Source organism: Acinonyx jubatus, chromosome B1 (assembly GCF_027475565.1).
Source record: "Acinonyx jubatus isolate Ajub_Pintada_27869175 chromosome B1, VMU_Ajub_asm_v1.0, whole genome shotgun sequence".
Classification (NCBI taxonomy): Eukaryota; Metazoa; Chordata; class Mammalia; order Carnivora; family Felidae; genus Acinonyx; species Acinonyx jubatus.
The window spans coordinates 32624583-32746478 of NC_069382.1; the positions used below are offsets into that span (position 1 = coordinate 32624583).

At 39.2% G+C, this 121896-nt stretch overlaps 1 protein-coding gene across 1 annotated transcript; it reads right to left on the minus strand.

Moving 5' to 3' along the window:
* Positions 1–50937: 50937 nt before the first annotated feature.
* Positions 50938–119598, minus strand: ADAM7 (ADAM metallopeptidase domain 7). The gene is made up of 22 exons (XM_053216161.1): positions 119547–119598; positions 117925–118028; positions 113397–113473; positions 98335–98413; positions 96723–96799; positions 95581–95773; positions 93678–93731; positions 88179–88250; positions 79871–80040; positions 77472–77556; positions 75970–76100; positions 74093–74267; positions 72106–72195; positions 70884–70984; positions 69693–69882; positions 63091–63171; positions 61729–61807; positions 60893–60998; positions 60426–60525; positions 56857–56913; positions 53262–53362; positions 50938–51013 (listed from the first exon to the last, which is right to left on the minus strand). The coding sequence occupies exons 1-22, from the start codon at positions 119596–119598 to the stop codon at positions 50938–50940; spliced, it is 2250 nt and encodes a 749-aa protein (XP_053072136.1).
* Positions 119599–121896: the final 2298 nt, after the last annotated feature.

The following is a 121896-nucleotide window of genomic DNA, read 5'->3' on the forward strand; positions in this document are numbered from 1 at the left end:
CATTGTGCCTAAACGTGCTCATCATAACCTTTGCACAAACCTTGGCTGATTTTACCCTCCACCTCAAATGCCTTTCCTCAGTTTATTTATTTTTGAGAGAGAGACACACAGAGTGTGAGCAGGGAAGGGGCAGAGAGAGCAGGAGACACAGAATCTGAAGCAGGCTCCAGGCTCCGAGCTGTCAGCACAGAACCTGCTGCGGGGCTGGAACCCATGAACCGGTGAGATCTTGACCTGAGCGGAAGTCGGAAGTCGGATGCTTAACTGACTGAACCACCCAGGCGCCCCGCCCCTTCCTCAATTTATCTGTCACCTCTGTAGTCTTTGCAGGGCAGGAGAAGGTTCTTCTGTCTCTGCTACATTATATCATTATATATGCCTGCCTTCCTACCGAACTGCAAGCAATTTGACACACATTTATTTTTATTTTCATTCTTATGTACTTACGCTTAACCATATCTAAGTATTTGCTAAATCCTTGTATCCTTAGAATGAAAGAGCCCCAAAGGCAAGCTGAGGGCAGAGCACAAACTAGCAACACCCCCTCCCACCCAGGCGAGATTTGAGTGACATACCTCAGGCACTCCTTACCCAAGCACAGAGGAAAAGCTAAAACAAACGGGTTAACTGGTTACCCGGTGGTTAACCAATAAGAGATCACGGTCATGCAGGATACGAGTCTCCATCATTTACAAATGTCTTAGTAAATTACAAGAACAAGGCAATCTTATCAATAGCCTAAGCTCCAGAAATTTACAGACTCAGTTTCCTGGAGCCTCAACATCACCCTCCCCTCCACAGTGATGTGGGGAGCAAAGGAAGGAAATGGCAGGTAAAATTAAATTTCCTTATAACCTGCAGCCCATTGACAAATACTTGAGGCAAATACAGAGTATAAAGTTTTTCCAGGAACCCCCCCTACTGCCTTAATGTTAATGCCTTACCAGAGGGAAAACCACCTTATCCTGACAATAGCAAGGCCTTCATTGTTATGCATGCTGCTTCCCTGGCACTGAATTGTGGTGTGAACTTGTTGTAAAACCATATGACTATACGTACGTAGCACAATCGCAAAAACATTAATATCCTTTACAACAGTAATCTTACCCCCAGCAATATAGCCGATGGGAACAATTTTATAGAGGAAAGAAGCCACGTGGTAAATGGGAAAAATTCACCCAGTGAATTTTGAAGATCTAACCGGCTTTATTGAACAATTCATGAATTGGGTGGCACCCCATCTAGCAAGAAGACAGGAGATCCAAAGGACTACACAGAAGGAAAGGTTTTTGAAGGCAGAACGAGGAAGTCATAAGTGAACAAAAGGATTGTTTTCGATGAGGTCACCTTCCTTTGGGGGAATGAACAGGTCTATTAGGGGATCTTTTCATCTTCCTGTAGGGAGTGGAAAGAGCTTATGCGGCAGATTACCTTATTGGAGTTGACCAGAAAATTCTAGACTGAATAGTTAAGATTATATTCCCGGGGAAGATGGAAACCTCAATTCGGTTAAGCCTCTGTGGGCTTAGCCCAAGTGACTCCATTTTGGTCCTGTTGTTTCCTTTTAAAACACAATGTGTGTATGACAAATCTCGCATGTCAATATTCAAAAGAAAGACAAACAGATAAGGCTTATGGGAATCAAGATTTATATCTCCCTGTCTTAACATGGTTGATGGTTCCTTTTTGAACTTTTCTATAAATGTTTATATATGTATTTTTAGAAATTTTGTTTTGATGTATATTAAATGTTCTACAAGACCAGGCTATCTTTGCTAGTCACCGAGGAACTTTTTTTTCCTAAATGACTCAATAATTTCAGCTTCGGGTCAATTCTGTGATAGGTTCCTTGGAATTTTAGCCACAAACAATACAATCGTGATAACAATAGCTAACAGTAGTTGAGCTCTCAATTATATACTTGTAGCAGGATTCTTACACAGAGAGAGTCCGGACAATGAGGCTTTTCTTTCCAGGAAGCAGCCTTCTTTGTTGTGCCAGCACAGGCTCAGTGGGTTCGTACCCCAAAAAACTGAGCCCCAAGCACAGCGGGGTATAGCCTTTTGTACAATTTTTGCTCCTTTGTCTCCCATACATGGTGACATGCAGTCTGAATGGGCGGTCCATGTTACAGAGTTGGGAGAAATGTCACACAAGCACACATAGACAGATTGCCTTCCCTTGTCTTGAGGTTTTCCTTAGGCACATTCCTTAGGGAAGGGCTCTATCACCTACTATTTTAAGTTACTTACATATGTGTTAAATCAATATTCAAACAACCTACTATTATCCCCATCTTACAGGTAAGAGGCAGAGGCACAGCAAGATTAATGAACTTGCCCATTTCAACAGAGATAAGAAGTAGTAGATAAAGCCAAATATCTCGCTCAAAGCTGTACTGTCCTCACTTCCCACCCTCAGCACCAGGCTGGGCCCTGCTGGGCCTCTCTGAATTTTTCTGGGTTAATCCACAGTTACATAGGGTCTGCTTCTGGGGTATAATAATTGTGGCATTCGCCTTCCACTCTAAGTATAGAGTAATAGATGTGACGCCTTTTCCAAACTTAAGTTTAAGTAACTCTAAAAGCACTCCATAAGCATTTACTGAAGGTTTTTAACGCTGTCCATAATTGTGTCAGGGGTCCCAAGAGTACCTTCAGGTACAATGATTTGGTAGAAGGATTCACAGAACTCAGTAAAGCCATCGTACTCATGGTGAATATTTATTACAAAAAAATGGTACAGATTAAAATGATCCAAGGAAAAAGGTACATAGGTCAGCATCCAGGAAAAACCAGGCATAACTTTCCAGTTGTACTCTACCAGTGAAGTTATTGGACAGAATTTAATTCTCTCAGCACATAGGTTTTTGGGGGTTTTTTGTTGGGGGTCAATCACATAGGCATAGCACGCTTGCACGACTGACCCTAACTGTTCAGGCTTCAGCCCTCCCCCCCCTGCTCAAAGGTCACACTGATACAGTATGGCCCAGGGCCCCAAGGGAACAAAAAAAGATACTCATCATAAGTCACATTGTTGGCATAAATCTGACTTATCTCAAGTCCTCTGGTACATAAAGACACTCTTATTAGGAACAGTCACAGGGGCTTACAGGTTATTTTGCAGAAGCTGGGAAGGGCCAATCTTTCCTTTGGAATATGCAAGGTTTGAGCACCCCCCATACCGCTGAATTAACCCTTTACCGCATAGCAGTAGAATTTAGCAATAGAACTGCATCCACCTCAAATGATAGAAAACGCTCCTGGTCTAGCAGTTCCAAACATGTTCTAGAAAAGCACATGTTGAGATACTAAAGCTTTAGCATTCATATGCATTTTATTTAAGTCAGTTATTACGAGGTGAATTATTTGATGTTTTGTCCCCTTAAACTGAGTATCATGTATTGCTTATTTATGGCTCATCATAAATGCCATGAAAACCAATTTTTACAACATTTTGAAGTGAGCAGAATAAACTGCCACTTAGACTATCATGTTCTTTATTTCTCCTGCCTGTCTTTTGCCCTACATCTCTCTTTCTCATATTATTGTCAGGGTTTTCGCTTCATTCTTCATGGCTTTCTATGACCTCTACTTTTGGGGCACCTGGTAGTTAAGCATCCAACTCTTCATTTCAGTTCGGTCATGATCTCATGGTTCGTGGGTTCTGGGTTCAAGCCCTGTGTCAGGCTCAGAGCAGATAGGGAGGACCCTGCTTGAGATTCTCTGTCTCCCTCTCTCTATGCCCCTCCCCTGCTCACACTTGCTCTCTCCCTCTCTCTGTCTCAGAATAAATAAGTAAACATGTAAAAAAAAAAAAAGCCTTCTGCATTCAATGCCTTCCATTTTGGTGGATCTTAGTGAATCAGGAACTCTACAGTCTAAGTCACTGAGAATATGCAGACTCTAAAAAAAAAGGCTGAAATGTAACGCATGCTCTTTGTCATGTGGGAAGTGAATGCTTAGAGGCCTCTCTTTTCCTCCAGCAGTGCATTGGCTACATTCCAGAGAGCCGGGATTATCACACAGATGCTACTAAACAAGCTAAATTTTTGGAGACGATAAAATCCTTCATCTGTAGTCCTAAGTATGTTTTTCTCATCTCTAAAAGGTGTAAAATAACGCTGTACATTTCATTTTGTGAAACATTGCGATTGCAGGCACACTTTGGGATGGGCTTCCAAATCAATAAGTAAAGAATTGATTAACCGATACATTACATTTAGGTAAATGGTTAGGCATGTCGACAAAATAAAGTCAGTTCCCTCATTGTCAACCTAGAATAAATCCCAGACCGATTAAAAATGTACTTGAAAACCTAAGGATTAAATAGTAGCAAATATTAAGTGAATATTATAATTTCTCAGTGTGGCATTATGGGAAAAACTCTGCAGAAAAATGATAGTTTTGACCATCATTTTAGCAAGTAGTCATCATGATAAATCAAACTGAAAAACCATAAACTGGGGAAATTCATCCTCAAATTATATGGCAGAGAAAGATTCAATATCCTTGACAAATTAAATCTCTTAGAGCTGAAGTTATTTCAATGCGACAGTAAATGTGTTCTACGTTGTAAGCATAGAACAGTGTTTGGCATGTAGTAGGTGCTACATTTTACTTTTTAAATAAATGAATAGTGCACAGAAGATTTGAGTAGGTAAGTTAGGAAATTTGGGGTGCCTGGTTAGCTCAGTCAGTAGAGCATGCCACTCTTGATCTCATGGTTATAAGTTCAAGTCCCACACTGGATGTAAAGATTACTTAAAAATAAAGTCTTAAAAAAAAAAAAAAGAAATTCAAATAGGGACGCCTGGCTGGTTCAGTTGGTAGAGCACATGACTCTTGATCTCGGGGTTGTGAGTTCAAGCCCCACCGTGGGCATAACAATTACTTAAAGAAAAACTGTAATAAATTCAAATAGAAAATTATGGTGTGAATATGTTCAACCATCTAATTAATAAAAAACATAGAGTAGAACAGAAAGCACTTTGGCTTCTGTCTCTCAGAGGGTCTGTGATCATAATTAGTAATAGTCAACATAGCAATTTTGCCACTGTGTCAGGATTCCAAATTCGTACAGTTAGTACAGTTAAGGTATCTGCAATAAAGAGTACAAAGGGGACTGAGTTTAAAGGAAGACAGGGCTAACTTGCAATGTTGAATGGAGAATATTCTGTTACATACAGACCACAGCGGGGAATCACCATCAGGCTCTTACCTGGCGCCATCACAGCTGCTGGCAAAGATGGGTCACAGGTTTAACCACGGTCACAGTTCTTGCCTTTTTAAATTCTTTTTTTAACATTTATCTATTATTGAGAGACAGAGAGACAACAGAGCGTGAGCAGGGGAGGGGGCAGAGAGAGAGGGGGAGACACAGAATCCGAAGCAGGCTCCAGGCTCTGAACTGTCAGCACAGAGCCCAATGCGGGGCTCAAGCCCACAAACTGCAAGATCATGACCTGAGCCGACGTTAGTTGCCCAACCAACTGAGCCACCCAGGCACCCCTTTAAGGAAAGAATATATATTTGAGAACAATTGATTATTGAAAACAGGACATAGAATAGAATAGAATAGAATAGAATAGAATAGAATAGGAGGCACCTGGGTGGCTCAGTTGGTTACGTGTCTGGCTCTTGATTTTGGCTTACGTCAGGATTCCAGGATGAAGCGGCTTGAGATTTTCTCCCTCTGTCCCTCCCCTGCTTGTGTGCTTTCTCATGTGTTGGATTGCTCTCTCTCCCTCTCTAAAATATAAAATAAATTAAACAGAATAAACACATCCCAATACATTCTTTAAAAATGTAAATAAATCAAAAAGAGCAAAGGAAATTGACTAAGAATGAAAATAATCAGGTTCAGGACAACAATCATGAGGCAGACATTCAAATCACTAAAACGTGGCCATGGTGAGTGAAAACTTGCACAGTTAAAAGTGAAAACATTCCAAATGGTTAAAAGGTGAAAGTTCTGTTACAAACACCGAGAATGCAATCTACGGATAATTAGCATGAAAAGCACTGAATGAAAAGAAAGACAAATGTAGCAGTAATAATAGATAATATAGGAATGACTCTTGAACAAAAACGCAGTTTGCAGAGAAAAGGATCCATTAAGCAAAAACATTGAAAGTAAGCTCATTATCTCCTTTAAAAAATAACTCAAGAGCACACCTTGAGTACGTGTCGAAAATACTAATTCCCAGGTTTGCTCATGGATAGTACGATTCAGCAAGTTTGGATAGATCCAAGAAATCCAGATTTGCAGCCAAAGCCCAGTGTGATTGTTATCGTCAGGTAAGTCTGGGAAATTCGAATCTAGTGGCAAAGAGAAGGCCAAGCCAGAAGCTAACTAACAAATCCGGTAGGTCTACAAACCAAGAAAATGGCAACACAAGCAGAGAATGACAGGAAATAGAAAGCAACGTATTCTCCTCCTTTTATATGGAAGACAGTGTATATTTTTCTACCTCTTACACTACTTGTGGAAGAAATAAATTTCTAGCATAGTTTTAAAACCTGCAGCTAACACATGAAATGTATAAATGGGTTATAAGTTCTCCAAATATTGGAGAAAACCAAAGCCAAATAAGGACCCTTAGCTCAAAGAACAAAGCCAAACATGAGTGATGGTAAAACATTCAATCAAGAGCAGTACACTGATCACCCTTATAGACTGATTAACAAAAACAATGAGCAACTGTGTTTTCCAAAATAGATTTTTCTAAAATAGGGTGAGATAAAATTATTATCAGTAAAATGATAGACTATTTTAGACCAAGAATAATTGCCAGAATACTGAAGCAAAGTATACGCAATGTTACTTAACTGATACAGAATTGCAGAGCAAACACTTTAAATGCAAAAAAAGAAGACTATTTATAAATTAAGGAAATGACAACCCCCCTAGGATATGAAGTACAGGTCTTTTGAAAAGACCAATTCACTAGAGTAAACTTTTATAATCTATTTTTAAAAATGACTGAAAAAAATCTACAAAGTCATGAGTAAAAAAGAGTATATAACTAATGGAACAAGGGGGATTTTTAATAAATAATCTAATATGTAGAACTCTGCAACAATAAGTTTTATTTCCTTTGAAATATTGGAAGAAGATATGTCCAATTGTCTCAGATAATTTTATGACTTCAATTGGCCCAAGAAAAAAATACAAGATGTTAATTGACCATGGAGATGGCAGAAATGGAATTTATTTATTTTTTTTATTTAAAAAAAATTTTTTTTTTCAACGTTTATCTATTTTTGGGACAGAGAGAGACAGAGCATGAACGGGGGAGGGGCAGAGAGAGAGGGAGACACAGAATCGGAAACAGGCTCCAGACTCCGAGCCATCAGCCCAGAGCCCGATGCGGGGCTCGAACTCACGGACCGCGAGATCGTGACCTGGCTGAAGTCGGCCGCTTAACCGACTGCGCCACCCAGGCGCCCCCAGAAATGGAATTTAAAAAATATGTCTGAGGGACCCTGGGTAGCTCGGTTGGTTAAGCTGCCAACTTCAGTTCGGGTCATGATCTCATGGTTCAGTTTGTGACTTTGAGTCCTGTGTCAGGCTTTGTGTTGACAGCTCAGAGCCTGGAGCCTGCTTCAGATTCTGTGTCTCCTTCTCTCTTTGCCATAAGTCCCACTCACGCTTTGTCTTTATCTCTCTCAAAAATAAATAAACATTAAAAAAATATATATACATCTGAAAAATATTGCAGTCCCAACTAATAATTCTAAGTCCACTTTTACTATGCATTTCCAAGAAGATCGAATGTCCGTAAGAAACTTGTGTCAGGTTATAAGAAAAACAAGATAAAAAGTTTTCCAATTCATTTGACCAAATTTGCATATTCCTGAAGCATATACCTTATGATAGGGAAGGAGGGAGGAAGAGAGAGGGAGAAAGAGAGGGAGAGAGAGGGAGAAACTTATTTAAGAATATAACCCCCGGGGCGCCTGGGTGGCGCAGTCGGTTAAGCGGCCGACTTCAGCCAGGTCACGATCTCGCGGTCCGTGAGTTCGAGCCCCGCGTCGGGCTCTGGGCTGATGGCTTGGAGCCTGGAGGCTGTTTCCGATTCTGTGTCTCCCTCTCTCTCTGCCCCTCCCCCGTTCATGCTCTGTCTCTCTCTGTCCCAAAAATAAATAAACGTTGAAAAAAAAAATTAAAAAAAAAAGAACATAACCCCCAAATTCTAAAGTAAATATGATAAAAAGTGGCTTTAGAACTATTAAAAGGCCATGACATAAAAGGCCAAGGATATCATATGACCATTACCAAAATATAGAAAAAGAAAAAGAAGAAAGGAAGAAAGAAAGGAAAGGGGAGGAAATCACCATAAAGACATGTTTGCCTTCCTTACTACTCAAGCAATGCTGATTAAAGTTTTTTTGCTATCATGGCCATGGTCATAATCATCATCGTTGTTAGTGGTGTTGAGTATGTGAGGAAATAAATATCCATTTATGACCAAAAATTCTGATAAGTTTTCCAAAAGTTTGTGAAAATTCTCCTGGCTAATTCTAATCAAGAGCTTCATTCATAGGAAATCATCAAAGATGCCCACAAAGACTTATGTGCAAGAATATTCAATATATTTTTATTTATGATGACAAAAATTGGAAACTTTAATGTCCAACGACTTAAGTTCATTTAAATATATGATAGCCTATCCATAATGTGGAATTTTGAGATCCTTCCTAAGGAATTGGCAAAATGATCTTGATATACCATGAAAAGAAATAACAGTATATAGTAAGAGACACATTTAAAATAGATAACATTTAAAAATATTGTGCCAGGATAGCCAACACAATATTGAAAGAGAAGAACAGAGCTGGAAGACTGACACTACCTGATTTCAAGACTTATAAGCCTACAGTAATGAAGACAGAGTGATATTAGCAAAAGAATAAACAAATAGATCAATGGAGGAAAATAAAGAGCCCAGGAATTGACCCTGGGTTAAATATATTCAACCTACCTTTGACAAAGGAACATAGATAATATAACATGATAAAGACATGATGTTCTACAAATGGTAGTGGAACATAGTACATCCACCTATGAATGAAAGAATCTAGACACAGGACTTACAATCTTCCCAGAAATTTACTCAAAAAAGTGTCAGGGAATGGATGTGATAGTCATTCTGTAAGGCACACAGAGAAGCCCTTAAAGACACATGTAATAAAGACGGTTATAAAAGCACAAAATATTTAACTGAAAATGGAGCACAAATCTAACTGTAAAATGTAAAACTACAAAACTCCCAGACTATAACGTAAGAGAAAACCTAGATAACCTTCGATATGTGGTGTGTTTTTTTAGCTACAACACCAAGGACACAATCCATGAAATAAACAATGAGTAGCTAGCCTACATTAAAATTAAACTTGCGCTGTGGCAAAGACAATGTCGAAACAATAAAAGAAGTCACAGACGAGGAAGGAGACCTGATAAAGAAGTATCATCCCAAATTTACAAAGAACTCTTTAAACAATAGGAAAAGAAATCAGTTTCAAAGTTGGCCAGAGATCTATCTCAACAGACACCTCGCAAAAGATGAGAAGGTACAGATGGAAGAGTGAGCATATGAGAAGATGTTCCACATCATATCTTATTAGGGAAATGCAAATTTAAACAATAATGATATACCACTACACCTCTATTAGAATAGACAAAATGTGGAATGCTGATCACACAAAATGCCAGTAAAGATGTGGGGTGATGGGAACTCTGATTCACTGCTGGTGTGAATGCAAAATGGTACCGCCATTTTATAAAACAGTTTGGTGGTTTCTTACAAAACTAAACATAATTTCACCATATGATCCCACAATCACACTCTTGGTATTTACCCAGGAAGTTGAAACTTATGTCCACACAAAAACCTACGCACAGATGTTTATAGCAGTTTTATTCATAATTGCCAAAACTTGGTGGCAACCAAGATGTTCTTCAGTAGGTAAATGGATAAATGAACAACCCAGACAATGGAATACTATTCGGTACTAACGGGAAATGAGCTATCAAGGATGAAAAGATGCGGAGTAACCAAAGATGCGTATTACTAAGTGAAAAAAGCCAATCTGTGAAGGCTACCTACGGTTTGATTCCAGCTATGTGACATTCAGGACAAAGTGAAACCACATAGGCGGCAGAAAGATCGATGTGGTCATGAGTTGGGAGGGAAGAGGAATGAGCAGAGAAAGCACAGACTTTTTAGGCCAGTGAAAAAACTGTGTGATACCATAATAATGGATGCATGCCATTCATGAAACAGTTATCCAAACGTATAGAATGAATCCCGATGCAAACTGAGAACTTTGGGTGGTTCTGCTGTGTCAGTGTAGGCTCATCAGTTTTAACAAGTGTGGCATTCTTTTGTGGAATGTGGATAATGGGGGAGGCTATACGTGTGTGAAAGTGGGTTGTATACGGGAAATCTCTCTACCGTTCTCTCAATTTTGCTATGAACCCGAAACCGCTCTATAACAAGTTTTAAAAATATTGCGTATATGTTCATCTGCCGTACACATGAGGTAGATAAGCAGATAGGTAAATTTGCATAATGGAATTTATCTATGATAAGTAAATGTCTATTGTATTAACAGTATTTATAATTTTGGTTTAAGGATTTAAAACATTTTGTCTCCCTTCATACAGCTTTGTCTTTTTTCCCAATTTATACAAAGATCACGTCAGGATTGGCGGGGGCAAAGACACCTCTAGGTCAAAATAAATACTATGTAAAGTAAGCTTGAGGCTGCCTGAGTTTTGGAACTCTTCCTGGGGATCTAGAAATATCCAATTACAGACACTATTTTAAGAAAGAATGTGATTCTATTATTTGGTAGCTGTCTGAATTGCACGTCTTGTTTCTTACCAGTTCATTTCAAGTCACATGCCCCCATAACTCAGAGGAGGCTGATCAGTAGACTTGCTCTGTGGTCAGCAAGGCTTTGGAGGGAGGTGCTGTATGCTTTCATTGTCAAAGAAGTCAGCATCTTTCCTTAACTAATTGTATCTGGTAAGCTCAAAATTTACTGTTGCTATTTTAACTGTTCCGAGAAAACCATTAGAAGGTTTTAGCTAGCGTGTGTCTATGAATATTCATAGATAGTCAGCTTCTGTATTAAAAACCACACCCACATCTCTGCCGTATCTGCAGCATGAATAAGGGCTCTGTAGGGCAACATGAAAACTTGACACTGGGCTGCCTGCAGAATGCACATAAGGGCTGCTTTGCTGTGCTGACATTTATAGTTTATAGAAAAGCCTTTCTGCTTTACCTTTTTGTGTCATGGAAATGTTTTTAAGCTTCGTTTGTCTGTTTTGCATGATGTGCCTAATTGCAAAGCCCTCATAAAATTAAAATTGTCATTTTCTAAAATCAGAGATTGATATGTAGCTTTAAAAGGAGTGCATATACTATCGTATTATTTTGGGATGTACAATGAAGCAGCATTTTGCATATATACATAGTAATGAAAGTAGAAAGGCGGTTAAATATATAGACAAATATGGTTCATACTAAACATCTCGATAAGGCTATCATTTTGAATTTGAATTTGATATGTGAATATAGGCGCATAGATAAATGAGTTGACATAGAGATAAATATTTGCAACTTGCCTAAGATCACATAGCCAGCTGGCTAAATCCATTAAAATACATTTCATCCACATGCATCATTTATGTACGTCTATACTGTGTAACACAAAGGTCACCTGGAAATTTCCAGTCCCTGTGGGAAGCAGGGAGCCCTCTATACAATTTTTTTTGTCAGTTCTTACGGCCCAGTCTCTCATGACCTCCTCTATCTTGTACATTGTCTTTTAATTGCACTAAGTAGGCAAAGTGGAAATCAATAGGTCTTTGAGAATTGACCACGCCCTGCCTGCCATGCCACTGAATCCACAAACACAAAGACATCAGTGAACTCTGGACTTATTGAAGCTTTCATGTGAGGACAGGAATTTAAAGCTGAGCATAGCATTGCAAATCTCTTTCGCCATGTTCCTGCCTGGGTTTCTGTGGTCTCACTAAGCATCTGGCCTTTCTTTCTCGTTCTCTTTCCCCCTATTTTTCTCTAAAGCATTTCAGTTCTTTCAATTTGCAGAGTAATACAGCGAATTTGCATATCCCAAATTTGCTTGTCCAAGCCTATCAATGTGTGCTCCACATAAGGCTTTTCTCATTAACATAATGCACATAAGAATAGTTGGGATTATATAATATAAAACTTGTTTTTTTTTTTTTTTAACTGGACACACAATACTTTTTCCAAACATTAGTGCATCCAGGGTTACATTTTTGACTGCCCCCTCATGGCGTTCTTCCTATATACCCTTTTCCTTCTCCGGTGTTTCGAACTCTCATTTCTATTACAGTGACCTGCGAATTCCTGTCTCAGCGTCTTCCTCCTGCAGTGCAAACCCACACCCAGATCGGCATATTGGACTTCTAGATATGAAAGCCCCTCCACCGCCTTAAATTCAACACGTTCAAAGCAACCTTACTATATCCCGCAAACATCCTGCAGTTTCTTTTTGTGCTCCTTAGATCCGTTCATGCCGCCACTGTTTTCACAAGCACCAGAGCATTGAAATCTAGGAGCCACTACTAATCCCACCTTTTCCTTGTAATTAACATTACCTCACTAATGGAAGCCTGTCTCCCCTAAAATCTGTAGTCTTCTTTCCAGGCCCATTAGCCCACTTTGAGAACATCAGCGATTGTTCTCCTAGGCTCTGGGAACTACCCGAATCCATTGACTTGGGTTTGGTCTGCTCCAACTCCGATCCGTACGCTTCTGTTTCTGCCAGGGAGAGCTTTCTAAACTAGAAATCTGACTCTCGTTCCCCTCCCTCACTCAAAGGTCAAGCCCAAGTACAGGAAGTATTAAATATTAAAGTACAACGTCCTTCACAATCTGGCTCTAGGTGACTACTGCCCTCGTGTGTTCCCATCCCCTCCAGACTGCCAGCACTGGGCCCAGCGTCTTGCTGTGTTCCTCAGTGAGCCACGTCATATTTGATGCTTGGTTTCTGTACCTGTTTAAGTGCTGTTGCTTTGACCTTGAAAGACCTTCCCTGATCTTTTTTTTTTCTTTACACTGGTAAATGCTGACTCTTCCTCCAAGACCAGACTGAAAAAAAATCTTCGTCTGAGAAGTTCTGCTTTACTCCCGTTCTTTTCTCTCCTGCTTAGCATTAATTCCATCCCTGCCCCTGTGTTCCCTTACACTTTCCCCAACACGTTACTAAGGCATCTGTTGTCTTACACTGTAATCATTAACTTAATACCTTCGTCTCCCCATTAGAGTGGGGACTCCCAAGTCAGGATGGGATCGTACTCAAATTGATTTCCTCCATATTTAGCATGGTGCCTACAGCAAGGTCAGCGGATGCAAATGGTTGAATTAAATAATGGGTGATTCTTACTGAACTATTGATATATGTAGACAAAGGGACTTCAGACGGGCCTTAAGGTGACCTTTCATGTGACAAAAAGTCTCCCCTTGACCCAACTTTAGCCAGGTTTCTCTGAGCATCCCCCCCCCACTCATTTATTTTTATTTATTTATTTATTTATTTATTTATTTATTTATTTATTTTTATTTTATTTTATTTTTTCCTAGAACTTGACCTTGGGTCCTGTCCTTGGCCTGCCTAGTTCAGTTTTAGCAAGAATTTTGCTAAGTCAGTTCAGCAGTAATCTCCCTACCCTTGATATTTTATTACCCACAGCATCTGATGAAATTCCTGTTCCCCCATGTTTGATGTATAAACCTCTGGCCTGCCTTCAATAAGAATCCTATTGAGACGGTTTAGCAAGAGTCTCACTACCCTTTACATCTTCTCTTAGTACTTTTCCATCCCCTGATCCCCTCCCTCTGCTCTCTGGCTATAAATCCCTAGGCGTCTTTTTTTTTTTTTCATGCAGAATTAAGGCTCATCTCTCTCCCCTATTGCCATAACCTTGACACCTATTGCAAAAGTCCTGAATCAAGTCTTCTTTTTCTCTAGTATATGCCATGTTGATCCTTATGAAGATGCTACCCTCTGCACGTACATGAGGACCTCTGAGAGGTATACTGATCATTCCAGACCTCTTTTTGTCTACATAACTGAGCTTAGCTAAATGTTCTTCTCAGCCTCCATGATGTTTAACTTACGTTCAGAGCGTAACTTACTCATACGTCAGGATGTGTCCATATTTAAGACATTAGATAAACTTTTAAATGATCTCATTAGCACATATATGTGTTCACACTTAAACATGTGAAGGACTGGTTTTATAAAGAATGCAGAAGAATATGTACATTTAAATGATTATTGACCACTGGGATTCCCTGAAAAAGGGTGAAGAAAGAAAATCACCCATGTCTGAGTAATCGTGAGCATTCATCATATGCTGCTTTCTCTTTTTTCCCTAATCAAAATAATGTCCTTAATGTCCTTAGTCAGTTGTACACTTATTCTGATAATTTTGACACTGATTGAATGCCAGAAGTCTCTTCTGGGAACGTAGAAATTGTAATATTTTTTAGAACCAATCCTAACACTTCATAATTATACTTTGGTTTTCTTTAAATATTAAAATATGCCATGCATACCTCAAATTAGATAGTAAAACAACACCTTTCATTGATACTTTGTTAAATATTTTTTAAATCTTACTGCTAGATGCTGAGAATATAAGGGGAAAATTCAGACCAGGTTCTTGCCCTCATGGAGTTTATTTTATAGTGCAGGAGAATGATAGACAATAAATAAGAAAATATGAAGTCTACCAGATGACGGTGAGAAATGTGGAGGAAAAACACAGCAATTAAAAGAGGTACGGTTTGGGGGCGCCTGGGTGGCGCAGTCGGTTAAGCGTCCGACTTCAGCTCAGGCCGCGATCTCACGGTCGGCGAGTTCGAGCCCCTCGTCGGGCTCTGGGCTGACGGCTCGGAGCCTGGAGCCTGCTTCCGATTCTGTGTCTCCCTCCCTCTCTGCCCCTCCCCCATTCATGCTCTGTCTCTCTCTGTCTCAAAAATAAATAAACGTTAAAAAAAAATTAAAAATAAAAGAGGTACGGTTTGTGTAGAGGATGCCATTTTATATGGAGTAGTCTGAGAAGACTCCTAAAAAGGTAATCCTAGGCAGGGGCGCCTGGGCGGCTCAGGTGGTTAAGCGTCAGACTTTGGTGCAGGTCATGGTCTCACGGCTTGTGAGTTCAAGCCCCACGTCGGGCTCTGTGCTGACAGCTCAGAGCCTGGAGCTGCTTCAGATTCTGTGTCTCCCTGTCTCTCTCTGACCCTCCCCCGTTCATGCTCTGTCTCGCTCTGAGTTCAGGATGCGACTGGGTGGGGCACCTGGGTGGCTCAGTCGGTTAAGCATCTGACTTCGGCTCAGGTGATGATCTCAGGGTTCATGGGTTTGAGCCCCGAGTCAGGTTCTGCGCTGACAGCTCAGACCCCGGAGCCTGCTTCGGATTCTGTGTCTCCCTCTCTCTCTGTTCCTCCCTTGCTTGTTCTCGGTCTCTCAAATAAACATTAAAAAAAAGTAATCATAGAGGAGAAACCTGGAGAAAGATAGAAACACACACACACACACACACACACACACACACACAGAGGGAGAGAGTGAGAGGGTTGGTTGGAGGGAAGTCCCACACAGAATAAATTCCCAGTGTGAAGGTGAGGTGGGAAAGTTGAAAGTATTCAAACAGCCGAAAGAGGCAATGGTAAGAGAGGATGTAGGTAGTTGGAAAACAGGTGGTGGTGGGGCCAGCTCACTGTAGAGCCTCTGGGTCTTATTTTCAGTGAGGTGGGACCACCGGAGGGTTGGGAGCAGAGTGACATAGCTGACTTACTTTTTTTTTTTTTTTAATTTTTTTAACGTTTATTTATTTTTGAGACAGAGAGAGACAGAGCATGAACGGGGGAGGGGCAGAGAGAGAGGGAGACACAGAATCGGAAGCAGGCTCCAGGCGCCGAGCCATCAGCCCAGAGCCCGACGCGGGGCTCGAACTCGCGGACCGCGAGATCGTGACCTGAGCTGAAGTCGGACGCCCAACCGACTGAGCCACCCAGGCGCCCCTGACTTACTCTTTTAAAAGAATCCTTCAGAAGGTTGTTGTGTGAACAGTAGACTGTATGAGGGCAGAAGCATGAGCAGGGAGAATAGTTGAGAGTTCCTTGTTATAACGCTGGGGAAGGTGACAGAAATTTCGACCAGAGCTGTAGCAAAGCAAGTAGTAAAAGAGGGCCTTGTTGTTGCTATCTTTTGAAGATTGGCCTACAGGATTTTCTTATAGACTCATGATTGAGTGGAAAGAGAAAAAAGAAAGCAGGGTGACTCCTTGGTGTTTTGTCGGAACAGCATAAATGAGGAGATTACCACTAACAAGCATGGCAGGAGTGATGGCTTTGGAAGGTAGAAATTGGGTCATAAGGATATCCAGAGTTCTGCTTTTTAAATATGTTCATTATCTATAACCAGCCCTTTCTCCCAGAAAAGGAAGGATTTCTTTTTCGCATTTTGCATTTCCTCTCTTTCCAGCAGTAAGACGTGCCCGTGCGGGGGGCTGTAGAGCTGGATGGTTTGCCATTGCAATGTGAATGAAGTATGCTGTTTTCATCAGAGCCTAGTGGGTTTAGAGATGGGAATGAAGTCTCCCAATGCCATGGCAACCTACCAAAATTTCACAAGGATAAGAACAATGTTCTAATTAATTAAGCCTCACGGCAGTTTGGCTTGGATAGAACAGTGCCCAAAGTAAGCCTGCGACTTTCTCCCTAGTATTAAAGCACAGATTGCTTTCCTAGCCCCTGAGATTCTTTAACATATGGAAGTGCCACTTCTAGCAAAGAGGCTTTCTGTGCTCGCTTGTAAAGGGTGCTAACATCACCTCAAAAAGAACCCATCAATGCTGTCTTTCTTAAAATAATAGGCAACTCGGGATGTTGCGATAAACATTTACATGTTTCAGAACGCTTGCACGTATAGTATTTAATTAGATGCCCTCGCACGCAAAAATTCTATGAAATGGGTTGGACTACCACAGTCGTCACTGTCAGTGACGAAATCCGAAAGTTGGAGCAAAACAGAAACAAAAACAAAAACAAAACAAAACACCCAAAAAGCGAAGGCACTAAATTCCAGAAGTAGTAAGTAGCAGCACAAGGTTGCAAAGGTGACTGCTCCAGAGCCAGAACAAAGAACCATCTAAACTTGTAGCTCGGTATCCTTCCCACCACAGCACACAAATATAGCCAGTGAGCATTTCCCTCTGTATTTATTAATCTCTTATGTAGGTTTTCTTTTGGAACCAGCAGCAACTTCTGCAGTCTACTTTATATATGAGTGCTGTTGGGAAATAAGTCAGAGGAGGCGATTGGCAAGTTGAGGAGGGACCTGCGTTTATTGAGCGATCATAAAATATCTTATATAAGCAACTGGAGGCTATCCAGTTCTTTCTGGTTGCAGAGAAACTTGTCCTCCAACTCCTGGAAACAGGAATTTTAGACTCAACCAATGAAGCTCAAGCACATAGCATTACCTCATTGCAAGAGCGTTTCATTGGCTGTTCACTTTCCAAGTAGCTTTAGAATAGTTTCTAATACTTTAACCCTTGTGTTTATAAACCCTGCATAGTGCCGTGTTGGACCTAACTAGATTCTAAAGACATTCTATGCGATGTAACCTATGATTAAATTAGAGAAGCAAATGCCACGTCTTTCCATCCAAAACCTATAGCTGTATAATGGTCAACTTGAGTTAAAAAATTTTTTTAATTTTCTTTTTGCTGAATCATAATATCTCTATTTGCATGCTAGAAAAATATCGGTCCTTGAGAAAAAAAAGAGCAAAGAGAACCAGAAACTGATGCTCTGCTCTGTGTGCTGGGGCCTCTGAAATAGCCAATATTTTCCACGGGTGATGCCTCCTCACACATTCGTCTTTGTCAAATTAAGAGTTAGCATTGGGTGTAAGTGCTGGAGAGGGGAGTAGAAATAGAAGAAAAATGGAAGAAAATGACCATCGCAGCCGAGCGATGGGAAGAGCGTTAAAGGGATCCAGGGGTGGAGAATTCCTGTTGTTTCTCCTGAGCAGATATTTTCTCTTCTGGTTATAGGAGCACCTTTACCTGTCCTTCTAATCCCATGGATCCTTTAGGCAAAAGTAAAATCTCACTTATTCTATTTAAAGCAGCTGTCACTAGTCTGACCCCACATTTTGACCCCTTTGTTCTTCTGTTTCATGGCAGTTCGGCTCTAATATTGGGACCTAGTATATTGTCATCTAATAATTTTTTTTTAACGTTTATTTATTTTTGAGACAGAGAGAGACACAGCATGAACGGGGGAGGGGCAGAGAGAGAGGGAGACACAGAATGGGAAACAGGCTCCAGGCTCTGAGCCATCAGCCCAGAGCCTGACGCGGGGCTCGAACTCGCGGACCTCGAGATCGTGACCTGAGCCGAAGTCGGACGCTTAACCGACTGAGCCACCCAGGCGCCCCTAATAATTTTTTATGTTGTCAATTAGATTGCAAATCCTATGAGATCAAGATTTAGGAGTTACACATTGTGCACCTCCCTCAGAGAACCTAGCACAATATGTACCTGAAGCCCAGTCAGTGTGGTGAGGGTTCAAATCAGAACTTGAGCAAAAGAATTCAAAAATAACCGTACGTCTTAGCTAACAGAATGGGACAGTCCACTCCAGAAAAGGAGACCTGGATTTTCTTTTCTTTTTCAGTTCACAGGTCTGTTGGCTCAGTCGTCAGGTTGCTGAAGGTGTAATGAGCTTAGAAAAGATCCAGATTTGACACCTAGCTCTGTCACTTTCGGTACTGTCACGTTGGGTAAGCTATTTAAATACCATGAACTTCAGCTTCCTTATCTAGGAAGATATGGGAGAAAACCGGGAAAAAATGGAGCCTGGTTCACAAGATAGTTGTAAGGATTAAGGGAAGGTGCATAGATCCACCCACCTCGCCATCTTCTGTACCATCTTTCCTTTGGGTGAGACTTCTTCATTCTGGATGGTGAGAAAGAAAATTTGGTACTTAGCAAGAACTTTCTGGGATCACTTCCTACTTTACTCATTCCTGCTCGGCTATGAGATGCTGAAGCATTTAACTTGTGGCTTAACCTTCTTCTAAGTCTCTAGCCAAAGCCCCGAAGACAGGAAGAAGTGCATTGGTGGCATCCAACTTGTGAACTCATAGATTCCGAATTACATTTGTCGTCATTGACCTGCTTCATCTATGATGAACCTTGAGCGTATGAATGTCACTGGGCTATAGCCTTCAGTTTCACCTCTGACTTATAGGCCTCTTTGTTCCCAATGGCTGTGTCTTGTTTCCTGCTCAACGCTTCAGCTCCATATTGAGGTGAGGGTCTTAACCTCGGGTGCAGTTACTTTATTAGGACTTAAACATCATCGCTGGCAGCTGGCCTTCCTCTAGACTGGGCTGCACTCTCTTCTCAAAGTATGGGGACTTGATGTCATTAACCACGGGCTTGACATAGATTCTACATTATCACTGCTCCTATTTGTCTTCATGTCTTCGGGCATTACGTTGGATGTCTAGGCAGACGATTAGCAAATGCATCCTTCAAGCTCAGTTAATTCATTCACGTTTCATTTTTTCATCCATTCTTTCATCCGATTCCTTAGAACATTAACTCTATTTCACCCTCGCCTAAGTGCGAGGATGCAGAGTTAAATATACTAGTCAGTTCCACTGGTTTTGATCTGACCATGTCTCAGCTTTGCTGCCTACTGCACTTATCCCAACATGACTCATAGCTGAGCTTGAATTATTCTTAAAGGTTACCTTATACTGTTTACAGGAAAAGATATTCAAATGGGAAATGAAGAAACTGTTGTTAACAGATCCAAATGCATATTGAATACTTTGGAAATTTCCTGAAACCTAATTCACCTCAAAGCAATGGCAAATGATCTTTCCTAAGTGGAACTATTTACAGTATAAACAAGGGACCAACAAACTAAGCTAGCACAGAGAAATCTTTAGAAGTCTAGTTAAGTAACATATTGCACTTGCCTAGTGAGAGGCAGAGCATGAGCCAAAGCAAATTTCATGCAGGACTCTGTCTTCTCTACACAATTCTAGTTTTAATAGATGGCTGATTTCTTCTAGTTCTAATTAAGTAAATGGAAGTAATCAAAATCTTTCCAAGTATTTCTTGCTTTTATTGTAAAAATCAATACCCTGCTTTCCATCAAATTATGATAAGGCATCAAGCCAATATGTAGACTTTACAGAGACTGCCAAGGGTGTCGGTTTAAAATGACCTAATGCAGGGACAAATACCCTGAAGTCTTTGTGACTCTCCAGTGCTCAACCCACTTGCAGTAAGCCTGTTGGACCCTGAGCCAGCTCTAATAACTACAGGGACCATAAATGACAGTTACTCCTCTCTTGTTAGACTTGAGATTAAGTCACACTCTCCAGCCTGCATTTTAGTGGTCCCATGGAATCCCCTTTTGTGCCAAGTTGACCATGGATCTTGTAAGTGGAAGTGAGCCCATACCACAGCCAGAATTTCAGCCTGGCCCATAGGACACCAACGTGATTTCCATTTTAGAGATTTCTCTGCCTGATTCGGAAATGTTTTCTTTTTTTCTCTTCTATCTGGTCTCCAGGATTAGGATCCTGTTGTTCTGTGTCGGTTGTTCATTCATCTATTTTTGCAACAAATATTTATGTGAACCACTACACTATGCCAGCTAGGTCCTGGGTCAGAGCAGGAACAAGGAGTTTGAGGTGATAGATCTTTCCCCTTCCACCACGGAGTTTGAGGTGATAGATCTTTAACAAGACATTACTATCAATGTAATGAGTGTTACTAGAATGATAGCTGCTGTCTCTGCTAGGGGCTTGATCTCGACCTGTGCTCAGTGAGGAAATTTCCTAGAGCCCTAACAACAGTTGACCCGCTTGCCAAGAATTGTGCAACCAGGACTTCCTCCCTCTTCGATTTCCCGACACCTTGTCCTCCCTTCCGGATGCTATTTCTCCACACTGACCACGTTGAAATTCGTAATTGAGGCCTGGCTCCCTGTTTCACTGTGCTCAGAGCTGCGTGGCCATTGCATAGCCAATCCAGTTACTTCCAGCAGGGCTCTGGCATTTGTGCTTCAGGATACCACTGTGCCTCATTCTTCCCCTCAGTTCATGTTGCCAAAGTCCCCGAATCCTGCACATATCAGCCTGTTAGGCTACACAGATCTCTCTGCAAATGGATTTTCATGCAAACTTTGACTTGAAATTGCCTTTCTCTGTGGCTAGACCGTGTGGATGCCTTCTTAAGATACAGTGCCATGTTTCCTTAAGGAACTTGATTCACTTGAGGTTCCCTGCTCTACTATACCCTTTCTGAATCAGGCATGCACTGTTTTCTCACGTGCAAAATGCAAATAGTAAATACTGGTGAGAGGTAAGTGTTGCTAAGAGATAACACATGAGAAAATACTTCCAACTAACTAACTGCAATGCATCCTACACCCACATGACCAATATTTTTACAGCTGCTTGCTACGGGATACCCTCGTGGGATGAAAGAAATATTATGACCATCGAGATTGGCTTGCTCGCGTCCAAGAGAGTAAAATTTGTTCTTCCTTGATTGTCGATTTTCCCTTCTCTGAAATGAAGGGATTGCGCTGAATGCTTTCCAGCATTAACATGGCTTCTGCGACACTGTTGTGTTTTGCGGATGCTTGAGTATTTCAGCAAGATCAAATAATAGACAGATCTATCCATAAGTGTTTATTACACAAAGAGCAAGTACAAGGAATCATATTGAGCGCTTGGGACAGACAGTGATTTCACACGTGATCATGACCGCTGAGGGATTTTTCTACTTTGGAAGAGAAGCAGCACCTATGGAAACGTAGAAGTGTCAGCATGGAGTTCAATATTCAATAAGTGACACTAGAGACAAAGATACAGTCCCCCAGTTAGGGGACAAGTGAGTCACGGGAATAAAGAGCAGATACTTGGAATACAGTCAATGATACCGTAATAGCCGGGCAATGGGACAGATGGTAACTACACTTGGGGTAAGCATACCATGAAGTATAAACTTGCCAAATCACCAAGCTGTGCACCTGAGGCTAAGGTAACCTTGTCTCAAGTCTACATAACTCAACTTAGAAAAAAATATATTAAATAAGCGATACCAAAAGTATCTGGAAGTCAAGCGTGGGAACAAACTTTTACCGAGAGGCGATGCCCCTTATATTCTTTAATCCTCATGATAAATGCAGGATGTATTTTGGTATCCCTGTTTTGCAAATGAATGATACGGCGCTGAAATAACTCCCGTAACTAAACCAAACGAAAACAGCTGGCAACAAACCACACGCAAGTTAATTTTATAACAGAATGTAGGTTTTGGCACAAAGCCAGACATTTGAGGCGTGCCCAGACTACAAGCTTCTTACCGCGTCACCCGCTACCCAGACGGAGAAGATGTGAGACCACAAAGCGGCACTGTTGATAACTACCATGGAACAACAAGACAGCAAAGAGAAATGACCTGGGAAGACCAGGATGTGCGGGCATGCTACTTAACCATGTTTTATTTAAAATGTGACAAAAAAAGAAAAGGGTGTGGGAATAAGTGGGAGAAGGATGGCAGGCAAGTGTCCCTATCACCAGCTTGGTGGAAGGGCCATCTCTCTGCTCTCCCACCACCTGCAGCTCTGTTCTCAGACCTCCAGTGCCCAAGTCTAATATTCTTTAGCCCCATAGTCTTGATAGCCCCCAATGATTCTTCTTGCGTAGACCCAACAGTCCTTTGCGTGAAACTTGCAGTTAGTTAATATTGTGATCATGAACTTGGGATCACAGGATGGGTCCCCCAAGGAACCTGTGAGCTTGAATAGTCACCACCATAACTTGTTTCTAGATAGCTGCCTAATACTTGGTACGTCGAACAGAGGGGTGGTGTTTCGGAGTCACCAACAGGCCTAGGTTTGAAGCTCCCTTCTCTTCTTAAGTGCGCGATGTTTGGCAAATTACTTAACTTGTCTTCGCCTGACTTTTCTCATTAGTTAAAAGGGATGGGGCGCCTGGGTGGCTCAGTTGGTTAAGCTTCCGACTTCCGCTCAGGTCACGATCTTGCCGTTCGTGAGCTCGAGCCCGATGTCGGGCTCTGGGTTGACAGCTCAGAGCCTGGAGCCTGCTTCAGATTCCACGTGTCTCTCTCTCTCTCTCTGTCCCTCCCCCACTCATGCTCTATCTTTCTTTCTCTCAAGAATTGACAAATGTAAAAAAGGAAGGATGATGATGGTGTCTCTGAGATATAGAAAATTCTTTCCAAAAATATTTTTATCTACTTTTGGCGTTAGTATCAGATAATTAGAATTTTATTTCTTTCTACCAAGTACAAGATGCAATAAACAGCTCAATAAGCATGATTTCTGGACACTTGACAAAGAGAGTCACTGGTAGCAGAGTTGGATTCGAGGTTACAAGCCTTGGGCGAAGGTCCTAGCTTTCCCATGGGCAAGTTGCATCACCTCTCTGAGTCTCAGCTCCTCCTCTGCATAAGTCAGAGCAATGCTGACCTTCACACAGTAACGTCTACCTCACAGGGTCACTGTAAACATCAGAGTAAAGTATTCTCTATTCCAAAAAACACTACCTAAAAGTAAATGATTATAACTTGTCATCCTAGCATGTTTTATTACAAAGAATTTAACAATTACTCCTAAGAAAATGTGTATGGCACTTGGCACCGTTCAAATATTTTTAGGTAGAAACGTACTCCTCGCAGCTCTTGTATCACCTGTAACGGAAAGGTGAATTATTCGCAGGATTGAATTAAGATCTTTAAAAGAACCCAATTACCATCAGGTTTGGGAGACATAAACTCTTGTCCAGAATGTGCTTAAGGGACAAAAGAGTTGCCAGGGAAGCAGTCGGATACAATCTGCTCATCATATCCAGGCGTTTGTAGAACAGACGCCACCCTCTTAATGTACTCCATATGCAAAAATTGAAATAGATCATACCTTAAAAAATACGAGAATGAGAACATTACCGGGATTAGGGCTAGCTCTGATTGGAAGAGATTCGTGGTGCATTGCAGAGAAATATGAGTAGCAATGATGAATCCAGTTATAGAAGTCAGCTTCAGTTCCCATTTGCAACCTTGGTCAAGCAGCCAAAGAAACCAAGAGGAGGAGAGTTCAGCAACTGGCCAGAGAGAACCCCCTGGGGCAAATTTTTCAGAGAAAGGTGATAAATCAGGTGACGGGGAAAAGCCTCCACACTGCTTTAAGTTACTCTAAAAATCAGATTCGATGCAGAAGTTCCCAAGCGAAAAACCTGCTAAAGCAAGCAATCAAAAGTAATTTTGTGTAAAATTTGTATTTTAAAAGGACATCCTGAGATTAATATCCTCTGCCCTTGGAAAACATGTGAGCATCTCAATCATGATTCCCAGGGCATGTTTGATGCCATTAAGGCCATTATCCTGATCATTATTCCCAGCGGGCAGGACCATTTTCCTGTTGGAGAAATGGATTGGGTTAGCTGCCCCAAGCTCACGCCTGGCCATTTTCAGGCTCGTTCTTTCTCGCTGGTAAACCCCGCCATCATTCAAGTATGTCAAGCAGAGAAATTTTATAAAATGCTTTTAAAACTTAAGTGGTTGAAAGAGCTCATGGTTGCCTAGCAACAGAGCTTCCCGAGGTAAGCAATGTGACATACTGAGGAGGTCTCTGGAGAAGAGAGGAAACCTTGCTTCTAGCTGTAGCTTTCTCACCATAGTACGTGGGAAAAGCATTTCAGCACTGAGGCTAACTCGCCAATAAAATGACATGCTTGAACTAATCATCAGCAGAATTGCATTCGTTATTTTATTGGATGAACCATCAAGTTATAGTCTTAGCCTCTGAGGCACGACACTTGGGTTTAGATCCTCATTTTGTCATTGATTACAGCATCTTTGGTTATTCTCAAATTCCTTAGTCACTTGTCTCTATGTAAGACAAATACACGCTGTCAGCATATGGATCTTTCTCATGAGTTGCTTAAAGAACCAATTATTTTCAAGCAAGCGCAGTGTGCAAGGCACTGACCTTGTACGAAGGGAGTAAACGTGAGTAAAACACAAGCTCCATCTTTCAGAAGCTTGTGGTTCTGCAGAGGGAAAGCATGCACAAATATTTTGAAAACTTGGAGACAGTCATGCAATTTGCAGTGACATTAGGGTTCACCTAACAGACTTCTATTTGGCTCCCAAGGTTCCCTAGAGACCTGGACGCCATTTATTTTATGATGAGGTTTATATTGCCAGGTGTCCTAGGAAGTCTGATGCCTCTCCCACATTTTGACACAAGGGAAAACTGAGGCTCAAGGGAAGTGACTTGCCTCAAATCACTCAGCTGATAGGTGGCGAAGGTCGGATTCAAACTCATAGTTTCTGATTACACATTTCACATTCTCACGTAAGGTGGGCCCCTGATGTAAGGTGCAAATTGATAGACGCACACAACAGCTATAAAAGTAAATGATGGTCTTTGAAAGGAGGGAAGAATTGCATCAGGAAGGAAATGGGAAAAAAAAAATCATGGAAGAAATGGCATTTGACTTGGAGATCATAGGCCGCGCGGACTTACGTCTCTGAAAATATTAGGAAAGATATTCTTGGCAGAGGGGATATTATGAGCAAAGGAAGCAAAATGCGCATAGCAGGACCATGCAGTTCAGGGGCCTCGATTTCATTCAGCAGGCAATGGAGAGATGATAACCTTTTTAAGCAAAGGAATGGCATCGTTGTACGTGTGACCTTGAAGGAATTATATTACGGTGGGTATAAAGTGCCTTTGTAAAGACCAATCAGGTGGCTGCTGCAGTTGTCCAGGAAAAAGCATGAGGTGTCAAGCAGAATGACAATGGTCAGGGCAGGGACGACAGAATGGACCCACGTGATTGTAGAGGCTCAGAGAATGATATTGTGGGCTGCTGAGGTGGGGGAGTGCTCAAGTGACCACATTGTATCGAGTCTGGTTGGCAAGAGGGCAGCCATGTTGGTGCTACAACTATAGATTCTAGCATCATCTGCCCATAGGAAAATACTGCCAGGATGAAGGTGGATAAATGGGTAAGGGAAAGATCATGTAGTATTGATACGTCTGTAGTCACCACACTAAGTAGAAGGGACTTTGAGTGCAGGGACTATGTTTTTATGTTTTAATGATACCTAATTACGATGTGACATACATTCAGCAAAGTGCACAGATATAAAATGTGGAAATGTCTTTTCACAGAGCAATGGTAAGAAAACATTATCTGCATCCCAAAAGGCACCCGCATGTCCCCTTGGTTTTCCTCTTCTCCCCAGAGATAAACACTAATTCCTTCTTAGTTTTCCCTGGTTCTGTCCTTTATAGAAAGACAACCATCTAATATAAGTTCTCTTGTGTGTGGCTTCTTTTACTGAAAATTATGCCTGAAAACTCATCTCATCTATGATATTGCACGTAGCAGCAAACCATCTTTTTTTCATTCTTGTGTAGCATCCTATTGTATAAATACACCACGATTTACTTACACGATCTGCTATTCAGTGACTTGAAATGAAAAAGACACTCTCACGCGTGTTATTCTTGCACATTTTTGACATTCTTGTGCATCAGCTGTGTGTACGCATGGGCAAAAACCTGGGAGTGTTATTTCTGGGTCTTAAAATGCACACACACATACACACACTTGCGCACGCACTGATACATCTTTAGCATACCGCCAAAGAGCTTTGCAAAGTGATTGTACTAATTAACAATCTCACCAGGAATATATATGAGAACTCTGCTCTAGCTCTTTGCCAACACTGTATCAGCCTTTTAATGTTAGCCATTCTGGAGAGTTCAGTGGTATTTCCTTGTGCCTTCAGTTTGTATTTCCCTGATGAAGAAGAAATTAAGTTGAACACACTTGTGTACATTTGTTGTCCTTCGGTAATTTGGTTATTCTCGCTTGTGAATGCCTGTTTAGCATTCTTGCCTAATATTCGATTGAGTTGTCTATTTTATACTTATTGATAAATGGGAGTCCTTTGTATATTTATGTTGCAAACACTCATAAGCTTTACATTTTGCCCATATCTCCTACACTATGGCTTGTGCTTTGACGTACTTGATGGCGTGTTTTGACGACCAGAAATTGCTAATTTTATTCCTCTCATCTGTCTTTTCCTTTACCATTAATGGTTTTGTGTGTTTGGGCATGTGCGTGTGTTGAAGACATCTTTCTCTACCTCAATACTGTAAAGAGATTTCTGTACATTTTTTTTATTACTTCAAAGTTAGATCTACAAATCACCTGTAGTTGACTTTTGTACATAGAGTGGGATAGGGGTCAATATTCACCTTTTCTCAAATAGATATCAAAGGGCCCAGCAATGTTTAATGAAAGACTACCGTTTTCCCTCCTCCCTAGCACCTGTGGCTCTGCTTGTGAACCCTCTGTTCGTCTGTATCACTCTCTTTTTCCATCCTTCCATATTTACAGACTTTCTTTTTTTTTAATGTTTCATTATTTATTTTTGAGAGACAGAGGCAGAGCATGAGTCGGGGAGGGGCAGAGAGAGAGGGAGACACAGAATGTGAAGCAGCTCCAGGCTCTGAGCTGTCAGCACAGAGCCTGACGCGGGGCTCGAACTCACGAACTACGAGATCATGACCTGAGCTGAAGTTGGATGCTTAACTGACTGAGCCACCCAGGCGCCCCTTTACAGACTGGCTTAATTACTTTAGCTTCATAAAAGAATCCTGATGTCAGCTAACACTGTCTTAATTCCTACAGATTAGCAACGTTCGTAGTATTGGGAAGCGTTCCAGTCTTCTTAAAGTTTATCTGGGCCATTTTCAGCTCTTCACATTTCCAGGTGCAAAATAGTTTTTAAAATCACATTCCTGGGGCCCCTGGGTGGCCTAGTCAGTTAAGCATCTGACTCTTGGTTTTGGCTCAGGTCGTGATCTCCCAGTTGGAGAGCAGGCTCTGAGCTGATGGCACAGAGATTCTCTCTCTCTCTCTCTCGTTCTCTTTCTGCCTCTGCCCTTTTTCTGCTCTTGCTCTCTCTCTCTCTCTCTCTCTCTCAAAAATAAATAAACTTAAAAAAATTTTATCTTCCTATTTTACACACGCACAGACACATACACACACACACACACACACACACAAGCCTTTTACATTGTATCAAATCAGTTTAGGAAGAACACACATCTTTAAAATATTGAGTCTTCAAAGCCATAAACATGATGTATTTCTTCATTTATCAGACTTTCTATTATTTCCCTCCAAAATGTTTTATAGTTTCCGGTGTAGAGGTTTGTATACATTTTTGTTAGATTCAGTCTTAATCACACAATTTTGAGTCGTCTCGATAGTTTTTGTTAGTGTCACGAGACGCAATTTCTATCTGTATGTTTATACAGCATCTTGTAGCTTTATTAAATTCACTTAAAGTTGTAACAATCTGGGGGCGCCTGGGTGGCTTAGTTGGTTGGGCAACCAACGTCCGCTCAGGTCATGACCTCACGGTTCGTGGGTTCGAGCCCTGCATCGGGCTCTGTGCTGACGGCTCGGAGCCTGGAGCCTGCTTCGGATTCTGTGTCTCCCCCTCTCTCTGCCCCTCCTCTGCTCGAGCTTTGTGTCTCTCTGTCTCTCAATAATAAATAAATGTTAAAAAAATTTTTAAAAATTGTAACGATCTGTAGCCTCTGTTGTTTATTCAACAATGCAAAGTCACATTATCAAAGCAAATTACTGCCTCCTCTGGGTCTTTGTATTTCTTTTGCTTTTACTTGCCTTAATAGACCAGCTAGGACTGCTGATACAATGTTGCATAGGAGTAACAGTAGGATTGGTCCTTGCCTCATTTCTCATGTCAGAGCCAAAGCTACATATTTTTAAGTATTAAATATGAATTTTGCTTTAGATGGTTGTAGCTGCTTTAATCAGATTAAATAAACATCCTTTTATTACTATTCGACTAAGAATTTTTGTCATAAATGGATGTTCCATATTATCCAATGACATTCTGTCTATATCAAGATGCCTGCATAATTTTTCTTCCTTAGTCTCTTAGTATGGTGCTTTATATTGATTAAATGTTAATGTTAAATGAACCTTTCTTTCTAGAATAAAGCCAACTTGATTGTGATATATTATCCTCTTTATACCTGAATTAATTGTATTTGAACCTATTTTGCTTTTGACATTTGCAACCATATTCTTTTTTTTTTTTTTTAATGTTTATTTATTTCCGAGACAGAGAGAGAGAGAGCATGAACAGGGGAGGGGCAGAGAGAGAGGGAGACACAGAATCTGAAACAGGCTCCAGGCTCTGAGCTGTCCGCACAGAGCCTGACGTGGGGCTCGAACTCACGGACCCTGAGATCATGACCTGAGCCGAAGTCGGACACTCAACGGACCGAGCCACTCAGGCGCCCCTGCAACCATATTCTTGATTGGCCTGCAATTTTCCATTTGGAAATATCCTTTTCTGTGTTTGGCATCATGTTTATTCTCATGTCATAAAATAAAATGGGGGAGAGTTTGCATCTTGCTACTTATGGGAAGAGTTAGTGTAGAATTGAAACAGTTAATCGCTTAAACACTTGGTAGAATTCACTGGTTTAGCATCCGGACTTAGGGCTTACTTCGTGGGAAGTTTTACATTTTTGTAAACTCTAGCTTTAATATTTTAAAATTTAGATATTAATATTTTAAAATATTAAAACTATTTTAATATTCAGAATTTCCATTTCTTCTTGTATTGGGCCACGTCTCCTTAATCTTTTATTCTTTCCCTGTTTTCCAATGCCTGGCATGTTGTAATTGCTCTAATACTATTTAATTTGTATTTAATGAGTAAATGAACAAATGATTTAGAAGTGGATTGATCATATGAATACATGAGAAAATACCTCCTAGTAACCCAGATTATATATTTGTGTACATGCATCTACCCTTATACATACATATAAATGTGTGCATGTGTAATTCTAATTTTTTTAATGTTTATTTATTTTTGAAAGAGAGAGAGAGGGAGACAGAGTATGAGCAGGGAAGGGGCAGAGAGAGAGGGAGACACAGAATCTGAGGCAGGCTGTCAGCACACAGCCTGATGCAGGGCTCAAACCCATGAACCATGAAATCATGACCTGAGCCCAAGTCAGACTCTCAACTGACTGAGCCACCCAGGTGCCCCTGTAATTCTAATTTTTAAAGTTTATTTATTTTGAGAGAGAGAGAGAGAGCAAGAGAGAGAGCACACATGAGCAGGGGAGAGGCAGAGGCAGAGGGAGAGAGAGTATCCCAAGCAGGCTCTGAACTGTCAATGCAAAGCCCCATGTGGGGCTCAAACTTACGAACTGTGAGATCATGTCTTAAACTGAAACCAAAAGTCAGATACCTAACCAACTGAGCCACCCAGGCACCCCTGTAGTTCTAACTTTTTTAAATGTTTATTTATTTTTGAGGAAGAGAGAGAGAGTAGGGGAGGGGCAGAGAGAGAGGGAGACAGAGGATCCGAAATGGGCTCTCCACTGACAGCAGAGAGCCCGAAGTGGGGTTCGAACTTACGAACCATGAGATCGTGGCCTGAACGAAATCGGACGCTTGACTGACTGAGCCACCCAGGAGATCCTGTCATTCTACTTTTTAATGAAACATGGCTATAAGAGAGCCTGTTATGGGGCATGTTAAACCATCTTAGCTTCTCACTGAGAGTAAGAGTAAGTAGACATAGGCTGGATCACAACTGACAAACCCAAATCTAGTCCTAATCTCTGAGAACATAAATAAACCTTACTGAGATTATCCACAAGCAACGTTACTTAATTAATTGTTATTGATTTATTTTTTTAACTTCATTTATTCACTTAGAGAGGACGAGTACAAGTGGGGAGGAGCAGAGACAAGGAGAGACAGAATCCCAAGCAGGCTCCGGGCCATCAGCGACAGCCTGATGCGGGGACTGAACTCACGAAACATGAGTTCACGACCTGAGCCGAGACCGAGAGTCAGATGCTTAACTGACTGTGCCACCCAGGCGCGCCCACATTAATTGTGTCTTCATCCGAGGTGGCATCTATACAGGGAGTCGGATCCCGAATGCTGCAGATAAAGAGAACTTCTAGATCGTGGACAGACACCTTGTCAAACAAAATGAGCATCGTGTTTGCAGGTGGTCTATTCAGTGTAAACAAAACAGAAACCAACAAAAGAAGCAGAGAACACAGTTCCAGCCGCCAGCGTAAATACCAATGAAGCGTAAGTCGTAGGGCAGAATCCTATCCAGTTCAGTTGGGATTCAGCTCCGATTTCCAATGCCACTGGGGACAGCAGTACCAATCAGGAAATAGAGAGGGAAGCCCAGGCCAAGGTCTGGGGACTGATGGTGGAGGTTAGTGCAGCTGCTCAGCGGACAATTGAATGCGAAAAACGACAGAACGGCCCCTGGGCTTGGTGACGTAAGACTGATCCTTGACCCTCCCTATGGGAAGCAGCCAGTTTCCTTAGAGGCTTTTTTGGTTTTGTCTAATCTCGTTCAGAGCTGAGTCTTTGCCTGCTAGGCCAAGGGCTACAGCAAAGCCTGACGGGCTAAGGCAGCAATGGGCTCATCGTCACCATATTGCAAAGTTTTCGAACCCTATGTGTTCAAAGGAGGTCCAATTCTAAGTAGAGTACCTGTTTCAAAGACAAAATTAGGAGTTTTATTGCCTTACTCCTTTGGAAACCATTTTCTCTTCTCAGTGGCATGTGAAATCGAGACAGGTACAATCTCTGAGTTATACATAAGACATAGAATCAGAAATAGTGCTTCCCCAGTGGGACTCTAACGAGCGTACAGGAGGAGGACGTGCCAGTAAATTAATTGCAGTGGGTATACACAGGCAGGAAGTGCCAGAAAATTAATGGCCTCAAAAGCAAAGCTTATAATAACTGTCGTATGATCAGGGCATTCGTTTTTACTCTAGGATGTGAGAGTGACCTGGGGGATCTGGGGATGTGTCAAATATTTATTCCTATATATTTTTTTAATTCTGAGAGAGAGAGAGAGAGAGAGGAAGAGAGAGAGAGAACCAGCAGGGGAGGGGCAGAGAGAAAGAGGGAGACAGAGGATCCGAAGTGGGCTCTGTGCTAACAGCAGTGAGCCAGATGCGGGGCTCGAACTCGCGAACCGTAAGATCATGACCTTGAGCCAAAGTCGGACACTCGACTGACTGAGCCCCCCAGGCACCCCTATTCCTGCTCTTTAATGATTAACTTTTGCTTTCAGGTTTCCCTGTTTTCCACTGGGCCTTTCAGTGTTCATAAATATATTTAATAGAACATTGTGGAAGAGAATAAAAATGGGGAATCATACAGTTCATGAAGCTATTTTTAACATGGTAGTATTTGCTGATATGTACTAATGTTTCCCATATACAGACTCTGTCCTAATGGCCTTACATATATTAACTCACTTAATTATTACAATAACCTTATTGGGTGGGTACATTATTACATTTACATTTGAGGAAAATAAGGCACAGAGAGACATGAGCACTGGATCAGGTTAACATGTGTAAATAGTATAGTTAAAGTTCAAACACAGGCTTTCTGGGTCCAATCTATACACTTAACCACTATATACACCCTGCCTCTTAATGATGCCTGAGTGCTATAGGCAATAAGTAGACCAAATTCAAATTTATTCAAAAGACCTGACTTCACTATCTTCTATGACACTGAGCTGTGCTCTAGGTGTGATAAATATATGTCAGACAAGTTGTTAGTAAGGTATAGAGATATATACCCCAAATTACAGACATGGAAAGGTACCCAAGTCCAGCTTTTGATTCTAAGATTACTCAAAAAAAGTTAGCGCTCAACTAGGAGCAAGTTCGGGTTTTTCTAGCCCCTGGCTTAGACTTTAGTTGTAACCCAGTCGATTTTAGCCACAACGTTTTACAGAAGAATTGGCTTCCGCAAATTTCTCATACCTGCTGACGGCAGTCTTTTGGCACTCTTCCATGACTTGTCTTGTATTTTGCCCCTGATCGAACTAGACTTTTACAGTCTACCTATTTCTATAGCTGGAGGTAGCTGAGGAGACAGACTCCCACATCTTAGTTCAACCTTGCAGCCGCTCAGTACCCTTTAAATAGACCATTTGCAAGCATTCAGTTCTGCGAACGAGGAGACCAGAGTCTCTAGAGAACTGGTGTTGCTAACCAGAGGCACCTGCAGTGTAAACCAGCCTGACGTCTATGCTGTGTGTGAGTACATTCACACAGCGTAATCAATAGGGCCAAAGGAAAAGGGTGTGAGTGCAGTCAGCGTGTCGGCTACTGCCTAGAAATGTTGTAACACTGGGACATCGTCTCCTGTTCTTCCACCCAGTAGGGGTTTATTACCTTATGCATTGTTAGGTGGCTTGGGGCTGGTGGCTGTTAGGTTGCATAGAATCATTCAGATTTCCGTGGTGGTAATGAGACTTCCACAAATCACAAACATTAGATCCTGTGACTCCTGGATCTCTATCTGTAGCATTTTTCATTCTCTGCTTTAACAGAGAGACCTGGTATTTTAGAGATGAGTTCTCAATGGCCTTGGCAATGCTATACCAATTTTATACTTAAAACTGATGGGCTTATCAACCTAAGATAGTGACAAAACCCCGGGGAACTTTAAGCACTGTAATGCTTTCCTTGCCTCTGAAGCCATACAATGTCAGAACCATCGCTGCTTAGGGCCCCTCCCTGTGTCTTGCCTTCTTTTTTCTTTTTTCTTTTCTTTTCTTTTCTTTTCTTTTCTTTTCTTTCTTTTCTTTTCTTTTCTTTTCTTTTGTCTTCTCTTCTCTTCTCTTCTTTTCTCCTTTCCTTTCCTTTCCTTTCCTTTCCTTTCCTTTCCTTTCCTTTCCTTTCCTTCCCTTCCCTTCCCTTCCCTTCCCTTCCCTTCTCTCTTCTCTTCTCTTTCTTTTCTTTTCTTTTTAAATCACTATGACTTCCAAAAATTGCTTGTAAAGATTTTCCTCTTCAACCAAGCAATGAAAAAGGAGGCAAAAAAAGGAGGCATTTGGGAAATGCAAAATGCTACATAAATTTAAGCACACTTCTGTTCATTCTAAAGCCAGAACTATACACATATGATTACCTTGCATGAAAGCAAGTACTTGTTTTTGCCTAATTTAGGGGAAGAGTTGACGCATGCGAGGAGTAAACTGGTGAAGACCAGAATTTATTTTCAGCGCTGCCACTTACTGGATATAAGACCCGGACAGATTACCTTTCAGAGCCCGTTTTCTAATCTACATAATAAAGGTAATCACACACACACACACACACACACACACACACACACACACACACACACTCATACCCCCAGAGACTTGTGACAGCTGAATGAGATAACGCAGGCAAAATGTTTAGCATTAGTTTTCCTAATGTTTGAAATTCTGCATTATTAGAGTGGGCGGTGCTCAGTTTAAGACACAGGTCAACAAGTGGTTCATCCCAGCAAAGTTGTTACAAAAGAAGAGGAAACCCTGTTGGTGTCCTTCTTTCTCTCCCTGGCTGTTCTCCTTGGAATAAGAATCTATGTGGCCCCAGAATAGTGGTGAATGAATACGGGGAACTCGTCTTGACTCTTTTGGATACTGCTCCGTAATGGGTCCTTGGAAGTTCATTCATAACGAGAAAATTACATTGGATAAGACATCAAAGACACATGGTGCCGTGGAAGTGATACTGCAAAAGCGCCAGGTGCCCGGGGATCTGGTTGCATCTGTTTGCTAGCACATCCTCCAGCCTTTGGGGGTGTCGCTTTCCTCTCCTGAACAAAAAAAAAATGAGAAAAAACGGCCCAACGACCTTGATAGCCCTGAACCATTCTTCAAATTTGTGCAATGAAACTCCTTCATGAAAGAGAGATTTTCTGCAGCTCAGAAAAAAGGCCAGTTGCTAAAGAATTGCTATGAGCTTTCAGAGCAGGCGAGACACTGATTTCTGTCATTTCCCGAATGTGAATTCAGCTTAAGCAGTCTCTGGAGCACTGGCTGTTGGCCAAGCAGGGGCTCCATCACTGAAGAGTAAAGCAAACATGACCTTCCTCCAGATGAAATTGACGACTGTAGACGCAGCCCCGTGTTTGGCCGTTTCATTAATAGAGTTGTTCTAGACCTTGAGGATTTTACAACAAAGTCATCTGTAGTTAACAGGCATTTCATGTGGAATATTTTTAAGAAACAACCCACGCATTTTGAAAAGCCTATTGTGTATTAAGATCCCGCAATGCGTTTTTGTTCTTTCCCAACACCCTGTGAATCCAAACGCGTTAGACGCCTGCATTGGCATTTCAGCCTCCTCCACATTAATGCACCTTTTCTAGGGCAGGGACCTTGGGTTGCTTTCCTCATTATGCATGGAACGTAGCACGGGTACTCGGTTGTTTATTCAGTCGATATGATAATGAATCAGTGGTCACAAAGATCTTGTGAAACACTGATCTGTGAGTGAAATAAGTGGGCATTCAGTGCAATGACATTCTACCAAGAGATTTCAATTCAGAAAGAAGTCTAACTTGGACACTATCAGATGCAGGTAAGTAATTTTCACCTCTCTGAACTTGAACATCCTCCTTGACAAATGACAGAGTGGAACAAGGTGTCTAGCAGGATGTCTTATCTTAGTTTCCTATGTTCTAGTTCTAAATTCTATGCTTTCATTCTACATATATATTGGAATTTTTGATAATCCCACAATTGTATTTGGAAAGTACACAGATTTAAGGGGTACCAAAAACTATAAAATGACTTCCCAGCATCCCGATAAATTTCAAGTACCTTACACCTGGCCTTCAAATCCTTCACAACATACTATTTATCGCATCAACATGATATATTTTCTAGGTTACTTTCAACATACAATATTCAACGAACATACAATATTAGAGGTCACAATGGTCCATTCCCTATCTTTTTAAAAACTCCTTGAGGGAAGGATTTCTGTTTTAATTTTCTTTGAGTCCTCACTAACACCTTGCACATAAGAGCAAAAATATATAAAAATAGAAGTGAATAAATGACATTAAATTTTATTTTCTTTTGAACACACACAAATGAAGGAACAAAGGCAAACAAAGAAATAAACAAACCCCATGAAAGTGTCAGGAAAGGAAAACAGAATGGATCTCCTTCAACCAGAGGTTTGATTTAGATCAGAGAGATAGAGGACTGGTTGCAGGCAGGCAGGAACTTAGCTCTGTAGCACACCCGTTGAAAATTCTTGGAAGAAAACGCTGATCTATGGGGTTGCGCCTAGACACATCCAGAGAGACTGTTTCTGCACAATTATACCAGTGAGTACCTATGAAAGGCATTGATTGTTGATGATGGGGCGTCCTGCTTTAACGCCTTTTGCTGTGTGATCCTGATGCAACCACCTCATACCCCTGTGTGTAATAAAACTGTTATTAAATGAGCAAATGTAAAGAATGTAGCACAGCGCTTGGTTCTGCTTAAATGTTCAAAATTATATTATTTTTTTCCCTTCCACTAGTTGTGTATTTCTACGAGATAAAAAGAAAAAGTCGTATGCAGATCATTTAGATGACCCCAAAGCTTGGGCCACTTTGTGACCTGTAATCTTTTTTTTAAATATAATTTATTTTCAAATTGGTTTCCATACAACACCCAGTACTCATCCCAGCAGGTGCCCTCCTCAATGCCCATCACCCACTTTCCCCTCTCTCCCACCCCCCATCAACCTTCAGTTTGTTCTTACTATTTAAGGGTCTCTTATGGTTTGCCTCCCTCCCTCTCTGTAACTTTTTTTTCCCCCTTCCCCTCCTCCATGGTCTTCTATTAAGTTTCTCATGATCCACATATGAGTGAAAACATAGGGTATCTGTCTTCAGACAGACTGACTTATTTCCTCTGACTGACTTATTTCACTTAGCATAATACCCTCCAGTTCCATCCACATTGCTGCAAATGGCCAGATTTCATTCTTTCTCATTGCCAGGTAGTATTCCTTTGTATATATAAACCACATTTTCTGTATCCATTTGTCAGTTGATGGACATTTAGGCTCTTTCCATATTTGGCTATTGTTGAAAGTGCTCCTATAAACATTGGGGTACAAGTGCCCCTGTGCATCAGCACTCCTGTATCCCTTGGGTAAATTCCAAGCAGTACTATTGCTGGGTCACAGGGTATTTCTATTTTTAATTTTTTTGAGGAACCTCCACACTGTTTTCCAGAGTGGCTGCACCAGTTTGCATTCCCACCAACGGTGCAAGAGGGTTCCTGTTTCTCCACATCCTCCCAGCATCTGTTGTTTGCTGAGTTGCTAATTTTAGTCACTCCGACCGGCGTGAGGTGGTATCTCAGTGTGGCTTTGATTTTTATTTCCCTGATGATGAGTGATGTTGAGCATCTTTTCATGTGTCTGTTAGCCTTCTGGATGTCTTCTTTGGAAAAGTGTCTATTTATGTCTCCTGCCTATTTCTTCACTGGATTATTTGTTTTTTTGGGAGGTGTGGAGTTTGGTGAGTTCTTTATAGATTTGGATACTAGCCCTTTATCCCATATATCATTTGCAAATATCTGTTCCATTCCATATGACCTGTAATCTCATCAGAGTCCATGCCAAATGAACATGTTTGTAGCCAATTCTGGTCCTTTTCATCTCTCTGCCCTTTTCTCCATTAGTGGTTCTTCTAGACTGCAAATCAAGCAGTGTGTCCTTAGAGATGAAGCATGGGCCTAAAGAATTATCATTGACCCATTTTTCAAGAAACGGAAATTAAAAAATTGTTCTTGTGTGACAATTGCTTCTGCATCAGTTTCTGAACACTTGGACAGCTTCTCAGTTTCCAAGTGCAGAATTATGTTAAAGACCTATTTATCTGTCATCTCTCTTCTGCTGAACAAAGATTTAGAGAAGCACCATAACTATCTGTAAGATCCCTTAACTAAAGATTTCAGTATTTCCACATGAGCCGTACTGGGAGAATTAGCCTGGCTTCTACTGGTTTCCACACTTTCCTGGAGGTCTGTTGTAGTCATTCTGAGGTGAACACCAACCCAGATCCAAAATCCAGTTAAAGTAGTTGAAATTGCTAACACAGAATTTCTCCTGTGGTCTGGCTACATTTAGCGTATAACTTCAATGTTTTCCTATTGCCATCTACATCAAATTTAAATATTTCCACCTAGATGTTAAGCTCTTCTGTCTAGTGGCTTCATCCACTCATTCAACCCTAACTTTCGTTGCTCCTCAGTACATGGTGCCCACCGTCTATTAATGTTCCACTTTGTTACCCTTCTGTAAATGTTACATTTCTCTGACGCTAAGGTAGCCTCATTTTCTTTCTCTTATCAAGATAAAATTGGTCTCAGGGCGCCTGGAAGGCTCAGTCGGTTAAGTGTCCAGCTCTTGATTTCGGTTCGGGTCATAATCTCAGGGTCCTGAGATCAAGTTCTGGGTGGGCTTCATGTTGAGTGTGGAGCCTGCTTAGGATTCTCTCTATCTCCCTCTCTCTCCGCCCCTCCTCCACTAGAGTGCATGCGTTGTCTCTCTCTCTCTCTCTCAAAATATATAAATAAACTTTAAGAAATTATTTTTTTAACAGATCAAATTGGTCTCATCTTGTTCATAAAAACTTTTTTTTTAATTTTTTTTTTCAACGTTTATTTATTTTTGGGACAGAGAGAGACAGAGCATGAACGGGGGAGGGGCAGAGAGAGAGGGAGACACAGAATCTGAAACAGGCTCCAGGCTCCGAGCCATCAGCCCAGAGCCTGACGCGGGGCTTGAACTCCCGGACTGCGAGATCGTGACCTGGCTGAAGTCGGACGCTTAACCGACTGCGCCACCCAGGCGCCCCTTGTTCATAAAAACTTTTTAAAAAATTTTTTTAATGTTTATTTTTGAGAGAGAGAGAGAGAGAGAGAGAGAGACAGAGCGTGAATAGGGGAGGAGCAGAGATAGAGGGAGACACAGAATCTGAAGCAGCTCCAGGCTCTGAGCTGTCAGCACAGAGCTCGACGTGGGGCTCGAACTCACAAACCGTGAGATCATGACCTGAGCCAAAGTCGGACGCTTAACCGGCTGAGCCACCCAGGTGCCCCCATAAAAACTTTTCTGATCAGTCCAACCTTTGTAATTCTGAGTTTCTTACCCAACCCCTATCCCCCCACCTCCTGCAAACACACCCATTTTTAAAAACATTTTTTTAGTTTATTTATTTATTTTGAGAGAGAGAGACAGAGAGAGAGCGCACAAGTACGAGTGGGGGGGGGGGAGCAGAGAGAGAGGGAGCAAGAAAGAATCCCAAATAGGCTCGTGTTGTCAGTGAGAGCCTGACACAGGGCTCAATCCTACCCCCATGAGATCACGGCCTGAGCCAAAACCAAGAGTCAGATACTCAATGGACTGACCCATCCAGGCACCCCAAACACACCTACTTTTATGATTGGAACTGAGAATGTTTTGCTCGGATAAGTTAGCGCTCTGTAAGCAGGCCCCTTCCCTTCTTATGCACGGTCCAGCCATGCATACAACTTTGCATCCAGGTTTTATGCTTGGAAGGGGAGTTGTGAATGGGAGCAGGACCTAAAGAGAAGGACAGAGGGGATGCTTTTATTTCTTTATTTATTTTTGCCTGTTTTCCAAGACTGTGGGGAACTGAGTTTCATGGGATGTGTTGTAACTGACTTAACTGGGTATAAGCTGATCTGCTCTAGGGCTCATGTAATTGCACTTGAAAAAGGGGGTCGGGGGGGTGGAGGATGAATATTCCCCCTGCTTCTGCATGAAACTAAGCAGAATTAGGACACTGTAGCCATCAGGGTCTGGGCCGATCACAGAAGCCATACATGGGGTCATTGGTGAGTGTTACTGAAAGGGGACACGGGGGGAGAAATTGCTGTTTCATAAAGAGGTGTGATTAGGGTTTCAGGAGACTCAAAAAGGATGGTAAAGCATCCCGAGAATGTCAAGAGGAGCTAGGCCTTACCATCTTTAGTCTGAAGGGGCAAAGGAGGCCACTGTTCCTGCGAGGGAAGGAGGGCAGGGGAGGGGAGCCGGGAGAGAGACTGCTGTGGGAGAGGGCTGCATTGCATAGCACCCGCTGCCCTGTACTCCAGTGTGGAAGGATCGGAGACATAAAAGGATTGCTGTGCTGCCCTCTCCCTAAATTCCTGTCTGCTGTCTCCACTTAGACAAATCCAAAGGCAAGGCGAGGGTAGAAAGTGAATCTCAGGGGCCCTTGGAGAGTACCAGGGGCCAGCCGCCTGATGATTGGAAGTCTTGCGAGACCTGCAGGAGAGGAATGGACAGCACAGGTGACAGAGGTGAGACACAATTGAGCATGCCCCCGAGCAGGTGAGTGGGTGTGACTGAAGGCACCCTGGGATTTGTTGGTGAGAAACCCTGGGGCGACTTCCCAGAAATAACTGGAGGGCATCTCGAGGTCGGATAATGTCTTCAAGGGAAGAGCACAGAGAGGTCCAGTAAGACCCAAAAATATACCACTACCTTGTGTCAGAGCCCAGAGGTCCAACGGGGCAGGGGGCGGGGGGGTGTTGCTGCAGAGCCTGCAGTGTGGGGACTTTACTTTTCTGTCTCTATTTTGTACAGTACAGAGAGACTTGAGACATGTGGGTTGTAGAACACTTCCTATTCTGTGCCCTACAGACCAGGTTTGAATGGCCTACACTTTTGTATTATTTATTGGTAGATATTACTTTCACTATCTAAATCGAAGGGTGAGAACTATTTTTCCCACATTTGTCATATATATGTAATATCTTTAAGGACTGAGCACATGGCAATTATATATTTGCTGATGGCTTAACAGCCTTTGAAAGTAAGATTTTGATAAAATCAGTTGATGATAGATGGAAAGATAGATAGATAGATAGATAGATGATAGATAGATAGAGACAGAGAGATAAAAGCAACTGGCTGCTTCTGGCTATCTTATCCACATAAACTTTCTAGTGAATGACACATAAAGATGCAAATGAGTATCTATAAATGAGTTGCTAGAAGCTGCTTTCTGGGTATCTCTATTCCCAGTTGTTCATGCACTTAACAGGGGAAGAAAGCTATTACATTTCCTTTTTTTTTTTTTAACATTTATTTATTTTTGAGACAGAGAGAGACAGAGCATGAACAGGGGAAGGGCAGAGAGAGAGGGAGACACAGAATCTGAAACAGGCTCCAGGCTCTGAGCCATCAGCACAGAGCCCAATGCGGGGCTCGAAATCACGGACCGCGAGATCGTGACCTGAGCTGAAGATGGCCGCTTAACCGACTGAGCCACCCAGGCGCCCCAACATTTTCTATATCTGGTGTGCATTGTCGCTGGTGAGAACAAAGGATGTTAGGATATCAGGAACAGGAATTAGTGAGAATTATTTTGGTACTTTCTATGGAAAATTAAAGAGAAATATCATCCAAAGCTAGAGTCAATGCTTTGCTGTATGAATACATCAGATCAACTGCTGTGTTCTACAAATGACTGTCAGTATGCAGTTCATTGTTATAGCAGGGGAGGTGGTTATTCTCACTTAAAATTAAACAATGAAAAACCGAGAGAACAAGACAGGCCAAACATTTCACACCAACCGGATGCAAAAACCTTCCTATTTAGTATACTTAGCGTCCTTCCAAGGTCTTGTGTGTGAGTGTATTTGTTTTACAGTTTATTTTGATTTGTTTTGAGAGAGAGATAGAGAGCAAGAGGGGAGGGGCACAGAGAGAGGGAGACAGAATCCCAAGCAAGCTACTCGCTTCAGCGCAGAGCCTGATGCAGGGCTCGAACTCACAAACCCTGAGATCATGACCTGAACCAAAGCCAAGAGTCGGACGCTTAACCAACTGAGCCACCCAGGCGCCCTTGTTTGCTTGTTTGTTTTTTAACTTTTATTTTTTTTTAAGTTTATTTATTTTGAGAGAGACAGAGACAGTGCACGTTGGGGAGGGGCAGAGAGAGAGGGAGACAAAGAATCCCAAGCAGACTCTGAACTGTCAGCGCCGAGCCCTATGCGGGGCTTGAACCCACGCAACCATGAGATCAGGACCGGAGCCGAAACCGAGAGTCGGAGGCTTACCCGACTGAGCCACCCAGGCGTCCCCTGTATGTTTTTTTTCATTTCTATTTTATTTTATTTTATTTTATTTTATTTTATTTTATTTTATTTCTCTTAAGATGAAATTTATTGTCAAACTGGTTTCAATATAACACCCAGTGCTCATCCCAACAGGTGCCCTCCTCAATGCCCATCACCCACTTTCCCCTCCTTCCCACCCCCCATCAACCCTCAGTTTATTCTCAGTTTTCAAGAGTCTCTTATGGTTTGCCTCCCTCCCTCTCTAACTTTTCTTTCCCTTCCCCTCCCCCATGGTCTTCTGCTAAGTTTCTCAGGATCCACCTAAGAGTGAAAACATATGGTATCTGTCTTTGTCTGTACGGCTTATTTCACTTAGTGTAACACTCTCCAGTTCCATCCATGTTGCTACAAAGGGCCATATTTCATTCTTTCTCATTGCCACTTAGTATTCCATTGTATGTTTGTTTTTTAACTAGGATTTCTTTCTCACGTTATTCATTGCGGAAGCCGCATGGAAGGAAACAGGCCCAATGTCCTCATCCTTAGTGCTTGTTCTCCAAGAACGTGGAGGGCAGGACCCTGAGTAGCTTTCTGCCCAGGAGACAGGTGGGCAGTGGGGCTGAAAATGAGCTTAACGATCTCCCTTCGGCGCTGGCAGAGAACGAGGACGTGATGCCTTTGTTACGGAAGAAGGTCATTTGTTCTGGTTCTCACTGTTCTAGGGCCTCAGACAGCCGTTTGCTATGGTGACAATGGAGGTGAAATTCAGACATCACTCATTTTCCATCTAAAAAACACATTATTTCTTTTTAAATTACAAAAAGTAATCTCCATTTGGCCTTAACTAGTAAATGATGCAAAAGAATACAGAGGAATTTAATGATCGCCTTGTCTCTTTTATTTTCTCTGGCCCATAATAATTATAAACTTTAGAGCCTGAGAGATAGTCTTTCTCAAGGTCCTTCAGGTTCAGACCCCCATATGCTCACGCATGATGTAGTCTACTCTGTGCTCCTAATCTATTTAAAGTTAGTGCTTGCCACTTTACACGGGGTTTTTTTCTTTACACATTAATCTTAAATCCCAAGCTGGTATAAGGGCCTTGAGAACAAGGATGATTTTAAAGGTTTTCTGTGCTTCCTGTCAAATATATTGCCATATCCCAAACCCACCCTAGCCCACACGGCACCAAAATGAGTTGCCGACCCCATCTTGGCCTTTCCAACCATATTCTGGTTACCATTAGAAACACTGAAATTTCTGAGGCACATGGGTGGCTCAGTCGGTTGAGCATCCAACTTCGGCTCAGGTCATGATCTGGCAGTCTGTGAGTTCGAGCCCCGCGTTGGGCTCTGTGCTGACAGCTCGGAGCCTGGAGCCTGCTTTGGATTCTGTCTCCCTCTCTCTCTGCCTCTCCCCCACTCATGCTGTGTTTCTCTCTTTCTGTCAAAAATAAATAAACATTAAAAAAAAGAAATACTGAAATTTCCTTGGTTATCGTTGGCTTTATAAAAAATAAACTAACGGGGTACCTGGGTGGCTCAGTCAGTTAAGCGTCTGACTTCAGCTCAGGTCATGATCTCGCAGTTCGTGAGTTCAAGCCCCGCATCGGGCTCTGTGCTGACAGCTCAGAGCCTGGAGCCTGCTTCAGACTCTGTGTCTCCCTCTCTCTCTGCTGCTCCCCCACTCACACTCTGTCTCTCTCTCTCTCTCTCTCCCTCAAAAATACATAAACATTAAAAAAATTTTAAAAATAAGTAAAAAAATAAAACCTAACTAGCTAAAATAAACCAAACTTGTAATTTCTTATATTTCTAATATCGACAACTTTGTACCTCTTGTAACTAAGGGAAGATATCATATACTGAACATATGCATAATAGAAAAATGTGAGTGTAAAAAAGAGAAGGGTTTTAACCACACGATTGCAAATATTAACATCATTAGCTGATTGAATTTGAAATTCTTCCATGTGATACGGCTATTCCTTTTCAGAAAACCATCACGACTGGTCTTATACGTGTGTGCGTTCTCTGAATCCACGAACGCAAATTATTCCTAGTGATAGAAGGAAAATTGCACTGTCATCTTCGAAATATTGTGGAGTAATGCAAAACAGTTCAACCATGAACGCATCCAATTAAAATAGTAAATCACTTTTAAAAACCCTCACGTTATTATCGAAGATTTGAGCGTTAACAGTTCTATATTAGCTGTGCTCCTTAAAGCAAAGAGTTGTGAAACAAGCACATGACCCACAAACACATGACAGCCTCACTGTTTTTGACGAAGAAGCCCAGCCCCATGAACGATGCTGTTTCAGCCCTGCAGCAAAGCAGGGTTCTCGTCTTGATCACTCGACCCGCAGACGGATGATCTCATCTACCTCATTTATTTCGGTGGCTCCCAGAGGCTGTGCATTGCATTTCACGATAAGAGGACAATTTACCCTCGTGTGTGTGTGTGTGTGTGTGTGTATGTGCGTGTGTGTGTGCATGTGCACTTGTTTAATTTTTGAATCCTCCCTTCGTGGTGTTCTTTTACATCCCAGCCCCTTTAATGGGTGAACTCTCAAGTGCCCACGTACGGAGAATGCATCTAGGAGTGGGCGCCCCTCTTTGGAATTATTCTAGACCACCTCCTGTTTCGCTCACTTCAGCCACTTCTCCACAAAGTACTGCACTCTTCCATTCCAGTGGATTTCAATAGATAGGCATCCTTTGTCACTGAGTGAAGGACCTGCTTTGCACACGTCTCTTTGGATCAGCCTCAGTTTTGTCCCTCAGTTGCATTTTTACATTGTCCTTGTAGCACCATGTAGGGATGACGATGGGACCATCTTGCTGCTTGCTGAATCAGCCCCTGAACACACTGCCTTCAGCCTGCCTGCCTGGGCTCTCCACTAAGGGAAACCAACTTGAAATAATGAGGAAAGATTACAGTGAAGGTCAGAAAAAAATTGCATTTCTTGGCATATCAATCAGAAAATCAGGATGTTAAAGTTTGATCAAGTCACTTATTTATTTATGTGAACCAGAACTCTAATTTCTTTAAAAAATTGTTTTATGTTTATTTATTTTTTAGAGAGAGACAGAGCATGAGCACAGGACAGGCAGAGAGAGAGGGGGGGAAAGACAGACTCCAAAGCAGGCTCCAGGCTCTGAGCTGTCAGCACAGAGCCTGATGTGGGGCTCAAACTCACAAACTGCAAGGTCATGGCCTGAGCCGAAGTCGGACGCCTAACTTACTGAGTCACTCAGGCGCCCCCAGAACTCTAATCTCGTAATTAGATTCCTGAATCTCATGATTGCCATATCTGCTTTAACATTGTTTTTTCATTAGTTTCAAATATCAAATGATAGTATTAAATATAATTTCAAAAATCAAATGATACGTAAAGATTTACAATGAAAGACAGGAGCCTCTGTGTCCTACTTTCTCATTCTTGGTCTCCATTCACTGTATCCTAAACATTCCATACTCTAAGTTATTTCCACGACCAGCACCTCCATATTTTCTAAATACCTTACTTTGGCTTCTGTTCGTACACATGTCACTTTTAAGAATTATCTACTGTCTTCTAACTAAGAGAGATAAAGATTACCTTCTTTTTCTCACCATTTCGGTTTCCTAATCTTTCCAAAACAGTTATAGCACAACTGCTTTAAATATTGCTCGTAGTTGAACAACATAGTACATGGGATTATATGTCTTTCCTTGTCCATTTTTTTTTTCATTTAAAATTTTTGTCTGAAACTCAGGGTTTTTTGACCTTGGAACTACTGACATTTTGGTCCTAGAATTCTTTGATGGGATGCTAATGGGCAGGAGGCTGTCCTGTGCACTGTAGGATGTTCAGGCGCATCCCTGGTCTTGTCCTACCCAATACCAGTGGCACCCCCATCTTGTTGCAACAACCACAAATGTCTCCAGATGTTGTCAAATGTCTCCCGAGGAAAAAAAGAATCACCCTCATTGAGAACTACTGCTCCAGAAGAACTAGAAACCACATCTCAGAATCATAAAGACACCTTGTTCTCAATCAGGTCTACTTTTGTTGATTTCCTCTTGGGGACGGCTCTTCTGGAGCTGTCTGTGGTCTTGCTGCCATCTGAGAGGTGCTCCCTAGGGCTCCCTAGCATGGCAGTCATCCCGAAATTTCCGTTCACCCATCTCTGGGAAACGCCTTTGCTTTCCCCTCTGCTGAATCATCTCTTTACCAAATCTTTTGTCTCCTTTATGTTTTTAATCCTCTAAAATGTTGAAGCACAACCTCTGCTACCTTCCTGTAAGTGAACAACAGGTAAAATTTGGATGAATTGTGTGGTGAAAATGTCTATTTTCTGCTCATCTGGATTATTAAGTCCAGCTGAGTTTAGACTTCTAGGTTTGAAAAACATTTCCCCTCAACATTTGAACATACGGATCATCTTACTTCTATAACCTTCTGCCTTGCATTGAGAAATATAATGCCCTCCCTGATTCTCCAGTCTTTCTTTATAACCTGTATTTTCCCTCTGAAGGTTTTGAGTTCTTCCCTTTAAACCTGATGATTTGAAATTTCTGTATAACTTTTAAGACAGGTACTTCACATCTGGGAAGTCACAGGCTTGAGTGCTGATTTTTTTTTCTTTTTCCCTTGCCATTTCCTTCTTTCTCTCCTTACTGGAAAATATTTAGCTGTAATTTTATGAATAATGTCTACTTTGGGACTACAGCTAGATACAGGTTAATCTTTTCACCTTCTGCTACATCTTTAAACTATTCTTTCATTCCTTTCCTCCAACCCTATCTCATTAGGCTGCCTTCTGGGTATGCTGCTGAACACAACCATATTTTTTTAATCTTAATTATTTTATGGATATATTTAAATCTACAGGCTAGTTTGGTTTCTTATTTCTGTTGTTCTCTGGTCTTTTAACTCTTTAAATATATGTGCCTTTTTTCTATTCTGAATCTGTTCATTCCAACACCAATTAGCTTTGGAAACTTTCATCTGCCGGTTATTTTTTTCTACTGATTCTTCTTCCTGACGACTTAATTCTGCTTCTGCTTTGCAATTTTATAACATGTCATATCCTGTCCATCGGACCCTGACCGTGAGATAAAAATTGAGTTTGTCATGAAAGTGGCTTTTATCTAGCTCTCGATTCACATTTGTCAGTGTTTCTGGACTCTGAAATTTTCCTTGGCTTTCTTATCAATACAACAGTGAATCAGGAAAAACAAAGGTATTCCAAACCTTTTCGTATTCTGTACCAGGTATATTTCTTTAGCGTTCTAGTTCACCATATTGCCAGAAAAGGAAGCTGCATTATTAAAGCCTATTAAAAATAAGCTTCATGCCCAGCGTGGAGCCCAATGCAGGGCTTGAACTCATGACCTGAGATCAAGACCTGAGCTGAGATTAAGAGTCGGTTGCTTAACTGACTGAACCACCCAAGCTCCCCTCATGTTCTTCTTTCATACAGAATACATTAACTCCATCCCAACAGCCCCAAATATCTTAACTCATTCCATCATATACTCTAAAGTTTCATCTAAATATCATCTAAATCTGGTGTGGGTGAGACTCAAGGTATGATTCATCCTGAGACGAAATCCCTCTCCAGTTATGAATCTGTGCAACTAGAAAAGTTAACCGCTTCCCAAATACAATGGTGGGACAGGTAGAGGATAAACATTCCAATTCTAAAAGGGAGAAATTAGAAAGAAGAAAAGGGTGATGGGTTCCAAGCACGTCTGAAACTTAGCAGAGAAAATTCCCTAAGATTTTAAGGTTCAGGAATAATCCTTTTTGGCTCTATGCACCTGGTTAGTGGCCCTGCCTTTTTAGACCAACCAGTCCAAATGGAGTGACTCTGTTCTTTTGACTGTGAACAGTGACCCTGACCCCTCAGGCCTTGGCCTTCTGGCTCTTGGTAGAATCACCATTCCTGCCCACGTTTGAACCTCGAGGTCATCACGTGACCTCGAGGCCATCCATTTAGAAGCCTGGGTGCTTTCCTGTGAGGCTTGAGGCCCCTTGGGCAGAGTGTTCTACATCATCTATCTTCAGGTACCTAGAACGATACCTCAGATACAGCAAATGTGCAGTGAGCACCTGTTGAACGGTGGAGTAAATGAATAATTAAAGGAACAGAGCCTAAATTGTATCAATCCATATTCGTTATTTATTTTATTACTTTTATGCCATGTTTCCCCCTTTGAAATCTAAGAGTACTGTTGGTCTCTGCTTGTCGTTTGGGTTTGTTGGCTTTCCGAAGGGTCACTGAAGAGTCCTCAGGAGGAAGATTATAGCTTTGGCTGGAAATGGGGTTGTGAGATCTGCCATTTTATCCTGCTGCTTTCTGAGTGTCCCTCGCTAGAAAACGCAGGGGGACTCAGGGAGCAGTATGACGTTGGGTTGGGCTTGGGTCTGATTCTTCATTTCCAAAGGTGGGATATTGAGTAGCACAGTGTCCAGCTGGTGCTATTTTCAGCATGGAAACCTGTTACGCAACCAAGCAGCATGAACAAGATGGAGCAAATCGATTTATTTCTCTTCTGAATTGGTTGGCGGTGCGTCAATATTGAGGTATCCAGTTTGCGCAATGTGCTACCTGGGAGGCTATTTCTTCCTTTCCTCCGCCAGCCTAAAGACGGCAGTAGATAATGGTATTTCAAGCTATGTCCTTCTGCAAAGAGAGCATCAGACACATTTCTAAGAACGTCAAATTAGTATCCAGCGACTTTCCCTGGTAGACCCGAAGAGGCACACCCCAGAGCCCGATCTCTAGTTTTCTGGGCGTTTTTGTTTTTGTTTTTAAAATGTTACCATCTCTGGGTAATGAACGTCAACTTTTATGTCCAGAGGCTGATGTGGATAACGGGAGAGAAAAGGACTCGTTTAAATACAGGACAAGAAGGACTTTAAGTGCCATAGGATTTATCTAAAAGCCTTTGTGTTTTTCGATCCAGTGAATCCACTTTTGAACCCTGTTGGAACGACAGTAGACCTGTGAACATTTTCTTCCCTCTAATCATCGCTTTGAAAACCTGGAGAAGACTGGGAAATGAAACAGACGCCTTGTTCTTTACGACAAAAAACCTAGGCCCACCCACTGCCTTGTGTTGGCCCGCCCCTTTCTAGATCAAAGTTGCCTTTCCCAGAAATCAGCTCCAGCGGCCACCTGTGATGTCACTGTCACCCTGGGGGTATAATAGGTCAGTTTAGAAACTGGAGTGGGTTCGGATCGTGGCTTTGGTCTGAGGCTTATGTGCGGATTTCTGTTTCACCCTTGACTGCTGTGTGGCTGGGCACCTCTTATCCCTACCTTCCTTGTCTGTAAGAGAATACTTTCACAGGGCTTTGCAGTGGGCATCGAATGAGAAATACGGAGAGGTCTAGCAGGTGTGTGGAGTCTGAAAGGTGCGGCACGGATACTCTCTCCTCCCACTTGTCTGGTGCATTCTTCATTTGATTAGAACCAGGAAGCCTTCCTCAGAGCGGGTTGGCCCCTTCATTGACTCTTGCCATCCCCTGATCCACAAGTTGCTGCCAAATGTCAATAATTCTTTTGGTTTTCCTTCCCTGCACGCTGACAATGAAGGAAGCAACAGACATCTTTCCCAGGCATGCTAAAGGGAACTAAAACATTGCCCAGGCAGAGCCCTGTTCTACTGAGTAAGACCTCCCAGAACCCGAAGTAGTACAACACAGAAAAGGTTCCAGGATCACAAGCACCCCCCTTGGGACGGGCCAGGAGAAGGGTTAAAGGTGCTAAAGTCTCAGGTGCAGCCCCAAATACGGTTCTACCACGACAACAGCATGGCAGCCAGGGTCGGGCTAAATTGGGAGGTGGCCCCTGCCCGGCTTGCCTTGCTGTGTAAATCCGTGCATCCTTGTGGCTGTGGCTGTGGCTGCAAAGATTGGGAAGTTGGTGGGCGGGAAATGGGAATGGGAGCAAGATATATTAGTTTCCCTTGCACCACTGTGAATGTTGGAAGGACCTGTGCTTCCTCCCTCTCAAAATTATATTCACACCAAACAGCGTGGTAGTGATGGGAAACATACTCTCTGGAGGTTGAATCCCTGGGTTGACATTCTGGCTAAGCTCTTCGGTCCACTGTCTCTCTTTTGGCAAATTATTTTACCTTGAGCTTGATTTTCTCAAAGCGTAAAATGACGATAATAACAGTAGTTAACTCCTAGAGTTATTTTAAGTCAAATAAAATACTACATGTGAAGTGCTTAGAAAAATGCCTGACAAATAGTATGTACTCAGTAAATGCTATATTTGCTCTCCTTGCAGCAAATCACTGATATCCTTGAGCAAGCAGCTGTTGGCTTTTGAATTGACTTACCTAAGCTCTAAAGCCACTCCGGTTCAGTTTCTTTCCGGCTAGCACTTCTATGATCCTATGAAGACCCCTTTTTACGTACCTTTTGCTCCCGGAGACCCCTGAGGTCTAAAGTTATGTGTATCTTCTTTTCTTAGCGATCAATATCCATTACATATAGTTCCCAATTACAGCTTTTCCTGGAGAAATATACTAATGGATTCTGTCAAGGCCGGGAGACAGCCATTTCCCTTGCATAATGGCTCTCGACTTTCCTAAAAGCCCGAGCTTCCGTCCGAAAGTGATCAGGAAGCGTCCAGTAAGCTCAGGAGTCGAATCGATACTTCTCACTCTTTGGTGGTGATTAGTAGGGGGACGTCGATTGTCGTGAATGTCCCACCACAAAGTCATAGAAGTCACACACAGGCTATGGCTCCTCCTGGTATTTACTAGCCGTTACATATCCCTGGGGAAAGGGGGAGCTCTTCGGGCGTCCACAGCAGCAGTGGCTAATTTGCTGGCCTTCAAAAAACTAAAATAAATAAACAGATCATATAAAAGCAAAAAGCAAAAACAAAATGATCCCTCCGGCCCTCCCCCAGTAGTTTTCAGGAGATGGGGTCATTTGGACATGTCAGCTTCAACACCACTAGACTTCAAGACTTAAAGCAAACAGGATTTATCTTCAGAATCTAAAACCCTCATTCAAAGTTTGCAGGCTCGGGTTGCCTGGGTGGCCCAGTCAGGTAAGGTCTGACTCCGGCTCAGGTCCTGATCTCCTGGTTCCCTGAGCCCCAGCCCTGAGTTGTGCTGACAGCTCAGAGCCTGGACCTGCTTTGGATCCTGTGTCTCCCTCTGTCTCTGCCACCCCTGCCCCCTGGCACTCTCTCTCTCGCTCTGTCTCGCAAAAATAAGTAATACACATTAAATTTTTTTTCTTTTCATTCAAAGTTTTCAGGCTGTCCACCCAACTCCCCTTTGCTCAGGGGCTCCGTTTCTGTTTTCCTAACCCAACCCACAACCCTGGCAGAGAAGAAAGGGGTCTGGCAAAATTCTCCCAGAGCTACGTCTTCCGTAACCAGCAACGGACTTGAACAAACTTCTTGGTAAGTTTATTTCAAGTCAGGATTTTGCAGGCCTGGTGTTGTGTGAATTCCCTGGGCGAGTTTCCAGCTCATAGATTTAGATTGTTAGGTGGCCACCTAGTGGTCGTTGTAGAAACTTCATCGATGCGTTGCGCCGTGAGGACTGCCAGGGCCCATGCATGTATTTGTGCCCCAGATCAGGAAGCGATCACTGGTCTTTTAGGATGTGACTTCCCAATTCTAGCACGCGCCAAGAGTGCCTTTAAATTCCACAACCATTTGGAAGCACCGATGCTTTCTGAGAATGGCAAAGTGGTCGTGTGGAGCTGGCCGGTATTTAGAATAGTGGATGCTGTCCTGGGAATGCTGATTTTTGGTTTGGTTTGTGTGGGATCTCGGGGGATTCCTTCGCACAGTAGTATTTAAATACTATTGCAACAAGTATGAATTCTGATTTACTTCTGAGTGTTTTTTAAAGGCACTTGTCCGAACTTAAACTGCAGAATCTATCGCCCACCCTCTGCCCCCTGGGATGTACAGCTGCTGATATGTCTGCTCGGGTTTCGCTTCTTATTTTTGTCTTTTATTTTTTTTTTTAATTTTTTAAATGTTTATTTATTTATTTATTTACTTTTGAGAGAGACAGACAGAGCACGAGTGGGGCGAGTGGGGGAGGGGCAGAGAGAGAGGGAGACACAGAATCGGAAGCAGGCTCCAGGCTGTCAGCACAGAGCCCGATGTGGGGATTGAACTCGTGAACCGCAAGATGGTGACCCGAGCTGAAGTCGGACGCTTAACCGACTGAGCCACCCAGGCGTCCCTTAGTTTTGTATTCTGTATTGTTTTTCTATGGGTCGCGCTGGGTCTGCATCGCTCAGGGTTCGGTGATTTGCGCACAGGTTTTGCTCAAACTCAGCACGCTGGTAAAGCCCTGGCCCTCAGCCATTATCTGTGGGTGGATTGGGGAGCACAAAGTTCGCTCCCCTCTTGGATTTTCCTCTCTGTGGTGCTGTCTGGGAACTCACCTCCACCCAAGCCTTTCCCCAGTCGGCCATGGGTTTGCTGAGGGTTCCTCACACCTGCCATGCTGCTCTCATTCCCAGATCCCCCCATCCCATTTCTGGCTAGTCGTCTCCTTGCCCTTCCTGGAACCACCAATTTCTGCCTAACACAAGGCATCTTTGTCCTGTCTGCTTCTTAGGTATAGGCCCTATTGCCAACACATCATTTGAACTCATTTGAGTTCTCACTTCCCAACCCAAACCAGCCCACTGTCATTAAAAAATGTAAATGTCAAATTAGATAAAAGGTCTGGGAAGGAGCAATGCACGCAATAGACCCTGAAGCTCAAGCTTTATTAGCTTCTGGATAAATCCACCTCTGTCCAGGGCAGAGGGTACAGGGACCCAGCTACCAAGAGTAACTCAGTACCCCAAAACACAACATCCCAGAGCTGTAACGAGCTCCGTCTTAATTTAGGCAAGTTCCAGCATCAGGAAGCTTCTCTATCTGTGTATGGGGTGGGAAAGGAAGCAGTTCACAGGCTGAGGAGGAAGACAGAGTTCCTTAGCCCGTAAGTCCTGCAGGTCTGTTCTTTCACAACAGGAGTTCTGTCTGCAACTGTTGGTTCAAAGGAAAAGACTCAAACTGTCCAAGGTGATAAGAGCCATGCATATTAGGGCTATGAAATCATACCTGGCTCCATAACCGGGGACAGGGACAGCACTCCTGCTGGTTCCCTCCAAGGGAACCATGAAATTGCTTCCTAATCTGCAGACAGCATTGGAAGAAGATCCCTAAGAAACACGGCACAGGGTGGCAGCATCTGAAAGAAGTGTAGGTCAAGTCTCTAGGGCCTCGGATAAGTAATAAAGACAAGCACGGAAAATACTCCCTAAAGTAAAAAGGAAGCTTACCCGGCAGAGGGCCACTGGGGTTATTTGAAGAATGGGGGAGCAGACTAGAAGTCCGGAGTGATTATCTAGGCATGAAGCAGCCAAGCAGGAGGACTCAGGTGGTGCCAGGCATATTTATAATTTGAGAGAGAGAAGAAAAATTTGCAAAAAAAAAAAAAGAAAGAAAAAGAGAAAGAAAGAAAGAAAGAAAGAAAGAAAGAAAGAAAGAAAGAAAGATCACTGGAAACTAGTAGTTGGCTGAATGTGGAACCCAAGGCAGAGATGATGGTGAATCTTTTGGAAGAAATACGAGAGCAAAAAGAAACATAGTGAATCAAGAAGGCGAGATATACATATTGTTCAAGCAAGTACAAGTATGTGACTGTCCCTTCGTTTTGGACATCAGAAGACTATTGTTTGCTTTAAGGAGTATATATGACACACAATTTCTTTTTTTCACAAGTTTGCCTAAAACGTTTGTCTTTTAAAAATTTTTTCAGGTTCCTATTTAAATTCTAGTCTGTTAATATGCAGTGTAATATTGGTTTCAGGAATAGCATTCAGTGAATTATCACTAATGTACAACACCCAGCGTTCCTCACAAGTGCCCTCCTAAATGCCCATCATCCATCTAGCCCACCCACCTCCCATGCAGCAACCCTCAGTTTGTTCTAGATCCTCAAGAGTCATAAAACAGTTAAATTAGCATCTTTTGCTTTCAGTGGGCAATCGTCAACACTCTTTCTTAAATGAGTGGTTTTAATCAGAAAAACAAACGCTTATGGAATTCTTGCGTAGGTGTGAAATGCTGAGCCCCTGCTGTCCTTTGCTGATCTCACTGTGTCCTCACATCAGCCAGTCAAGTAAAGCAAGAAGAATCTCACCAAGAACAACCAGCTCTCTTCCTTGCTTTATTTATTTATTTATTGAATCATAAAATTCTCATTTAGCACTTGAAAACTTCACTTTAGTATACAAAGAAACAATTGATATAGCTTTAACCGTTAACAGAAAGAAAATAATACAAGAGAAAGTGCTGAGAAACAGGGGCATAAGAAATATCTGACATCATTCCTTGGACAGCCCCACACACCAGAATCAGGGAAGGCTAGAGACGGAAGAGAAATTGCACAGTAATTGCACAAATCTGTGCAATACAAAGATCTCACAAGCACTTAAGGGGAGCCGTGAGTATTTCTTCTCTGCTGGAGTTAATTTTCTGAAATTCTTATAACCCCTCTGATTTCTCTGTCAGGTTTAGAAGGAATTCTAAAAATTTAGGAATTTAAGATGAGATTCTAGGAATTTAACCAGAAGCATCTCATGTCCTCCTTTGCTGCCACAATTTTAAGATTGATTCTGTAGCGAAGAGGACTATTCTCCTGCCTCCTTCACTGACAAGACACGAGCCAGACAGCCCTCTACCTTTTAATTATTTAGTGGAATCAGATGACTTCCTGCACTGAATTCCTTGGCATTTCTGCAGGAGAGAACTTCATTTAATCCAGAATTAGTGGCAATCGTGTCATATTCCAATTAAGGTTCAGTAGTTTTATGATTCCAAAGAAATAAACTTTTATAAGAAGTGTTTTGCTTCTTAGACTAAGGGGTGTAGTTTAATATCCTCAAGGTTAAGAGTCTTTTTTAAAGTAACCAGATTGACATTCTTTAGGGAAATACGAGAGCAAGGAGACTATTTTGTATTAGTCTATTGTATTAGTCTTGTTATTGTATTATATTGTATTAGTCATTGGAAAAACGCCAAGAATCTTTTTGTAGCATATGTCTACCCTACAGGCTGTAAATTCTACAGGTAAAGATTACAGAAAGAAGTTGCTTCTCATCAACATTTTCTGTCTTGATAAGAACTTTTGAAAAACTACCAGATATTTGTGTAGCAAGTATCGAGGGAGGGTTATGAAGATCTTTCATCCAGAATCCTCAGCCTAGCCTTGCACAGCCATTTTGGATATCCAGTTTCAAGCTCTAAATAGAAACAGACAGGTAAAAAGAAGTTATTTTCTCTAAAGTCTATGGCACATTATATTTCAGTTACTCATTGTTATCTGCTAATTACAGTAACTTTCCGGGATTCTGTTGTACTATGCTTGTTCACATTTTTTCCAGATCTCCTTAGCCATGGCTAATTAAGCAGTCATTATGAAATGAACAAGCCTATCACAAAAGAGAGAAAATCATCTTGTCTTTCATTACAGGATGCCAAACAGTTTTCTTGCATTAAGGAGCATCTCTCTCCATTCATCAGTATGAGACATGTCCATCATTAAGGAGTGGAAGGACCATTAAAAATGTCCTTCCTTCCCCTTTCCAACACAGAAAGTGTGTTGGGCAAGATTTCTTGTGAAAAATGTTTTTACGGGGGAGGCACCTGGGTGGCTCAGTCAGTTGAGTGCTGACTCTGGGTTTGGCTCAGGTCTTGATCCCAGGATTGGGATTGAGCCCCATGGAGGGCTCTGCACTGAGTGTGAAGCCAGTTTAAGGTTCTCCCTCCCTCCCCGCTCCCCTCTCTATGTCTCTCTGAAATGAAAAAAAAAAGATGAAAAAAGAACGTTTTGTGGGGGAAACTTCTGATTAACCCAGTACATTGTAGAAACTCAATAGAAATCGATGAATGGATGAATGAAGGAATGAAAACAGAAACTCTGAAATGTAGCCACAGTGCTCATTTTGTCTCGTTTTGACAAAAATCACAACTGTTTGATAAATTTTCTAATATAGCCATTGCACTTAAAAAGTGAAATCATCCCTCAGATAGAGTCAGTTATTGATTTAGTAGGTGAAACTTTGATAAAGCAAACATGAAATAACTGTTCCATTAGGAATGATACTTTCTCCGTAATTACCAGTGCTATTTGGTCCTTAAAATTCTTCATGAGAGGGGTGTTTGGGTGACTCAGTCGGTTGAGCATCCCCACTTTGGCTCAGGTCACGATCTCACGGTTTGTGAGTTCGAGCCCCATGTCAGGTTCTGTGCTGACAGCTCAGAGCCTGGAGCCTGCTTCAGATTCTGTGTCTCCCCTCTCTCTTTCTCTCTCTGTCCCTCCCATGTTCACATTCCGTCTCTCTCAAAAAGAAATAAACATTTGGAAAAAATTCTTCATGAGAAACTGTAAGTGTGTATACTCTGGGCAAGAAAAGAAGGTTTGTTTCTGTTATGTCTAAAATGCCCAAGACTCTGACACTGTTAAATCCTGGCTTGCTCCCATAGTCAGGTTTGAAACTCTCAGACTGAAACATACTCTGTTAAATTGTCTCTTAAAAATTTTAGCACACAGGAGAAAACAATTCCAACCGTCTTATTCTTCTGGTAAGGACAGAGGGTGTCCCCTCTCCATCAATAGTGGGTGGGGGTACCATCTGTCACAGGAACCTACCTCTTTGGCACTTTGACTGGGATCTGCGATTCCTCTTAGGTCTTTATTTGCAGATTTCTGGAATACACAAATTGTGCTGTGTCAGGAACTGTACCAGATGTCACACGTAGACACACATACACACCACCACATCACATGCAGACGGTCTCTTCTTGATCCGTGAACAATCTAAGAAAGTTTGTACATTGCTATGGGAGACGATGGGGAGATAGTCCTGATTAGTGAAGCCTTATCCGAAGCCATTTTTTTTTCCTTGTAAACTTTGTGGTGGATCTCTCCAACCCTGTATTTGGTAAGAGATTTCCAAACATTTTTCAAGCGCTGGAGTTTCCATTGCGAAAACATCCCTGTTGAAACCCCAGTAAAAACAATTTGTCAAAATGGACAGTACTGGTTGGGTGGGGTATGGGGAAAAATGATCATTCAGCCCCATCCCAACTGGGTGGCACGCTCCGAGATCCTTTTGTGGGAGAGGAGGATTCTGGGGAACCATAGACTGAAAGCTATCTTAATCACACCCTTTTAGCTATTAATTTAGACAGCATAATGAGAATTGTTCATTTGAAAAATAGACAGTTGAAAATCTTGGTGCTTTCAGAGCTTTGTTATATTATTTGACTTTTTCAAGGAACCAGCAAATAGTTAAGTGACACCGAAATTATTACTGAAATGGCCACAGACTAGCACAACCCAACAGAAAGGGGGTAAGGGACCATACCAGTGTGATGTAGTGCGGACTTGAAAAACTGGTTGGAAGTCTTTCCAAGGACTCTGCAGTTCTTTGCTAGGAAAAGGAGATACTATTATCCTTGCAATTAAGTGTTCTGGCAAGTATGACCGTTTTCTAAGCCTGCACAATAAATTTTCTAGCTATCTCTAGAAAACACCTAGTAAATGTACAAATATCAAAACACATGGGGAAATATTCTTCCCTAAGTTATTCTCTTATACTGAAGAAGTCTAAGAACTCACAAAACAAACTTACATTGGAGAAGAGTGGGAGTTTCTTTATGTATTATAGTAAGAATTGACCAAGGCAGATCTTTTAGCATCCGAATGTAAAGTCAATTTCTGAATGTTTGAAATTCCATAACCAGCTATATTCTTGTTTGTATGTGAAAACACAATAGGTTCTTGTGCACAGATTCATATCTTAAAATCTTAAAGAGGTTAGAGTGGGAGAGAGCCAAAGCATAAGAGACTCTTAAAAACTGAGAACAAACTGAGGGTTGATGGGGGGTGGGAGAGAGGGGAGGGGGGGTGACGGGTATTGAGGAGGGCACCTTTTGGGATGAGCACTGGGTGTTGTATGGAAACCAATTTGACAATAAATTTCATATATTGAAAAAAAATCTTACTAAATTCACTTTTTTTACTATAGGATTTATTTATTTGTTTTGAGAGAGAGAGAGAGAGCGAGCGAGCACACTAGTGGGGGAGGGGCAAAGACAGATGGAGAGAGAGAATCCCAAGCAGGCTCCATGCTGCCAGCACAGAGCACAATATGGGGCTCTATCTCACAAACTGTGAGATCATGACCTAAGCTGAAATCAAGAGTCAGGTGCTTAACCAACTGAGCCACCCAGGCACCCCTAGTATAGGATTTTTAATAGATGATAGTGTCTTCAGCAAATCAAAAGGGTTTACTCTTTTTCTTTCTAATTTTTTTTTTTTTGCCTTATTGTAATGGCTATAGTCTCAAGTAAAATTTTCAATAAAAGTGGTGGGAGTGGACATCATTGCTTTATTCCTGTTGTTATAGAAAAGGTATTCAGTTTTTTTTAACCATAAATATATCAGCTATAGGTTTTTTGGTAGACACTTTCACCAGGTTCAGAAAGTTCCCTTATGTTCCTAATTTACTGAGTTTTATCAGAAACATAGATTACATATTTTCCAAATGCTTTTCCCACATCTATTGAGATGGTCATATAATTTTACTTTTTGCCAAATGATACCGTGGATTAGCTTGATTGGTTTGTTAATGTTAAATTTTCCTTACGTTCCTAGGATAACCCTCATTTGGTCACAATACCATACCTTTTTTATGCATTGTGAAATTCAATTTGCTAAAATTTAGTACTTATGCACTTATATTTATTAGAAATATTGGCAAACAGTTTTCTGTGTTATAATGCTTTTCTCTAGAAGGATAACAGAAAAATACTGTCCTTGTTAAAAGAGTTGGGAAGTATCCATTCTCTCCCATTTTTGGGAAGAGTTTATGTAGAATTGGTAATATTTCATCATTATATGTTTGGTAGAATTCACCCATTATTATTATTATTATTATTTGTAGAAAGTTTTTTACTACAAATTCAATTTCTCTGTTAAATACGGAGATATTTCGGTAATCTATTTCTTCATGAGTAAGCTTTGGTGATTTGAAACTTTCAAAAAGTTTACTATTGAATTACACTGTCAAATATATATATGTTAAAATAATAATTTCTCAAATTAATCTCCATATTCAAAATATTGTCAATTTAATAAGGGACATTACTGTCCTGGGATGTCACCTTTATGATTCCGGATAGTCATTTTGACTCTCGTACTTTTTTCTCTTCGTGTGACTGGAAGTTTATAAGATTTATTAATTTCTGGAAAGCAGCTTTTGCTTTTATTGTCTTCCTACAGGCTTTTGTTTTGTTTTGTTTTTAGTTTCATTGGTGACCAATATTTATTGTTTCCCTGTCCTCTATTTGCATGGAGTTTTATTTGCTTTTCTTTTTTTAGTTTCCTAAAATGAAAGCTGATGTCATTGATCTGATACCTTTCTCCTTTTCTAGCGTAAGTATTTAGTGCTATAAACTCTCCTTTACTGGTTTCACTACTTCCCACAAATGTGGGTGGGTATTGTTTCATTTTCCTTTAGTTTAGGGTATTTTCCATTTTCCCTATTGATTTTTTATTGGACCCAGGCGTTCTTTAGAATTTATTATCTAATTTTCATTTGGAGATTTTTTCCGATAGTTTTCTGTTACTGATTTTTTAAAAAAAATTTTTTTAACGTTTTATTTATTTTTGAGACAGGGAGAGACAGAGCATGAACGGGGGAGGGGCGGAGAGAGGGAGACACGGAATCTGAAACAGGCTCCAGGCTCTGAGCTGTCAACACAGAGCCCGACGCGGGGCGCGAACTCACGGACCGCGAGATCATGACCTGACCCGGAGTCGGCCGCCTAACCCACTGAGCCACCCAGGAGCCCCTGTTACTGATTTTTAATAAAGTTTTGTTTTGGTAACATTGTGTATGACTCCCATTCTTTTAAACTTACTGACTTGTTTTATGCTCCAAAATATAGTTTACGTTTGTAAATTTTTCTGATAGTGCACAAATCAATATTTTATTTAACTCATAGATTCTGCTGTGAAATAGTGTCTTGCTTTGCTTATGTCCTGCCATTTTTTCCTTCCCCACATGTGGACCAAAGGCTTCATTGGTGTGGAATCATGTTAAACTGTTCTTTAGCACCTCCCATATCACTCAGCTTAGGGCTAGTTCTACTTCGAATACACATGCAACTACTTTTTAAATCAGTCAGCTGTTGCAAGTGACATTGGCTTACGTGGAGGGGATGAATGTCGGGAAAGATGGGCTCAGTCCTTGTCTGCTGCTCATCACCAAAGTATCCTTTATTCTCCACTCCCAGTGTCTCTCTCGGTGGGCTGTCAAGAGGAAATTGAATATTGACATAAGCTACGGGGTATGCCTGTGGTTAATATTTAATCATCTAGGAGATTTCTAAACGATTGATACTCAGGTTGCACCCTATAACAATTTAATCAGAGGGAGAAACTGAAATTAGTATTCTTGTAAAAAATCTCTATGATCCCAATGTGTAGCAAACTTTGGAAACCATCGGGATAAGCGTTTGGAGATGAGAACATAAATATGTAAAAGCTTGATTTACTGTTACTCTTACTTCGTCTTCAGTAAGAGGCTTAGACTTCTCCCCCAGGGAATATCGTCTACAGTGACAGAGCTTATATATCGTTAGGAGTGGTCCCATTTCACTAGACAGAAAATACATACCTCTGGATTTGCTTCAGCTTAATACATTTTTGGTAACGAATTAATAATGCCACAACCCCTACACCAATAATCACCAGGACAAGCACAACAACCAGGATGGATATATCTGCAACATTAAAAAACATAAGCTTTAGCCAGGACATCAACCTTAGGACAATGGAGTATTAACTGAGCTATTACAATCCAGCTTCTCCCTTACTTAAAAGACTTTAATGTCCCCTTCCTCCATTTTTTTTAAAATTTTTCTTCAATGTTTATTTATTTTTGAGAGAGAGAGAGAGAGAGCATGAGCAAGGGAGGGAGAGCAGAGAGAGACAGAGAGACACAGAATAGCTCCAGGCTCTGCCCCTGTCAGCACAGATCCTGATGCGGGGCTCGTACTCACAAACCATGAGATCATGACCCGAGCGAAAGTCAGATGCTTAACTGACTGAGCCACCCAGGCGCCCCATTTTTTTAAAATATAAAGTAAAAGACCAAAACATTATACAAATTATCATGTGTATTAACAACTGACACTCAACCTGAGAGTCCGTTATGTTTAAGAACAACAATCGGCAGGAAATGTGTTGACTGTTAGTTGTTAATTGATTATAAAAAGGTCTTGTTGTGTTACAGTTTCTTAGAAGATCCTATCCAAATATAACTAGAAGAAGATATATTAATTGAAACAGCAATTGTAGTATATTCAAATTTAGGTGTTTAAATATGCAAAATAGTAAAAAGACCGTACAAATCCACACAGAAACACAACATATACGTATTAGACTTGGGAAATAAGGAAAACAAGCTTTCTCATTGTCTAGGCTTTTGATATTATATTCTAGAATGCTCACTGGTAGCATTTAAGTTTTCTCCCCAGTCCACATGTTCCTGTTCTTCCTCACACTGGCACTGACGTTCAGGGCCATCCACCTGGAAGAATAGTTAATCATGTAATTTTATCAGGTTATATGTGTGTTTTGTACCTTGCTTAGCTTGGTGCTGTTTCTACATCACACACACAGGCACACACACTTTTACTGATTAATTAACTAAACTGCATATCAAAATCAACATTGGAAACAAATAAATAAGTGAAATTGCAAGAAGCAGCAACTTTTGAAGGTGGCCTTTGGACAAGAGAATGATTCCAACAAATTTAAAACCAGATGAATTAGATGGCTTTACTTATCTTTCTAGAAGACATGAATGTTATTAAAAGAACAGCCCTGTTAGAGTTAGACATATCATAGCCACACAGCTGGCTCTAACTAGCCTTAGTAATAACGAGATAACGTTAATATGAGAAAAAAGAGTGGTGCAATATTTTCTTCATCAAAGACCATTGTGTAATGATTAAGGATATGCACTCTTTCTGCACTTATATTTCAGCTTTTCCTTCAACATAACATCATGTGACTTATTCTCCACCTGTAATATTGGGCATAAGAATAGTACTTGCTTTTGAGGCTGTTATGAAGTGTTTAGAATGTAATATATGTAAAGTACTTGGAAGGGTACCTGATACATATACAACTTATATATAAGTGTTACTGATTAATTGCACTAAGGAAAAATGTTACCCACAAATGCAAACTGCTAGGTACTGGCGGTATCAGGTAGTGTTGAGTAATTATATATATTTATATATATGTGTGTGTATATATACATCTACATATACATATATGTATATACGCATATATGTATATATACATATACATCTACATATACATATATGTATATATACATATATGTATACATATATATGTATATATACATATATGTATACATATATGTATATATACATATACATATATATACATATATATACGTATACATATATACAATTTTTGTTATTTGGTCAAAAGCTTTCGATTAATGTTGACATTGTTATAATTTTACTATAAGTGACATTATGATAGATCCTTTAGGTTTCAACTTCATACGTACATAAGTTGCTAGGTTTCTAGATTACCAGTCCAATGATAAACTATATACTTATAATATTGACAATATCTATAAGTAATACCTGGTTTGGATCTTTAGATCAATTTTATGGATGATACATGAAAACATGGATCCCAAATGTGTATTTTATTTAAAAATCAACACTCATACACACACACACACACACACACACACACACGCTCAGGAATGAAGTTCTATGTAAGCAAATGACTGGCAAGACATTAATTTAGAAAGGAGCCAAATCTTACAGCATTTTCACTGCACAGAGACAAGCAATTGGTTGAATTGTAGACCTTTTCGAGTTTCACACATTCACCATTGCTGCACACCTGGAAATAAAGTTACCAGTATGAATTAATGACTTGCTCTTAGAATTTACATGATTTTTTTCTATTATAAAAAAAACAAACACATGTAGAATCTTCTGTAGAAGAAATCCTCCATAAATGTTTGATGAGATATTTGAAATTAATGCAGCGTACAATCAAACACTGTTATATACAAACTCATCATTAAAATACCTGTATCCTTACTAATTCTTCAAATGTTAACCTATCAAAGATTCTACAGTTGTAAGTGCAACAATTTATGTTATTATTTCTATCAAGTTTTCTTTTTCTGTTTTTTGTTTTTTGTTTTTTTTTTTTTTAATTTTTGGGACAGAGAGAGACAGAGCATGTACGGGGGAGGAGCAGAGAGAGAGGGAGACACAGAATCGGAAACAGGCTCCAGGCTCTGAGCCATCAGCCCAGAGCCTGACGCGGGGCTCGAACTCACGGACCGCGAGATCGTGACCTGGCTGAAGTTGGACGCTTAACTGACTGCGCCACCCAGGCGCCCCTCTTTTTCTGTTTTTTTAAAGTGTATTTGTTCTTTTTATTTGTTTTGAGAGAGAGAGGCAAAGAGAGAGGGAGAGAGAAAGAATCCCAAGCAGGCCGCATGCTCAGCACGCACCTGGACCTGGGGCTTGATTCCACGTCGGCAAGATCATGACCTGAGCCAAAATCAAGAGTCAGATGATGAACCGACTGAGCCACCCAGGCATCCTGCAAGTTTTCTTTTGATTCAGTAAGATCCATGCTTGCTCTACCACCGTTGTCAACTGTGCATTTGGTTATTTTTAATATCAATTAATCTTCTTATTTATGCTTATTAACTTTGTTTTCCATTTTGCTTGTTATTTTTTTGTACATGTTATAACGAAATTATTGTTGTTTTTGTTGCTTATAATTATTGCCTGGCTTATCTTAGCCCATTTTTTAAATTTTTTCTTTTTGAAAAATTTTGTTACATTTATTTATTTTTGAGAGACAGAGAGAGACAGAGCACAAGTGGGGGAGGGGCAGAGAGAGAGGGAGACCCAGAATCCGAAGCAGGCTCCAGGCTCTGAGCCGTCAGCACAGAGCCCGAGGCGAAGCTTGAACTCACGAACTGTGAGATCATGACCTGAGCCGAAGTCGGACGCTTAGCCGACCAAGCCACCCAGGCGCCCTGCCCAATTTTTAAGTTTTTAACTGTTATTTTTATATTTACCTATTTGTTTTATCTTTATGTTTTTAATGCTTATTTATTTATTTTGAGAGACAGAGTATGTGAGCGGGGGGGGGGTGGGGGCAGGCAGAGAGAGAGAGAGAGAGAGAGAGAGAGAGAGAATCCCAAGTAGGCTCCACACCGTCAGTGCAGAGCTGATTCGGGGCTCAATCCCACAAACCATGAGATCATGACCTGAGCCAAAATCAAGAGTCAGATGCTTAACTGACTGAGCCACCCAGTCCCTCCAATTTTTGCCTATTTCTTTTAAAAAACGTGTATCAGGAAATGTGTTTCCAACTCTACTGAGGTATAACTGGCAAATAAAAATTGTATATATTTCAAGTGCATATTTTAATGATTTTATATACAATGTATACATTGTATACAATGTATATACATTATATACATTATATTATATATATATAATATACATTATATACAATGTATACAATGTATTATACAATACATATTATATGTATTATACATATAATACAATGTATTATATACAATGTATACAATGTATACATTGTGAAATGATTACCAAAAACAATGAACACATCCATCCCCTCAAATAGTTACTTTTTTGTGTGTGTTGAGAACACTTAAAATTTTACCCCCTTAGAAAATTTTAAGTATACATTACAGTATCATTAACTATAGCCACCTTCTACATTAAACCTTCAGAATTTACTGATAACAGAAAATTCGTATGCTTTGACCAACATCTCCCCATTTTCCCCACCTGGCAACCATCATTCTACTCTCTGCTTTTGTGACTTTGACTTCTTTAGCTTCCACATATAAGTGAAATCATACAGAATTTGTGTCTCTGTGTCAGGCTTTATCTTGCTTAGCATACATGAAAAGTCTTCCAAGTTTATCCAGGTGGCTGAAACTGACAGAATTTCCCTCTTTTTCAAAGCTAAATAAGATTCCATTATATATATTCCATAATTATGTAGTATATATTATTGTGATATTTTATATGCATATCACATTTTCATTATCCATTTTCCTGTTGAAGGACATTTAAATTGTTTCCATATCTTGGCTACTGTAAATAATGGTGCAATGAAACTAGGAGTACAGATAAGCTCTTCAAGATCCTGATTTCAGTTTCTTCGGTTATGTGCCCAAAGTGAGGGTGCTGGATCATAGCGTAGTTCTATTTTTAATTTTTGGAAGAACCACTGTTGTTTCTATAATGTCTGTACCAGTCTACATTCCCGCCAATAGTGCACAAGGGTTTCCTTTTTTTCCACAGCCTCACCAACATTTTTTATTTGTTGTCTTTTTGATAACAGTCATCCAAACAGGTGTGGGGTGACATCTCTTAGTGGCTTTGATTCACTTTTCCTTGAAGATTAATGATGTCGAACTCTTTTTCATTTCCTTGTTGGTCATTTGCATATCTTCTTTGGAAAAAAATGTCCATTTAGGTCCTTTGCCTTTTTTTTTTTAAATTGGACTGTTGGGGTTTTTTGCTCTTCAGCTGTATGAATTAGTTAAAACTTTTGTATATTAACTCTTTATCAGATATATGGTTTGGAGATCTTTTCTTCCATTCCATTGGTTGCCTTTTCATTTTCTTGATTGTGTCCTTTGCTGAAGAAATGTTTTACTTTGATATAGCCCCCCTTATTTATTTTTGCTTTTTTGTCTGTGTCACATACAAAACAAAACAAAAAAAAAATCGCAAAGACCAATGACAAGGAGATTTTCTCCCTATGTTTTCTTCTAGGTTCTTTACTGTTTCATACCTTAAATGATCTTGAGTTCATTTTGGTTCATGGTGTAAGTTAAGAATCCGGTTTCATTCTTTTGCACGTGTAGTATTCCCAGAACCATTTATTCAAAAGACTATCCTTTCCCCATTGTGTATTGTTGGTGCTTTGTCAATGATTAGTTGACCATATATGCATAAATTTATTTCTGGTATCTCTATTCAATTCCATTGGTCTATATGTGCATGTTTTAAATGTCTGTTCCATGCTGTTCCATGCTGTATAACTTTGTAATATTGTTTACAATATTGTGATGCCTCCAGCTTTGTTCTTTTTTGCTCAAGATTGCTTTGGTGATTCAAGATCTTTTGTCATTCCTACATATTTTTGGATCATCTTTAATAATTTCCAGTCTATGGACTTTTCACCTCTTGGTTAAATTTACTCCTAAGCATTTTTCTTGTTTTTGATGCTATTATAAATGGGGTTGTTGTTGTTTTTAATTTCTTTTACAGATAGGTTTTTTTTTCTTTAGTGTATAGAAATGCGACTAATTTTTCTATGTTGTTCTTTATCATGCAACTTTACTGAATTCACTTATAAGTTCTAATAGTTGCTTGATGGAGCCTTCAGGGTTTTCTCTCTTTTTTAAGTTTATTTATTTATTTTGAGAGAGACAGAGACAGTGCAAGTGGGGGAAGGGCAGAGAGTTTAGAGAGAGAGGATCCCAAGCAGGCTCTGGACTGCCAGCACAGAGCCCAATGCGGGGCTTGAACTCATGAAGCTGAGATTGTGACCTGAGCCGAAACCAAGAGTTGGACACTTCACCGACCGAGCCACCCAGGTATCCCTGGGGTTTTCTATATATAAGATCATATCACCTGAAAACAGAAAATTTAACTTCTTCCTTTCTGAATTGAATGCCTGTTGTTTTTTTCTTGCCTAACTGCTTTGGCTGGTAATTCCAGTACTATGCTCACTAGAAGTGGGGAGAGTGGGTACACTTTTCTTGTTTCTGATCTTAAAGGAAAATCTTTCAACTTTTCACCATTGAGTATGATATTAGTTGTGGGTTTACCACATATGGGCTTTATAATATTGAGGTGCATTCCTTCCATACAGAATTTGTTGAGACTTTTTATCATGAAAAGATTCTAAATTTTGCCAAATACTTTTTCTGAATCTATTCAGGTGGTCATATGATTTTTGTATTTCATTCTCTTAATGAGGTGTATCATTGATTACTTTGTGTAAGTAGACTCATCCTTGCATCTCATGAATAAATCCCACTTGATTATGGTGTACAATCCTTTTAATGTGCTACTGAATTCAGTTTACTAATATTTTTGCTAGGATTTTTGCATCTATGTTCATCAACCATATTAGCCCATAATTTTCTTTTCTTATAGTTTCCTCTTCTGGCTTTGATAGAGCATAATGCTGGCCACATAAAGTGAGTTTGGAAGTGTCTCCTCCTGTTTGATTTTTTGAGATGATGAGAAGGAATGGCATTAATTCTTTAAATATTTGATAGAATTCACATGTGAAACCATCTGATCCAGGACTTTTCTTTGTTAGGAGATTATTAATTATTGATTTGATCTCTCTTGGTTTATTCAGATGTTCTCTTTCTTCATCATTTAATTTTGGTACGTTGTATGTTTTTCAGAATTTATCCATTTCTTTTAAATACTCAACTTGTAGAATTATCCATAGTATTTTTTATGATACTTTCTATTTCTGTGATATCAGCTGTGAGGTCTCCTCTGTCATTTATAATTTCATTATTTGAATCCTCTTCCCTTTGTTTCTTGGTCAGCCTATTCAAAGGTTTGTCAATTTTGTTTATCTCTTAAAAAATAAAACAATTTTGGGGATGCCTGAGTGGCTCAGTCAGTTGAGCGACTGACTTCGGCTCGGGTCATGATCTCACGGTTTGTGAGTTCAAGCCCCGCGTTGGGCTCTGTGCTGACAGCTCAGAGCCTGGAGCCTGCTTCTGATTCTGTGTCTCCCTCTCTCTCTGCCCCTCCCCCACTCATGCTGTCTCTCTCTGTCTCAGAAATAAATAAACATTAAAAAAAACAATTTTGTTGGTATTTTTGGATGACTTTTCTTATCTGGAGTGAATAAGAAATTACTTGATATTTTCTTTAACGTGGTGCCTCATATACTCTACCATTGAAAGTCCTTGAACTTTCTAGCATGTGGTTGGTACACATACCTAAAATTTCACAAATACTCATTCCTCACCATTTTGATATTTAGTTATTATAATGGGAAACTGTAGTAGTTAAGAATATGGATTTGCAATATAGGGCTCCATCAAATTATTAAAATTCTAGTTCCCTTTTTTACATTATGAATTTTGTTTTTCAATTCATTTCTCTATCACATGATATGAATGGCACTGTAATGTTTGGGGGTGGTGGTATGGGAGGAAAGGAGGTGTATTACAGAAAGAAGCCATACTATTTCAAAATAACTGATTTTTTGAAAGTATTGTGTTTTCCATGTATTCCGGTGTTTATAAACCTTGATGAGTTGGCTATTATTTTCAGTGTCCATTCTCAACTTTTCATCTTGGAATAATACACCCTTTCTAATCTGGCCTTATTCTAGCTGCTCAATTTCATTTTCTGATATTTCACCCAAAGCTCCTGTCACACCAAAATTTCCCAGTTATCTGACTATGCCATACACACTGTATCTTTGCATATTATGTTAGTATTTCTTTCTAAAAAGTCTCTTCTCGGGGCACCTGGGTGGCTCAGTTGGTTAAGCATCTGACTTGGGCTCAGGTCATGATCTCAACGTTCAAGAGTTCCAGCCCTGCGTCAGATTCTGGAGTTCTGAGCCTGGAGCCTGCTTCAGATTCTGTGTCTCCCTCTCCTTCTGCTCTTCCCCCGCTTTCTCTCTCTCTCTCTCTCTCTCTCTCTCTCTCTCTGTCTCAAAAATAAATAAACATTAAAACAATTTTTTAAAGTCTTTTCTCATTTTGTCTGCATAGAAAAATATTCATTACCTCAAAGCTGAAACGTCACTCATTTAATGGCATCATAAGATGCCTTTTGTGTTTTACGAGTAAAGTCCATCACTTCTTCCTTTGGGCTTGAATGTATATTGGTCACAACACTATGAAAGCACTTGTGTTTGATTTTAATATTTAATGCAGTCTATGAAGTTCTCAAGTACACTCATCTTTAAATCATTTGTGTACAGCATGGTCACTGGCACCACAGTATGGTGGTAATAATGGGATAAATGTGGCTGAATGAATAACATAATTGAAGAACCTATAGCTACGTCATAGTCAAACTAATTTTAAAAATTATGCCTATAACTTCACTAGATGTCTACTGTAAGATACTAATTAAGCACACTTATAACATTTACACATCATTTTGTCTAACAGAGATTAGGCGAAATGAGTATTTATTATCGTGTTATTACTACTCTGCTCCATAAAAAATAAAAACGTTGCCCATTTGTTTCTGCTTTCTCATATATAGGCCCTCAGGAACCAATTACAAAAAGTAATGTTTTCAAGTGACTGAACCAAGAAGTTTTAATAGAACAAAAGGCTTTCGTCTTACCATTTTATCTCCACATTTTGTTCCAGAAGCAACCAGGCCCAAATCTTTAGAATTGCGGTATGAACTAGACGTTTTGCACTCAGTAGTGACATTCTTCTTTGAAACCTTCTTAAGGTGATTGATCTTTTCTTCTCCAGGTAGAGACGAGTGCTTCCCTCTGCTGCAGTGTATCTTCCCACATTTGACATCTCTGAAGGAAAGGGAGAATATTCTCAGACTTGGGACCAGGAAATAAGGATTTCACAGAGACGAGACCAGCAGTGAAGCAGTTTGGTAACTTTTCTCTAGACCCAGGCTTATCAGTGGGCTGCCGAAGCATCAAGAGAGGCAGGATGAAAGGTTGGACAGTCACAGTCCTGACTCTGGGAACTGTGATGTAGAACGATCGTATTTCTTTAGATCTCTGTGATTGTCACAAATCAACATTAGCTCACGTTTCCAGAAGAATATTTCCTATTAGTCATTTGAGTTAGCATAATGTTAATCAAGACGTTCGAATTTCTTTCTGGCACAGAGCACCCAGTTAATTCTCACAACAAACCTATGACTTTGCTATTATTACAACACCCATTTGACAGATTGGGCGATAATTGGAAGGAAGAGGAGGTTAAGGGATCGCCCAGTTTCACCTAGTATATTTAGGAGCAAAGTCAAACTCGACCTAAGTCTTTTATCGTTTGTTTTCAGTCCATATCCCTTTGTGGCACATAAAAAAAAAAAAGCCTTTCTGAGCGTAACAAGTCTGGAAGAATGACACAGCTCATGGTTTTTAAAATCAGATCGTTCACTTCTCCCCTTCCTTCCCGTTTCAAGTTCTACGTTTCTTTCTGGATATGGCTTCACTCGCATGCTTCTTTCTGCTTCTTTCCACCCCTTCCCACTTTACTTTCCTCCTCCTCCTCCTCCTCCTGTTTGCTCTTTCCTATTTTTTGCAGCTTCTCTTCTTCCCTTTCTTTCCTAGGAATTTTAACTCTTGCCCGTCTTTCTTCCTTATATTCCACGACCTTCAGCTCAGAACTACAGTACATAAATGCCAGTGCCACTCCCAGGGTTGTGTCCTTGCTGCCTCACTCCCTCTCTTCCTAATCTCAATCAAAAGAGGTTAGCAGCTGTCAGAACAAGAGCCGTTCTGGTTCTGATTTCACAAAAACGCTCTTAGAAAGCACTTGCTTTTCTTTACGTGGTACTCACTTCTCTTCGCAGGGAATTAATCCGTTTTCCTTATTTTTGCAGTATCCAAATCTATTTCCCTTTTTATTCATCTCATAGCAGAGATCAGAACTGTCTTTCACCTCTAGGATCCAAAGTAGTATGATTAAAGTAACGCAATAAAAACATGAATGTTATACATCACAAAATACCTTATTTTTCTAATCTAATTGAAATTTCAGTATCACGGGGCGGTGAGGCAGAATGGGATAAATAAATCACTTTAAAACTATCCTATTGCATCAGGAAGATATTTTACGGCAGAGTGGGGATATAAAAAAAAAGTAACAAACATACCTTAACCCACATACCGAGGCAGTTAATTAACATTAATGGTAATATCAACTAATATTTTTTTTTAATTTTTTTTAACGTTTATTTATTTTTGAGACAGAGAGAGACAGAGCATGAACAGGGGAGGGGCAGAGAGAGGGAAATGGAGAGGTGAGCAAGTGCTCTGCTCATCCTGCTCTAGTACATTCCGTCCCCAGCACACACACAACCAGGACCCCCTCCTGCCTGTACCTGTAATGAGGCATCTCCACTCCCAAGAAATCAGATCTCTCCGTATGAACCAGAAAAGTGCCCTGACTCATCGCTGGAGGAAAGTGCATGAAAATATTCTCTTATTCAGCCATTCAATAGGCACTGAATTGCGAGGAGTTCTAGAAAGATTTGAAGATGAAGAAGACATGTTTCCTTTCCTTTGTGAATTCCGAACATAGTGGGTGAAAGAAATGTCATTAAACCTTTGGACAGAGTCATTTGGACTTCTGATTGCCCTTTCTGGGAATAGATCTCCATGTACTAGTTATTCCCCACTTTTAAATCCCAGTATAATCCTTTTACCTTCTATTTCACTGTTGTTAGAATGACACCCAAGCTGAGGTTAAATAGGTTGGTCATGATTTCGTAAAGGTTGGCCAAGAACAAGAGTAATGTTGAGCATATAATTCTATTCCTAACAGACCATTTGATACCTGCTTCTTCACTCCCCCGACCATAGATCACTGCCAGGGCTTAGACGCCAGAACATCTCAGAAGAAGCTGCCAGAACATCTCAGAAGAAGCTTTACTGGGGCCAAGCAAGCATAACCCTAACCTGGGATTAGTAATGTAACTAGTAATGGACAGACAATTCTGTGGTCCTCCGTATCCTTAATAAACTGAAAACGGAGAACCCAGTCTTAGCAAAGGTCCTTACCTGACAAGATTCACAACAATCTCCTTCGGCACAAGTAAATCCTGGCTTCAACACACATTTGTTTGCATCACAGCAAGGATTGCTGCACTCCTGGCAACAAGCAAAAGTTAAAGATCGGAAATGGGTTGGTAGTTAGGCTCCTGTTTAATAAGCTGTGCGTGTATATAACTTATCGTTACTTGTCTTTCGGTTTGAAATGCAAATGCATTATCCTTGGTTATGACATGTATGTGAAGACGATTCCTTGTAACTGGTCTTTGGGACTTTTACTTTGTTTCCTTCCTGTTTGGCCATTCAGTACTCCACACTCAGTGAATTTTCCCTGGCAGGGTACAAAGCCCAAAGCTTCTGACCTTCCATTTTCCATTCCACTCTTTGGAAGGAAGGGTCCTGCTACTGCTTTATACTAAAGGTTTAATATGAAATAATAGAACTTCTGAAGACATAATTTAACATTTTTCTCAAGATGCTAAGTATTTCAGGCTGGATTTTGTTGCTGTTGTTAACGCTTCATTAAAAACTCATGGACACTTAGGCCCTGTCTCCTCAAACGAAATTAAAATTGCAAAAGAAGGGGCGCCTGGGTGGCTCAGTCGGTTAAGCGGCCGACTTCGGCTCAGGTCACGATCTCGCGGTCCGTGAGTTCGAGCCCCGCGTCGGGCTCTGTGCTGACGGCTCAGAGCCTGGAGCCTGCTTCAGATTCTGTGTCTCCCTCTCTCTGACCCTCCCCCGTTCATGCTCTGTCTCTCTCTGTCTCAAAAATAAATAAACGTTAAGAAAAAGTTTTAAAAAATTGCAAAAGAAATTGTCTGCATCCTGTCATGGACAGCACTTCCTATGTTAGAATGAAACTGTAGAACTATTTTAAAGAACAGGCATGGGCAGACGCATCAATTTCCAAAGTTAAGAGCCTCTTCACATTTAAGGTGAGACATTTGAAAACTCTGGACATGTCACTGTCCCCACTCCGATCGTGTAGTCTCTGGTTCGCCACACAATTAGATTTATTTTGAACTGTAGTATTTGTGTGTATACCACAAATACGGTCTTCAGTCCAGTAGTATCAACGTGACCTCGGTGGTTGTTAGGAATAAAGGATCTCCGCCTCACTTCAGGCCTCCTGAATTAGAAAATCCACAATTAACAACATCCCCAGGTGATATACATACACATAACTTGAGAAGTAGCTGTTTAGGACTCATACCTACATGATAAGCTCTCAACCAAAATAGCCTCTATGTTGGAGAAGAGCAGATTAAGAATTACTCTAAGGGCACCTGGGTGGCTCAGTTGGTTAAGCCTCCAACTCTTGCTTTCTGCTCAGGTCACGATCTCAAGGTTCGTAAGTTTGAGCCCCACATCCGGCTGTGAGCTGACGGCATGGAGCCTGCTTGGGATTCTCTGTCTCCGTCTCTCTCTGCCCTTTCCCCACTCGTGCTCTCTCTCGCTCTCTCTCAAAATAGATATTTTTTTAAATTAAAAAAAAAAAAGAATGACTCAAACATTTGTCTTAAATCTTCTTCTAAGTGTTCCAGAGACCAAGGCTGTGATAAATACGTGGAAGGTTAGAAGGTTTCTGCTCAATTAAGACAGAGTTTTCTAATCACATGAACTGTCCAACTGTGATATAGACAAGCTTCCTAAGGTCCTGAGTAAAACTCAATTGACTGAATGTGGAGAACACATTCTTACTGTGCATGAGATCAGACTTAATGACATCTAGGGGGTTTTCTCACAAGAAGAGCCAATTAATATATAAATGAGGCAAATGTGATACTGTGGGTCTCCAGCAAGATCATTATGCATAATTCATGACTTGGTAAGATGCCTTGCAATGAGGCTACGCCAATAACTTGTTTCAAAATGAGACAAAAAAACACATTATTTAACACTTTACAAGAAATATGGTTGATTAAAGGCTACTTACCTGCTAGGTTCTAGCTGAGCACAAACTTTGTAATTTAAATACAACATCATTTGCAAATACCTGAACAGGGCCACAGTCGCACTCTTCTCCTTCGTCCAACTTCTTGTCTCCACAATACGGGTAATCACTTAGCTTATCAGAAAATGGGACATTGAACAGGCACGTCGGATTGTAATCCTTCACGTGTTGCAGGTACCGAATTCTGTTGCATTTACTGAATTTTAGTGCCGGAATGCTACAGTTTAGATGAGCGAAAAATAAAGATTAATTTTATCCATGCATACTGGTGGAACAGCTATGAAAGTTTATGAGGGATTTAGAAAGAATAAATATAAACGATCAACTCTAAAAGTCCATTTACTTCTCCTACTCTTGCCTTAGTGGAATACGAGAGTAGCGACTGGGCTTTTATAATAGGCAATGTCTATTGAAACAGGCAACGCATGCCATTCTCGTGAAAATACTCTGACTATATTTCCTCCAGAAAGTCCTCCCTGAAGCCCACAGTTTAGACTGAATGGCTTGCTGCCCCATATCACTTTTTGCTTGTGCTTCTTGCCATCATCTATATAATTGTTTATCATTCATGCAAGATAAACAAGCTTCTCAAAGCAAGAAATAGATCTTCTTCTTCCTTTCCAATAAGCGCTAGTTTAACACCGTAAAAATTGTTTATCATTCATGCAAGATTACAAGCTTCTCAAAGCAAGAAATAGATCTTCTTCTTCTTTTCCAATAAGCGTTAGTTTAACGCCGTGTCTGGCACAGAGTAGGTCTCTGTAAACATTTGTTGAAACAAAGGATTCATTTGGTAACATCTCACACACCCTAGGAATGCACCATACTTCTGAAAAGTTGAAAGATTCACAAAACTGATATTCACCTCCCTTCTGTCTTCCTCTTGTTTTGACTCCCTTGCCATTATTGACACAATGATTGGGTACAGATGTACTTTTTGAGCCTTAAGTGCGTTACTGTGGGATGGTGGGGTTCTGAAAAACACTACTAATTATGTAGATAACGATATAAAATCAGCTGTCAGTTACTTAGTTCTTATTCTGTGCCAGTCACCGTAATTTGGGGCTTTCACTATTTTACTTCATTTAATCAATATATAGAAACACTGACCATCATCAGCAAACACTTTTCTTATATGCAATGCACTGTGTCCCCTCTGTGAAGGAATTCCAGGACATGTAAGGTTTAGGACCTGGATGCACGTAATTCACAGCATGATGAAGGGATATATATATATATATATACACACAGGATATACAGTCCTATATTCTGTAACTATTTATAGAGTGTATCTGGGACTTTTCTAGATAGTGTGATGAAATAGTGAACGAAGCAGACAAAACCCTCTGCCTTCATGAAGTTTATAATTTATTGGAAAAATAAAATAATAAGCAAGCTAAATAGCTAAAGCATAGACTATATTAAATACTGATTAATACTAAGAATGGGGGGGAAATGCAAAGAAGAGGGGACAGATAATTCCCGACAGGGTGTTATGAGGAGACAGGATTGAACAATTGGATCAAGTGGCTGGGGGAGGCTTGGCTGAGAATAACATGTGAGTAAAGATTTGAAGGAGGAAATTAGAGTTTATAACAAAGATGATAAAACGAGGCACGTTGAGTGTATCCCTCCCCTATGCACCTTAGTGCAATATACTAATTAATCATTGCATACTTTTGTAGTATGCTCAGATGGAGTTTTAAATTTTCTCTCACTGTATCACTAGGACAGACACTACCAACTGATAAGATTTAGACCCCAAAGGGAAGCCTATCACGGCTGGTTTTGTAAGAGAATTTATGGAATATATTAGGAAAATTTTCACATAATAACAGTATATCCCTACGATATGGAGATCTAATCAAGAGCCAGTCGCAAAGTATCTAAATGTCTTCTCTGCATGGTTTGAGCCTCACCTTCCACCGTGATCCATCACGCATCTCTCAAAAGTACAAGTACACGGGTAATCATTATGCTTCATCCCAAGGCTATGCCCCAGCTGATGTGCAATTCTGCTTGCGACTACATTTAGGTCAGGTAAAAGATCCTAAGGCCAAGAAAAGATGTGCATCAGAAATTTCTATAAGATAATGCACTCTAGGACATAGTGTTTTGAACTATTGGTTGAGACCCAGTTTCTAGCTTCTGGTTAAGTAGTACTTATCTGAGAGGCCACGGACTTAGTTATCTCCCTGTCTTGCCCTCGGGTCCTTTAATTATATAATGATGTTGGACAAACGACCTTCTGAGTGTCTCTAACACTAACATTTTGAAATCATTTTTTTGTGGCACAGTAATAGTCATTGTTGGATTTCTATAAACTCATTCTTACAAATAGCTAAAAACGATAAGCTAATGTCCTACACAATACAATAAGCATTATTGATTTGCCTTTTATATACTAGATATTCAAAGAGGGTAAAAATAAATACGTGAGGTTCATGTTTTCAAAGTACAGTCTTACACTGCACAACAATGTTGTGTGATCCTTGCGGAGGAAGTTTCTGCTACGAAAAAACCCAGAAATTCAGTGATTTGAAATCCCAGGCAGGGTTGATTGTTACCTGTGTTTTAGCTCTATTTCATGTTTTTATCTCTATGTTAATGACTAAAAAATTAATTTCCAGAAAGGAGTGGGATATTAGGCTACTGTAAAGGTAAAATTCCTCTAATTTGGCCCTCTCATTGCACTCGTTTGAAATTTATAATGTGTTCTGGACGAGTTGTAATGCCATAATTGGAGTGGCAACAGCCTGTGTTAGATTAGACGGACTCCACTATGCAGAATTTGTGTTATTAAAATACCGGAGTCAAGGCATAATCATAAAAATATCCATTTAAGAAAGAGATCATGTACTAGGTTTTAATTTCAAGGTCTTAATAAGACTGAAATAAGATTACTTGGACACCATTTACTAGAAGCTTAGTGACTTGGGAAAAATACCAGATAAAATAGCTAAGTCAGCAGTTTGAAGGCCTTATTCTTCCTGAAAATGAATTGCAAGGTTGTCTTGCTATGCTATTTTAAATGGTTTATGCACTCCCTTTTCAGCACGAGAACAATTATCACTTGCTAACTCAGCCATCAAGTTTTGTGCACTTTATGTGTCCTTGTAAATAAAGACACATTATATTTAATATGCCAAAAAGCTTTCTTAGTTTTTGTATGTTCATTTGTGTGTGGTGTTCTTTTAAGCTCTGAACAACACTCGTTTACTTTCATTGTTCATCTATAGTTTTTATAAAAGATTATTTTCTGATTTGATCAAAGAAACATAACAGCTTCATCATGACATATCTTGGTGGGAATATATGACAGAATGCATGCGTGTTCTCTTCAGCGGGACGCAGAAAATTTACAAAAGTTTAATTCAAACTTTTTGATTAAGTAACATAACTTCAATAAAACACAGCCTACCTTAACGACACTGGAGGAATAATAAGGCAGGCATATACCCCCTGGATAAGAAATTCCTTGTGCATTTGTGTAGAGCCACTTCCCACTGGAAACAAGGTGCAAATACACTCTTCAGTCTGAGGTCATAGTTTAACACAAAGATTGAATTGCTACGAACCCTCACGATGCTAGTACCTTTGCACATAAAAGTGCCTTTTGTTCTAGAGTTCTAGAATTGAGGATGATCTTAGTTGTTATTAAGCTCATTTAAAACCTGTGGTATATTAGAGGCATTGAAACAGTACAGTCTAAAGTTGAAGTCATAAAAAATGTACTTTCTAAAAACATAATATGGTGAGAGTCCAATTTTACATGGCTTACTCTATACTCAGCTTTGGTTAAAACCACTTAAAAGACCAAACAATTAAGCTAAAAAATGTTTGGAGGGAAAAATACAACACAGTGAGTAGACTCAACACCATGACTAATTAATTAGCTATAGTTGAAAATTTTTAGAAAATTTCAATCGACCATAGAAATTCATAGAGGACTTGATAGCTATAATCAAATATTTTAAACAGTTGTCACGTGAACTATTCTTGGATTACCTAAAAAGACAGATGTAGTTGTGTATGTTAAGGGAATCCAGACCTGATATGCTTTCAAGAACATTTAGAGTTGAACCACTTTAAAGACAGTGGTCATGAGCTGGAGGACCACACTTGGAATTTAATTAAGAAGGTTCAAATACAAGGAAGGTGGTCAGGCTAGATGACCACCTTTAATCTTTAACTTTTTTGACCAAGAAGATCAAAAAAGAAATATGCTCTATTTCTTTCTTTGCTTTCGAAATGTTGCACATTTTAGTCTCAGTGTTTGGCTACACATCTTGGAAGAACTTAGAATTCTGGTCTTGCTAGATCTGGAGATCTTGGAAGAACACCACCTATGGAAATAAAGCATCAGAGCGAGCACGGTCTGATTTTGCTCAAGGTCACTTAAGAACAAAAGTCACACCATGATAATGCCATATATATTGTCTCATCCCTTCTGGTTCTCTGTGAACATAGGCAAAAAGACGTCCAAGAAGCTCAACACATAAGAAGTCTCAAATATGATGTCCGGTTAAACATTCAGTAGCACTTTTGTCATCTCCGTATTTGCAGACATACTATTGGTGTAAGAAGCTACTGCTCAGGATAAGAGACATTGAGGAAAACAAAGTTTTCCGTTTACAGCCATGTAAATATTTCTACACTAATTTATTATTTTAAAACACAGGCCCAAGAAATAGGCAAAGAGATTAATCTTGCCCACAACAAAGGTCATGGTGATATTTTACTTTAACCTCTGTAATTTTAGGGCAAACTGATGCATTAATATCTGAGTCCAAGTCAGGTACAATTGTACCCCCCTGCAGATGTGTGCTGGGGGCCATTCCAGATATAAAAATCAGAAATGATACTATTTTGGAGGTGCATTACACTCTCATCAATCTGCCAAAGAGCTGGACTCCAACTATAGGCTTTGGAAGGTTCACTGTTCTGAGTTCAAACTGAAAGTTAACACTTATGTGATGGCGGGAAGCACATTTGTTGGCCATCCACAGACCTTAGGAGAAGCATTGCTATTATAGGAAAATGAAGTGGGTCAAGTGGGTACCATGGTTATGTACACAGTAGCCTTAAGGGCACCAGAAGAATTGCCGAAAGATTCCGTTGCTCCAAAGGTGTGTTTTCATAATTTAATTAGGATAACAGGACTATGGTTAACACAAGGTGAAGATCAGTTCGGCTCCACAATTATTTATCATTTTCTTATAGGCTGAGTAGTGTGATAGGAATTTTGAATTACAAAAATATGATAAAAATGCCCCCCACCCCGCTTTAAAGAATGATGTAATACAGTACGTAAAACCCAACCTTTACTTAGGAATACTAACGCTGTGACAGATTAGTTATTTGTCATCTTTAACAGCAGAAGAGATGCTCTTGAGAGGCTAGTCACTGGATAGGGACACTCTGTTGAGGGAAAATATCCAGGGAATGAGGATATTCCTTTCCACCGGAAAGGTTGCTTTTGGTGGTGCATTGGAATGGCATAACATGGAAGGAGTTAGTGTTGGATGTTGATAAGTGAATCAATTCTAAAAGTACATTGCTTACCTAATGACATTTTCAACCCTGCCCAGAATTGGAAATATATCATATGTTTACTTTCTAGTATTAACCAATACGAGAAAGAAAGAATATGAAAAAGTTCACTCAGAAATTTTACGTATGGCTAGACATAACATTTTGTCACTGTGTACTATGCAAAAGTCAATTGTTTTAAAAAATATTTGGTTGCTGTTCATTTGTTTTATTTTCTTTTTTTTATAATCCACCTAAGTTACGCAGGAAAATAGAGAACTTACATACCTGAGTAACAGAACGTGATCAAAATTATTCCTTTTTTTAAGGAATATTTCTTGCCAACTTGAAAAACGCAATAAGGTATTTTCCATATTTGAATCTATGTCTATTTTATCTCCATTTGTCCACATTTCAAGGCCAACCAATGTCACATGAATGTCCATGGTTTTAAAAATCTGTTCAAAGGGGAAGTAAGTTTTCACAGAGTCAAGTTACAGAAGGATCCTTCATCGTTGCTACATTCCTTTATATTAAAATAAGTACTTTTAACATGTGAGGTACAGGGGTGCCTGGGTGGCTCAGTCAGTTGAGTGTCCGACTTCGGCTCAGGTCATGGTCTCGCGGTTTGTGGGTTTGAACCCCGAGTCGGGCTCTGTGCTGACAGCTCAGAGCCTGGAGCCTGCTTCGGAATCTTGATCTCCCTCTCTCTTTCTGCCCCTCCCCACTCATGCTCTGTTTCTGTCTTTCTCAAAAATAAATAAACATTTTATAAAACAAAACAAAACAAAACAAAACAAAACAAAACAAAATATGTGAGGTACATCAACAAAAAGCACAGGCCTTATTTTACAAATGGTTATATTGAAACAGAATGTAGAGTAAATTGGCCAGAATCCTGGGTGAATTATCATGACCAAGAAAGACACTTGACTAAAAAATCATATTCCCTTGGCACCTCTGGGTGGCTCAGTCGGTTGAACGTCCGACTTCAGCTCAGGTCATGATCTCACAGCTAGCAGGTTCTAGCCCCACATCGGGCTCTGTGCTAACAGCTCAGAGCCTGGAGCCTGCTTCGGATTCTGTGTCTCCCTCTCTCTCTCTGCCCCTCTCCCACTTGCACACTCTCTCTCTCTCGCTCTCTCTCAAAAGATAAACATTAAAAACAACAAATAAATCAGATTCCCTTTGAGCTGTCATAAACTTTACAGACACTGGGCTCAAGATGTGCCTAGAATAAATAATTTATTAAGGCTCTGAGATTATAACTGACCTACGTGAATTCACTAACAGTGACACACCGAGGACTAAATGTACCTTATTTATCTCTCCATTTAAGTCATTAGTTGGTTCTACGGCAGATTAGAAGGTTGATATTGACTTTCAAAGACCAATAGCTTAGCGGCCATATTTTGTTTGATTTTTGGAACTACTTAGTAGTCTGAGAATCTTACCCGGAGATTGCTCAAAACAGGCACCAATAGCTGTAGCCCATAAGCCTTCTCACCCCTATTCCCATTTGCTTTTGTAAACTCTAAGCTGGCAGATAGTTTGATGTCATCACAAAAGAAGATAAAGTTTAAGTACACATTATGAGGATTTTGAGACAAAAGCTGTATATAGCAGCCAATACAAAGTAGATTGAAAGAAAGGATTAATAAGAAACTGAATGGAGAGCTCACAGAATTAGTAGAGGATGCAATCGTTACTACGAAGCGTGATATTCATGGATAAAGAAGATATGGTATATAACGGAGTGTTACTCAGCCATCAAAAAGAATGAAGTCTTGCCATTTGCAATGATGTGGATGGAGTTAGAGTGTATTATGCTAAGTGAAGTAAGTCGGTCAGAGAAAGACAAATACAATGATTTAACTCATATATAGAAGTTAAGAAACAAAACAGGTGAACACTGGGGAAAGGAAAAAAGAGAGAGAGGCCAACCATAAGAGACTCTTAGTTACGTAAGAGATTAATGTGATCGTTTTATGTTTTTTTTAATGATTTTAATCAGCATTCCTTTTCTTCCCTTCAAAGAAATCCCTTCAGCATTTTTTGTAAGGCGGGTCTGGTGGTAATGAGCTCTCTTCCTCAGCTTTTGTTTGTTCAAGAGAGTTTTTTATCTCTCCATTACTGAAGGGCAGCTTTACCAGCCGTAGTATTTTTAGTTGACAGTTATGTTGCTATTACATTCTCTCTTGGCCTAAAAAGTTTCTGTTGATAAATCTCATTTGTAATGGTAAGTATGGAGTCATTGTTAGAATCTGCGATCTTGGAATAGTGGTGTATAATTCACGACTCTAGTTTTAAAAGCTGAAAAGAATGAACATAGCAAAAAAACAACTGCCAGCACAATGTGCGCAATGCTACTTGTTACAAAATATTTAAAAACCTTGTAAATTACCACAGCAGTAATCTAACGTGTCAGGAGAAAAAAGAGAAGTGCAAAGTATACGAATTCTAAGTAGTTATCAGGTTAAATCAGGATGGGCTAAGGTCGATACCTTACGTACGTACACCTCATGATAACCTCAAGGGGAATTTTTCTGGCAGTTATACAAAGGAATACAATAAAGAAGTCACCGTGTACTGATACTAAAGATATCAAAACACAAAACAAGACAGTAGGATAAGAAATAGGGCAAAGTGGGTCTGTGAAACAACCAGAAAACAATAAACAAAGTGGCAACACTGGGCTCTTACTTATCAGTAATTACTCTAAATGTAAACAAATGAAATCCTTCAATCTGAAAGACATAGGGTGGATGAATGGACAAACAAGCAAAATACAACAATATACAGCGTACAAGACACATGGGCCCTGCAGACACACACAGACTAAAAGGGAAGGAATGGAAAAAGACATTTCAAGCAAATGGTAACTAGAAGGAGAAAGAAAGAAAGAAAGAAAGAAAGACAGACAAGACAAGTAGTGGTAGCTATATTTATATCCAACAAAGTAGATTTTAAACTAAGGGCATTAGTCAATAATAAAGTGGTCAATATATCAAGAAGATATAACTATATATATATATATATATATATATATATATATATATATAACTATGTATATATAACTATAACTATATATATATACCCTATATATATATATAAACCCAATATATATATATATATAAACCCAATATATATATATAAACCCAATATATATATATATATATAAACCCAATATATATATATAAACCCAATATATATATATAAACCCAATATATATATATAAACCCAATATATATATATATAAACCCAATATATATATATAAACCCAATACTGGAAAACCTAAATATATGGAGTGCATGGGTGGCTCATTTGGTCAAGTGTCCGACTCCTGATTTTGGCTCAGGTCATGATCTCATGGTTCTTGAGATCGAGCCCTATATTGGGCTTTTTGGTGATGGCATAGAGCCTGCTTGGAATTCTCTCTCTCCCTCTGTCTCTCTGCTCCTCTTCAGCTGTGTGCACATTCTCTCTCTCTCTCTCCCTCAAAATAAATAAACATTAAAAAAACTTGAAAAAAAGAAAACAAATATACAAAGAAAAGCCAGCAGAAATAAAAGGAGAAATAAACAGTAAAGCAATTATAGTTGGGCCTTTAATACCCCACACTGAACAATGGATAGATCAGACAGAGAATCAATAAGTCAACAGTGAATTTGAACAATGCTTTAGCCCTAATGGACCTAACAGACATATATAGAACATTCTATCCAACAACAGAATACATATTCTTCTTATATGCACATAGAATATTTTTGTGATAGACTATATATTAGGTTTTAAAACAAGTCTTAGTGAGTTCAAGAAGACAGAAATCATACCAAGTATCTTTTTTGAATATAAAGGTATGGAACTAGAAACCAATAACAAGAGGAAAACTGGAAATTCATGAATACATGAAAATTAAGCACACTCTCCTGCACAATCAATGGGTCAAAGGAGAAACTAAAGGGGAAACAAGAGTTTCTTGAGAGAAATGAAAATGGAAACACAACATGAAAAACTTATAGGATGCATCAAAAGCAGCTCTAAGAGAAAAGAAAGTTCATAGCCATAAATGCCTACATTAAGAGGTAAGAAAGATCTCAGATAAAGAACCTAACTCTACACACTGAGGAACTATACATATTTAAAAAACACCAAACCAAAACAATAACAATAAAAACTGAGCCCAAACTTAGCTGAAGAAAGGAAATGATAAACACTATAGGAGAAATAAATGAAGTAGAGAACAGAAAACATTGGAAAAGATTAACCAAACTAAGAGTCAGTTTTTTAAAAAGATGAAGAAAATGGACAAACCCTAGCTAGACTAAACAAAACATAAAGGACTTAAACCAGCAAAATTATAAATGAAAAAGGGGGCGTTACAACTGATATCACAGAAATGTAAAGGACAAGAGGCTGCTATGAACAACTATATGACAAGAAACATGACACCTAGGAGAAAAGCAAAAAATTGGAAACATACAACTTACCAAGACCAAATCAACAGAAATAGAAACTCCGAATAGACCAATTACTAGTAAGGATATTGAAATAATAATCGAAACTATCCTAACGAACCCCAGGACCAGATAGTGTAAATATACCAAACATTTAAAGAATGAATACCAATAATTCTCAAACTCTTCCAAAAAGAAAAAGAAAAAGAAAAAACTCAAAGGGAAGGAAACACTCCAAACTCATTTCACAAGGCCAACATCACCTTGATACCCAAACCAGAAATGGATACTACTAGAAAAGAATACTTCAGGCTAATATCCCTAATGAGTATAAATGCAAAAAAAAATCTCAATAAAATACCACCGAATTGAATTCAGCAGCACATTAAGAGGATCAGTCACATGGTCAAGTGGAATTTACCCTGGGATGCAACGGTCATTCAAATAAACAAATCAATGAATGTGACATATTACATTAATAACACAAAAGAAAAGAATCATAAGAATCGTATCTCAACTTGACAAAGTTCAACATTTTATTCATTATTAAAAAAACCTCTTAACAAATTAGGCATAGGTGGAACATATCCCAACATAATCAAAGCCATATATGACGAGTGCACAGCTAACATCATGCTCAATGGTGAAAAAGCTTTTCTTCTAAGATCAAGAACAAAACCAGTACCCACTCTTAGCAACCCTATTCAACATAGTACTGGAAGTTCTAGCTACAGCAATCAGACAATAAAAAGAAACAAGGGTATCAGAATTGGTAAGGAAAGTAACATTGTCTCTATTTGCAGCCATGATTTTATCTATAGAAAAATCCCAAAGACAACCCAAAATTGTTAAGATCTACCCAATGAATTCGGTACAGTTGCAGGATACAAAATTAGCAGGCAGACATTTGGTAGCATTTCTAGACAATAACAGGGAAATTTCTGAAAAGAAATAAAAATATTCATCCCCCACATACACGAACGTCAAAAATAATAAAATACTTAGGAATAAATTTAACTAAGGAGCTGAAAGATTTGTATGCTGAAAAGTATAAGTCAATAAAATAAATCAAAGAAGACACAAATAAATGCAAAGGTATCCTCTGTCCATTGAGTGGAAGAATTAATAATGTTAAAATGCAAATACTACTGAAAGCCATCTATATAGTCAATGCAATCCCTATCAAGATTCCAATGACAGTTTTTATGAAAGTAGAAAACAAACTCCTAAAGTTTATATAGAACCACAAAACACCCAAATAGCCAAGAAAAAAAAAAATCCTGAGAGAGACAAAGCAGGAGCATCACACTTCCTGATGTTAAGTTTTATGTAAATCTAAAGTCATCAAAACAGTATGGGACTAGCATATAAAGAGACAAATAGTCCAATGGAACAGAATCAAGAGCCCAGAAATGAACCGAGGCATATACAGTTACCTAATATTTGACAAGGAAGCCAAGAACACTCAGTGGACAAAACATTATCTCTTCAATGTATGACGCTGAGATGATTGGGTATTCACATGTAAATAAATGAATGAAGATGAACCAGTAACTTATGCCACTCACAAAAATGAATTCAAAGTGGATTAAAGACTTACATGTTGAGTCTTACTATGAAGATCCTAGAAGAAAACAAAACTAAAGCTCCTTAACATGGGTCTTGGTAATGATTTTTTGGATATGACACCTAAAAGCACAAGCAATAAAATAAGAAATAAGAAATGGGACTGCATCTCAAAGCTTCTACACAGCAAAAGAGTCCATTAAAAAAGTGAAAAGATGGAATGGGAAAACATATTTACAAGCCATATATCTGATAAGGGGTTAATATCCAACACACCTAAACAACCCATCAACTCAATAGCAAATAAATACAAATAACCTAATTCAAAAATGGGCAAAGTACCTAAACAGACCTGTTTTTCAAAAAAGATGCATGAAAGGCCAATAAGTACATGAAAAGATGTTCAACATCACTAGGCATTAGGATAATGCAAATTAAAATCATGATGAGGTATGATCTCATGCTTGTTAGAACGGCCATCAACAGATGCTGGATGGATATGGAGAAAAGGGAGAAAATCAATCAATAAAAAGAAACAGGAAAAAAAAAAACATAGGTGACTATGAGATATAACTATTTCACACCACATTGTTCCTCCCTTTTAGAAAAATATGGGGAGGGTTTTTAATAGCCATAGAAATAGGCTTAAAGCTCAGAGAATATCTACTTCTGGCTCCGATGTACAAAACTGGAAATAATATTGCTTCTACCCTGACAGAAACAAAAAGCCAGAGAATCTACAAAGTCATATCAGATCGGACGGTAAGTTAGCTGAGGTAACAGGGCAAGTAAGATGATGCCTGAAATCTCGGGAAAGATTGCTTCTTTAAGGCAGAAATGGTACTGGAGTATATCCCAGCAGCAGAGCATGCTGAGCGCCATACAAGACATAAGAAGAATTTACCAGACATTTTTAAGGAATTGCTAAAGGGCAAGTATGTGATAGAATGAGTGTAGGATCCTCTGAGAGACACAGGCATAAGGAATCTCACACCTAGGCTCAGAATCTTCTCCACGGGCCTCCTCTGCATGCCCCATGAAACCATGGAGGGCAGAATGGGAGACTTGGAGGTCCCCTCCTCTGGTGGGATAGGCTTGAAGGAGGAGAGAAACTGCTGACTTGGGAACATCTTTAAACCTACCAGGCTCTTGCTCTCCAGAAAAACAAAAGCACTAAGCTGCTCTGTGACCTTCAGAAAAAAATATTTTTCCTGTTCTTATCTCATTGTCCCTTCTTTCCTCGTGCTCACTATGGGCTTAGTTTGCTCTTTTTGCAGTTCCTTAAGGCAGAATGTTAGTTGTTTATTGATATTTTCTTTTTAATTGATATGTTTGCATTTATAGCTATAAACTTTCCCCCCAGAGCTCCTTTTGTTGCATCTCATACGTTTTGGTAGGTTTTGTTTTCATTTTTTGTACCAAGATTTTTTTCTTATGCCTTTCATTTATCCGTTGGTCCACTTGTTGTTCAGGAATGTGCTCTTAAATTTCTGCGTATTTATAAATTTTCCATTAATCTGGCTGGCGTTGCTTTTTTAGTTTCATACCACTGTGGCAGGAAAAGATAGTTGATATCATTTCCATCTTCTTGAATTTGTTGAGATTTGCTTTGTGGCCTACTCTATAATATATATCATGAAATGTCTCTTCTGCTCTGGAAAAGAAATGGTGTATTCTGTTGCTCTTGGGTGAAAAATTCTGCATATACCCGTTGGTTTCATTTGGTCTATAGTGTTGTTCAAATCCAGTCTTTATTGATGATCTGTCTGGATGGCATATCGATTGCTGAGGGTGGGGCATTTTTTTTTTTTTATTCTCCCAGAACTCAAGTGAAAACCTATTGTTACTGAAAGAAGGGAAAAGAAAAACCAGAAAAACAAACAAACAAAAACCTTCTGCCCCTGGAGGACAGACAGGAAGCTGTCCTAAGGCCAGAGCCTTCTAGGTCTCCTACCAGTGAAGGAAGAACATAAATGATGAGAATAATCTACCCAAAGACCCCATGGGCAGAGCTTTCCTAAAACAGGATAGATCAGGGTAACAAAACTCTCTGGGTCCCCTAACCAGGCTAGAGATCACTGAATTAACAAACAAAAACAGATTACTACTGAAGGAGAGATAAGAATTGTGAGTGCAGACCTTTCAGCTCTGGCTCTTAACAAAGGCCTGAAGTTGAGGGTGAAGCGGGGACAAGGTGGGTGAAGCGGGGACAAGGTCTCCAACAGCGCTAGGTTCTGGAACAGTGATTTTAAATGTATTAACGGATTTGATTTATGCATGATGAGTTTTCAAGTCTTTATATGTTGCTTTATAAATTTTGTGGTTACTAACCCATATTTGAAATTTATTTAGATGTTAAATGTCATTCACTTCAAAACCCGAAATCTCAGAGCTGTGTTTCCTTTATTGCCTTACAGTTTTCAATGGATTTTGGTTCATTAGTCTATGCAGTGAATTTCTGTGTTTTGGGCCTTCTCAATACTGAGCTTACCACAAAACCCAGGAGATATCTACCCTAAAAGGTATTTTCCATTTGTATTCTTAGATTGATTCAAACGTTATCAGATCTTACCATGTTGACAAAATTGACCATTCCCCAAATTCGATTCCTTATTTTACTGTGAGGATGATTATTCCTGCGACACTGGAAATAAAACATCAGATCAACATTCATTAATAACAGATGATATAAACTCAACAAAATACTTTACCTACTGTGAGGTATTTCCAGGGTGGGGGGGAAACTTATTGGTATTCTTTCTGGTCAGCTAAAAATCGTGGCAATTTATGCAGAATTACATTTTTGATATGAAATCACTACATACAGCAGTTTCTAAAGACATGCTTCAGCTTAGCACTACTTTTAAGATTTTCTTCATAACCTCATTCCCTTTTCACATCACAACATATTGCATTACGTTGATTTATTAAACCAACTGATAAGTGTTCTTTAGAGTCCATATTTATCATGCTGATGAAGCAAAACTTATTAAAGTGTCACAGAAATCCTTATATTGCAAAAAAACCCAGAAACGTTATCAGCCCTTCTGTATCCATGGTAGTAACAAACTACGGAATGTAATCAAAGACCACCCTGCAGCCAGAGATGTGATGGAGAGGGGCAGGAAACTGTGACACCCCTTCTCTCCAGGGAAAGGCTGAGAAAACAAAGCGGACCTTCCTGCTCCAGCCTATTCTGTGTTTTGTTCCTTTCTGAGAAATGGACTCCCCATTTGTGGACCTTGTTGTTGGCATTATCGACTGAGACCTGATAAAATATACTTTATAATAACAAAAGTATCCTGTAGGGATAAATGCAAATGATCAAGCTTGTTTCGTAATAAGAATAAAAAGAAATATGGCTTTTCTGAATCCTACAAATATCCTCTATTTACTATTCCATTGCTCTCCTGTTGTCTCACATACCTAAATACCTCAAAGATATAACGTTAGACTCTCTTCACTTATCTCTCATTCATCCCTCAACCCATACTCATTAGTTTAACTGCCTCTATTCCACAGAAACTATTCTTGACAGGCATATAAATGTCCTCCTGCTTATCCAGTCCATTGAGCACCTTTTCCTCATCTTCCTAGTCATCTCCTCTACCTTTAATATTGACCATTTTGTCTTTCGAGAAATTTCTTATCACCTTTGTGTCCAATACCCTATCACTCCTAGTGTTTCATTGTACAGAGCTTCCTTTTTTCCACCATTCCCTTAAATTCTGGATGGCAAATATGGTTTCACACAGAATTCTCGGTGACCAGTTAGAGCTTGACTAAAATACAGTTAAGAAAGATCCTGAGACTGGGGTACCTGGGTGGCTCAGTTGGCTAAGTGTTGGACTCTTGATTTTGGCTCGGGTCGTGATCTCAAGGTTCATGAGATCAAACACTGAGTCGGACTGTGGGCAGACAGCATGGAGTCTGCTTGGGATTCTCTCTCTCCCTCTCCCTCTGCCCATCCCCAGCTCATGCTTTCACGTTCTCTCACAAAATAAATAAATACACTTAAAAAATTTTTTAAATCTTTCTATTTTTTAAAATGTTAATCATTTATTTTGAGAGAGTGACAAAGAGAGTGAACAGGGGAGGCGAGGGAGAGAGAGAGAAAGAGAGAGAGAGAGACTCCCAAGGAGGCTCCGTGTTGTCAGCACAAAGGCTGACGTGGGGCTCAAACTCATGAACCATGAGATCACGACCTTAGCCCAAACCAAGAGTCAGACACTTAACTGACCGAGTCACCCAGAACCCCCCAAGAAAGAAGGATTCTAAGAGTATCTTAGAGATCATTGGGATAGGGTACTTTATCAATCAGTGACTTCCACCGATGGGGGTAAGGAAGACAAATGCGTACAGAGTCTTTGCATCCTTATTGCCAAGGCTTTATTAATGGTTAGTCTTCCCCAGTATCTAGACACCTGTGTTCTGCTTATCCTTTCAACTTGCTGGGTCTGGTTGTATACATCCATATCCTTACTCACCTGCTTAAAATTCATCACATCATCTTCAAGATATGTAAACTCCTCAACATGTTTTCCAAAAGCTGCCTTTGTTTTTCTATTCTGTCTTACCAGAATACAATAACTCTACACTGTTCTTGCTGTTGCCCTCTATACTCAGCTAACATATACATGTATGTATGTATGAATATATTACTCATATAATTATAAATATATACATCCAACACTCTGCATCTAGCATATTAGATGCTCATTAACTATTTGTTAAATGAAAATGAATGATTTACTATAGGAACTTCTCTTTAAAAAAACTTAAATATTTAAAGACAATATTAAAGCAGCCTATGTGAGAGTTATGCCCAGTTTAATGCCCCTAAATCATATCAAGCAAATATTTGCCTGGTACCTGGGGTAAAATATTAAATTTAATAAATTGTTCTTACTTTTTACTAATAACTTATTGTTAAGAGCAAAGAAATTATTTTAGCACTCTTTTAAAAGTGAGTTAACATGTTCTCATAAACATGCTAAAGTAAGCCTATCTAGTGCCCAAAACTTACCAACTTCTTTTTTTTATAAAATTGACAATTGTAGTTTCTCCTCATTTTTAAAAATATGCAATAATGTTGTGTCTTTCTTTTAAACTAACATAGATCCCATTTATTTTGTTTTATTATGGTGACTAAAAATTTCAGTGAATATGTTAAAATAAAATTTATTGACAGTGAAAATAAATGTATCTTATTCTCACTTTTGGAGGAAAAAATCTCCAACATTACAGTTTAAGTTTAATAATTATACAGGATAGAACGATTTCGGTAAATGTTCTTTATTTTCTTCCATCTTTTACTTGCTAAGAGTTTTACCAGAAATATTTGAGATGATTTCATTCCTGGGATAAACCATTGCCATGTAAACTTTCTTCGGATCTGTGCAAGGACTGGGTTTGCCACTATTTTTTTAGGATTTTGCAGTTGTTTTGGTAAGTGAAATCGTCTTACAATTTTACTTTCCTGTCTGGATTTGTTATCAAAGTCATCATAGATCGTTCCAGTAATGATCCTTAAGAAATCCCTCTTCCAGATATCCACACCCTTGCGTATTTCCCTCCAACATCGATTCTAGGCTTGACTCTATGGCTTAGTTTGGCTAAGGAGACATTAATTAATAATTGTAGTACAAGCAGGAGCTTAAAAAGTCTTACATACCGAAGCCTGGCATCTTTCTTGATATTTTGATGCCCAGCTAACATATGAGAAGCACAGGCGAGCCTACTGCTTACGTGGCCAACTGATACTTGTACTACATATCAGTCAAGTGTCTGAAGCCATTTTTACACCAGCCAGCTAGCGCAGTGGAACTGCTATACAAGCGAACCACACTAAGCTTGGGGTTGTTTGTTACACAGCAGTGGATATCTAATGCGAAAGGTTTAATAACTGTATAACATGTGCGAAGAATTTTTCCTTTTGCTTATTCTTCAAATTTGTTTGTAAGAGATATTATCTGTTAAAGCAAATTTCGGCAAAATTTGTGTTTAAATGGATGTGAGCCTAGTGTCTTCATTTGTTGAGAGACTGTGGACTGCTTATTTAATTTTTAAAATTCATTACAATCTTTTTCGGGTTTACTATTTCTTTCCAAGTCAGCTTGGTAACATTTTACTGCATGCTTCTGCTCATAACTGTATTGGCACAGGTTGTAGGTATATTTTTTATTGACGTGTAACCTGTCCTATATTTACAGTTATGCTTCCTTTTACTTCTAATTTTATTTGTACTTTTATTTTTTTTCTTAATAATTGTTGTCAGAGATTTCTCTATTTTACCAATCTATTCGAGGAATGAGCATTTGGCTTTGTTGACCTACCAATTGCTTCTTTTTGACTCATGTCTTTTATTAATTTCATGCATTATTAAGATTTGTTTCTCCTTTCTATCCTTTTTTGATTTATTCTGCTTCATTTTATAACTTTTCCAGTTAGACTCTTAGTTCATTAAATTTTTCTTTCTCTTTCATAGAAATGTCTAAGACTACAAATATCCTTCCAAATACTGCTACGCCTCTTGCATCTAAAGTTTTCTCTATACCAGTCTTTTCTTTTTGCTGTTATACATGTTTCATAATTTCAGATTTGACTTCTTCAGTCAGTTAATATTTGGAAATGTGTTTTGCTTTAGTTTCCAAACCAATGATCATTTAGTGGCTTAATGTATCAATTTTTGTTATAACTTCCAATTTGGTTGTGGTTTAAAAACAAAAGGGTGCTCTTTATTATATATCTATTTTTTCTTTTTCTTTTTTTTAAAAAATTTTTTTTAACATTTATTTACTTTTGAGACAGAGAGAGACAGAGCATGAACGGGGGAGGGTCAGAGACAGAGAGGGAGACACAGAATCTGAATCAGGCTCCAGGCTCTGAGCTGTCAGCACAGAGCCTGACGCGGGGCTCGAACTCACGAACTGTGAGATCATGACCTGAGCCGAAGTCGGACGCTTAACCGACTGAGCCACCCAGGCGCCCCTGTATCTATTTTTTTTCTATTTCTTTTTACTTTCTTTGTGGTCAAATACCAGTTTAACTTTTGGAAGTATTTTGTTTGCATTTGAAAAGATTATAGATTGTTTATTTTGTGTGTTTTGGAGATTCTACCAATTGATTATATCAAAACGATATTTATGTGACTCAGAGCTTTTCTACTTGTGTTGAATTTTTTCCTACTTTACCTAAAATTTCCTGATAGAGGGGAACTGAAAAAAACTTACTCTGCCTGTAAGTCTGTTATTTTTTGTTGCACATCTTTTTTGACTCTATTGTTAGGTATATAATCTGATATATCAGTGGCTGGTTTACAGTTCTTGGAGAGCTTATTCTCCTTCCCATTGTGTTAGTTGACTCTTCCTCATGTGATTAGTTTCATCTTAGATTATGAAAATGTTTTCATAGAACATTTTTGACTTGAGCTGTAACAGTTTATCAAGTTTCTAATCAAGTTTCACATTAAAAGCTTTGCTTGGCATTTCTGTATCTAAAGAAAAATATATCACGCTCCATATCATTATATGACACGCGTTTAACATTTTTGCTTTCCTGTGCATAATATATCCCCTTCCTATTGCTACAAACAAACAGAACATTCCTTTCTCTTTGCAGTTTCAGTAGGGAGACATTCTCCGGTTCCCTTTTCAGAGATGGGGCAGCTCATCATGGCTCTGGGCATTATTCAATACATTCTATATACTATATGTCACCAAGCCTGTGAATTTTACTTACTGCTCTGACAAGAGATTCTATTCTCATTTTAGGACTTGGAGATTTTCTGTGTTTTCTTCTGAGCTCAACTATAGATTGTGCTCATTTTTTCAATTTTGTGTATGTTGTTCACCATTTCCATATGCTCAGTGAAAGGAGGAGAATTCTATTTCGGCTTAGTCTTCTATACTGCCAAAGGACCTTATCATCTCTTATATAAATCTGTTTGGGGAAGCTAAAAACAACATTGAGCCCCAAATGGAATTCCGATTAAAATATTTTTTTCTCTTTTTTAGGATCACTATAGTTTTATAAGTATGAATGAGGAGCAAATATTCATTTGAAAACTTACCACGTTATCATCAGCAACAATGAACAGTTCCACATACTTTTCTTTATGGGTGTTCTGGAAATTTATGAAAAATTTAATAGAGTATGGTCAATGTTTCTCATTTTACGTTAAAATTTTCATGGTAAGAAATGTTAGTATTATTGATACAGGAAGGTGAGGAAGAGGAGTATAACTAATAATTCCAGGAATTTATCTAAAGAAAGCCCCATATATTATTAAAACATGTGGCCCTTTACATCAGATCGTCTTTCAGGTAAAATTAGTTGTATTTATTGCAGCATTATTTACAATGGCCAAGATATGGAAGCATCCTAAGTGGCTATTGGTAGATGAAAGGGTAAAGAAGATGTGACACACACACACGAACACACACACGCACACACTGATATTATGCAACCATAAGAAAGGATACGATCTTGCCATTTACAAGGGTATGAATCAATCCAGAAGGTATTATGCTAAGTGAAATAAGTCAGACTGAGGAAGACAAATAACATTTCACTTAGGTGTGGAATCTAAAATTCAAAATAAATGAATAAACGAACAAGTTAAACCAGAATCAGACCTATAAATACAGAGAACAAACTGATGGTTGTCATAGGAGGCAAAATAGGTGAAGGGGCATGGGAGACACAGGCTTCCAGTTATGGAATGAATAAGTCATGGAATAAAAGGCACAGCATAGGGAATATAGTCAATGGCATTGCGGTATCGTTGCATGGTGACAGAGGGTAGCAACACCTGTGGTGAGTGTAGCATGATGTATGGAGATGTTCAATCACTAGGTTGTACACCTGGGACTGATGTAACATTGTCAGCTATACTCTAAATAAATAAATAGAAGAATTATAAATAAAGAATCATGAATGCAGTTTTTAACTTTTTTTTTTTCATTTATAAAGCAAATGCTTACTAAATAGCTCATATAAAAAGGACTCAACTCATCAAGAGTGGAGAGCAAATCGTGGGACTGGCTAATAGGACTGACTGTATTCCTTCTACTCCTCTCCTGTCTCTCAATCCCCTACTTTGTGGTAGTCTCAATTCCAAAGAAATGTATAAAGTTGCTAATAACAGATCCTTATTTTTTATAAATCAACAATACCAGAAAATTCTGTCTTCAGCTTTCAATGTCATCTATTGAGGTACATGCATATTCTCCGAGTAATAAACCAGAGGCGTATTGTTCAAAGATCTAACTAAGTCATTTTGGGGGGGACTTTTTTTTTTTAGTGATCATCTATTAATTGATTGAGTCCATCAAAAACATCAGTTAGGCACCTAGTAAGTTTCAGACACAATCTGGACCATGGATATGTGAAGCAGATGGGCACTCATGGATCTTTAAAGGCTAACGCCTCATGAGGATTTGAGGTGATATGAACTAGTCATACAAGAAAGCCTAAAACACATAGGACTCTCATGGTGCAATCATCTGCCAGAAATTGAACTTGCGATTACTCTTAATTGTCCTTAATAATTAATAATTAGAATATTTGGCCTGATGAAAGGGGGAGACCTTGACTTATCATCAGCAAATCCCCCCTCTCCCAACAAATTGATGGCAGTGACGACAAGGGGAAACAATAGCTCGTAGAGGTTTTACGACATTGCAAATTTCATTCTTTCCAACCACTTGTAGCCCTGATGGTATAAATCACATGTAGGGTTGCAAAAATTCCCATTCCTTAAAACTGATGGGACAAACTGAGATTTGCTGTAGGTAACGAACATTTTCTATGTTGATAAAAAGTTTGACATTTTAGATTTCAAACAATGAAGAGTCAGACTCAGGTGGCATGTATATTTCACTAGTTGTGCTCGTTTCTCTCCTTTGAGATCAGAAAGGAAATAAAAGGGGCTTATCCTGACATTAAGATGATTTTTTCAAAAAGGCACTTACTTCTGTTTTGAGGTCTTCCACGATTTTAATAGCATCCTTCGGATCAGTTGTCCTGGTAAAATTGAGTTCCGTACAAGAATAATTGGCAGCGAACTGTGCCTTTGGATTATATCTGAACACAAAATGTTGTCCCTCATCTGAATATTTCACTGGTTCGATGAGGTACCTTTGGTTATATACCCTGAAGAATCCCCTACAGAAAATGGAAATATGATGTATATTCAAGATCTATACCATTTTACTACTTTATTTCTCACCATATTTCTCTGTTCCATTTTATTGACTTTGCCTAGCTAAGAAAGGAAACTATAAGACCAAGGCCTCATGAGCATGTGGCTGCACACGTATTCTGAGTGATAAAAAGGTGAGGTGATATGTGGCCTTTGAATCAGTAACATGCGTAAGAATCCACTCCTCTAGATTTTCAGCCCAATCTCTGCTTTGAAATCTCAGAGTTCTCACAAATATTTTGTGAATTTTTATGTCCATCATGCTTTAATTGTAGAGTAACTATATGAAAGCACAAATACTATTACATGGCAATTTTGTCATTAAAAGTCTTTATTCTTGAATATATTGGGATCTACTTAAGTAAAGTACTCATAAATGAAGGCAGAAATGTCTTGTTCTTCTACCTTGCTACTCCACATTTCCTCTTTAATCCTTGAGCCCAAGATCTATAAGGAACTGATACAGACTATACTTCTGGCTTTTTCGATTTCTAAAGACTCTAAACTCCTGAAGAGCAAAAAGCTGTGAAGTGTTGTGTTGCGGTGGGAATTCACAGGCCTAGAAGTCAGGAGACCTGGTTTTTCCATAGAGTTCTATCACCAGCAACTTGAATGTTCAGAGGCTAGTCTCTGATTTCAGTGTCTCTGACATGAGAGGACAGGCTAGATTATTCCCAGCAGTCTCTGAATCCCTTGACAAAAAATTTGTCTTGCTTAGGGCTGTGCATTAGACATCTTTTTGTCAGAAATGGACATCAGTGATGGGCTAGAAGGGCTACTCATGCTGAAAATACGCAGTAGTTTTTTCCCATGATTTTTTTCTATTTATAAGGTTGTTTGAAAGATGAAAAGCAAATGTCTCTGAAAATGCCTTAAGCAAACTTATAAACAAAATAGAGAACTGTGCAATACCTCAGACCATTACATGTGCTGATACTGGCAGAAGAATCAAATTCATGTATGATGGATCCTTGGTAAAAACAGTGATCCTAAAATAGATGAAGAGACTATTGCTATAAATACATATGCTCATATTGCATAAATATCACTATACACATATTTTACGTTCACAATATATCAACATTGCATTCTCACAAATTACACCCATGCTCCTTCATGTATTTGCTCATTGCACTCTGTCATTTGGAAAATTTTGAACTCCTTCAGAATCCTTTCATTGTAATTGCATCGTTACTTTGTATGAAGCAGGATGTGGATTCTTTCCTCACAAATTTAGGAGGGTATTAGTTGATGAATCCAGTCTCAGAAATGTGACCATTTAAGTATTTCTCCTTTCATCCACCCTAAAATGTCTACCAAACTACCCTTCTTGTGTTGTTATTATAATTTTTCCCCAGTTGCCTATGAAATCAATCCAATTTTTAAAAAAAAAAAGTTTTTTTAAGTTCATTTATTTATTTTGAGAGAGACAGAGACGGTGCGAGTGGGGGAGGGGTAGAGAAAGAGGGAGAATCTCAAGCAGGCTCTGCACCATCAGCACAGAACCCATGCAGGGCTCAAACTCACGAAATTGTGAGATCATGACCTGAGTCAAAATCAAGAGTTGGACACCTAACGGACCGAGTCACTCAAGCGCCCCATGCCAATGTTGTTGATGATTGCTAAAATTAGGTTTCGCTCTCTATCCAGGTCCCCTCAAGCCCTTTCCTCCTGCGGCCTTGCTTCAGTCAAGTTGATATCCCTGTCACTCCCTACGTGGTGCTCTGCCTGTAATGGTTCCATCAGGTAATCACCTTTTCCATTTTGTCCATGAGTGACACTCCCCATGTGATCTCAGACCCTCTTAGGCCAACAGCCACCCCCTGCATAAAAGCATGTTGCCCAGTTTTCTTCCATTTCTATTTTACAAAGATTGCCTGAAGGTTTACATTCCATGATTGACACATGCCTTAACCAGGAAATAAGTTTTTAGAAAGTATACTTTTGGTGAAAAGGAATAATGTCATCTTCGGTTAGAAGGCTACAGAGGGCATGGAAAGGGAAGGAAGGCCGTAAAAGTAGAACCTGTATCCACTGGAATATTATTGATGATAAATGAACAAAAATTCATTTGGAGAATGAAGGAGAGACCACAATGTTGGTGCAGCAGAAGGCCTAGGCCGGGGAATAGGACTCACATAAGGGTCAATTAGATGGAGGTTTTAAAATAGTTTCATGTCATTAGTTTTTATCCCTTTAGCCCGATGACAATCTCATCAGGGTGCCTTCTACTTCTTTGGTTCCTGCTTTACCCTTTCTCCAGACTTAACACCATTTGGGGTACACAGAAGTCAGTTTAGTTAAGAAAAAATACATTAACAGTCATCAATCTGCTTGTGAGACAGTAGTCGGCCTCCTTTAGAGTTTGAAGGGTCATGTTTTCTATTCTAGAATGATTCGTGACAGTATTCAATGTAAGATTCGCCTCTGACATAACATTTTCAGAAGCTGCCTGTACAGCTGGATTCCGTTTCAAAATCCCATGAGGAAATTTCAGAAGACAAGGGAAGGTTCCATAAGATACCGTGGTGGAAGGGTAGCTGGTGACGGCCTCTCCTTTTATAGAGTAGTAGGTTTCACTGTAATTTGAGGCTAGGAACTCCCTGGAAAAGAGGGCAGAGAGGTAGTGAGATTTAGTCAGTTTACAAAGATAGCAGATAAAACCAATTATGGGGAAGAGAAGCCTTGAAGCTGTTTCCAAATCTCAGCACGTTCCTCTCATGCTAAAAACACATAAGCAGAATCAACCCCACTCACACGAAAAGGCTTTCTGCCCAGATTTCATGATTTGGTAAACACTAGAAGAGACTGAAAGAGATTCTGGGAGCAAGTTGAGAAAAAACTAGAGAAAATACTATCTAAGTAAAGTCATATATATATTTGATATGGAATATATTTGATGTGTATATCAAATATACATAAAATGCATGTATCTTAACATACATTAACCCAACAACTATATATTCAGATAAAAGCAGTATGTATTAATCATAATATAAATTTAGAAAACACAGAAAAGTATCAGTGAAACTCGCTACAGAGAGACAACCTCTGCTAATATCTTCATGTAACTCTTCTTGTTTTAGGTTAATTTGTTTATTTTGAGACAAAGGGGGGGAGGGGCAGAGAGAGAGGGAGAAAGAGAATCCCAAGCAGGCTCCCTGCTGTCAGGCCAGAGCCCGATGTGGGGCCCGAACCCACGAACCCTGAGATCATGACCTGAGCCAATTTAAGAGTCAGATGTTCAACCAACTAAACCACTCAGGTTCCCCTTCATGTAATTCTTTATAGTTTTTTTTTTTCTCTGCACACGTTAAGGGATGGCATTCTGAGTAATCAGTAGAATGACTCTACTTACCCACATGCCCTGTAACAAATCCCATGGGTATCCTCAGACCAAGAACTAAGGTCATATATCTCAACTCTCTCAGTACATGGATGCTACAGAAGTACAGAGGGAATCATTGGATTCTTCTTACACCGTTCTGTAATTTACTTAGTTCTATCTAAATTACCCTATGTGGATAATAGCCATTCTATTTTAAGATTTACGAGGCCCCAAGAAGAAAAGTGGAATATTGGCTCTCTTAGAGAGGAAATGGTGATGGGGTAGAGAAAGCCCTAGTATCAGAACCATCACTTGGGTTTGACTGAATAGAACGAGCTCAAAATCACTTTGGAGAGGTAATATGTACACTATCTTATATGAACGTGAAAAACAAACATTTGTGTAGTTTGTAGAGACATAAACACGTTCGTTATTAAAGTTGACATCATCCTCTCGACATAGTTGTTTACCCAACAATCTTACTTTGTTATCTCATGAATTTGAAAACAGATAGTTACAAAACGCAATAAAGAAAATATATAACTTAAATTAAGCATATCCACCTGTGCATTGTTACTCACCCTTCCTCAAAGAGCTGGCAGAACAGTCACAATTTGCCCTACTCGAGCAGAGTCAGTAGATTTCCCTTTATGTCCATGCTTCGTGAACACAACCTGCCTCATTCTCAGTAACTCCCAAAAGGTAGGATTATATGTTCAGCGTGCAACCAGAATGTACATTTTAATGGGCTGAATCATCGTGGGCATCGCTTTTCTTTCCCCAAAACTATATTCAAAAATTGTATTTTCTTAGAAAGCAGAGGATCCCACATTTTTCCGATGTATGAATACAAAGTACTAGTATCTCATTTTTTTAAATTTTATTTTGAAATAATTATAGACTCATAGGTAGTTACAGAGATAGCGTAGCAGAATCTGATGTCTATGCACACCTCCCTCAATTTCCCCAGTAGTTACATCTCACATAATTATAGTACAATAACAAAACCAGAAATACACATTAGTCTATTGCATGTTTGTGTTCATGTGGCATTTTATCATAGGTGTAATTTGCACCACTGCAATCAAGATACAGAACTATTCCACCAGAAAATGACCTCTCATGTCTCTCACTGATCCCAGGAGTACAATTGCTTCCCCTGAGGGAGGTTGCATGTTTGTTCTTTTTTTAAATTGCCAAATTGTTTTCCAGAGTGTTATATTATTTAATATTCCTGTCAGCAATGTATTAATGATCCAGTATTCCTTATATCCTTTGCCAGCTTTCTGGCGACGTGATTATTGTTTTAGGTTTAGCCATTCTAATTGAATGAAATGATATTTCATTATAGTTTCATTTGCATTTCTTGAATGATTGATGATGCCACACATCTCTCAAGTGCTTATTTGTCACCCGTATATTGTCTTTGGTGAGATGTCTCTTCCTACCTTTCGCCTATTTTCTGATTGAATTGCTTGCTTTATTATTGTTGAGTTCTGAGAACTCTTTATTTTTCCAGACGCTAGTCCTCTGTCGGTTTGCCAGTGTCTCCTCCCAATTTGCAGCTTGTCTTTTCATCCTCATAATGAGACTTTGGTAGAGTTAAGCACTTTCAACTTCAATGAAGTCCAATTTATCAACTTTGTCTTTTATTTTATTAGTCATGTCAAAAGAACTGATGTCAAGTGGAAGAATTCTTTGCCTTAGCCCAAGATCCTAAGATATTTGCTGTTTTATCTAAATGTATTATAGTTTTGCATTCTATACTGACACCCATGATCTATTTTGAGTTAATTTTGACATGAATTTGGTAAAAGCATTGAGATTTAGGTTGAGTTTCTTTTGTTTTTGTATTTTTTTGCTGGATAGTTTCAGCACCTTTTGCTGAAGAGATTCTACTTCCTCCATTGATTTGCTTTACAAACTTTGTCAAAAAAGAGTTGGCTTTACTAGGGTGGAACTATTTCTGAGATTTCTATTTGAGGCCATTGATCTCTGTGTCTATTGTCCTGACAGTTTGACTCTCTATATAATAGCTCTCAAAGTGATTACTCCTGTTTTTTTTTTTTTTCTTTTTTCAGATTTCTTTTAGCTACTCTAGTTCCTTTGTCTTCCCCTATAAGTTTTGGAATAATCTTGTCTATATTTATAAAAAACCTTACAGTAATTTCAATGGGAATTGTGATAACCCTATATATCCACTGGAGAAATCAACATCTTTCCCATGTGGTCTTCCAATATAGTAATACAAAGTAAGACCCCACCTATTTACATCTTTTTGATGATTTTCATCAGAATCTTGTAGTTTTCAGTGAACAAGCTTTGTATTTAGTTCTCTGATTTGTAACAGTTTTATTTCTTTTTGAACAGCTGCAAATGGTGTTACAGTTTAAACTTCAGTTTCCTCATGTTCATTGCGAGTGTTTAAATACAATTGATATTTTTATGATGCAATATTCTGTGACTTTGCTGAATGCACTTATTACGCCCAGAAGATGTTTTTTGTTTGATGTTTGGTTAGCCTGTTTGTTAGATTTTGTAGAATTTTCTATGCCAACCACTGTATGTCACCTGAAAGTAAGGACTTTTTTTTTTCCTTCTACCTTTCCAATCTACATGCCTTTTATTTCCTTTTGTTTCTGAGTTGAACTGACTAGATGTCCTGGGAATATGTTGACTAGCAGTAGTGAGAATGTACGTATTTGCCTGGTTCCAGATTTTAGGAGGAAAACATTCAGTCTTTCACCTATGATAATCCTATTGCTGTAGGGTTTTGTAAATACTCGCTATCAAGTCAAGGACATCCTGTTATATTGCTAATTTTCTGAAATGTTTAATCATAAATGATTGTTGTATTTTAGCAAAAGCTTTTTTCTGTGCCAATTCATAATATCATGTGATTTTTTTCTTCTTTCCATTGTTAATATGGTAAATTATGTTGATTAATTTTACAATATTGGGCCAGTATTGTATTCCTGGAAAAGATCCCATTGGTTATGGTGTATTACTCTTGTTGTGCATTGTTGAATTATATTTAACTTTGTTTATACTGTCTTTGTCTGGTTGAGGTATCAAAGTAATGTTGGCTTCATATAATGAAAAAGGAAGTATTCTCTGTTTTCTGGAAGACATTGTATAAACACCGTAAAGTTTAGTGATATTTTTCATCCACTCTGCCATTTTCAGTATTTATACAATTTGAAGTAATTATTAATATATTAAGACTTAAGTCTGCTATTTTATCTTTTGTTCCTGTTTCTTCTTTTCTCATGTTTTAGTTTCCTTTCCCTGCAAATTCCATTTTGATTTATTTATAGCGTTTTTCAGCGTACCTCCCTGTACAGGTTTTTTAGTGGTTACTCTAGATAATACATTTCATACATGTGTATGTATGTATATATAAAATGAACCAAGGTATGTCTTGGAATTGTTTGAGATTTATATATTGGAGATTGTCTGAGTTTATCCTGTTTTGAATTTGTTCAGCTTCTTGAACCTGTAGGTTTTTAGTGTCTCCTTTGCCAAATGTGGGTATTTTCAGTATCAAGATATTCATTTGATATTTTTTCAGCTCCATACTCTTTCTCCTCTCCTTGGGGTCTCTGATGACCTCAGTTTTTCATCTTTTATTTTATTACCACATATTCCTGAGAGTGGCTTTTTTTTCAGAAAATTTTCTTTGTTATTTAGATTGTGTAATTTCTATTATTCCATATTCACTGATTATTTTCTCCTGCCATCTCTGTTCTTTTTTGTTTTTAATGTTTACTTTGAAAAAGAGAGTGAGAGAGCATGTGCACAAGTAGGGGAAGGGCAGACAGAGAGGGAGAGAGAGACTCTCAAACAGCCTCCATGTTGAGCACAGAGCCCAATGCAGGGCTCAATCTCACAATCGTGTTCGTGGCCTGGGCTGAAATCAAGAGTCAGATGCTTAACAACTGAGCCACCTAAGCATCCTTGCCCTCTCCATTCTGATATTGAGCCCATGCATTAAAAGTTTTATTTTTTCCATGTATTTTACTTTTCAGTTCTAAAATTTCCTTTAGATTCTTATTTATATCTTCTATTTTTTTCTGAGGTTTTCTATTCATTCCCTGAGACATTCTATTTTGTTTCATTTGTTTCAAGCATGTTTATAATTGTTCACTGAAGCATTATTTTTAATGTCTATTTCCTTTTTTATATTAAATATAGTTTATTGTCAAATTGGTTTCCATACAACACCCAGTGCTCATCCCAATAGGAGCCCTCCTCCATGCCCAGCACCCGCTTTCCCCTCTCTCCCACCCCCCATCAACCCTTAGTTTGTCTCAGTCCTTAAGAGTCTCTTATGGTTTGCATCCCTCCCTCACTGTAATTTTTTTTTCCTCCTTCCCCTCCCCCATGGTCTTCTGTTAAGTTTCTCAGGATCCACATACAAGTAAAAACATACGGTATCTGTCTTTCTCTGCCTGATTTATTTCACTTAGCATAATACCCTCAAGTTCCATCCATGTTGCTACAAATGGCCAGATTTCATTCTTTCTCATTGCCAAGGAGGATTCCATTGTATATATAAACCACAGCTTCTTTATCCATTCATCAGTTGATGGACATTTAGGCTCTTTCCATAGTCTGGCTATTGTTGAGAGTGCTGCTGTAAACAGCAGGGTACGAGTGCCCCTATGCATCAGCACTCCCATAGTTTATTTATTTTTAAGAGAGAGAGAAAGAGCAAGCAGGGGAGGGGCAGAGTGAGAGGGAGAGAGAGAGAATCCCAAGCAACCTCCACGGTATCACAGCAGTGCCAGACATGGAGCTCAGTCTTACAAACTGTGAGATCATGACCCGAGCTAAAATCAAGTGTTGGATGCCTAACTGACTGAGCCACCCAGGTGTCCCTGTTCACTGAAGTATTTTTATGATGGATGCTTTGAATTTTTGTCTGATAATTCAAAGGTAAAATTCTGCCAGCAGACCCTGTACTACAAGAATCAGTAAAAGAGGTCCTTCAGGCTCAAGGGATTGGCAGAAGATAGAAAACTGAATTTCTAAGAATAGAAAGATAGGAAATGGTAAATAATTCAGGAAATAAAATTATTTTTTCATTGAATTTCTTTCAGGTACACATGACCACTTTAAGCCAAAATTATAGCCGTGCATCATGGAGTTCATGATATAATATTAATTTTAAATAAATATTGTAATATCTGAAATAAAAGTTTAAACCTAAAGCAGAGAGATATTTCTAAAAACCCAATAGATAAATAAAAAGCCAGTAAGGAAGGTAATAAAAAAATCAAATAATCCAAAGATCCAAAAAAGAAGACCAGAGAAACAAACAAACAAACAACAACAATAAAAAACTCAGACAGATATCAAAAATTAAATACAACATAGCATTCAAAACATTAAATGTTAATGGATCAAACATTATAATTAGAAATCAGATTGTCAGAATTTGTTAAAAAACAGGACCCAACTACTTGCCAAATTACAAGAGACACATTTTAAATAGAAAGACAGATATGTTGAAGGGAATGGATGAAAAATAATACATTACACAAAGAGTAAATATATGAAGGCTAGGATATTATGTTGGTATCAGGTAAAATACACTTCCTGACAAGACAGATCTTGTATAATGACATAATGATAAAAGAATCAATTCGCCAACATAGCTGGAGGTGTCATAAATCCAGACTTTAAGTTATACTATAAAGCTGTAGTAATCAAAACAGTATGGTGCTGGCATAAAAAAAATACACATAGATCAATGGAACAGACTAAAGCCCAGAAATAAACCCACAATTATATGGTGAATTAATCAACAAAGGAGGCAACAATGTGCAATGGGGAAAAGTCTCTTCAATAAATGGTGCTATAAGGGTGCCTGGGTGACCCAGAGAGTTAAGCATCTAACTTCGGCTCAGGTTATGATCTCACAGTTTGTGAGTTCAAGCCCCCCTTCGGGCTCTGTGCTGACAGCTCAGAGTTTGGAGCCTGCTTTGGATTCTGTGTCTCCCTGTCTCTGCCCCACTCGTATTTGCACTCTGTCACTCTCTGTCTCTCAAAAATGAATAAAATGTTAAAAAACAATTTTAATGGTGCTGCAAAACTGGACAGCTACAAACAAAAGAATGAAACTGGACCACTTTCTTACACCATCCCAAAAAAATAAGCTCAAAATGGATTAAAGATATAAATGTGAGTCCTGAAACCATATAAATCTTAGAAGAGAACACAGGCAGTAATTTCTCTGAAATTGGCCATAGCAACATTTTTCTAGGTAAGTCTCCAGGGGCAAGAGAAACAAAAGCAAAAAATAAACTATTGGGACTACATCAAAATAAAAAGCTTCTGTACAGCAAAGGAAACAATCAACAAACCTAAAAGACAACTTACTGAATGGAAGAAGATATTTGCAAATGACATATTAATATAGGATTAGTATCCAAAATGTATAAAGAACTTAAATAACTCAACATCAACAAAATGAATAATCCAATTTAAAAAATGGGCAGAAGACACAAATAGACATTTCTCCAAAGAAGACATCCAGATGTCCAACAGTCACATGAAAAAATGCTCAACATCACTCATCATCAGGGAAATACAAATCAAAACATAATGAGATATCACATCACACCTATCAGAATGGCTAAAAGCACAAAGATGTGGAGAAATAGGAACCCTTTTGCACTGGTGGTGGGAATGCAAACTGGTGTAGCCACTGTGGAAAACAGTATGGAGGGTGTTCAAAAAATTAAAAACAGAATGACCCTATGATCCAGTAATGGTGCTACTAGGTATTTACTTAAAGAATACAAAAACACTAATTTTAAAGGATATATGCATCTCTATGTTTACTGCAGCATTATTTACAATAGTCAAATTATGGAAGCAGCCCAAGTGTCCATTGATAGATGAACAGATAAGTGATATCTATACATACAATGGAATATTATTCAGTCATGAAAACAAATGAAATCTTGCCATTTTCAAAGAACGGGGCTGGATCTAGAGAGTATAAGGCTAACTGAAATAAACAGTCAGAGAAAGACAAGTATCATATGATCTCACTCATATGCGGAACTTAAGAAATAAAACAAATAAATAAAATAAAAGAGACAAACAAAGAAACAGACCCTTAACCATAGAGAACAGATTATTATCAGAGGGAAGTGGGAGGGGGGAAATGGATGAAATAAGTGAAGGGATTAAGATACACTTATTTTGATAAGCACTGAGTAATATATGGACTGATGAGTGACTATGCCTACACCTGAAAGTAATATAGCACTGTATATTAACTACACTGAAATTCAAATTAAAAAAAAAAACAGTTACTGGGAACTGGAGGAAAAATAGAATCAATTCACCGTAAAAAAATTATAAATATGTCTGAACCTAATAGTTAAGCTTCATAATACATGAAACAAATATTAAAGGAATGGAAAAGAGAGAAAAATGGAAAGAAGAAAAACAATTTCAAAAATCATAGTTAAATATTTTGACACAACTCTCTCAGCAATGGACAGAGAAAATAGACACATAAATTAAATAAAAATAATTCTAAATAATCCACCACTTTTTCTAATTGCTGTTTATAGAATACTTCACCCAACACTGTAAAATATGTATTCTTTTCAAGTGCACATGTATGTTTAATGAGTTAGAAACATGCTCGGCTATAAAAAAATTGTAATACATTTTTTAAAAATATGATGTTATACAAACTATATTCTTCATCAAAAATAGAATTAAAATAGAAAAATTTGACACAACGATATATTTTTTAAAAAACACCAAATATTGGGGGGCGTCTGGATGGCTCAGTACTTAAGTGTCTGACTTTGGCTCAGGTCATGATCTCATGGTCTGTGTGTTCGAGCCCCATATCAGGCTCTGTGCCGACAGCTCGGAGACTGGAGCCTGCTTCAGATTCTGTGTCTCCTTCTCTCTCTGCCCCTCCCCAGCTCATGCTCTGTTTCTCTTTCTCTCAAAAATAAATAAACATTAAAAAAATTTTTTTAAACACCAAATGCTGGAGTTAAATAGCCACTCTTAAGTAATCCATGAGTCAAAGAAGAAATCTCAAAAGAAATTAGAAAATATTTTGGAATAAATGATAATAAAAATACAACATATCAAGATTTTTGAGATGCATCTAAATTTATGTTTAGAAGAAATGTCATAGCTTTAAATACTTTAAATACTTATGACAGAACTCATGAAATGTTTCTATAAAAAGAGAAAAGTAACCATTAAATAAGTGGGACAAATAAAATAATAAAGATAATAAAATAAATCAGTGAAATAAACAGTAACATTAGTAAAATAAAATTTTAGTTATTTGAAAACATCAAATTGATAAACTCCTTTATATTAGTCAAGGAAAAAAGAGAACTCAAATAACCAATATTAGATATTATAAAGAGATTATCTCTAAAGATATTACAGACATTAAAAGAATAGAATAGAACGAGTAGAACGAAAGAATAGAATGAGGGAAAAAAAGAATAGTAAGAATATTATGAAACACCTTATGCCAAAAATTTGACAACTTAGATGAAATATACATTTTCCTTGTAAATTACAACTTAAAACTGACTCAATATGAAGGAAAATCTGAATAAGCCTTAATTAATAAGATTGAATTTGTAATCATAAAATCTCATTCCCACACATACACAAAAAAATCCTCAAGGCACAGAAAGTTTCATTTAGGAATTCTAACAAACATTCCAAAAATGTCCTTTATAAATATAAGAAAAGAGAATACTTTCTAATTCATGTTTTGAGATCACCATAATCCTAATATAAATATCTGACTATGACATTACAAAAAATGAAAACTACAGAATAATATTAATCATTAACATGGTTTTAAAACCCTTAACAAAATAATAGTAAAGTGGATACAGCAAAGAGTTTTTTCCCAAGAGTGCAAAGATGGTTTAGTATTCACAAATCAATTACTGAAATTGACATATGGACATTTCAATAGTTGAAGACAGAACACTTGCAGCAAATTTCTCAGGCAACTATCTTAATCTAGTAAGGTAAACCAATGACAATTCTCCCAGCAATATCATATTAATCCTTTAATATTGAATACTTTCCCCTTAAAATAAAAAATAATGAATGGTTGCCAACTCTCATTACTTCTACTCAAATTGTACTGGAGTTCTTAATCATTGGAAGAAGATATAGAAATAGAAGGAATAATGACTAGGAAGAAAGTAGTAAAACGGTCGATATCTGCTGTTGAAAATCCTTAAGCAACCTACAGAACAATCAATAGATTCATAGATGAAACCCTAATAGAAAAATAAAATTATGAGAAGCAGTTCTGCTTACAAGAACGCCACAAACATTACACATGTAGAAATGAATTTAACAAAAGACATGTGAGAGCTCTACACTATAAACTACAAAACACCATTGATAGCAATTAAAGACCTAAGTAAATATAGAGATACGACATGAAGAGTTTTAATGTTATTGATATCAATTCTCTCCAAATTGATATGCACATTCAATAAAACTCCAAACAAAACTCCAGGGCTTTTAAAATATAAAATTAACAAATGGGGCTCCTGGGTGGCTCAGTCGGTTAAGCGTCCGACTTTGGCTCCGGTCATGAACTTATGGTTTGCTTCGGATTCTGTGTCTCCCTCTCTCTCTGCTCCTCCCCTGCTCATGCTCTGTCTCTCTTGGTCTCAAAAATAAAGAAAGATTAAAAAAATTAAAAATAAATAAAATAAAATTACCAAATGGATTCTAAATTTTAGAAAAATGGAAAGGATCTAGAGTTTTTAATTTCTGAAAGAGTAGAACAAAGTTGGAGAGGTTACCCAAACTGGCGTTTGATTTACTATAAAGCTGCAGTAAACAAGACAATGTGGTCGCGGATTCAGGATTGAAAAGTAAATGAACAGGATAGACTAGAGAGATCCCAGAAATAATCATTGGATTTCGTTTAAGGTATGAAAGCAATCCAATGCAAAGAAAGGCAATGTAACAAAATGGGCTGGAATAACTAGCTAAGCATATGGAAAGATAGAACCTTGATCTTCCCACAAATTGCCCACACACGCACACATTCACGACAATAGCAGATCAAATCTAAAAACCAAAACAATGAAGACATTAGAAGATAGTTCACATAAAGCAATTACCATAAATGAAACATGTGATAAATTAAAATTGTTTTCAAACGATAAATTTTTACTTTTTAGGAGACACAATTAAGAAAATGAATAAAAAATCCCAGAATGGAAACGCCATTAACAGATATATTTGACAAAGAGCTGATCTTCAAGATATAAAAAGATAATAAAAAAAGTTTTCAACAGGGGCTGCAAGTTTATTGAACATGAAACATTACCACAAACTCACTAGTGTAACTAAAATTATAAAGGGGAGCCCCTGGGTGGCTCAGTCAGATAAGCCTCCAACTTTTGATTTCTGCTCAGGTCATGATCTCACATTTCGTGAGATTGAGCCCTGCATCTGGCTCTGTGCTCTCAGTGCAGGGTCTGCTTGGGATTCTCTGCCACTCTTACTCTCTCTGTCCCTCGTCCTTCTCTCTCTCTCAACACAAATAAATAAAAAAAAAAATTATAATGATGACGACAGGGAGCAACTAGAATTCTCATACGTTGTAATATACAAAATTGTACAACCACTTTGGAAACTGATTGGAAGCCTTTTATTTATTTATTTATTCACTTATTTATTTTTATTCTTTTTTAAAAATTGTTATGTTTATTTTTGATAAAGAGAGAGAGAAGACAGAGAGAGACAGAGTGCAAGCAGGGGAGGGGCAAAAAGAGAGGGAGACACAGAATCTGAGGCAGGCTCCAGACTCTGTGCCGACAGCAGAGAGACTGATGTGGGGCTTGAACTCACAAACCTGAAGATCATAACCTGAACCGACGTTGTACGCTTAACTGACTGAGCCACCCAGGCAGCCCCATTTTTTTTTTTTTTAAGTAACACTCTATGACCCAGAAATTTCACTCCTTGGCTTTGACCAAGGAGAAATGAAAGCATGTATCATATAAAGGCTATACAAGAATGCCCGTTTAAGCTTTACTTGTGATGGCCAAATTCTGGAAACAGCTTAGGCTGTCCAACCATGGGAGACTAAATAAACAAACTGTAGTATATTTATACAATGGAATAGTACTCAAAAAGTAAAAGACTCAAACTTCTGATACGTGGAACTACATGAACGAGTCTCATTAATGCAATGCTGAATTAAAGAAGCCGTATGCAAAAGAGTACATGCGGTGTAAACGTATTTATAAGAACTTCCAGAATGGACAAAAATAATTTGCAGTTGATGAACCTCTATGAGCAGGTTTTGAGGGGAATCAATTAGGAAAAAACAGAAGTAAATTTTCTGAGTGACACTTCTTCTATAGTTCATTTTTGTAAAAATTTGGGTAACACAGGTATGCGCATTTGCCAAAATTCAATGAATATACACTTAAGATATGTGCATTTCTTTGTATAAAAATTTTAAATGAGAAGAAAAAAACTGTAAACAAATATTAAATTCTAATGATCTGCTGCTTGTTGAAGTATGTAGTAGGAAGTTATGTTAACGTCTAAAATGTATAAAAATAAGATGATGGATGGATGGATGGATGGATGGATAGGTGGATGAATAGATGGATGGATGGATTGAGGAATGGATAGACAGGAAAATAGGATATAAAACAAGCATATTAAAATGTTAATGGGTATATGTTATATGTATATCTTCTTGGGATTATGGGTATATGTGTATTCGTGGGTATATAAATGTTCACTCTAAAATTATTTCAACTAAAAATAAAATAAAATAAAATAAAATAAAATAAAATAACTTCAACTTTGCTCTCTGTGTGAAATTTTTTTATAACAAACTGTTGGTTAAAAATGAACGACATACAACAGGTAAATAAAATACAATCATATTTGTGATTATTTTCAAAACACATAGGTATAACTTTTGGTAAAGTGCTTGATTATATAACATATTCTAAATTAATGTTTCTTTTGCCTCATATATACATACACATGTAACTTTTCACCTATTATTGGATTTACTGTAGTGAAAACTAAGTTGACCCAATCAGTGTTTCCACTGGATGAATAAAAATCTGATCAGACATGGTTGGTCTATGAAGATTTACCTCTATTTCTCAATATCAGCTTATAAAATAAGTATTCGGTGTGGTTAAAACCAAGTCAGATGAAACTCACAGGGGAAATATGGGAAAAAGTGGCTACAAAAAGCAAAACCCAAGACAAAAATCTAAATTAATAAGATCAAGTTTCTTTTTGTTACCATAAGATATGAAAACATCTGAATAAGTAGTATGCACAGATTTGAAAGGCTCCATGGTATGTACTAAATTCACTTACTTCTTAGAGGCGACTAAAGTAATGTTGTCGATCAGAAGTATCAGTATTAGATTAAACTACTTTATACCTCCACAAGTCTATAATATGCCACTCCAGGCGGATTAACAGAATTACACAATAGCTAATATATAATGAGATTTGGCTACTTGAGGCATAGGCAGCATGGAGTAATTTCGAAAACAGGTAGATCTGAGTTGGAGAATCAGCACCATCATCTGCACTGTGACCCTGACAGGTTTTTGCTTCAGTGAACCTATGATTTTTCCTCAGTAAAATAAAAGTAAAATCATATATTTGCTTGTATGGATATTGTGGGAATTAAGAGAGCACTTTGAGAGAAGGCATATAGATATTGCTCAATAAATGCTAGCCTTCTTCCATCCTGAGAATGTATGCAGAGTCTGAATAAATTATCAATAGAATTATGTTCTTAGATTAATTCTATTTCTGTGCATCTGTCCAGTGGGCAACTCTGGAGTAGAAGAAAGGTTTTTTGTTTGTTTCTTTGTTTTATATATATATATTTTTACTTTTTTTTCCAACGTTTATTTATTTTTTTGGGGACAGAGAGAGACAGAGCATGAACGGGGGAAGGGCAGAGAGAGAGGGAGACACAGAATCGGAAACAGGCTCCAGGCTCCCAGCCATCAGCCCAGAGCCTGACGCGGGGCTCGAACTCACGGACCGCGAGATCGTGACCTGGCTGAAGTCAGACGCTTAACCGACTGCGCCACCCAGGCGCCCCTGTTTTATATTTTTTGTTGCTGTTCTTTTTAGCTAATAGGCTAGAGTCTCAATTCTTTTTTTTTTTTTTTTTTTTGAGAGAGAGAGAGAGAGCGCGCGTGCGCACATGCAATTGGGAGAGTGGCAGAGGGAGAGAAAAACAGAATCTCTTTGTTGTTGTTGTTTTTATTTTTAAAAAATTTGAATGTAATTCATTGTCAGATTGGTTTCCATAAAACACCCAGTGCTCATCCCAACAAGTGCCCTCCCCCATGCCCATCACCCACTTGTCCTTCTCCCCCACCCCCATCAACCCTTAGTTTGTTCTCAGTCCTTGAGAGTCTCTTATGGTTTGCCTCCCTCCCTCTCTGTAACTTTTTTTTCCCCTCCTCTCCCCCATGGTCTTTTGTTAAGTTTCTCAAGATCCACAAATGAGAAAGACAGAATCTCTAGCAGGCTCCACACTCAGCAGAGAGCCAGACATGAGACTTGATCCCACAATCCTGGGATCATGACCTGAGCCAAAATTAAGAGTCTGATGCTCAATCACCTGAGCCACCCAGGTGCCCTCCAATCCTTCAGTAGAGTTATCCTTCCACTTAGCATTTAATACTTCTTCATGATTTTAATGTTTGGGTCTGGGAGGCAGAGCTATTGTGTATAGGAATGGCCCAAAGAAAAACGATGGAAATTTAACCATAACAACACAGAAGTTGTAAAGAAAGCTAAGGAAGAAATGAAGGCCATTAGAATTATTTAGCTAACACAAGATAACCTGTTGAAGTAAATTCTTCCCAGTTCTGGTTTATTCTCCCACAGAACTTGGTTTGGTATCTATTTTAAAGAACTTAGCAGTCCACTCTAAAAAGCCATGTTTTTCAAATTTCCTTTGTTCCACTGATTCACAAAGGACTCCAAATTTCCAAATAAAGAGTAACTCAGGAACTGAAGGGCAGTGTCTGTAATTGTTGTTAAGATGTTGAAATGCAAGGGGCTTATATTAGAAGACTAGGAATTCAGAATATATACAGGTAATAGTGACTTGACGAATTCACTTCGCTGGCAGTTTTTACAAAAGCTGACATACTACAGACTAATACATCTATAAGGTGGTGAATTATAATAGAACTTACCTTGATTTTAAAAGGTGGAGTATTAAGGTTTTTCTAGTTAGCTTTAGTTCATACAACAATTCTTCTTCATAAGTTTCCTGCAAAACAATATCCATCGCATGGCTTAAACGTGTGCTCATTTGGTGTGTGTTGGGGTGGGGAGTGGGGTGGATCCTGGGATAAATTAGACTTTATCAATCTATCTGGCAACCCAGCAGTAAGGGCCAGACAAAATGATCAATACAGATTAGGCTGAGTGAACGAGAACCAATATATGGAGGATTTTGCTTGTAAGTTATGTTTTCGTTAAATTTTTTGATGGGCATTTTTTCTAGTTACAAAATAAAATGAAATGAAAGGAAAATATTTATAGTCTCTGCTCATAGAGCTTTTGTTTATGTATTTTTAACAATTTTGGGTATAGTGTTTTATAGGCTACTGTCTCACATAAAAATAAATTATGACCATCACCATTTTCCTATCCCAATAAATGTTTTTCATAGTATGTATTTTATGGCTGAAAAGCACAATGTTAAATTATTTAAACTATATCCATATCAGAAATTTGATTTGAGGTATTCACTGTAGTTAGACATAATTTCTTTATCGGCAAGGTGGAAAAAATGCAAAGCTTTTAGAGAAATACTGCAAAATAACCTGAAGAAAGGAAGCACAAAATTAGAATTTCACCAGAAATTTACAGTGGTTCTTGGTTTTTTGCCTTAGATGTTAACAGTAATGAATTGATAACTTGTTGTGACAAATTGTTTTCTTCGATGACCATTGGGAGTGATATTTTTCTTCTGTTCATTTACTTTATGTTGTTATCTGTATACTCGTATATGATTTCCTAATTTATATCCTTTAACTATTTTCTTTTGCGGTATTTTCTTTCTTTATAATTCATAAGAACTATTTATAATTTCAGGATTTACAGTTACTGGTCATATGTCTAGCACATTTCTTTAGTTTATTGTTCACCCATGTATTCAATAGCGGTCATTTCAGGCATGCTGATCATATGGAAAATACAATGGTTCACAAGATAGAGGTCACTGCCCTTATGGAAGCTATAGCTTGGCAAAGAAGAAAGTCAATCAAATGTAACTGAGTAGTATTAAGCATCATAATAGGAGAAATGAAGTGACTGTGTGAGGGATGTAGAAAGAAGAGTCAGGGGCAGAGAACAGCACATGCAAAAGCTCTGAGGTAAGAAAGAGCTTGACATATTTGAGAAATCCAGAAGAGTTCAACATGGCGGGAAAAGCAAATGTGAATTGAATAAATATGAAAAACGCCAAGGTAGGAAGACGCCAAATCAGGTAACAACTAGTCACTTAAGAAGATTTGGACCTTATCCTAAGAGCCAAGAGAAGAAAAAAAGCAGAAGTAGGTATGGTATTTTAGGTGGTTTACTTATGGGTAACGGATCAGCAAAAATCACAACCGTAGGCAGGAAAAGCATTTAAAGACTGTTGCTGGATTATAGGTCACTTGGGCAGGGGAGTGGCAGCAATGATAAGGCAGGGAGCTTCGATAATTTCAAAGGATATTTATTTACATGCTGGAATCAGCTCAGTGATTCTTTGATGGGGGAGACACAAGTGAGGAGTGAAGAATTCCCTCAGGCTTCTAGTTTGTTTAAACTATGCTGTTGAAATGAGGGTCTTCTGAAAAGGGGCAGCTTTGAGGAAAGGAGAGGGGCGTTTTGTGTTTGTTGAATGTGAGGTGTGCAGTAGGGCATTTTTGACTGCAAGTTTAACGTAAAATTAGGACTTTATCATAAACACATAATTCACAGTGGGCCAGCAAGAACCTGGGTGTTTATTCAAATAAGAAGGGTAGAATTGCATTTACAAACACGAGGAACCGTATACATTGTGTATTAGCTAATATTCAGACACTATTGTTAATATTGTTAAATGTGACATTATCGTTATTCTTGTCATTACTATTGTTTCTACATAAACAGAATTTTGTGATTTTATATTTAATTTAGAATTGTATTAATCTTACTTAATTTAATTATTTTTTTATTTTTTTCTTCTTAACGTTTATTTATTATTGGGAGACAGAGCATGAACATGGGAGGGGCAGAGAGAGGAGGAAACACAGAATCCAAAGCAGGCGCCAGGCTCTGAGCTGGAAGCACAGAGCCCGACGCGGGGCTCGAACTCACAGACCGCGAGATCATGACCTGAGCCGAGGTCGGACGCTTAGCCGACTGAGCCACCCAGGCGCCCCAAATTTGTTTGCATTTTAGAATCATTTTAGACTTAGAGAAAAGTTGGAAAGATAATACAGAGAATCCCCATGGACCCCACAACTCAGATTTCCATATTGCTAATATCTTACATGGCTATTATGTACCTATCACAACTTATGAACCAAGACTACCATTATCAATTAATGTATACATTTATACAGATTTCCTTAATGTTGTTTAAAGTCCTGTCTTAGGATCCCATCCAGGGCAGCACATTACATTCCGTGATGCTTCTTTAGGATCCTCTATGACAGTTTCTCAGACATTCTTTATTTTTCTGAAAATGTTGACAGTTTTGAAGAGTAACAATCAAGTATTTTATAGGTTGTCCCTCAATTTAGGTTTTTCTGAAATTTTTCTTGTTACTGGATTGGGACTGTAGAGATTTGAGGGAAAAAGGTGCCATTTTCATCGCATCATACTAAAAGTACCTACTATCAACATGAGTTATTACTGATGATGTTAACCTTGATCGGCTCACTGAGGTGACATTTGTCAGCCCTTCTCCACTTCAAGGTAACAGTGTTTCTCCCCTTCCATGTTCTTCTCTATGGAGAAGTCACTATGCACAGTCCATGCTTAAAGGGTGGGGAGTTATGTCCATCTCCTGGAAAGGGTAGTGCTTATGTCAATTTTTTCACTCTTATGAATAGATTCGTCTATCCCCCCTCAATTTATGGGGGGGATATGGGTTCATGGGCATTAATTTATCTTTCTTTATGGTCCAAAACTATGTTATTAATTGTGTTGCTCAAATTGTCCCTTCTTTCGCTACTGGGAGCTCCTGCCTTTGGCTCCTATGTTCTTTTGACATACTCCCCTCGATGCAAGTTTGGGTTGTTTGAGAATTTCCTCACTTTCTGGTAGTATAAGATGCTTCAAACTCATCTTGTATAATTCCTGCCCCAGGCCAGGCTCATCTTGCATACTCATAATGGGACTTTTAAAGCTTTTATTTTGAGAGAGAGAGAGAGAGAGAGAGACAAGAGGGGGAGGGACAGAGAGAGAGGGAGAGAAAGAGAGAGAATCCCAAGCAGACTCTGTGCTGACAACACAGATCTAGGGCTCGGTCTTACGAACAGTGAGATAATGACCTAAACAGCAATCAAGAGTTGGACACCTAACTGACTGAGCCACTCAAGTGCCCCCATATGGGACTTTTAACATAAGTCCTGATTTGCACAATGGTGGTAAAAGATTGGCTTTGCCCTCTTGGGTGAGTACCAAACTTCAACCAATAAAAGTTTTGCTTTTTTTTTTATTGTTGACCTGCAATGTTATATTAATAAAACGTTTAAGAAGGTGATAAAGGAACTGGAGATCAAGAGAATACACAATTTGTAAGGAGATAACTAGAGAAAAAATGGCTAGATGTTATCTCCCGATGGCCGCAGGTGGAGAGTTGCATTTTCATGATCTCAAGCCATGGGAAAGACATTTAGGTGGGATCTTTTGGAATGCTGAAATGTGTCATGCTTATGTCTGAGAAACCTAACAAGTGAGAGCATGGAGGGCTGGCTCTTCTAGTCTTGGAGGGAAGAAAAGCAGCTGCCCTGGGAAAAGTTTACCCACTCAAAAAATGTTGGAGCAAAGTGACAGTCAGTATTCTCCATGGACCAAGTAAGAAACCTAAGGCTCACAATGCAACTGCCTGGTAATAAATATCTAAGGACAGTCATTGAATGCCTTTCATAGTAGCGGGAGTTGAAAAATTACCTAACTTTGAAGCTTGTTTCCTATTATATGTATTACATATTGTCTGCATAAACATTTGGGTTTTTTTTAATAAAATCTTAAATGCTTATGTTTTAACACCTGAATAAACACTATTCTAAGCAACAGGCCAAATGTGTTCCCGTGAAAGTTGTCCAACTTTGCTGCAGAAAGCTGCTGTAAAGCAAACAAACCTGCATGTTACACCTCTAAGAAAGCAAAATGCTCAGAGATTACATTCCACGGGCACCAGCTCAGAACAAACGCAGTTGCCTTAAATCAGTCCGGAAAGCTGTTAGTGGAAATCCTCTGTTAGTGGAAGATTTTAAATGGCACCCCCTAAAATCCAAATTTTACTCCATCTTATGCCCTAATCCATCAAAAGCTTGCTGCCTCCACAACCCTCACCCCCACCAAGCACACGCTGTACCCTGGGCGGTGGGGGGGGGGGGGGGGAGTCCGCAGAAACATCGAGACTCCTCTCTTGTTCCGTTTGGATTGGAGCACGAGCTGGCTTTCTACATATCCTGTGAATGCAATAAATCCAATTTATTCAATCCAAACGTGTACCTGTATGTCATAATCGTGGATGTGCCAAACATCTCTCTTCTGCATCAGAGGAAGCCTTTTCGGATACACCAGTTCTTGGCCCTCCACTCCAAGGATTACCTTTTCTGAAAGGAAACATAAGGGGGAAAATACATCCGGCATTAACATTCACCCACAGCGACTGGAGAACGAATAGTCTCACAGAGTTCACTTGCCCCCAGTTAGCAGTCATGTACAGCATCACTAGGAAGTAGATCCCCATTCACAGGTGAGGAAATTGAGACTGGCATTTCCAAATTGGGAAAATATAAGCAAAATTGGAAAGTAGACCAAAAAACCGTGAGGTCCTTTGGCTTTTTCCATCTCTCCACCTTGTTCTGCGGTTGCCTGTCTCCTCACGCCTGTCCCTGGATTCTGCCCCCTGTCCCAGCCTGCCCTGGGATGGATGGTAGATGGTAAATTACAGATTTTAGTGTAAATTACCGACTTTTGTCTCCCAGGAACATTTGCATTTGAAACCTTGACCCTCTTAGATACATACAGGTCTTTCTCTTGCTAAAAAAGGTTTGAGGTACTCTTGAATCAGTGCTGGACATAATAGTATACACAACCGGTGGCCATCTGTGAGATGAGCCCTGGTAACCTCCCTGAAGAGCGATAGGGAGGAAAGACCATAGGATTTTAGAATCTGCTATTATCTGAATCAAATAAGTTTTACCAGTTTCTTAGCAGTGTAACCATAAATACTATATCCATTCTCTCTGATCTGTATATATTATTCTCAATTCCTTTATCTAGAAAGTGGAGACAGTAACTCAGAATTTTACGTGTGCTAATGTACAAAGTGGCCAATGGCCAGCTCGACGTGTGCAATGTTGCAGATATTCAGAAATGTCCATTCCTTCCTCCTTCTCGGTGTAAATCAGAATACATAAGACCGAGAAGGTGTCTCATAGAATCTCAGTATTTGTCATAACTGGCCCAAGTCCTATGCTATGTGTGGGGGGCTGGGCCCCGGTGCCAGGCTGAGAACGAGCAACGTTCCCTGTTGACTCAAGCCAACCCGGTGGTTCCCCCTCCCATTCCCCCACTTTCAAGAGCATACGAAAGCCTTGTCAAGGCTGAGAAAGTTAATTCCTGAAGCCTGTGGTCTGCAGGTGTTGGCAGTAATGCTACCTCCCTTTTTCTACCCCGAGTCAGATAGAAACAAACATGGGAATTGTGTTTTGCTAGCAATCTTATCAACAAGGTCTTGTGACCCGTCTAGAAAATGCACAAGAAACACAGAACTAAATGTTTTGGTGGGCAGCGATTATGTGAAACCTGTTTATTCTTAGAATGACCTAACCCATAAGAGTCTGGTTATAAAAGATTGTGTACAGCAACAATAAAGCCGTCACTTGGGCCATCAGCCCAGGGGACCCTCCTGTTCCCAAACTTTCTCTTCTCTCTTTTTTTCTTGCATTCCCCTACCCTCAGGACCCTGACCTCGGTGTTTGTCGCACTGGCCGCGACAGCTATGTTCTCAGCGAAATCATCCATGGGACTTCCTGTTTTTATCATTTACAGTTTAAATTTTGTGACTAAAGAGACATTACCTCATAGCCTAGTAAGAAAACCCTAATAAAAAGATTAAGACATACCTTTAATCTGAGAAATGAGTATGATCATGAAAAGCAAAGTCCCGGGGAACATTCTGAAGGATGCTGGTGGAAGGGGGCACAGGTGCTTGAGAAAAGATGTGCACAGCTCCCTGCCCTTGCTTCCTCAGCGGGGTCAAAGCGCCCAACAGATGGACAGGCAGTTTTGATGCAGCACAAGGAAGTGTTCCTTGCTCGTGTTGCATCATTTGTGAGGTGCCTGAGGCTAAAACCCGGAGGGTTGACATCATGTACTAATTAAAAGGACTACTGAGCTGCTGTCATGGGGGTGGACTGGGCAGAGATCCCTGCTTCGTGCCTGATATAACTACAATTCTAGAGGGACTAAAAATCCTAAAGTGAAAAAAAATCATGTGGGTCTTAGAAAAAAAACATTAAAGAACATTTATATAAACTTGGGTTGATGAAGGTGCATAGGAAGAATGCCACGTGTGGGAACTGTAAAGGAAGATTTGTTAAAAACAGTTAGAAATACTGAAAGCTTTTTCCCCTAGCTATTAAAGAAAAGCCTATGCCACGTGGGGCAGGGGCATAATGGCCTTTCTAATGGTGCCCCAAACACAAGATATTAATTCATATCCCACCCCCAGCCTCCACTCCTACCCTTATAAAAGAACCCAGAGTCCTGAGGCAAGAAGAGAAAATGAGGGGAGATAACTTGATCTCCCCCGCCCCCACCAGTTTTATCAAGATATAACTAACAGACAGCACCGTGTAAGTTTAAGGTGCATGGTGCAATGACTTGATTTACTCTTATTGTAAGTTATAGCACAGTAAGTGTAATTGACATCCATCATCCCCCTACAGATGCAGACACAAAAGAAAAAAAAAATGGCTTTTTCTTTGTGATGAGAGCTCTTAGCATCTACTCTCTAAATCACATATGAATTTCAATTAAAAGACAAAAACTCCAGGAATGTATGCAAGGTAAGGGTAAGGGTAAGGGTAAATATCCTTATAATATGGAACTCCTTCAAATCAATACAAAAAATAAGACATTAATAGACACATGCGCGAAGAACCTGTATAAGCCTATCTCTATGCCTACGATCTCTTCTTATGTTAGAAGAGATATCCCTTTGCCAATATCATCCTTTGGTGTTTGGGATTCTATCTCCTCCCCCATCTCATATTATTGATTATCCCTCTAATATTCCCATAAATTGAACCAATCTATGATAACTAGAAGCATTCTTTTAATATTTAAATAAGTTTAAGTCTCTTCCTTTCAAAAAATCCTCCCCTCAATCCTATATTCCACAGACCCCTACCATCACCTGGTTTTTCATTCCCTTTTCAACTAAACTTTTCACAAAGTTTATCTCTACTTCCGGCAATTTTCTCCCTTCCAGCTCATCCTCACACATTGTACTCTGCCTTCATTATTCTGCTGATATAGCTGATCAATCTTGCCTACCATTTCACAATTTCTATATCCAATGGCTATTTTGGTTCCTTATATTACTTGCCCTCTTAACAACATTTGGCACTCTTGACCATATCTTCGCCATTGAAATACTCTATTTAACTCCCTTGACACAGACTTTTTTAATGTTTTCCTAGCCCTCTGGCAACCTGTGCGTGCATTTCCTTTTTTACCCAACCTTTAAATTTTGGAGCTCCTCAAGGTATTATCCTATACCCTCTTTTCCTCTAACTGTATGCCCGTTCCAAAGCCATCTTATCATCAGTTACGGCTTAATTATCATGTCTCTGCGATGCCTCACATTTACACAGCTAGCCACCTGAATGGTAGACCTTTACATCCAACTCTCTACTCAACATCTTCGCTGGGAGGGCTCAAAGCCCCTGCAAACTCAGAAGGTACAAAACTTGTTCTCTGTCTTTCTTAATGATGTCAATATCCATTCCACATTGCAAGTCTGAAATCTGGTAGCCATCATTGATATCTCTCATAATCGACCAAATTTCATTCTGAAACAAGATTCTCTTTTTTTTCTGAAAACTTAGTTTATCACACACTTACTCATCTAAGTATTTGATTATCTACCTCCTCCAGTGGACTATAATCTCCAGAAAGCAAATATTCTGTTTGTTTTTGCTTACTCTGGTACCACAAACCTAACAGCGTGTTGCAGATAGACACGACATTTAATATAAAATTGTTGAATGCAAGAACATAATTTGCAGCATCATTATTGCCTGGTTACACCCTCATGTGTTTCCAGAAATTTCGAACATCATTGAAACAGCTTTAATGCAAATGATCATCTCTACCAGTAGAGTCTATGACACTCTTTCAGGTCAGTGCAAAAGAGAGGTGAAGACTGATGAGTGTCCTCAGGGTATTCGACCCATTATCAAACCAAAC

What these genes read in the sequence shown, in the direction of transcription:
- ADAM7 (XM_053216161.1), bottom strand. Translation starts at nt 119,598, where the DNA reads ATGTTCCCCGGGACTTTGCTTTTCATGATCATACTCATTTCTCAGATT. An exon ending in TGGTCAATTTTGTCAACATG is followed by an intron (nt 80,041 to 88,178) that starts GTAAGATCTGAT and finishes CCCTTTGAACAG; the next exon opens with ATTTTTAAAACCATGGACAT. An exon ending in AAGCTGAAGCAAATCCAGAG is followed by an intron (nt 60,526 to 60,892) that starts GTATGTATTTTC and finishes TCCTCTTGACAG; the next exon opens with CCCACCGAGAGAGACACTGG.